This window comes from Muntiacus reevesi, chromosome 3 (assembly GCF_963930625.1).
Source record: "Muntiacus reevesi chromosome 3, mMunRee1.1, whole genome shotgun sequence".
NCBI classification, from domain to species: Eukaryota; Metazoa; Chordata; class Mammalia; order Artiodactyla; family Cervidae; genus Muntiacus; species Muntiacus reevesi.
Window position 1 is genome coordinate 172990427 of NC_089251.1, and position 144179 is coordinate 173134605.

Here is a 144179-nt window from a genome sequence, read left to right on the forward strand (position 1 = left end):
CCTGCCCCGTGCCGCAGGAGTGCTCCTCGGAGCCGCCCTCATCTCCTCTCCTGGCTGCCAGTTCGATTCCAGTGCACAGACTGAATCTGATCAAGGAGGAACATGATTATATTCCCAAGGAGCTGGGAGAATCAGAAAGCATTACAGACAGGAGCCACGGGCATCTCTGGAACTGGATTTTGAGGGCCTTGATCAAAGGGGGATGGCATATAAGATTGGATAAGCAAGAATTCATCGATTTGGGGTGCTTTATTGGATATGGGGTTTAACACCCTGGTAAGGCCTCCAGAGGTGGGGAAAACTCCTGCTGAGGTGGCTGTTTGAAGCTGAAGCGTGGCAGCCAGCACTGAGTGAGGTGAAAAGGCCTGAGATGCCCTAACAGATGGTGAAGGAAGGAATGGAGATGGAGGGGAATGGCCATGCTGGAAAGGAGGGGAATGGCCCTAGGTGAGGCTGAAGACTCATGGGGGAGATACTCCAGGAGGGGCCATCAGGAATGCATGGGGGAAAGGGAGTCAGCATCACCAGGAGGTTCACATGTACTTTCTGCAGCTGCCCAGGGTTGGTGGTAAAAAGGTGGCACAGAGCAGGGTTCATTAGTATCCATTTCCATCCCTGGGTCGGGAAGATCCCCTAGAGAAGGGCACAGCAACCCACTCCAGTACCCTTGCCTGGAGAATCCCATGGACAGTGGAGCCTGGTGGGCTACAGCCCACAGGGTCACAAAGAGTTGGACACGACTGAATCGACTTAGCACACACGTGTGCTACTGGGCCTTGATGATGGGGAGGCAAGTGACCATGCAGAACTGTCCATCATGGGCTCCACCAGACCCCTCAAGTCATGGGGTTGAATGAACCACCATCACTTCATTTTGGGATGGGGATGGTCCACCCAGAATCAAGCCCAAGCAGGATCAGATGCCCACAGGGCTGGGAAATGGGGGGTGGAGAAGAAGTGGTTGCTCTTCCCAAGACCACTAATGACCCTGGGGGTTGTGTGCTTCTCTTTCCCCAACTTTGGGCTCTGCAGGGTCAGAAATGGGGAGCTTTCTTGCCAGAGTGCACGGCCAGGCCCACTGAACCACAAGTACCGTGGTGGCTCCTGCAATACTTGTGTCCAGCAACCAGTGTGTGAAGGTCATGGTCACGGTCGGCCGGAGGAGGCCGGGCTGCTTCTTAAAAAATGGGGACAAGGAGGCAAATGTAAGGAACCCAGGTGATGGGCTTGGCCTCTGGCTACCTGCCTCCCCGCGGCTCTTAGTAGGCAGTGCTGCCCTGGGCCGGACTCAGGATCCTCAGGGAACGAGGTTTGGGTTACATCCGGGACGCCCCAAAGACCAGTGGAGGGTGAGGGGAGACTGGAATGGGCAGAGGGTGAGGGAGGCAGTGAGTATGGGTTGTGGCCCCAAGACTAGCTGCAGTGATGGGAGCTGGGGTCGGACCACCTCCCTCCCTCCACAGGAAGAGGCCCATAGACCCGTGGAGGCGTTGTTCCCTAGACCCATGGGAAGAGGTGAGGTAGATCCATGAAGCATGTGGCTGGACCGCGCAGCCACGAACACGGACCATCCAGACATCCCGCTACTACAAGGCCCCAGCTGCTGCCCCCTGCAGATCCATCGCGACATCTCTGCTGAGGCTTCCAGCCACTGATGGAACCCAGGAGTACCGGGTGAGACCCCGTCCATGCAAACATGGGCTCCTCTGCTTTCCTGGGATAGGTCGCTAGAGCTGATGACTCTGTACCACCCCGGCTGGAAGGAACTGCCTTAGATGTGTGCGGGGTCCCAGACTGTCTGCCTAGTCCTTCGCCTCTCCCCACTGCAACCCTGGGGCTCAGGCCCACCTCGAGCTCTGCAGGCTCCCCCACCCCCATCTCGCCTCTCTAATCACCTCACTGTGTCTGTTTCCTGGGGGCTGGGAGCTAACAGAGAGGCCCTTTGGATTTAAAACCTCCACTGCTGGGTCATGTCTCAAGGGGTTCAGGGTCTACAGAGAAGTTTAAAAATGTTTAGAAGAAAAGGCAGCCTTAAAAAAAAAATCAGCTATGGAAATGCAGCGTATCGTTCTCATTTTTTCTTATTTGCTACAGATCGCTGAAGGAATTGGCGTGGGCTGGGAGTAGCTTGAAACCTGGGGTAAGGGAGCCACTGGAATACACATCCCTCTTCGGGGCTCCTCTGTTTCCCTGGCTCTGTTGCTCATCCTCCTGATGAGCCGGTGAACTCAGTGTGTGTGCTCACGTGGCGTGCAGTTGTGGGTTTTTTTCTTTTTCTTTTTTTTCCATTAGTGCTTTGTGAAGAGGGCTTAGGGATGGGACTCACACAAGTTTAAATGCCTTAGCCCAGCCAATGTAGGTGGTCGGCAAAGGGCCACAGCTGGGGGGGTACTTCGTTCTCAGGCACTGGAGGTGATGGCTTCACGGGGACTTTCAGGCAGCGCCTTCCGAGGTGTTGGGGAGCCCAGACGCCTCTGTGGAGCCGCTGCTTCCTCCGCTCCACGTCCCTTCCTGTGATCAGCATCCTAGGTGCTTTTGAAGCCTGCTGGACCACGTCCGTGCCGTCTGGTGGAATTAATTCCAACTTTAATCCTCTGCTCGAAGAGTTGCTTTTGAACTCTGGAAATATCAGCCCTGTCAGAAACCATTTCTGAAGGGCAAACTGAAAACAGCTTCAACTCCTCTCTCTAAAGATTTTTTTCCGGGTGAGCAATGTGCTAAAGTCAAAAACGTTCCCTTGTAATTATGCCTCCGTGTGCATTCGTGATTTTCTGCTGCTCGACTTCCATTCTGTTTATTCAGCAGTCAGGAGCCGTGCCGCCCGGGGCTGGGCGGATGGAAGATGCTCTCATGATGTGCTTAGAAAGCAAGAAAGGGGGGCCCAAGGGGAGCAGCCACGTGTGTGCTGAGTCCCTCACATCACAGCTTGGCGGTCAAGGGGGGAGGCATCCTTCTAAGACACTCTCACTCTTCCTTCCTTATTAAAGAGAACATTGAAAGACAGCAAGAAACAAGCAACACCGTGTCAGATTTAGGAATCCATCCAGCTTAGTGTCAGCGGCTTCTGAGTATATCAAGAGGCAAGGAGTACAGGATCGCAGCCACCCTCTCCAGCCTTTCAGGAGCAGGGACCCCAGAGCGGTTCCTTTGTCCGTTTCCCTCTCCACCCGCCTCAATCTCACAGCCGAAACCCGCTCTGAAGGGACTGACAGCTGGCTTTTGGACCACTCTGCAGCACATCTTGCCTGGTGAGGTTCTCCACTGTTTCGCAGAAGCAGAAGCCAGAAAAGCCAGTTCACAGTTCTTCAGTAAAGGAAACGGCTGCTGACATTTAGAAGTGTATTTTCGGGACTTCCCTGGCGGTCCAGGGGTTGAGACTCTGTGCTTCCGATGCAGGGGGCCCGGGTACGATCCCTGCTTGCGGAACGAAGATCCCGCACGACCCATGGTGCAGCCAAAGCAAAACCACCCAAACAACTCCTAGAACCGTATTCTCTTGAATTTGAGCACAGCCTACTAAGGGGAGAACATGAAGCTAAGATATGACAAGACCACTCTCAAAGCAGGCACGTGACAGGCAGTGCAGGAAGGCGAGAGGTCCCGGGGGCCAGGTGGGCTCAGGGGAGACCTCAACGGCCTGCCTGTGTCCCTAGAACCAGAAGAAGCCTAGGCATGTAGGACTGCATGTTTTGAATGAATAAAAAAGAAGTTTATAAAGCAAGGTTTAACTCAGTAGAAGCATCTGATGGTTGTTGAGGATGTGTAAGCATAAAATGTTACATAGTGAGTGTAACCAGAGGTATTAATTTTATATACAAGAAAATGAAATAGTTTAATGAAAAGGCAGTCACCCTGGGAGGACGTCTGTTTGTTCTGCAGAATTTGAGCTGCCAGAGGCTGTGCCCTGTGGACGCCCGCCCCGATGCTGTGTCCCTTTGTGGGACACCGGTGCTGGCATGATGGGGCTGAGCACCACCAGGACAGTCAGCTCTTCCCTCCCTCACAAAGAACAACCCTTAGGAGGGACCAGGGGAACCAAGGTCCTGGGACAGCACTGGTCTTGGGGGTACAGTTCACCAGCTGCTTCCACAGTGTGTTCATAGGCGCTGATCTCTTGCTGAGCTCCCTAGAGTGAAAGAGGACACGACGCTCCTCGGCACAGGTTGTCCTCATCTTTCTTAGCATTAATTCAACAGTGTCAGCAGATTGAGAAGAACACCAACCAGGTATCTTGGTCACCTGATAGACAGTGACAGCTTTCAGAGAAACTGGTATATACACTCCTATGAACTTGTAAATAAAACACAGGTTAGTGACAGTATGGATAATGGAAATTCTCACATAGGAGGATGTCTGTGAGTCCTTAGCTTCAGATGTGACAAGGTACCACCTTATACCTGATCATTTCAAGAGGGCACCTGGTTGGTACTTCTTTTGTGTTTCTGCTTTTTCCCTTATTTGTCTTTCTCAAGAGTGTTTGTTCATTACTTCTCACCTCAAAGTACTAAAATGTATTAGAGGTTTCCTCCCCTAAACTTTCTTTTAAGACACATTCATTATTTTAATTTAATATGTATTAACACAGTAAAGTGCACTCACATAAATTGTGTGATTTTTATATAGAAAGTTCTCAATTTTTAAATGAGCTTTGACAAATGGATACATTTGAACTGACTCATTGGAAAAGACCCTGACCTGATATTAGAAAAGACTGAAGGCCGGAGGAGAAGGGGACGACAGAGGATGAGATGGTTGGATGGCATCACTGACTCGATGGACATGAGTTTGAGCAAGCTCCGGGAGTTGGTGATGGACAGGGAAGCCTGGCGTGCTGCAGTCCATGGGGTCGCAAAGAGTCAGACACGACTGAGCGACTAAACTGATGTGATTTTTTTGACAGTCAAGATGTAAGCACATCCGTCACTCCAGAGGTCCCCTTCTGCCCTTCTCAGTGAAACCAAAAACCAGAGTGTGTAACTGGATAGCACAATTCTGAGGTCAACTAGGTCCATGAAATGGTCCTGGACAGCACAGGCAGAGAGAGAGAGAGCTGTGTTACAAATGTGGTGGGAGGAGAACTCCAACATGCCCCCAGCGCGCAGGCAACACATAGGACATGCAAGCGCCAGGAAAGACATATTAAGCCCATTTTCTGAATGAATGAAGATGCCAAAGGTTCTATGTCCAATTATAATTTTTAAAGAACAGTAGAGCAACCTGGGACCTTAGGAAATGAAAACAGATTGTAGGAGGAATAACTGAAGTTCACTCCTCTGTTTATAGGAGAAAGCTGGTCCTACTAAATTGCATTTTTTGAGAATGGAAGGGTATTTTCCCCCCTATTTGCTTGTAGAAATCTGAGAAAATAGAACCAATGACTCGGTATAGTAATAAAATCTTTTTACTTGTGGACTCATGATTACGTTAAAAATGCCATGAAAAATGAAAGGTTTATACAATGCTGAGGGTCTCAAGATTTTTGCCCTGTAGCAAACATAGGTGCCAGAGTACACATACTCAGAGGGAAAAAATGACTATTGGCTAAAGGTTTTCAGTGAGTCCTGCTTATTCTTTTAAAAATTATTTCTTTTATTTTTCAAATTATGAAAGTATGATAACACATTTATAGGAGACCTGGAAAATACAGAAGAAGTTACATATAGTTCCACTATATATTACAACTGTGGCTCGAGTCCTGCTTATTATTTCACTTGTCTTAGAATGTGGGGGCCATTTATTTCAGTAATATGAAATCAGTGCTTTTAACTACGGCATGTTAATGGTTATGAACAGTAGAAGAGAATAAAGTTGTGGTTAATGAAGAAATACAGGTGACAAGTTTAAAAAACTTTGCTGTCTGTTTCTGCCATTCAATAGTAATATAACTATGCTTTGGGATATTGAATCTGGCGCTTCAGTGAAACAGCCTGTGGATAATTCTATTAAAACTCAAAAAGTCAATGCGATCCCTGTCAAATTACCAATGGCATTTTTCACAGAACTAGAACAAAACATTTCACAGTTCACATGGAAACATAAAAGATCCCCAAATAGCCAAAGCCGTCTTAAGAAAGAAGAATAGAGCTGGCGGGATCAACCTTCCTGACTTCAGACTGTGCTACAAAAAGTCATCGAGACAGGATGGTACTGGCACAAAAGCAGAAACATAGACCAATGGAACAAGACAGAAAGCCCAGAAAGAAACCCAGGCACCTATGGGTACCTTATTTTTGACAAAGGAGGCAAGAATATACAATGGGGCAAAGACAGCCTCTTCAATAAATGGTGCTGGGAAAACTGGACAGCTACGTGTAAAAGAATGAAATTAGAACACTTTCTAACACCATACACAAAGATAAACTCAAAATGGATTAAAGACCTAAATATAAGACTAGAAACTATAAATCTCTTAGAGGAAAACATAGGCAGAACACTTGAGGACATAAATCAAAGCAAGATGCTCTATGACCCACCTCCTAGAGTAACAGAAAAAAAAACAGAAGTAAACAAGTGGGACCTGATTAAACTTAAAATCTTTTGCACAGCAAAGGAAACTATAAGCAAGATAAAAAGACAACCCTCAGAATGGGAGAAAATAATAGCAAATGAAACAACTGACAAAGGATTCATTTCCAAAATATACAATTAGCTCATACAACTCAATACCAGAAAAACAAACAACCCAATCAAAAAGTGGGGAAAAGACCTAAACAGATATTTCTCCAAAGAAGACATACAAATGGCTAACAAACACATGAAAAGATGCTCAACATTCATCATTGTTAGAGAAATGCAAATCAAAACTACAATGAGATATCACCTCACACTGGTCAGAATGGCCATCACCAAAAAGTCTACAAACAATAAAAGCTGGAGAGGGTGTGGAGAAAAGGGAAGCTCTTGCACTCTTGTTGGGAATGTAAATTGATACAGCCACTATGGAAGACAGTATGGTGATTCCTTAAAAAACTAGGAGTAAAACCACCATATGACCCAGCAATCCCACTCCTAGGCATATACCCTGAGGAGATCAAAATTGAAGACATATGTATCCCATTGTTCATTGCAGCACTATTTACAATAGCTAGAACATGGAAGCAACCTAGATGTCTATCGACAGATGAATGGATAAAGAAGTTGTGGTACATATACACAATGGAATATTACTCAGCCATAAAAAGGAACACATTTGAGTCCGTTCTAATGAGGTGGATGAACCTAGAACCTATTATACAGAGTGAAGTAAGTCAGAAAGAGAAAGAGAAATATCGTATTCTAATGCATATATACAGAATCTAGAAAAATGGTACTGATGAATTTTACAGGGCAGCAAAGGAGAAACTGACATAGAGAATAGACTTATGGACATGGGGAGAAGGGAGGAGGGTGAGATGTATGCAGAATAACATGGAAACTTACATTACCATATGCAAAATAGATAGCCAATGGGAATTTGCTGTATGGCTCAGGAAACTCAAACAGGGTCTCTGTGTCAATCTAGAGGGGTGGGATGGGGTGGGAAATGGGAGAAAGGTTCAAAAGGAAGGGGATCTATGTATACCTATGGCTGATTCATGTTGAGGTTTGACAGAAAACAACACAATTCTGTAAAGCAATTATCCTTCAATAAAAAAATTTAAAAATTCAGAAAACAAAAACTCAAAAATGTAGTAATTTTGACTTCAAGTTGATTCATGTCATAAAATGTACACATTTCATGGCATCCATCACACAGGCAATGTCTTGGTTATACACGCCCTAGTCACAAATACACACCTAGTCCCTGCTCTCTGCTATTGTTCCTTTGGTCAAACGTCTGCCTTTCCATCCCTCTCTTGGCAAAGGGGAGGAGAGTTATCACACATTTCACATTCAACTTTTGTCTTTTCTAGAACAATTTTCCCAGAAAAATATTCTCCCATTTTCCTCTCTGCTTCAATTGTTAGTTAAAAAAAAAAAAAAATGATCCTTGTTATGTTTAAGAATAAGTCATGCAAACATCTTTATCTAAGGAAAGATAAAATTAAAGCTCTAAAGTGAAATCAGAGGTAATAGAATCAGGAGACTCAATTTCAAATGCCAAATTTCTGAATGTTCTAGAATACCCAGGGGTCTTGCCTTCCTCATCTTCTGCCAGAAACGCATGTTGAGAGGTGAAACGTTCTCACTTCGTTGTTGATTTATCTATGCCAATAGCACTGCACCGTTTTCAGATGCAAACCATTGCAGTTAGTCAGTGGTTTGGTCTGGGAACCTATCACTTATGATATTGCTCTTATGAGAACATATACAGCAAGTTTAAAGTGGCCGTACCTGCTGATTAACTTGGGACTAAATGTTAGAAATTAACTTGGTCCTCAAGGATCATTATCACCACCAATTACTGACTTCTTATGCATAGGGTCTTTGACTGTGAGGACACAAAGGGGGTATGTCACAATACCTACTGTCAGTATGTAAATGGAGAGGTCAAGGCAGCAATGAAGGCCAAGCGGGCAGAAAATACAAGTGTTAGGAGAAGGTGTAGTTAGCAAAGTTCTCCTAGCCTTGACCCTTGACCTGATGCTTGAAGGGTTAAACCTAAGTAGACACTGGGGAAATGGGATGGACCAAAGTACATGGTGGCCGGTGGGCCAGGGGGGTGGGGGGGATGTCCAAGATCTGTAACAGTAAGTGGTTAGGCCAGCTGAGTTGTATTCTACTGGAAAGTAAAACCATCCTAAGACTACAGAATCTTTCAAGTCAGCCCAGTTAGCAATGGGGAAACAGTTGACATTTCTGAAGAGAACGTGGATAGGACGTTCTCTCTTTAATCTAGCTGCAGTGTGCAAGGTAAGAGGAAGCTGGACGCGGAACCACTCAGATCAGTGTGAAAGGCGTGAGCCTACTAGGAACTAGTTGGTCTCTCAGGTGGGAGTGTTTCTCCCCCCCCCCCCACCCTTTTTAAAATCTCTGGAAAACATTTCCCCAGTGAAGATACTGCAGTATTTATTCAGTGTGCTATGAGGATCAATAAACATTTTTGAAATGTGGATCAGTAAGTTGTCATGATTCTATTATTTAAGTCGTCCCTTGGTATCCTCCTGACCCCATACCAAAATCTGTGGATGTTCAGGCCCCTTATATAAAAAGGTAGAGTATTTAGTATGTCTGAAGTCATCTCTGATTCTTGCAATACCTCATATAATGTAAATAGTTGCTGATGCACAATAAATTCAAGATTTCTGGAACGTTTTTCCTGAGTATTTTTGATCTACAGTTGCTTAAATTTGAAGATGTAGAACCTGTAGGTATGCAGTGCTGAGTGCAGCTGGGATCAAAGGAAGGATGTAGTCCTGCCCTCAGAAAGGGGGTGAGGGAAACGGGGTAAAGAAGGGCATCTGTAAAGAGTAGCTAGAATGAAGTGGACTTTGGGTCAATTTTAGCGTTAAAACAAATATGCAGATGTGCAAACACTGGACTAAGTCCTTTGAAGAAAGTATTTATTTTCCTGGAGAAATAATTTGTTATTCTCCATCATAAAAAGTACATTCTTTAGAAAGCTGGACATGTATAAACAGACTTGATCTTCAGGTCAGCCTTGAAACCTCTGCAAAGCAATATATCTTTTGACATCAAAAGAGGGACAGAATTCAATCACAGTGACTCAAATAGCAAACTCTGAAAGACTGAAATGTTCTGAGGCCAACTCAAAGAAATAAATCGTCAAGGTACCATTCTGTTTGTTAATACTGTTGAGAAAAATGTTTCAAAACCCATTCATACAGAAACGTAACCCATTGCTTTAGGATAATCTGGTTCCTAGTGAGAGAAGAGGTTGGCTCTGATGGATTCACATTAAGCCCCTCAGCACCCCTGTGAGGAGCGTTTAATGTTAATATCATCTTCCTTTAACAAGGTAAGTAGTGAAAAGCAAGTGACTATCCCAGGATCACAGAGTAAATCCAGGGAGATGCCCAATTGGATCGAGGCTGTCCCAACTCTTTAAGACTTGAGGGGGTCGAGCTGTGGAACAAGGTGGCAGTAAGAAAGCAACTGCTTCCGGAACCTTCTTAAATAACTAAGTAAATAAATGAACTATTAGACTGTTAACAAAGCAACTCTGGTTTTGAATCTGTAACATAGAAAAAACTTAACAGTTGCGAGGACAATGCATAACCAAGCATTTTTAATGATTAACTATACTCCCTGGGGAAAAAAAAAGACAAGAATAACACCAAACAGCCTAGTACATATTAAGGGGGGAAATCCAATTTAACAAATACAAAGCTACAAAAATTGTGCTTTCTTTAGAGGAAGTCTTTTCTCTTATTTGCCTAGTTATATTTTCAGATGGAAATAAAAATGAAATCACAACCCTGAATCATTTCAAGTAAAATGGATATAATTATAGCTTCTAAAAACTAGAGCCATAAAAAAACATGCTCACTTGTCATGGAGAAATATAAGTATTTTGTAATATTATGTGTAAAACTATACTAATACCTAGCAAGCATATATTAAATCTGGAATGGCCTTTGGTGCCACTGCAGACTTATTATTTCCTAAAGCAGCATGAACATCTTCAATTACTCACAGGTTATTATATTTACCATTTATTTCTTACACTATCATTGTTCACTATAATTGCCTATCAACATTAAACTGGGATACAGGAAACTGATGAAATGTCAGTTAACTCTGCTATTTGTACATGCTTTGATTAAATTACACATTTAAAGCTAAGAGCTAATAGAGTTTTGGACTATCATAGATATGATTTTATGCACAATTTCAGTTCTCCAGTATAAAGCCAATTAACATTATGCTGTAGCTTGATCCTTCTTGGTCATTTAAAAAAATGGTAAAAATAAATTTTTGTAAGACTTTCTAAAAAAATTCTCAATACAATGTGCATCGTCTCTGTATAGTGTACTAGCTGATAGTAGATACTGGCCAATATTTTGTTAAAAATAAAAGCTTTCCTGAGAGGGCCAGTTTACATGAGCCGCTAACTGCCCACCTCCCTTTAAAAATAAAGAATGTCAGCACCCACGTATGATCAGCAATGAGAAGTGAAGTTCATTTTTCCATGAGGCTCATAGGACCTGTAATTCTATTTTACGGCAATAATTCTTGAGGTGGTCTCTAGACCTCATGTTCCCTGGCAAAGAATATACATGTCCTACTAGGTTTAAAAGACCAGTCACGGCAGACATAGTCGCCCAGTCCTGTGCAACTCTTTTGAGACCTCCATGGACTGTAGCCCGCCAGGCTCCTCTGTCCATGGGGTTCTCCAGGCAAGAACACTGGAGTGGGTTGCGATTCCCTTCTCCAGGGGATCTTCCTGACCCCGGGATCAAACCTGGGCCTCCGGCATTGCAGGCAGATTCTTTACCGTCTGAGCCACCAGGGAAGCCATGGCAGGGCTTGAAGTTCTGTCATAATGAGATCAGCAAGCGCTACTTAGCTCTTTTTCAAACTCAGAAAAAAACTGAGTCATAAGTTTTTGAAAACTCTTAGAGGTTCTCTTCCAGAGAAGTACTGCCATCTTCAGCACATACACATAATGTGAGAGGGCAACTATGAACTAAGCGACTTACTCAGGCTAAATGTTCCGAGAAATCACATTGCAACAATAGGGTAAACTTAAAAACAAAACTCCAAGAAAAGTGAAAGAATAAAGCTATAATAAACTTTGAAAAGAGGAATATTCATTTCTCTGGTTTAGCTGAAACATTCATTAGTTAAAAAGAAGCCTGGGGAAACTGATACGAATAATCCGAGAACTGCTGCGGAATGCCATGATGTCAGAAGGAGACTCTAGAGGTTGAGTTTCCTATGATTTCTATTAACTATCAAATGTTCTTCTGGGGCATAATTTACCTCCTGTCCCACAAAACTTTAAGAACAAGTCACAAAATCCATGTTAGAATATAAGTTTTTTAATTTTTATAAATAACTTATCTGTTACAAAGATAGTTTACCCAGCTAAATCACAAAACCATCAACTCAAGATATCCAAATTACGTTTTATTAATAAAACAAGTAAAAACTGATTTATCAATCTTCACATAGAACTGCAGATGAAGCTGAAAAACAAGGCCTATTTTAAAACAAAATGCATCAAATGTAAGGGCTTTGGGTTTCTCATCTAATTAACTAGGATTGTCATAGTTCTTCTCATATACAAGATGCAAAGCCTGGAAGTTAAGGCTCTGACATTCATATAGAATCACCTGTAATAATCTTGCTTATTTAAAAAATATTCATTGGCAAACATTTACAGTGGGTGCCAGTCTACATTATCTCCTATCTTTTGCTACATTTCAGCACTTCCCTTAACCCCATTCTAAGCACTGATATATAATTTCATAATTGTTTTTTTAAATGCATAGTTATTTTTTCCTTGATTTCCTTTCGTTATATACATTCCTGATCATCTGAATATTTATTTTCCTTACAAAAATATATCATCAAAATAAAGAGATGCTTGAGGTTGCTTCAGTGTTCAAGTTTGCTTGTTTTTCTTTTTTCCAGCTTTTCTTCAGTTGTCCTAAATACGACTAGCCTTGTTTTACAAATACACACGATACTGCCACCAAGTCAGGTTTAGAAACGGACTGCCCCAACAGTAAAGCGTTTAAATTTCTCTCCAAAAAAAGGGCTGCAGGTACTGCTGCTGGTTTTGAAACTGTACTTTCCCAATAGCAATCTCTTGTGAAAGTTCTGTGGGACACAGGCAGATAAAGCAGACTTCACCTCGTTGCTGTCAGTGGGTTAAAAACACCTTTTGCTTTAAGCTTCCCTGTGGGAGATAAAACACCGTGTTGTGTTACCCACCACTAAAGTCAGTATATGATGTGATCTATGGACATGTAAGTCTTGCAATATTTTTTGCAATTCACTGGGCAGCATCTGTATGTCTTCACAGAACATCGGCACTCATGAGGGCAAAGTACAGAATAAGTAGCGGAAAGTTATTTTGTGCATAGTTTCATTTCATTAATGCTTTTTTATTTTGAAGGCAATGCTTCTCTCATGTAAGGCTTAAAAAGGGACATGATAGTACTTAATCACTAAAAGGAAAAAAGAAAATTAGTTAACAAAAGACTATTACACTATACATATAGAAATATAAGAAAATAATAAGGAAGAAAGGAAATCACTTAAAGCAGACTTGAGAGCTCTGTACAGTAGGAAAAGCTTTGGGGTATTTCACACCATGTTTGTACAGACAGTGCTGCTGCTCTCCTTCCACCTTTAGACCCTCGACGCTGGCTTCACAGAGTGGAGGCGTGCTCAGGGAGGACAGAGACAGGCCGAGTACCACAGGTCTGTGAGGCTCCTCCCCGTCCCGCTGGCACTACTCAGCAGCGATCAGTTCTTAAATAGCTAACCTTGTTGCTTTTCTTCATGTTTGTAGTGTTTCACCGAAAGCTTAAAAAAAAAAAAGCCATCGTTCTATTCCTTCCTCCTGTCAAAATTCAGTAGTGACATGAGGGAAAAAAGTACTGGGAACATCTAGGTATATTAACATGTTGAGAATTATCCACGATGGGCTACTGGTAACACTGTACATGGTCAGGCAGTGGGCAACCAAGTCTTTCAGCAGATTACCTTTCATGTGATGAATTTCAACTGCCCATGACATTAGACTGAGGTATTATTAGCTCTGTGGGTTGACATTTAACATTAGCACAACACCATCTTGTCACACCTTCAATTTTACAAAATCCTATGTAGCAGTGAAACTTTTCCCCTGATGACAGACTGGTTTCTTGAATTTCAGATGTGGATTTAGAGAAGATATAGGGCCTCCTGGCTCAGAAATGCCTTGGCATCTCACACTGTTCGCAACGGATTAAGGCTGGATGGTTCAAAAAAGTACAGGCAGTACAATTCCACTGAGCCCCCTCATCATCTTCTGTGTCTTGAGTCTTTGGTGTTTTGATGGTGGACCTTTGATCTGTAAGGAAGCAAAAGAAATCACAGTCATAAATTACTGGTAACTATAAACACTATTGGGCTTTCCTCATAGCTCAGTCAGTTAAACACTACCACCACACAGCATGAAAACAGCTTGTTAATCAAATGAAGCATCTAGCTGAAACTGATTCACATGCCTGATCCTCACAACCTGTATCTATCAGGCGGGCACATCTCTGCTGGGGAATAGCAACATGGACATGACTTAATCACCTCAATATCTCCTCAAATGGGAAAAGAGCATCACTTCCCCCAATTTATAGCAGGAGAAAAGGGAAATCAATTCATACGGCAACTAATAGCCATAATGTCACCTAAGAATGTAAAAAGGTATCCAACTACAATGCAGTACTGCTAGTGCATTTATGTCTCATTCAAGTTTGAGTTTCATTTCTCACTGATGTAGTAGTTATATTTCTGATTTCTATCATGAATGGAAGTGTTTATTAAATGTTCTCCATCTGCTAAAAATCTAAAATTGAACAATACATACTAATTTCTAAAATCTTATTTAACTAAATGTCAACAACAGACTTGGAGAAGCAAATCAGTATAAAATTTTATCAGACTTTATTTCTCATGTTTATTTGAAAACGTATTTATTATGGAACACTAGAAAGACTACCAGATCCAGAGTTATGAGAATGGAGTTCTATTCATGGTTCTGCTATTAACTCCTAATTTCTTTGCTCTGTGATCTTAGATAATGATGTTTTCTCTATATCTATTCTTTCTTTCTTATAAAATAGTCACTGTAGTTTTATGAAGTCAATGTTCTAAATGTTCAAATGTACAGAGGTATCTTAAATATAAGAAATATATTCCTCCATGGTTGTGTCAAAGATGAAATTACATTTATAAAACTCCTTTTTTGGGGGAGGGAGGTATCTTTGTAATTTAAAAATAGGATTCCTATAAATTATTTTGGGGAGGTTTGAAGTAAAAGGAGCATGCATTACTGGATCTCTCCAGTCAAGGTTTATGATTTGTAGTTTACAAATAATATTAAAAATGTATATTAATTTGCAAATTCTACCTATTCCACTGAGCTAGTAAATAAATGATATCTTTTATGCTGTTCTAAAAGAAACTATGATACATAGTGGATAAAAACATAGGAAGTCAAGTTTCTGTAACGAATTCAAAACAATTAAGTGACGGTACTTTGTTTAGTGGCACTGTATTCACTGTTGGTCTCAAGGTTAACATTTTATTGCAAAATTCCCACTTTAGGCATGGTCACAATTTTTAGGCATCACCATGACTTTTGGCACATGCATGAGCACCATGAAAGTATTATTTATATAGTAATTTTATTTAAATTGAATAGCTTTAAAACAAATATCTAGGGAACTTTGCGGGTGACCCAGTAGCTGAGACGCTGCATTCCCAGTGCAGGGGGCCCAGGTTCACCCCCTGGTCAGGGAACTAGATCCCACACGCTACAACTAAGACCCAGCACAGCCAAACAAATAAACACATACTAAAAAACTATCTATCTAAGGTTTATCTAGGTAAAAATATTTTAAAAATCAAGGGTCTAACAATACGAGTTAGTATCCACCTAAAACTCATTAAAATGAATAGTTGACTTTTTACCATCTACAATTATTCCACATTCCATACTTAGGAAACATCTTATAGAACAACTGTTTTAATCTGGGGATAATCCAGTTTACTTAGAATTTTGGTCTCACTGAGGTTAGAAAACATTCCGATCTGGCACATTTTCAGTAAAACCTTGTCTGTCCTTTTTGTTAACTACAAAGGTTTTTTAGGAGGGCCATTCAATCTGTATTAACTCTTCATTCTATTACTAAGTGCCAGGATTATCTTCAATATTTAAATATCTAAGGTAATCAAATAGAGGACCTAATTTTTTTAAAATGAAAAAAATCTCCAATGGCTTTCTTGCAACTGCACAAAATCTTCTGGTCCTTAGAATTATGACTCTTTATTATTAGTGGTATTTGAAAGCTAAATAACCACCAGAATAGAGAAAAGAGGAAGCTATTTCAGGAGCACAGTATGAGATCACTTGTGATGGCCACACTTTTAGTTGTTAAAAAACCCACATTGTAAAGCAGAACTGATTTTAAGAACTAAGTAAACCTCTCTAAGTGAAACTAGTTAACTCCCTATTTTAGCCTTAAGGCAAAAATGACTAATTCTTTATTTCTCTAAAAATATCCAGTATACAAGCATTTATCTTTTGTGAAAAGCTTTTTAAGTTTTTTTTTTTTCCTTACTTTTTATCATGGAAAATTTCAAACACACACAAAAGTAGGGAAAACAGTGAAATAAACTCTCAGCCCTTATGTTGCTTCAACAACTGTCGAGACAAACGTTATTGCATCTATATGCCATCTCCCTCCTACCCGTAACACATAGCACTGAATTACATGGAGACAAAACAGGATCTTTTTATACGAGAATTTTCGAAGAGAATAAAAAGATTATATTAAGGCAACTCATTCAGAGTCTAAAATATCCATTTTGCTTATTTTAAGGAGCTAGGCTGTACCACTGCTTTCCTTATTCCTTCATTCAATTAACATCCAATGTCTGAACACTTCCTTACTCATGTACTGTGTCAAAAGCCCAATTTCACTTATGTTCCTCTGTAATAAGACTTCATTACATTCCAGCTAACTATCTTTAAAAACTTTTAAATAATACAAAATATGAAGCTACAGCTAGGCCTAATTGAATTATAACTGAATAAAGACAAAGGAGTGGCGAGAACAGGATACTAAATGAGATATGAAAATTCTTGTAACAAACCAACGATTGTTCCCATTTCTACATATTTTTTAATGCCTGGAGTAAAAAGCCCACATAAATGTTTCAACATTTCTTAGTTTGGTGTGTACATAATCTGTACCAATGATGTAAAAATGATAGTAGGTAATAATTAAAAAAAAATATTTATCTGAAATTCAGAGAATTTTGATTATAGAGAACTATGCATAAACGATATAGGACAGAATACTTATGAAAAATAGACTTTCCTAAGGTGTCTTCCTTAACGTTTAACTCAAATTTCAAAGAATACAAGTTTTTACCCTGGTGATTTTTTTTTTTTTTTGGCCAAGATTTGCTATTCTGGGAGTATACAATGAATGCTAAGGACAGGCATATTACTTTTAAAGGGGTAAAAGTACATTACATTTTTGAACCCTCACAATTCCCAGCATGTTAAGTGAAAATAAGTATCTACCTAATGAATCCATCCAAGAATGCCAAAGTTGGAAGTACTTCTGGAGTGGAAGGCTGCTAAGACTAAAATTTTCTAAAATCTTGCTTTTCAAAATACAACAGTTTTCACACTTATTGGATACACTAACCTTTGGGTTTTGGTGGCACAGGGCCTACAAATCCAATATTGTCATAAAAGTTATGAATAGCGCTGGGATTGAAATGTGGTCCTGAAATATATAAAAAGAAGTATATCAATGTTTAAAGCTCAAAAAAATTAAAAAAAAATTTTAAAAAGCAAATATTTTCTTTCTTAAAAAAAAACTACAGTTAAATAGAAAAAATACTTTTATTTCACACCTTTAATCTCCAATTACATGAAAGGATTTCAAAAACAGCTGAAATAGGTGTAATATATTGATAATACCCATAACAGAAGTCCAAACTGTAAACTGAGAAGTTAGATTAATGCTAGTAAGACAGTAAAAGAATTAGATCCCTGTTGTATGTGACAAGTTAAGATAACTTATAATTTGACAATGTAAAATATAATTTTAGCATGGTCTTAAGCCACTAAATAGCTTGGCCTCAAGTAAGTATAAAAACCTGAACCAATATAATATGATGCTTCAGATTTTAAACAAAAGCAACAAGTTCAAAGATTACATTTTCTAGACTAGCACTAATTTTTTCTCACCAAAGTTAAACTATGGCATTTTCTATGACTGCTTCAAGACAAACAGGTTACTTACTAAAAGAAAATAAAACAAATCATCTTTCAGTTTAATGGATTTTGGCACATACTCAGAAGTGTGACTAAGGGCTTATTTTTTGGCTTCTTCCCTTTCCTGTCTTTTTCATTTTATATATTTCTATTATTTCCAAACTTTAGAATTAGGTTTAAGCTATAAACATTCTTTTCAGTTGTCTATGGAACACTTTTTACTCACTCATGTATTGTGCCAAATGCCCCAATCTTTTTTACTCCACAATAACAATTATTGCTGGTCAATAATAGTTCAAGTATCATAAACTATCATTTTCCTAAAAATACTGTAAGTCATATTTTAATTTTCTTCTCTACATCATCAATTAAGAAAGTGCCATTAGAGTGGGGATACCTTTTAATCACGTTCTTAAAAGCATAATTCTTCAAAGGTAGAAGGAAAAAAGGTAAACAGGAAAAAGGAATATGAGTATATATTACAATCTTAATAAACACTGTAACAGATTATATTAATACATAACAGCAATACTTTTGACAATATAGCCAGACATACTAATCATTGTCTTTCCTTAACACATGACTAAAGGGGATTTGAAGGATATTAGATGTATCAAACTACTCCTCAACCAAATATACAACTTTGGAGGGAGGAGTGGAGAGTGAGAGAAAATAAAAATCTAAGTAAGCACTATATGGCTCCAAATGAAATCTGAAACAAGATTACAGTTGATAAGTCTGTTTTCAGCCACAGGAAGAGCTGATAAATTAATACAAAGAATTTCAGCTGAATATGCATTGAACTTTACCTCGGGCTTGAAAAAGATCAATTTCTTTGGTTAAGCAGTCAATGTCAATCTGGAGCTGTCTATTACAACTTCTCAACTGCTGCATTTCTTCGAGCTGAAAAATAATTCCATGTGAGGATCTACATAGAACTCTTGTGTTATTAGTTAAGAAGAAGTCAAGTTTTGCAGGGGGAGGTAAGGACAGAAAAACAAGTATGAATTGAGAACATTTCTAGGAAACTAGGTCAAGCTTTTACACTGCTGACAGGTTGCTTATTCTCATGTTCAAGCAGAGCAGTTACAACAGTTACAGAAAGAAAGACTTACTGAAGGTATCTGGGATATGGAATTTGATCTTTTCAGGCGCCTTCGAGTTAGATTATTTTCCATCTCATTGACCTCAGATTTTAGTTTATCCAGCTTTTTCTTTTGAATCTCAAGTTCTCTTTGAAGCCGTTCCATTCTGGCCTTCTGGTGTACCAAAAGAGCTGCAATACATATTAGTATATATGAAGATCCACCGAGTTTAATCAATTAACCTTTAAACAACCTTGGGAAAACAAAACAAATAACTATTTCTGTGACAAACAAGAGGCTGCAAAGAATCTCAAAGATAACACTAAAACAAAGTATTATGTGTTAAATATCTAAAATTTCAATATTTTTAACTTTAGAGAGTTATTTTCTTTTTGACTTGAGAATCATTTAAGCATATAAACATCTTAATGGGAATGTGGGTTAGGTTAAATCCATTTTGATGTATGCAATAAATAAAACTGATTGATTTCAATCCACATGAATGTTAACATTAGATTGCTCAAACCGCAAATCAAAAACAAAACCATTCAGATAAACCAAATACACTTTCTTATATTCCAATTATATTTTGTGAAAATATTTTCCTAAGATTTTTTTAAAAAGAAAATAAGCAATCAATCTTGTCACATGAATGATGAACTGCTTGGGAAACCTTAGTAAACCATAAAAATTGGCATATATGTTCTTGCCACTTCTGGACAAAGCGAGTTTGACTTTTTAGGATATTGGACTGGTGGTGAAGATAACTGAATTTACTATTAAATGGAGGTTTGGGATGACTCTACCACGAGAAAACATGCTGATTTGGGAAAGCACAATAACCTCTAAAAATGAAAAATAGCAATTAAAAAAGGCAAGTCGATTAAACAGATTAGATTAATGCTAAATAGTCACCATCAATCAAACTAAAATTTTCAAGAAGCTAAAAGTAAGGAAAAGGCTATATATATTCAGGCCATTCAGTCCAGCAGTGTATCATAGAATCTGAATTAGGGTGTGGGGTGCGAGGAAGCTAGTTAGGCTCAAGTACTTAAAAATTAACTTTAAATGGTAGGTAATTTTTCTCAACAAAAATCTGACACTAATACAATCCACAGGTATCTCCCTCTATAATTCTCCTTTCTTACTTATTGGAAGAAAAGAGTATTAGGAGAATATGTCTCAAGTTTTAAAAACCATGACTGATTCTTGGTATCTTATCACTCATTTTAATATATATTCTAAAAACACAGGGAGGTGTTTTGGAGGTACACATGTTCCTGATAGAAAACTCACTGTGTCTTTGTGTATCCATAACCAACCCAAGATTGTTTTGTCAGGCTTTTATTAACTTGGTTTATTTTACTTGAATTGCAAAATTTTAAGCCTCTATTTCCAAAACATAAGAATTGTGCATTAGGCTTTATTTTATTCTCTTAAAAGAAGATGAGGAGTGGATTGTTAATTTCTGAGTGGGACAGTAAGAGGAGACAGACAGAGACAAGAAGTGGAAACGAAGGGCAAGGCAAAGGAAAACCACAAGAACATAACATACTTTCCTTCATTTCTAAACTCTGATGATCTACCAACAAGTCTCAAATGCCATTAGTAAGACATGTGTTCAAATTAATGACTATTTAAAAGCAGTATTTCTTAAAAATTAATGGAGATTATCTCCCTAAAAGCTTTTCCCTAAATATACAAAACAAAAAAAAACTTTAAAACACACATTTATTAGTGGTTCTAATGACTAAGTGATAATTTATATTTGTACTGAGTTAGAAAATAAGACACACATTTGTGATATTATTCAATATTACATGAGGAGAGGGGATAAGAACAGATTTTCTGAGAAAATGATTTAAATGCTGAGGGCAGAGAGAGAACCTCTGAGTGAGGAATTACTGTTAACAATTAGCTCTTGGCTGGTGATTTCCTTAAGGTAACCAGTAGAAGCAAATGCAAACTGCTCTGGCAACCTACTTCCAGTAGGGAGGGGCACCTACTATGGAATCCAAAAAGGAAAAATCCTCAACGAAGAGAAGCTCTCAGCAGAAAAGTATGACTGAACAAGAAAATCATCTACCATGAGAATCAACAGCCCAAGAGGAGCCCCTTAAAACTTGGTTATATAATAGTTTGAAAGAAGCTATGGAAATATCTGTTTAAGATGATTATAATGATTACAGAAGAATATAACAAAACAATAAGACATCGTGAATAAGTTTTGGATAAGTACCATAAACAACCTTTAGAAGTGGAAAATAGCCATTGAAACAGTCAACCAAATAGATTAAACAGTAGATTACACATAGTCCAAGACATATTTAGTGACCCAAGAGATAAATCTAAGAGTATTCTCAAAATGCAGAGATAAAGTGATGGGAAACATGAAAGAGGGGTTAAAAGATCTTGAATAAATATAAAAAGGAGTTCTAGAAGGAGACAATAGAGTGAATGGCAAAATTTGAAGAGAAACCTGCTGAAGAAATGAAATAAGATTCCAGAAGCTAATGGAATAATTAATTCACTTAATCAAATTACTGGAGTAGGGATGAACAGATAAAGTTGGGGGATTTTACAAACCATGGACTGCTCCTAAAAAAAGAACTACTAAAGGTGTTTTCTGATATGGAGGACATTAATACAAGAGGAGGGAATAAGATAATGAACATAAAAAAAGTTCTAACTCTGAAACAAAGGAAAAAGACCATGGCAGCGGGTGGGGAGTCAAAGACTGCTTAAAAGAAAGTAAAACTAAAATGTTAGAGAATAACAAGAAACTTTGGAAATACGAAAATTAGATGAAAAGCATTCTAAAGTTTTAAAAGTGTTTATACAGAATATTCTCAGTTCAATTCAGTTCAGTTGCTCAGTCATGTCCGACTTCTTTGCGACCCCATGGACTCCAGCACGTTAGGCTTCCTTGTCCATCACCAACTCGCGGGGCTTGCTTAAACTCATGTCCACCGAGTCAGTGATGCCAACCAACCATCTCATCCTCTGTCATCCCCTTCTCTTCCTGCCTTCAGTCTTTCCCAGTATCAGGGTCTTTTCCAATGAGTCAGTTCTTTGGATCAGATGGCCAAAGTATTGGAGTGTCAGCTTCAGCATCAGTCCTTCCAATGAATATACAGGACTGGTTTCCTTTAGGACTGACTGGCTTGATCTACCTGCAGTCCAAGAGACTCTCAAGAGTCTTGTCCAACACCACAGTTCAAAAGCATCAATTCTTTGGTGCTCGGCTTTCTTTATACTCTCACATTCCTATATGACTACTGGAAAAACCCCACAGAGAATCCCATGAACAGTATGAAAAGAATATTCTCAAATGTTGCTAAACCAATTATACATGCTAAATATCTAGGGACAAAGATGAAGAGTATATGAGAAAGCTAAATATAGTTTCTAAAAGAACAAAAGGAGAAATAAAATTTGATTAAACTTAGATAGCAGGAAAGGAGGAAAGTGGAAAGAACTTTCTAGTTCTTTCTAGTTCTAGAACTTTCTAGTTCTAATTCATAAATAATTCCAAATATATCAGTAATCATAATAACTGTAATCTAATTAAATGAATCTGTTTAGATACAAAAGATCTACAGCTGCATTGTTGTCTTCAAAAAACACTTAAAATGTAATTTGCTAATCCATTCTTTTAATATAGTGAGAGCCTATATAACATGTCAGGATTGTTGCAGCCACTCAGGAAATCAATGAACAAGACAGGTAAAAATCCCTACCCTGCTGGAGCTTGGAGATACGGGTGTGTGATGTATGTGTGTATCCCAAGATAAAAGCTCTAAAAAAGGGGTCAGCAAACTATGGCTCAAGGGCGCAATCTGGCCATTGCCTGTTTTGTGAATGAAGTTTTACTGGAATATAGCCATGCTCACTTGTTCACCTATTGTCTATGTCTGTTTTTGTTACAACTGAAACCACGTGGCTTGTAAAATTCCACATAACTTAGGATTTCGCTGTTTATCAGATCATGTGGAGATGGAATGAATGGGGACCCAGCACAGCACAGAAAGGCTGAAGATGAAAGGACGAAAGTAAAGTAAACTTTGCACTCTAGGCAGCACTCTAAGAGATGCAAGTAAGAGCAGCCACTGCTAGCGACATCTGAAGACTGGGAGGAACTAAAACGGCAATGACAAAACCCAGACCTACCTCCACTCCTGCCTAAGCTGACTCAACACTTCACCATATCCTGACAGGAAAAAAGGTATTCTAGTTTCTGGATGTAAAGGTCCCGGTCTCTGCTGATTTTTTTACATATAGTTTTTGGCATTCAATAATAATAAAAGAAAAAAGTAATAATACACAGAAAAGTGAGAGAAAAATTCAACGAATCACCAAGAGAGAAAGCAGTCAATGGAACCATATTCAAAGATGACCCAGATGCTCAAAGTAGCTGGCGGGAAATTGAAAAATAACTATGACTGAAGCTTCCTAGGTGGTACAGTGGTAAAGAATCCTTCTGCTAACAGGAGACGCCAGAGACTCGGGTTTGATTCCTGGGTCAGGAAGATCTCCTGGAGAAGGAAATGGCAACCCACGCAGGTATTCTTGCCTGGGGAAAATCCCATGGACAGAGGAGACTGGCAGGTCCCAAAGAACTGGACAGGACCGAGCAACAGAACATACACACAACATGTTGAAGGAGTTAGGTAAAAAGATGAACAACATGTAGGAATTGATGGATAATCTGAGAGGAGAGATGGAAATTATTACAGAGGAGCCAAATATTGGAAATAAAATATGGTATCAGAGATAAAGAATTCTTTCAACAGGCTTACCAGCATGCAGATACAGATACAGAATACAGAATACAGATACAGATACAGAAGCATACAGCATACAGATACAGAAGAATCAAGAGATTACTTCAGTTGAACACGAAGAAAAAGAGGGAAAAAGAACAAAGCACCCAAAAGGTGATGGGCAACTTTTCAACATGAGTCTATAATATACATGTAATTGTTGAAAGAGATGGAAAAACAGTAGACGCATTTGAGGATAATGGCTAAATAGTTCCCAAAATTAATGAAAGACAATAAATCACAGATCCAATAAGCCCAGGAATCTCCAAGTAACATCAAAACAAAACCTAGACATATAATAAGATTGCTGAAAAACAAAAGATAGAGGAAATCTTGAAGGCTGATAGAGATACTTTAAAATTGATATACCAGGCAAATATAAAACTGAAATAAAGCCAGTGTAATAATACTCATTTCAGGAAAAAAGCTGAGTGAGAGAAGGTCAATATTCCGTTCAGTTCAGTTGCTCAGTCTTGTCTGACTCTTTGCGACCCCATGGACTGCAGCATGCCATGCCTCCCTGTCCATCACTGACTCCCGGAGTTTAATCAAACTCATGTCCATTGAGTCGGTGATACCATCCAACCTCTGTCATCCCCTTCTTCTGCCTTCAATCTTTCCCAGCATCAGGGGCTTTTCAAATGAGTCAGTTCTTCGCATCAGGAGGCCAAAGTATTGGAGTTTCAGCTTCAGCATCAGTCCTTCCAATGAATATTCAGGACTGATTTACTTTAGGATGGACTGGTTGGATCTCCTTGCAGTCCAAGGGACTCTCAAGAGTCTTTTCCAGCACCACAATTCAAAAGCATCAATTCTTTGGCGCTCAGCTTTCTTTACAGTCCAACTCTCACATTCATACATGACTACTGCAAAAGCCACAGCTTTGACTGGACAGACCTTTGTTGGCCAAGTAATTTCTCTGCTTTTTAATATGCTGTCTAGGTTGGTCATAACTTTTCTTCCAAGGAGCAAGTGTCTTTTAATTTCATGGCTGCAGTCACCATCTGCAGTGATTTTGGAGCCCCAAAAATAAAGTCTGTCACTGTTTCCACTGATTTTCCATCTATTTGCCATGAAGTGATGGGACCGAATGCCATGATCTTAGTTTTCTGAATGTTGAGTTTTAAGTCAACTTTTTCACTCTGCTCTTTCACTTTCGTCAAGAGGCTCTTTAGTTCTTCTCCACTTTCTGTCATAAGGGTGGTGTCATCTGCATATCTGTGGTTATTGATATTTCTCCCAGCAGTCTTGATTCCAGCTTATGTTTCATCCATTATAGCATTTCTCATGATGTACTCTGCATATATATTAAATAAGCAGGGTGACAATATACAGCCCTGACGTACTCCTTTCCTGATTTGGAACCACTCTGTTGCTCCATGTCCAGTTCTAACTACTGCTTCTTGACCTGCATACAGATTTCTCAGGAGGGAGGTCAGGTGGTCTGGTATTCTCATCTCTTTAAGAATTTCCCACAGTTTGCTGTGATCCACACAAAGGCTTTTGCATAGTCAATAAAGCAAAAGTAGATGTTTTTCTGAACTGTCTTGCTTTTTTCTATGATCTAGTGAATGTTGGCAATTTGATCTCTGGTTCCTCTGCCTTTTCTAAATCCAGCTTGAACATCTGGAAATTCACGGTTCATGTACTGTTGAAGTCTGGCTTGGAGAATTTTGAGCATTACTTCATTAGCATGTGAGATGAGTGCAACTGTACAGTAGTTTGAACATTCTTTGGCACTGCCTTTCTTTGGGATTGGAAGGTCAATATTAGTAGGAGATAAAAAACTGATTAAGAAAAAGATACAGTAAGAGAGATGAAGGAGTCATAGTTACTGAAGGTATTATTATGGGGATGTTTTAAAGTTACAGAGTAACTACTTCAGAATGTTTCTTAAACAGAAAAAATACTACATCTTCAGGGATTCACAAAGAAATGGGGTTCTGCAATGGCTGAAGATACAGCTCACCCTTGGGAATAAAGGTGAGATACCACCTGTGACAGGCTGAGACCCTAAAGTCAGTCCACTGTCTTAGAACTTATCTAAGAGGTATTTCTTTTCAGTGAAAACAAAGTCTTGGAGTAGACTTATGACTATATTAGAAATAACAATATGCAGACTATTCAGGATCTTTTAAGTATGTCCATTAATTACAAACTAAAAAATGCTCTGGAAATAGTATAAGAGAGACATGATCTCAATTTCTCTAGTAGGTGCCTGGACTTTTATGTGTCTAGTTCACTTTTCAAATGTGGTTTGGGAGTTTTAGACAGGAGTCTGAGAAAGATGAATTACAAAGTAGTATCAAGGTGAATTTCTAAAAATCACAGAAAATTCACCTAAAGCTAAACTTTTTCTCCAGTTGTGGTTTTGTCTACAATTTTAATCTTCACTGTACAAAATATTACACAATACATATTCACTAAGATACATTATTAAGATTCATAATAAAGAAGAATGATTATAACGTTTACTTATGAAGACACTTTTGCTTTGATCTGTCTCTCCTAAATGAAGGAGTTGGGTATTGACTGGGGAGAAAGAAATATGGCAATTACACTTCCAGCATCCAAAAGAAGCAGACAGCTTAGAAACAGTCAGAAAGGGTGACAAAATGACGGCTGCAGCTGTAGGGTAAGACTAGAACAGTTCACCTCTGTTACAGGAAAAGACTGTGAATAGGAATCTGAGGAAATCCCTTAGACTGGCTTTGTGGGTTATTTTCCCCCTTTGTTTTGGCATACAACAAAACTGCTATAAACAAAATATCAACCACACCTACAGATGAATTAAGTTCACGCACAATGTAGTGATATGTACTTGTAAACAAGGAGGGGTGATCTGTTAAACAGACTCCAGGGGGTAAGCTAAGGAAAAAATCCTTTCCATTCCTGTCAATTATTGACATTTAGACTAACATGAACTTTAAAAGTCAAATACAAAGAATCAACTATATGAGAGAGGATTTCCAGTTAAAGGTGACTGAAAGTGAAAATGAAACTTGCTCAGTTGTGTCCGACTCTTTGTGACCCCATGGATTATATACAGTTCATGAAATTCTCCAGGCCAGAATACTAGAGTAGGTAGCTTTTCCCTTCTCCAGGGCATCTCCCCTACCCAGGGATCGAACCCAGGTCTTCCACATTGCAGGTGGATTCTTCACCAGCTGAGCCAAAATCTTCTGCCTTTTGAAACCTCATGAAAATTACAGAGGAATAAAATGGATAGAATCCAACAAAGGTAAACAATAGGAAGAAGGCAATTAGTGGCAAGAGATTTCAACAAGTTTCTGGAAGACTGAAAGCAGATGAAATGGAATAGACTAATGGAGGGCAGAGAAAGCTACAGTCTCATGACAAGGAGGGTACTGCAAAGAGGCAGCTAATTTGCCACCCAGAAACCTAAAAGAGGCTCCTGGAGAATGCAAGTAAATAACAAAAGGCAGAAGTGAGGGATGGACCAGAAAAGGGGGCTTAATTGCAAGTCTCTGGATAGAACAGTCAACCTCTCCCCATCCTATGGAATCTTAAGCACAGGATGCTTAAGCATAAGCAACCTAAAGACTTTTTAGGTTGCTGACACTTCAGAAAGGTGGCTCTCTGATATGCTAATTCTACCAAGGAAATAGGGATATACTTAACGCTTCATATAGTGATTTCTTTAGTTTTTCCAAACTTAACTGTCTAACTTGCCCTTTTAAATAGACAAAAAAAGGAGGAGGAATAACAGAGAAAAATATACTCAGTACTTTTTAAATCTTCTTTCAGTAAAAATTAAGTTTTAATTAAGTTTTAAGCTTACAACTCCCTCTGGTGGTTGTTAAAAATAAACAAGTAGAATCTCTATAAACTAGTAGAATCTCTTTAGAGAGACTCAAAATTAAAATTGGTAGCGTGTACTGAGGCAGTCATTTGTGTTCTTCATCAAACACCTCTGCCTCTCTGCTTTCCAGGTATATGGTAGAAGCGTGTCTCCTCATCCTCTCTGAATTAAGGGTGGACTTGTTCTTTCCAAAGAGTAACACGTGTCGGGGCAGAAAATTAAGGAGTCAGAGCTAATTTGCTGTATGTACTTTGTCTTGCCTGAACAATCATGGAAGCACAGAGATGGAGCTTCCCTTAACCTGGGTACCTGAGTGAGGGTGATGTAGAACAGAGCCCACCAGCTAATCTATTTGTCAAGTGAGCTAGAAATAAACCTTTGTTGTTTAAAGATACAGTTTGTTAATAGCAGCATAACCAAGCCTAAATGATACATCTATCAAAAGTAAAAAAAAATACAATATCCTTTGACACAGCAGTTTCCTACTCCTGGTAATCTCTTCTGCCAACATATCTGGGTGTGGTTAAAATTGTCATGCATAAAATTTTTACTGCAGCAGTTTGTAAAAACAAGACCCTAAGATCTATCAAAAAAGGAGTGATTAGAAATTATGGTACAAAATACTATATAGTCATTTTTAAAAGAAGCAGATCTGCAATTCCTGACTTGGAATACTCTCAAAGAGACAAAAACAAAAGCTTTGATAAAAAGAGAAAGTAAACTATGTTTCATTTGTATTAAAAATGTATAAATATATGTATGCTTCATATACAATTTCAATTTCTAGAATACAAAATGAACTGTGAATAGCTATTGGTTGTCTCTGGTGCAGAGAACTTTTCATTATAAATCCTTTTGGTTTGCTTACATTAAAAAAAAATATCAAGTATATTTAGAAAAATATTTTGGTGTAATCCCTGTAGAATCCCAGCTTGTAGAAGCTGACAAGCTGATTCTAAAATATATATGGAATAGCACGAGACCTCAAATAACCAACCTAAAAAAAGAACAAAGTAGAATGTACACACTGCAATTTCAAAACTTACTATAAAGTAAAAACAATCAAGGCAGTGTAGTAATGGCATAAGGACAAACATATAAACAAACAAAAAAACTGAAAGTACAGAAATAAACCCATCTGTTATGGTCAACTGATTTTCTATAAAGGTCCCAAGGCCATTCAGTGAGAAAGTCTTTTCAACAAATGGTGCTGGGAACAGATAACCAACAAGGACCTATTGTATAGTACAGGGAACTCTGCTTCAATATTCTGTAATAACCTAAATGGGAAAAGAATTTGAAAAAGAACAGATACAAGTATATGAACAGCTGAATCATTTTGAGGTACACCTGAAACTGACAACATTGTTCACTTCAACATAAAAAAGGAAACTGATGGCAGAGGAGAAAATTTTGCAACAATAACAACAAACCGAAGTGGTGCTGGGACACGTGGACTGCCACATGCAAAAGAATGAAATCTGGACACATGTCATAGTCTTATATAGAAGTTAACTCAAAGTAGATGGGAGACCAAAATTAAACTCTAAAACTAAAACTCTCAGGAGTAAATCCTGATCACCTTGGATTTACCCAGTGATTCTTAGATATGACACCAAAGATATGAATAATGAAAGGAAAGAGGTAAGTTAGACTTCAGCAAAATTAAAAACTTGTGCTTCAAGTACACTTACCAAGAAAGTGAAAGGATAACTCACAGAATGGGAGAAAACAGTTGCAAATCACATAAGGGACTTATAACCAGAACATACAAAAGAACTCATACAACTCAGTAATAAAAACAAATGACCTAATTAAAAAATCGGCAAAGGATATAAACTGGCATTTCTCCAAAGAAAATACACAAATGGCTTGATATCATTAGTCATCTGAAAAATGTAAATCAAAATGAGATACCCCTTTACAGCTACTGGGATGGTAAGAATCAAAGAAAACAGCAACTGAGGTAGAGGATGTGGAGCAATCAAAACCCTCATACACTGCTGGTGGGAATACAAAACAATACAGCCACAGTGGAAAACAGTGGGGCAGCTCATTCCTCAGATGGCAAAACGCAGAGCCACGGTAGCACCCAACGATTCTACTCATGTGTATACTTACACTTATGTGTATACACACGTCCACATAAACTTGTACACAAATGTTCACAGTAGCATTATTTACAATAGGCAAAAGTTAGAAACAATCTAAATGTCCATTAACTGATGAATGAATAAACAAAATGTAGTGTATCTATACAATGGCAGAATGCACCAGAAAAAGGAAGGAGGTACTAACACACGTTATAACTTGGATGAGTTTCTAAAACCTTATCCTAAGTGAAATAAGCTAGTCACAAAAGACTACATATTATGTAATTCCATTCATATGAAGTGTCCAGAATATGTAAATCTACAGACAGGAAGCAGATTAGTGACTACTTATGGCTGAGGGCAGGGGTGATGCGACAGGAGGTGATGATAAAGGGTATTGAGTTTCTTTCTGAAGTGATGAAAATGTTCTAATATTGGTTGTGGTGATGGTTGCACATATGTGACTATACTAAAAATCACTGATTTGTACACTGTAAATGATAAACTTTATCTCAATAAATGTTAAAATAATGACTAAAATTTTTTAAAGCAAAAAAATAAAATATTTGTACATGCTGAAATAAAATGATCTGAAGATACGTTAACCAAAATTGTATATCATATAGCCCCACAGAGTATGTTTATGTTATACATACTGTACAGTATATATACAATTCCTCACATATGTATTTATACATACTCATATATATGTGTATATATATATACATATTTTTTCTTTCATAAAAGAACTTTTTATGAAAGCTTCATAAAACTTTCATTAAAAAAAGTGTGAGGCAAAGACTGTAATTATAAAGGCAAGGAGGATAAAGAACTGACAATGGAGATTTCCTCAGATAATTAAACGGTGGGAAGGTTGGGCAAAGGGAGAGGTCAAGAGTCAAAAGGAGACATTTTTATTGTACTTTCCCTTTTAGGCGTTAAATTTCTTTTACCATATGGATGTTATTTTCATTAATACTTGTTAAAAAGTTCAGCTTAATATAGGAAATAACTTGCTAGTAGGCAAAACTCTTCACAAATGGAATGTACTACCTCAGGAGGTAGCCTGTTTCTCAGAAGGTACCCAAGAATAGGATGAATTCACATTTGACAGGGTCCAATTGCTGGATGAGTAAGTGGACTGGACAATGTCTGTTGCAGAGTTCTAGATGATATTTAGAGTCTCTTCCAATCTTGAGATTTATTCCAACTTAAAAGGTGGTTAGTCTTAAGACTGGGAAGAATCTATGAGGAGTAGGCCATTCTTTTCTCCGAAAGAAAAAAAATTCTTTAAGTGGTCTGATGTCAAGTAATTACTGAGTTAATTTAACACGATCTCAATGTTAACAAAGCAAGTCAATGTTTAAAAAAACAAGGCATTTCCAATTAGCAGATGAATAAAAGTTAAAGTGCAAATTTTTAAATTTAATTAATTTTTAGTTATTTTTGAAAAGAATATCTAACACCCCCAATTTTTGTTATGATTAGCATTTTTATTAAATCTTGTTAAGTAGAAAGGTGCTGTGGTTTGGAGGGAAATATTGCTGAAAAAATGACAAGGAATGAGAAGTTCCAAGAAGCTAATTTTCATCTCATAAGTTTTTTTATTTGTATTTCTATTTTAGGTTCAAAGTCAAAGCTACTGCTTTTCAATATAATAGGACCATAAATATAACTGGAGAGTACTAAAGTATCATAAAAATGATTATAAGAAAAGTTCAATACCATAGGCTTTTTCTGTATCGATAATGGAGAAGGAGAAGTCAATCTGGCAGCAATGTTAGTTTGGTAAGAGCCTCGGGCAACTATAACAAAATACAGAACACAGGCCAACCCTTTCCTCCCCTAATCCCCAATGAAAACTGGTTTGAATGAGTGGAGCATTTGTTCTCCACACTTACATAAGTTGCCAGTGTTACAAAAAGCATACGTTTATGAATGGGAGAGGACATCAGAAAATCTCAGAATATAGTGAATGATGAAAGTGCTTATTGATTCTTTTCAGAAGTTAGGTAAAGTCAGGAGGAATGACTCAAGGAAGGAAATGGAGCTATCTGGCCAGTAATCTTACTACTGGTAAGCAATTTTCACTTTAATATTTGTTCTTCCTAGCAAGTAAAGTAAGAATCTACTGCATGCTGACAAGACGGAACTGAAATTTCTAACCTGAATTTGTTTTTTCTATTTGGGACTCATTTTTGTCTCTGATTCTTACAGTGGTTTAAGGACTCAAGTATAATCTATTTCCTTTATAGGGGGTGGGAGTGATCGACTTGGTGCTGAGATGAGCAAGGTCCTGACTGCAGTCTCTGTGTCCTTGTCTTTTGAAGTAAAATGCTGACTGAAGAGTTAATGAATGGGAAATGTGAAGATGCAGAAACAGAATAGCTGTTGGGCTAGGGAACTGGTAACAACTGAGACTATGACTTGGCCATATAACACAGTCACCAACTCTTAGTTTTCTGAAAGATAGAGATAAAGGCCTGACAAACATTCCCAAGTTGTTTATACAGGAAGGACCACACTTCAGATGAAAACTGCTGACTACAAGAACATAGATCCTAGACTAGCTGAAATCAGAAGGCTAATGATGATACTTGAAACCTCACCCTAATGCCAACCAATCGAAGAACTGTCCATGAGGTCATCAGCCCTGCTCCTTGAACACTATAAAACTCCCTAACCTTCCAGGGTGGGTCACATGGTCATCAGGGAACTAGCCCACTGTGGCCTCCTTGGCCTGGCAAAGCAATAAAAGCTACTCTTTTCTACTTCAGCCAAAACTCTGTCTCTGGGTTTCTATTAGGCACTGGTGAACAGAGGCCAAGTTTCTGCAACAGTTTCATTAACTGTCCTCCTTCCCTCTCATTCTACAACAGAGAATTATACAGAAATTCTCATCTTTGAAATTTTTATTGTAGTATATATTTCAAATGTTAAATGGTAAGTTAAAAAAATGCATTTCGGTTCCAAGTTATTGATTCATGTTCTCTCCTCAATTTGAGAAAAATATTTTCCTTCAAGTACTTGGATCAACTTTTTTTTTCTACTCTGAAACAGTGTTTCAGGAGCTTTAGCAAGATCAATTTCACTGCAGGAAGCAGGGACATTTCTTTTCTCTTTATTACCCACACCACACAAATTAAGAGTTCAGAAAAGATCCTTACTTAAAGACCAATGTTATTTGGGTCACCTCATTTACTGCAGGGCAAATGGTAAGGCATTACACATGTGTAAGTTAACAATGCAAGAGATGCATTGTGTAGGAAGGAACAGTCCTTTGATTTGATTGGATGATACATAAGTCACGGTCAACATCGTTCCATGGTAACTAGAAGGAAAACGAGAAAAGAGGTCGAAGAACAGCCGGCCCACTATGGTGCACACATGCAGATAACACAAGGGTACACAGCCACACAAGTGTTAGGGAATCCCATATGTCTGTAGGTATGCGTAAGGAAAGTGACCATGTTTGTTCCAGCTGTCTGAAGGCGATTAGGAAAGAGAAATAATCATGGGAAACTCTGCTTTTTTGGGTAGGATTTGAGTTCTCAAACCAGATCCCTTATTCATTAGCAATTTTTTTTCTACCTTCAAGTGTCCTACCCCTACCCAGGGTGTTCCTTTATTGTTCCAAGTTATTTCTAATTATATCTACATATAATCTGTTTGTGACTTCTTTCCTAATAGCTGCCTTTATTTGTTTTTACTAAGTCATCTTTTAGCTCCATGCTTCTCAAATTGAGGCCTACATGGCCCTTCATACATGGTGTAGCAGGGGTGATATAAAGGCACAAGGTAAACTTGCGCCACCTTCTCAGAGGGCTCACTGAAAATCTGAAAAGACATTATAGTGCTGTGGGCTCTGTTAACTGCCTAGATGAGACTCTTGATGCTGCTACCTGCCCCTTGTATAGGCATTTAACCTACCTGTTCTTAAGCATTTTAAGCTGAAAATAGGAATATTACTAGTGTCTACTTTATATTTCGTTACGAGAAATAAATGGGCTTTCAGAACAATGCCTAACACATAGTAAGCTTTCAGCAGGTACTAGTTGTTGTTATGTAACTTAACATATTGCACTCATCTCACACGCTAGCAAAGTAATGCTCACAATTCTCCAAGCCAGGCTTCAGCAATACATGAACCATGAACTCCCAGATGTTCAAGCTGGTTTTAGAAAAGACAGAGGAACCAGAGATCAAACCGCCAACATCCACTGGATCATCAAAAAAGCAAGAGAGTTCCAGAAAAACATCTATTTCTGCTTTATTGACTATGCCAAAGCCTTTGACTGTGTGGATCACAATAAGCTGTGGAAAATTCTGAAAGAGATGGGAATACCAGACCACCTAACCTACCTCTTTAGAAACTTGTATACAGGTCAGGAAGCAACAGTTAGAACTGGACATGGAACCACAGACTGGTTACAAATAGGAAAAGGAGTACGCCAAGGCTGTATACTGTCACTCTGCTTATTTAACTTATATGCAGAGTACATCATGAGAAATGCTGGGCTGGAGGAAGCACAAGCTGGAATCAAAATTTCTGGGAGAAATATCAACAACCTCAGATATGTCGATGACACCACCCTTATGGCAGAAAGTGAAGAAGAGCTAGAGAGCCTCTTAATAAAAGTGAAGGAGGAGAGTGAAAAAGTTGGCTTAAAGCTCAACATTCAGAAAACTAAGATCATGGCATCTGGTCCCATCACTTCATGGCAAATAGATGGGGAAACAGTGGCTGACTTTATTTTTCTGGGCTCCAAAATCACTGCAGATGGTGATTACAGCCATGAAGTTAAAAAGACGCTTACTCCTTGGAGGGAAAGTTATGACCAACCTAGACAGCATATTAGAAAGCAGAGACATTACTTTGTCAACAAAGGTCTGTCTAGTCAAGGCTATGATTTTTCCAGTGGTCATGTATGGATGTGAGAGTTGGACTGGAAAGAAAGCTGAGTGCCAAAGAACCGATGCTTTTAAACTGTGGTTTTAGAGAAGACTCTTGAGAGTCCCTTGAACTGCAAGGAGATCCAACCAGTCCATCCTAAAGGAGATCAGTCCTGGGTGTTCATTGGAAGGACTGATGTTTGGCCAATACTCCAATACTTTGGCCATCTGATGTGAAGAGCTGACTCATTGGAAAAGCCCCTGATACTGGGAAAGATTGAGGGCAGGAAGAGATGGGGATGACAGAGGATGAGATGGTTGATGGCATCACCGACTCAAAGGACATGAGTTTGGATAAACTCTGGGAGTTGGTGATGGACAGGGAGGCCTGGCATGCTGTGGTTCATGGGGTTGCAAAAAGTTGGACACAACTGAGCGACTGATCTGATCTTAACATTATTCATTTCCCCCTTGAGCAAATGTAAGCAAAGATGGAGAGACAGGAAATACTGGGGGGTGGATTCAGATAGGGATCTCAGAAATAGTCTCATTGAAAAGGTGACTTTGAGTAAAGACCTGAAGGGACTGAGGGAATTAACTGTGTGTTCAGGGAAAAGAGAATTTCAGACTGAGAGACCAGCAAGCACAAAGGCCCTAAACGTATGCCTTCTAAGCTTTAAGGGGCAGAAGTATGAAGGCCAGCAGGACTGGAACAGAGTGACTGAGGTGGTAAGTAAAAGAAAGAGATGAGGGAGAGCCAGTGGATCTCTGAATGGAAAGATGGTGATCATGTGCAGATGAGTCATACGATCTGACTTACGTTTTTCAAACTGCATTCCTGTGGATGCTGAGTTAAAAGACCCTAACTAGGCAAAGGTGAAAGCAGGCAGGCTACCGCCATAATCCACCTGAGAGAAGATGGCAGCTCAGACCAGAGTGGTGACAGTGGATGGGGGTGCCAAGAAAAGAGAATTCTTGATATACTTTGAAAGTTAAAGTTGACAGGATTTAGTCAAATTAGATGTGAAATGTGAAAGGAAGGAAGGAGTCAGTGGTGTTTCTCAAGTTTCTGGCCTGATTAAGATGTCATTAATGGAGATAGGAAGAGTAAGCTGGGTGCAATGTAAGACGTTTTTTCAGACACAGTAAACTTGGGATGCATTAAATGGAAATATTAAGGAGATAGTTAAATAAATTTCTTGAAATTCAGGAAATAAATCCAGGTTAGAGTTACAAATCTGGGAGCATTTGGCATAAAATTTAAACTTATGAGGCTGATAGAGATCATCCAGGGACCAGTAAAGACAGAAAAGAGAGAAAGCCCAAGGACTGAACTTTGAGGATTTGATCTCACTTTTTTGAACAAAGAAGTGAAAAATCAGAGAGATGAGGGAGAACCACCAAAGAACAAAAGGAGAGGTACAATCCCAGGGTGGTATACTGTAGTAGTCAGGTGGACAAAATGTTTCACAGAGAAGAGGGTGCTCGACTGCAGCAAACACTACCGATTCAGATCAAGGAAGACACGGACTGAAAGACCACGGGGTTTACAGTGATGCTGTCCATGATGGCCTTGCCACGAGCAGGTGTGCTGCAGCGGGGAAAACCCTGACTATAGATAGGCTCAAGAAAGAAGGGGAGAGAAACTGGAGACATCAAGTTTAAGCAACATTTTATTTTCACATACCAGTCAGTATATGAGTATCTTATGTCTACTTCAGTAAAAAATTCCCCTTATCAAGTTATCTTCAGAAAAACAATTATACTCTGGGAGGGCGGGAGGGCAGAGATACAGGTGAGGAAGATTAAGAGGTACAAACTTTCAGTTATGAAATTCTCAGTCACAGGTATGAAATGTACTCTGGGGGAATATAGTCAACAGTTATGTAATATTTTTGTAAGGTGACAGATGACAACTAGACTAATCATGATCATTTTGAAATGTACAGTAATAATGAATCACTATGATGTGAGTGCCAGGAATTAAAACAGTGCTGTAAGTCAATTACACTTCAAAAGCAAACAAATAACTTAAGAGACATCAGATATGTGGCTATCAGAGGGGAGGAGAGAAAGGGGAGTTAGATGGATACAGTCAAAAGGTACAAATTTCTAGTTATAAATAAATACTAGGGATGTAATATACAATACAGTAAAGATTAAAAAAAACACTGTTACACATTGTAAATGAAAGCTGTATAAAGAGTAAATCTCAAGAGTTCTCATCAGAAGGAAAAAATATTTTAAAAATCTGTTTCTTTAATGTTGTATCTATATGAGATGACGGATATTCACTAAACCTACTGCGGTATCATTTCATGATGTGTGTAAGTCAGATCATTATGTTGTACACTTTAAGCTTATATAGTGCTGTATGTCAATTATATATTAATAAAATTGCTAGGAAAAAACTCTCCATTTAAAAATTAGCAATTATCCAAACACAGGAAATCTACTTTGATGGAAAGAGTAGAAGAAATGACTTTGGGAGAAGAATAGGAATTAAGTATCAGTGGAAAAACATGGTGTTATATTAAAAATCACTTATTGCCAAAACTAAACAGAAATGGCTCCAGTTTAGTTACAGATATATGGAACGTAAAGTCTCAGCACAATTTCTAGAAAATTAGAATAATCTACAGAGCTTTAAAACACATGTGCACAAATGCACACATATGCTCACATGCACCTAGGCTTTACCATTCAGAAGCTCTAATTGAGCAAGTCTGGGGTTGAACCTGTGCAATTTTATGTTTTGAAAGCTTCAAAGGCGATTACAGAATTTGAACACACCACAGCCCAGCATGGGTTGAAAATCACTAGAATATAATTGTTCAAGACAAACCAAACCAATCAGACTCCTCTAAGAAAGTCAGCAGTGAAATCAGTATTTTTAGAAATTTTAAAAAGGACAAGTGGTACTAGTAGTAGTAGGAGGCTATTTACTGCATGGGGGTGACTATGGTAGTATTTTCCAACCTATAATACTGAGAACAGTTTACCAGGGGTATAGATGATTATGATACATCCTTACTCTAAAGGACTCTGTCTAATTTACAAAACCTGTGTCAATACTGAGGAAACAAATGCTTATCTTCTTTTTTTATCTAACTGAATTTAATAGCTTCCTACTGAAGAGTAAATAACTTAAGAGGTCAGATATAACATAAATGCTCTCTAATTGAATTAATACAGATGTAATTTAGTATTATGCCAATATTAACTAGTCTATTCCTGAAAAGCATAATCAAATGAGATAGATTTGAAACTGTTATTCACAATTCCAAACAAAAAGATTGCATTAACAGATGATTAAGGGAGGCTGAAAAGAAGAAAGAGAAATTTGAATCCTGTTACTGATACTTTTGAGTTATTCAAGAATGCATAGCGATTTAGACTTTGATACAAAATAAGGCAAAACCGTATTAGAACAATGAAGAACAGAGGATTCTTCTGGCCAAAGACGGCAGTGTATAGTACAGTGAACTATACTAGTTCACTAATCTCTTATTAAAATGTATGTTTTTATGAATTTTTATTTGCAGAAAATTTAAAGGGAAAGTCAGCATCACTACAGGTGAAAACAAGCTTTTATGAATATTAAGAAAACAACCAAATCAAGAGGTGATTATTTGGAACATCTGATAAGGCTATCATTCAAGCTTCAATTTATAACATAATAAAACTGATATATTTAAAATTTACATGAATATTCTCAAAAGTTCTTAAGATAGTATTATTTTGGACACATACAACATAAAATAATGATACCGATATCCACTTCTGCAGTGAAGTCAAAAGTACACCAATTAAACCCAGAACGGAAAATGATCCCATGGCAGTATTTTTATTACCTTGTGTGTAGGCAGCATCATCAGATCCCATACTCAACTTCCGTGCTTCACTTATTCTATCCACATGTGCTAAAGCGGGGTCCGTGAGGTGCTGAATATTCTCTGTTTCTACATAATGATCAGGATGGTTTAAAAGGTTTGTAAGTTCAAAGGTAGGGGACACCACCCCTGGTGAAACTGCAGGGGGTTTATTGGGAGAAACTGTAATTTTGAAAGTATATTTTGTATTGGGTTGAGTGACCACTACTCGAGGAGAAGTTGCAGAGTTATTGCCTATTGCTCGACTTTTGGGTGGGTGGTGATGAATAAAGGCAGGACCCATGCTCACTTGCCCAGACATATTCCTGGAGGCAGCAGATGCTCCAGAGTTGGTGGATATGAAGAGAGTGGGCTGATTTCGTATGACCTGCTCATCTCCTGTGGCAGCATTCGCTGATATATAGACCTTAGGTTGACTACGGGACATCACCTCATCAGTATTTGGGGGACTGGCAGCTATGTAAACAGTGGGCTGGTTTCTGTTTAAGGTCTGGCTGTTGACTGAAGAGGAACTGCTGGAGGTTCGAGGTCCAGAAGAACGCAATTTCGAAGAATTGTTTCTTTGTGGGGGTTCAAGTTTGATTTCAATCTGGTTTTTTCGAGGTCCTGTTGAAATATTCTGAATGTTATATTGGCTATGGGCAGAAGACTGTGAGCTACCAGACGAATGAATCGTGGGTGGTTGTGGAGTTGTAGGTGAACTGATGGGCATATAGACATGAGAGGTCTGGTGGCCTTGCTGATTCGGCTGCTGGGCTGAGGTATGTGGCAGAGGATTGGATGCAGGATATGTAGTCCAGGGACCAGGTTGTGAAGGTTGATAAACTTGTTGAGGGTTCATGGGATTAAACTGAGATACCCAGCCAGAATGCTGTTGTGTCTGTCGAGTTGTACCACTAGGAGTTGTAATGTAGGGCCTAATATAGATAGAATTTCCCTGTGGACTGTTAAGTACAGGTGGAGGTACACCATGTATGTGCAAAGAAGTAGGAGTATTACGACCAGTCTGGATATTTGGGGCTAACGTTACCATAATGGGATTAAATCTTGGAGTTTGTGGAGAAAGGTTAGATGTTCCTTTGCTGCCTAAGTGAAATCCAAGGTGTGGTGCTGAATTAGAAGCACTGGATGCACTGGACATTCCAAAAACATTAAAGCCTTGAGGAACTTGAGCTGGTGCTGTCTGTGGCTCCTGCTGAAACAGTTCATTACTAGACTGACCACCTTGAAGCTGTCCGTCACTAATGCTGTGCGTTAGAGTCCTGCTCCCATTCATTCTACTTCCCTCTCTTCCATGGTGGTAAACATTCTGTGACTGCAAGTCCAAGTTGAGAGAAGTCATGTGATTGCGCAGACCAGAAATTCCAGAATCATCCGAAAAATTCAAGTCTCCTTCACCATAAAGATACCTCGTACTCTCCTGAGAGAGAACTGCACAGCAAGCATCCAGGTTATTATTATTCTGTAAGACAAAATAAAACAGCTTGTGTTAACCAGAAGCCAATGCATATACTCTTATTGCTATTAAAATATTACAAGATTAATCAGAGATTAGTTAGTACAATTATTACAGATACATTTGAGTCTTTTTTCTTGAGAAACTAATATTAATGCAAATAGTTGAATTAAAAATTCTCATTGCTGGGACGTCCCTGGCGGTCCATGGGTTAAGACTTCATCTTTCAGTGCAGGGGGTGTGGGTTCAATCCCTGGTCAGGGAGCTGACTCCACATGCCACTCGGCCAAAAAACCAAAACACAAAACAGAAACAATATTTTAACAAATTCGATAGATAAAAAAATCCTCATTACTAAAGTAATGGTAAGTTCTCTAACAAACAATAGCCATAATAGGAGTTATTATTGTAGTAGAAATAAAGAAAGGGGACAACAGAGGACAAGATGGCTGGATGGCATCGCTGAGGCAATGGACGTGAGTTTGAGAAAGCTCTGGGAGATGGTGAAGGACAGGGGAGCCTAGCGTGCTGCAGTCCATGGGGTTGCAAAGAGTTGACAAGACTGAGCAACTGAACTGAACTGAACTGACTGATTTACAGAACAGATTCATGCAAATATTGTAACACTGCAACTTAATAAAAAATGCAGTTTGAATGTTGAACAAAATATAAATACTCAACTTAAGCATATTAGTTAGTTCAGTTGCTCAGTCGTGTCCGACTCTTTGTGATCCCACGGGCTACAGCACGCCAGGCTTTCCTGTCCATCACCAACTCCTGGGGCTTTCTCAAACACATGTCGATCAAGTCAGTGATGCCATCCAACCATTTCATTCTCTGTCGTCCCCTTCTCCTCCTGCTTTCAATCTTTCCCAGCAACAGGGTCTTTCCTAATGAGTCAGTTGCCCAAAGTATTGGAGCTTGCTGTATAATCAATACTTTGCATGTTCATGTGCTATGTATAATTCTTTCAAACCAATGAGCTTTTTAAAAACTATTTTTTGTGGTATTTAAGTTAAAAAGTTCTAATTCATAACAAAGGAGTCACAATTCCTTATGTGCTTCCTCTTTAGTGTTAAAAACAAACAAACCACATACGTATATGTATGTAATATAAGCTCAAGGTAGCCCCCAGAGTAACTGAGTTCACATCTTTGCCTTTAGAGAGCATCAATAATTCTACTCCAGAGAAATGAAAAAAATAAAAGCAAACCAAAAAATGACTGGATTGTTTCTTAAGAAGAGACTAACTAACCACTACTCACAAATTATCCATAAAAATATTTACTGAACACCTACGATGTGTACAACATTCTGTTTGGGACTGTGGAGGACTCAAATGATGTATAAACCCAGACTTTTCCTTAGAAGAGCTTGCAACTCAATTAGGAAGACAAAATATGGATTTGTGAAAAAGTAACATTTTAAAAACATGAACATGTGCCAAATAATAAGTGGTACTGAAGTTCAACAGAGAGTTAATATTGTAGGCTACTGTAAAAAGGCTACTGTAGAAAAGAATATCCTAGGCTACTGTGTTAATGAAGGAGGTACAATCTCATTGATTTCCTTAGTATATGGAGGACGTGAATAGGAAAAAAAAGCATTCCTAGTGAAGGGAATGACATGAGTAAATACAGACATAAATGTGACAGTAAGTAAAAGTATGTTCTAAACAAAGTGATTGGAATAGATCTGGCAGGAGTTAAAGGTTTCTATTGGAAATTCTGTGGAACAAACTATTAGAAAGGCAGATTGGGATTAAGTAATTCACGATTTTGAAAAATGAGTCAGTCACACTACGGAGTTTGGGCTTTAACATAGGAAATGGGAAAAGCCAATCAACATATGCTAACAGAGAAGTTAAGACACAAAGGGTCTCTGGGGAAGATAAAGAACTCCACTGATACTTAAGATAAAGAGGAGAGGGGAAACTTTTTGACAAGAAGATCAGTTAGAAGACTGATTGTGAAAACAAATTATGAAAGACTACAAATAGTCTTTCCCTGAAAAGCTTCCCTGATAGCTCAGTTGGAAAAGAATCTCTCTGCAACACAGGAGACCCCAGTTTGATTCCTGGGTCGGGAAGATCCGCTGGAGAAAAGATAGGCTACCAACTCCAGTATTCTTGGGCTTCCCTTGTGTCTCAGCTGGTAAAGAATCCGCCTGCAATGCAGGAGACGTGGGTTCAATCCCTGGGTAGGGAAGATTCCCCTGGAGAAGTGAAAGGCTACCCACTCCAGTATTCTGGCCTGGAGAATTCCATGAATGGTAGAGTCCATGGGGTCACAAAGAGTTGGACACGACTGAGTGCTTTCACTTTCACTTCACAAATAGTCAACACAATTAGGCTATAAGGGAGAAAGAGAATTCAAGGAGAACTGAAAGACTAAGAGCCTGACAGAAAGGGGAATTTAAGAGAGAAAAGGATGAACAGTCAGGTTAAAATGTCTACAGGTGATTTGATATGAGGTAAAACCTTAGTAGAGAAAATGGTACTAAAAGACATCTCCAAGTCTTGTTAAGAAACAGTAGTTCACAATTTGAATAGGGAACACAAAAGAAAAGATTAGTGAGCAAGGTTGGACTTTTTCCCCTCCTAAACCAACAGTTCAAATCTTTCATGCCATAAAAATCCTTTTATCCTACACATAGCTCTGAATTAATATACACTAGTTTTTCAAAGAAAATTTAAAAACTTATCACAATCTTTATCAACTCCTTATCATAGTAAGACCATATCTTTTGCCAAACCTAACTGGTGCTTTTACTTCAAGCTAAGTTTATTGTTATTCCCAGTAAATTCTTCCCCCTTCTAAGTCACAAAAGACCTCATCTTCTCATCTCCTTTTTGCTAACATTCACAAATTAAAATGCATATTCCCTACTAAATCCAATCCCACACTTCCTTTTCAAAAGCTGACATCCCTATTTACAAAATCTTTTCATTCTCTTGAGCTCTCAAAAATTCCTAATTCTTTATAATCTCTCATTACTTAGTATTAATACATCCTAGTACCAGCTACGCCATAACTCACAAGTCCTTAGATTTTTTTACTCTCTACAGACATTACTTTCTTATTAGCAAAACCATAAAAGAGTTCACAGGGACTTTTATAAGGCTACAATAGGATAAAAGGAAATATACTTTTTAAACATTTTATTTCAGAAAAGTTTAAATACATATAAAAGCACAGTAAATATCACAAGTGAAGTGAAATGAAGTGAAAGTTGCTCAGTCGTGTTTGACTCTGTGTGACCCCATGGACTATACAGTCCATGGAATTCTCCAGGCCAGAATACTGGAATGGGTAGCCTTTCCCTTCTCCAGGGGATCTTCCCGACCCAGGAATCGAACTGGGGTCTCCTTCATTGCAGGTGTATTCTTTACCAACTGAGTTATCAGGGAAGTCCAAATATCACAAACTCTCCCGTATTCATTATCAATCTTTATTATGGCAAATCTTGCTTCACCAATTTATCTGCCCCAGCTGCTCCCATTAAGCTAGATCAAGCCTGACACTGTTTTGTTTCCATCTGTAAATACATCAATATGTATCTTAAAACATAACTGCAAATGGCATTATCATATCCTAAAATAATCAGTACTTAATATCACATAATATGCAAGTAGTATTAAAGTTCCCTGTCTTGTAATATCACATAACATTCAAATAAGTGTTACAGTCCCTTGTCTTGCAGGTATTTTTTTTAGTTTAAATCAGGATCTGAGCAAGGTTCACATATTTAATTTGGTTGATATGCCTCTTAGATATCTTATAATAAAAATTACGCCTCTCCTCTTTCTATAATTTTCTAAGTCATTTGTTTTTTGAAAAATGGGTCATTTGTCCAGCAGAATTTCCCATCTGGAGTAGCTGACTGCACCCTTGTGGTATGACTACTTCCTGTATCTCACTGTAAACTATTTCACTACAGGTGTGCACAGGTTCACGCACACACGTTTTTGGCAAGTCTCGTTGTAGGCTTTGTTTCTTACTGTATCTCACAGGAGGCACAATAATATATCTGCCTGTCTTTTTGTGACTTTAAGGCTGATTGGTAGGTTCTGATGTTGTCACAGCTTGATCCAGCTAATGACTTTTAGCAGTCAGGGATTGTCACCATCGAGAAACTTTATTAGGGGATGCAAAAGGATAGTATTCCAATTAAAAGATTCCTTCTTCATGTATTGAGCTGCAATTCTTCCTCAAAGAATTTGATCTTTTCAACTATTACTTTTTGCACAGAAGAGGCAGGATAAATAAATTCTTTCTCTTTACTGGTTTTTAGAATAATGAATTGGTGCCCTAGCAACTTCCAAAGGTGACACATTTTCAGTATCATGATAAACTCCTGTATCTTTAACATTTTGATATGTGTCAAATGTTTGTCATTTATGGTCATTATATCCTATCTTTAGACTAGTGGGAAAGATTCCACATTGGCTTCAGTGTACCTGGGACATGAGTCCAGTAGCCTTTCATAGCTTCTTTGCTTTCTAATATGACAAGACATTCAAGATCACCTTGTACAGCTCTTATCCCAGAACTAGGATCATCTGTTTCTCAAAGAAGCCCTGGTTACTTTAGTGGGAAATGGTACAGGACTCCCATTAAGTGTATCAAAAGAGGTGGGGTGAGTTTTTAAAAGGTTGAAAGTCACTGCTTTTTTGTACATATACAAATCTGCATTCTCTTCAAAATTACAGGAGAATCTGAATGGTTATTTCCAGTTCATCTTTCGTTTTCCCCAAAGCTTCTTGCATAGACAATATCAAAGTATACACTATAATCATCCTTCTCATACTGATTCATTCACTCTTTCAACCAATATTTACTGAGCATCCCATTAGGCAAGTGGAAAGGAATATAACTGCTGTCTTAAGGATCTCATGGTCCAGTGGAGGAAATTAATGTGTACATAAATAAATATAATGCACAATGGTAGGTGTTTTAATATGAATATGGATAAGGTTTATGGGTTGAGGTCATCTGAGAAGACTTCAGTTACAGCTTTAGTACTTAACTACTAAGGCTTACAAGTAATAATGCATTATTTTGAAAAGACAAGCAATTTTAAACTTACAGATTTAACTGTCATATTAAGAGAATTAAAAAATAGTGAAAATTTCAGTTAAAAAACTGAAAGTGCCAGCTACACAACATTCATACACTACTCTGTTACGATTTAATTACCAAATATGAATTACAGCTAAAGATATGAATTACACCTGTTGAAAACACAGCTATCTTAGAGAATTCACAGTCCAAGGAAATGATGTGAGTCGTTCCAAAAAGAGGGAGCTGAGCAGTAAACAAACTCAGAAGAGAACAGAAAACTGATACTTCTGTTCTCCTAAGAAGTAAGATGTTTAAGAAAGAAAGAAAGAAAGAAAAGTGAAGTTGCTCAGTCATGTCCGACTCTTTGCAACCCCATGGACTGTAGCCCACCAGCTCCTCCATCCACGGAATTTTCCAGACAACAGTACAGGAGTGGGTTGCCATTTCTTTCTCCAGGGGATCTTCCTGACCCAGGGATTGAACCCGGATCTTCTGCATTGCAGGCAGATGCTTTACTATCTGAGCTAACAGGGAAGCCCAAAATGTTTAAGAACATGTATACAAAGTGCCAGTGTGACATGATCCTTTAACTACTGATTTTTAATATTCTGTATACTATTTTTTTATCTAGAGAAGTTCTGAACCAGTATATTATAGGGAGGATAATGTACTTGTCTTCAGAGAAAAGACAAAGAAGCCTACCCAACTGAGAAAGGGAGCTGCTGTTCAGTCGATCAGTCGTGTCTGACTCTTTGTGACCCGTGGACTGCAGCACACCAGGTTTCCCTGTCCTTCACCATCTCCCGGAGCTTGTTCAAACTCATGTCCATCGAGTCCAGTAATGCCATCCAACCATCTTGTCCTTGTCTCCTCCTGACTTCAATCATCCCCAGTATCAGGGTTTTTTCCAAAGAGCCAGTTCTTTGCATTAGGTGGCCAAAGTATTGGCGCTTCAGCTTTAGCATCAGTCCTTCCAATGAATATTCAGGGTTGATTTCCTTTGGGATGAATTGGTTGGATCTCCTTACAGTCCAAGGGACTCTCAAGAGTCTTCTCTAACACCACAGTTCAAAAGCATCAATTCTTCAGTGCTCAGCCTTCACTATGGTTCAACTCTCACATCCATACATGACTACTGGAAAAACCATAGCTGTGATAATAAGGATCTTTGTTGGTAAAGTAGTATCTCTGCTTTTTAATACACTGTCTAGGTTTGTCATAGCTTTTCTTCCAAGGAGCAAGCGTTTTCAGTGATGTCCAACTCTTTGTTACACCATGGACTGCAGACCACCAAGCTTCTCTGTCCATAAGATTCTCCAGGCAAAAATACTAGAGTGGGTTGCCATTTCCTCCTCCAAGGGATCTTCCCAACACAGGGATCGAATCCAGGTCTTTTAGGTCACCTTCACTGGCAGGCAAGTTCTTTACCACTAGCGCCATCTGGGAAGCCCAAGTAAGGGAGACCAGCTCCCGAAAGAAAGGCTGTCACTAAATAAGAGCTCTACACTACAGCTAGAGGTAGTTTATCTGCTGTGACAGTTTAAAAGTAACTTTCTAAATTTGGGAAGATTCACACCCTAGCTGTATCCCTAGAGGAGTCCTCCCCATCCCTCACTTGTCACAGTTTTGTTATATCAGCTAGAAGACATATTGTTTGAAGGCCAGAAAGATTATCAACTCAATTTAAAAGAGCTGGGTATTGGGAAGCATGTCATACAGAGTTTTGTTTTCATATAACCAGATTAACACATTGAAGCTGACACTACTGAATGCCCAAAAGAAATTCTAAATTATTTATTTTCTTTTTTTTCTTGTAGTTAAAAACCTGTTTATTTATTTTATCTTTTTAAAAAATAGGCAATTTATTTACAAAGATCAAAACAACACTAAAAGATATACATTGAGAAGTCTCCTCTCATCTGGCCTGTTCCTTCTTGCCCATCATGGATAACCCATCTTTTATTTTGTTTTTATTTTTTCTATTTTTTTTATTTCATTTTTAATTCTTCCAGTATTTCCCCATGCAAACAGGGTCAAATATATATACATATGTATATTTATTTATAGATGTATTTATATACATCTATATATACTCTTAATTTTATTTAACTTAATACACCCTGAAGATTATACTTTAAGAGCTTCTCTCTCCTCCCTCCCTCCACATTTTGGACAGTTCTTTCAGTAGCAAATCTTATACAATCTTATTGAAGAATATAGTATTTTTCTATTTTTCAATGATTCAGTGAACATTCTCAGTATAGTCTTATTAGAGAACGTGATTTAAAAAATTAGGAAGAGGTACCTGAGTTGTATAGCTCTGTGTATTCGTGCCACCTCTTCTTAATATCTTCTGCCTCTGTCAGGTCCATACCACTTCTGTCCTTTATTGTGCCCAGCTTTGCTTGAAATGTTCCCTTGGTATCTAGAATTTTTTTGAAGAGATCTCTAGTCTTTCCCATTCTATTGTTTTCCTCTATTTCTTTGCACTGATCACTGAGAAAGGCTTTCTTATCTCTCCTTGCTATTCTTTGGAACTCTGCATTCAGATGGGTCTATCTTTCCTTTTCTCCTTTGCCTTTCACTTCTTTTCTCAGCTATTTGTAACACCTCCTCAGACAACCATTTGCCTTTTTGCACTTCTTTTTCTTGGGGACAGTCTTGATCCCTGTCTCCTGTACAATGTCACGAACCTCCATCCATAGTTCACCAGGCACTCTGTCTATCAGATCTAGTCCCTTAAATCTATTTCTCACTTCCACTGTATAATCATAAGGGATTTGATTTAGGTCATACCTGAATGGTCTAGTGGTTTTCCCTCCTTTCTTCAGTTTAAGTTTGGATTTGGCAATAAGAAGTTCCTGATCTGAGCCACAGTCAGCTCCCGGTCTTGTTTTTGCTGAATGGATAGAACTTCTCCATCTTTGGCTGCAAAGAACATAATCAATCTGATTTTGGTATTGACCATCTGGTGAAGTTCATGTGTAGTCTTCTTTTGTGTTGTTGGAAGAGGGTGTTTGCTATGACCAGTGTGTTCTCTTGGCAAAACTCTATTAGCCTTTGCCCTGCTTCAATCTGTACTCTGAGGCCAAGTTTGCCTGTTATTCTAGGTCTTTCTTGACTTACTACTTTTGCATTCCAGTCTCCTTAATGAAAAGGACATCTTTTTTGGGTATTAGTTCTAGAAGGTCTTGTAGGTCTTCACAGAACTGTTCAACTTCGCTTTGTCAGCATTACTGGTTGGGGCACAGACTTGGATTACTGTGACACTTAATGGTTTGCCTTGGAAATGAACAGAGATCATTCTGTGATTTTTGAGACTGCATCCAAATACTGCATTTCATACTCCTGTTGACTATGATGGCTACTCCATTTCTTCTAAGATCCCGGATTCTTGCCCACAGTAGTAGATGGAATGGTCATCTGAGTTAAATTCATCCATTCCTGTCCATTTTAGTTTGCTGATTCCTAAAATGTTGATGTTCACTCTTGCCAACTCCTATCTGACCACTTCCAATTTGCCTTGATTCACAGACCTAACGTTCCAGGTTCCTATTGCTCTTTAAAGCATTGGACTTCACTTCCACTGCCAGTCACATCCACAACTGGGTGTTGTTTTTGCTTTGGCTCCATCTCTTCATTCTTTCTGGAGTTATTTCTCCACTGATCTCCAGTAGCATACTGGGCACCTACTGACCTGGGGAGTTCATCTTGAGTGTCCTATCTTTTTGCCTTTTCATACTGTTCATGGGGTTCTCAAGGCATGAATACTGAGAAATCTGTATGCAAGTCAGGAAGCAACAGTTAGAACTGGACATGGAACAACACACTGGTTCCAAATATGAAAAGGAGTACGTCAAAGCTGTAAATGGTCACCCTGGTTATTTAACTTATATATGCAGAGTACATCGTAAGAAACGCCGGGCTGGAGGAAGCACAAGCTGGAATCACGACTGCTGGGAGAAATATCAATAACCTCAGATATGCAGATGACACCAGCCTTATGGCAGAAAGCAAAGAAGAACTAAAGAGCCTCTTGATGAAAGTGAAAGAGGAGAGTGAAAATGTTGGCTTAAAGCTCAACATTCAGAAAACTAAGATCATGGCATCAGGTCCTATCACTTCATGGCAAACAGATAGGGAAACAGTGGAAACAGTGGCTCACTTTATTTTCTTGGGCTCCAAAATCACTGCAGGTAGTGGCTGCAGCCATGAAATTAAAAAGACGCTTGCTCCTTGGAAGAAAAGTTATGACCAACTTATTAAAAAGCAGAGACGTTACTCTGCCAACAAAGGTCCATCTAGTCAAAGCTATGGTTTTTCCAGTAGTCATGTATGTTAAAAAGCAGAGAAGTTACTTTGCATATTAAAAAGCAGAGACGTTACTTTGCCAACAAAGGTCCATCTAGTCAAAGCTACGGTTTTTCCAGTAGTCATGTATGGATGTGAGAGTTGGACTATAAAGAAAGCTGAGCGCCAAAGAATTGATGTTTTTGAACTGTGGTTTTGGAGAAGACTCTTGAGTCCCTTGGACTATAAGGAGATCCAACTAGTCCATCCTAAAGTAAATCAGTCCTGAATATTCACTGGAAGGACTGATGCTGAAGCTGAAACTCCAATACTTTGGCCACCTGATACGAAGAACTGACTCATTGGAAAAGCCCTGATGCTGGGAAATATTGAAGTCAGGAGGAGAAGGGGATGACAGAGGATGAGATGGTTGGATGGTATCACTGACTCAATGGACATGAGTTTGAGTAAACTATGGGAGTTGGTGACGGACAGGGAGGCCTGGTGTGCTGCAGTTCATGGCGCTGCAAAGAGTTGAACATGACTAAGCGACTGAACTGAACTGACCTGAACCCGAGTTGTAGGAGAAGATACTGTCCCCTTACTGTTCCTGCTCCTTTTAAGACTTTCTTTAGTTTTTGACTCCATTTTTATTACCCTTCCTTCCTTTTTCATTTTCATTACACATCTGATATCAACAAATATGGACTACGGATTCACTCACCAAATTTTCATTATAGGCCTTCCACTATTATTACTGTTATTCATATTGGTTGCTAACATTACTTGGGCACTCATTATGAATCAGTTTTCCTACTAGCTGCTTTCCTGCATTATCACATTTAATTCTCTGTGAAGTCTTTTTTAAAGTTTCCATTGTATACTTGAGGAAAATGAGGGTCAGAGACGTTAATTCAATTGCTGCTATTAACTGTCAAATATTGAATTCAAGTCTCTCTTACTCACAAAACATACGCTATTTGTTATTATTAAAATTTTTAATTTATTTCCCTTAGCTTTACCTGAGGTATGATGGATAAATAAAAACTGTATATATTTAGGTTGGACAACATGATTCTTTTTAAAGGCTACAGTGGGAGGATTTAACATACATGTACGTTGTGAAATGATTACCACAATTAACACACCTACTACTCCACACTGCCAATTTTTTCTTTCTTTCCCCTTTTTTTTGCAGTAAAAATACTCAAGATCTGTTCTTTTAGCAAATTTCAAATATACAATACAGTACTATTAACTCAAAACATATGCTATTAAATAATGTACCACAGAAAGAGCCAGAGATATTTGGAGAATTCCAAGTAGCTGAGGATGATTATGGCAAAGGGCGTGAGGGAGGAAGGACTAGGCAAGAGGTCATGCTGCAGAAGGCAGGATTTTATATCACAGATCTAGTACGCCCTCATCAAGATTTATCAGCTTTACTCTGAAGGGTATAGGTAACAACCATGGGGCTTTTAAGCAGGTAAATATATGATACAATATGAATTTAAAAGGACATTTCTAGCAGAAGTGAGAAGGACAGACTGAAAAGACCAAAACTGGGCTAGCCTAAAGGTGGCAGACTAATTAAGTGTGCAGAGAGCAGGTGACAGAGTGTGAACAAAATGGAGTTACTTGAAATCAAATATAGATACTGAGCCTCTCCAAGTTTCATATAATTTATTTTTTTAATTTTTTTATTTTTTTCCTATTAGTTGGAGGCTAATTACTTCACAGCATTTCAGTGGGTTTTGTCATACACTGATATGAATCAGCCATAGAGTTACATGTATTCCCCATCCCGATCCCCCCTCCCACCTCCCTCTCCACCCGATTCCTCTGGGTCTTCCCAGTGCACCAGGCCCGAGCACTTGTCTCATGCATCCCACCTGGGCTGTTTCACCATAGATTCATATAATTTAAAACTTTAAAAATCATTCAACAAGAGTAAATATGTCTGAGCCCCAATCACCTTTTATTAATCTCCATTTGAACAAGCTGAAAAACTGTTCTTGACAGAAAGATTTCCAGTTTAATCAAATGAGAAGGTACACTATCACAAAATATTTAGAATTACGTATTTCTAAAATTGTATGTACTAAGAAAAATCTAAAAATGTATTAGAGAGTGATATTAAATGGAAAACTTTCAGATTAAGTTAAAAAAATTTTTTTTTCTTTAGAATTGGGGCGTCAGGCATTGTCTAGTCAAATCCCTCCATTTTACAGATAAGAAAACTAAAGGACAAAAGAAGGCATATTACTTGTCAAATATGCTTAGGGTGCCATTTAGGATTAGATCCCAAGTTTCCTGATTCCTTATTTAATGATTTTCTCATTTTCATATGAAGTGGAAGACCTGGAAGTTTTAAAAGTTCTCCTGGCAAAATGGGGTAAGGGAGGAGTCAAGCAAGCAAGCTCATCGTAAATGTGGACCATATATTAATGCTTTATATAAGATCTCAGTTAATCCTCACATCTACTTTACAAGGCAGGTATTATTCATATGACAGATGGGAAACAGAGAGCCTAGAACCTGCTAAAGGCCAAATGACTATCAGACATCAAAGCTCATCTCTCCATCACACTGCACTAATGCCAAAACAGATAAAAGTGTTTTCTTCCAATGTTTTAAAAAAATACCAAGTTGTATTAATAAATTCAGAAATCATTAAACACTGACCTGTAACATGCACCTGGATACAACAACTTCAGGTACTTCAGGGAATTTTTGTCGCAGGTCATGCAAAACCTGAAAATCAATTTGGTGGCTTCCTTGGGCCATTCGTATATTGCCTGATCAGGACTATTTGTACAATAGGCAATTCTAGGCCTTAGTGGAAATAGTACTCATCTCTTCTGTCCAAGCATTTTCTGTGAAAGAAAGAAAAAAAAAATTTTAATGAGAACTGTTATAGAATTAATATTATCATGGATTTAAAATTTCAGTACAAAAGGGCGTGTGCTTTAGTATCTAACATTTAGTATAAATTATAAAAATATTTAGTCTTATAATGTTTCCAGTATAGTTATACTATCTTTACAGTTTATAACTACTGATGGCAAACTTTAAAATTTTCTAATTCCTATGCTTTATAGTAGATGTGTCTAAAGGCATTCAAATAAGAAATTATTGTCAAGTTTGTTTTAAAAGGGAAAAAATGAGTAACACCACTGATTTTTTTCTTAATTATCAGAGGACAGCCTAAGGTGAGTAATCTTATTTATTCTACTAAAATTTTTTAAACTTTGGATCCTAAAAAAGTTTGGTTCTACAAATAGCTTTGCATGCTTTATCTAAAAGATGATCTGTAAATCAAAAACATTTGATATTTTGTCTTAATTTTCAGATGTACTTAATCCTTAAATGTGTAATCAATTCATTCTCAGGGGCTTGGTAGCATTTTATTCCCTCTGTCTCTATTAAATCAGTATTTTAAAATACTAATGCTTGAGCCCCAACCCCAGAGGTTCTGATTTGATTGGCTGGGAGCAACATGAGCATATGGATTTTTAAAAGCTCCCCAAGTGATTCTAATGTATGGCCCAAGTTGAGAAATACCAAATTTATTTATATCCCTAATATTCTTAACATAAACCATGTTTAATCTTAAAGCCTCTTTGGGAGATAAATAGCATATATTAAACCTATATAACATATTAAAATATTTAAAATCACACTATTTGCACAATAATTAAAATACAATTCATTTTAGAATAAATTTAACAATAAGACAATCTCTTTAAAACAAATTTCTTATCTGTAATATTTCTCTTTTCCGTAAGCTTAAATACAAGTCTATAAACTCCATGAATACAGAAATTGGTCTCTCATGTCCTTATTGCACACCTAGCACTCTGTAGACAGTTTTCAGCATAACAGTAGATATTAAAACACTTTTGAGTAAATTTAGTTATGAAAGAACTCTTGAATCCTCAATAGAATAAAAGTTCATTTAGATATCATGTTTGGTAAAGACTTTCAAATTTTTTATAATCATTTGGTTAATTTTTCCCTAATTCTTTTGTCTGTGACTTCAGCCAAGTTACATCTCCTAGGTAAAAGCACTACCAAACCAAATTATTTGCATTACAGATTTCTTTCCCAAATCTATTTCCAACACACACACACACACACACACACACACACACACACACACACAATATTTTAGCACCCAATGTAATATTTCTACAAATGGGTTGCAAGAGAAAAGAAAGAGTACCGGAAATTAGTAAATGATATTTAAATACAATATAAGGGACAGTAAACATGCTATAGCATTGCTGATCTTGAGAAATTCTCTCTGGACTTCACTCCAGCTATCAACTCATTTATCTGCCAATTCCCTCTTTCAGGCTAAACTCCTTGAAAGGATGGTTTATACTTTGTCTTCATTTCCTCCCTCTTATCACTTTAAAATCTACCAAGTCAGGTTTTCAAAGTTTTTCTCCACTGAAACTACTTATCAAAATTGTCCAGGATCTTCAGATTGTTAAACTTAACAATCACTTCTCAGCCCTCATCTCACTAATCTCTCTTCAGTTTATAAACCAGTCAACCACTCCCTCATTCTCCAGACAATTTCTTCACTTGGCTTCTGAGATTTATACTCTTCCGGATTTCCACCCACCCATTGGCAGTTCCTTGTCAGTTTTGTCAGATCCTCCTCTGGACATCTAAACATCGGGGAGTTATGCAGTTCAGACTTAGGGTTTCTTTTCGATTACACCTACGTTAACCTACGTTCTTCGTCAAGGGAATCTCAACCAAACACACTACTTTAAACAGAGGCTTTGCAAATCTCTCTGTCCAACTCCAAAGGAGCTCTCTCTCCCTTGAGTTCCAGGCTACATGACCAGCTGCCTTCTTCACATCTACTTCTGGATATCTAAAATTCACTTCAAACTTGGTATGTCCAAAATTGAACTCTTAATTTCCCCCACCCAAACCAAATCTTTCCCAGTCTCTTTCATCTCCATATATGGTACCATCAGTCACTCAGTTGGTCCTTCTCACATGCCATATCTAATCCATCATCAAGTTTTGCTGGCTGTTATCTACAAAAGAATTATTCTGAATCTGATCACATTTTCCCACCTCTATTACTGCTCTTATTCAAGCCATGATTATAGTTCACCTAGACTGCTACTGCCAAGGTCTCCACCCTGCTTAACTCTTTGCTTCACCCCTACCTCTTACTCTACTGAACAGTGATCCTTATGAAAAGTAAATCAGAACAATCATTTCCCCAGCGCAAAATCCTGTAACACAAGACCCCTTTCTAACGACCACCTGGGACTTCATCTCCTAACACTGTCTTTGTTCCCTCAGTTCCACACTGATTTCCCTCACACTGGTTATCTCTCAAAGAGAAGCTAACTTCATTCCTCCCTTGTGGCCCCTTTTGCTTGGAATCCTTTCCCCTCAGATATTTGCATGCCTCCCTCTCTCTCACACTTCACTAAGATCTCTGATCAGACTGCTTCCTTGACCAATCTCTCTACCTAAAATATTGCCACATTTCTCTCCTCTCCCTCCCTATCACATCTTCATACCTTGCTTTTACTTCATAGCATTTTTATCAATACTGACATATCTACCTACCTACCTACCTGCCTATCCTTATAAAGCGTTAGCTCCACAGGATCAAGAACTTTGAAGTTTACAGCTGTATTCCCAGGATGTAGATTCAAGATGTAACATTTGTTGGATGAAATAAAGGTTTTACTGTATGGTTTATTCATGTATTTTGTTTCTAAAATGCATTTCAAGTAATCTAGATTTGGAAATTATAATTTGAAGGAGAGGCAAATAAATAAATCCTCAGCCTAATTCAGGACAACCTTTCTTATTTAAAAGAGGTTGAAAATAAATTCCAACTCATTCTATTATTAATACATATACAGAAATCTCTGAAGTTCTTTGAAAAAACTCTTATATGACTATCAAGTATACTAACAAGAAAATTGTTTAAACGCACAATTGTATTTTAGGGATTCCACTTCCTGAAATGGCAAAGTAGCTCCTACTGGACTAATGCTCTCACGAATAACTTCTGTAACTGGACAAAATATAAAGAGCATGAAGGCAGAAACAGCAAAGTGGGAGTGGTAGCACTGGGGGCTGGGAGGAGGAGAGCAAGGCAGTAGTTGGAAGAAGTAGACAACATGGGGTGACTTTCCATTTTTCAAATGGTTTTTAGCCAGAGAGCACATCCCGTTGTTTTTGAGCAGCAAAAGCTTGCACAAACAAGTAAATCTTCAGTCTAATTTGCTTAATGAACCAAAGGACAGATTTTGGCATGACCACAATAGCTGAAAACCTAACAAGTAAATCACCAAAAGGAGAGAAACACCGATTTCTGTGTATAATATCTACACATATCTCTGGTTCCCAAACTATACAAACTTGAGATTCCAAGCAATCAGGCTAAGGTTAAAGTAACAGAACTGAGGTTTCAGTTTGTAGTTTACATTCAGCCAAGTTAACTGCCTACTAAAACAAACAAGCAAGCATGCAAACCACTAACCAAACATCAACACATTCTAAAGGAACACAATAGACTTAAGTCTTTACAATGTGTCATTCATAACATCCAAGTTATAATCTAAAATTATTACACGTAAGAAACAGGAAAAACTGACCCATTGTCAAGAGAAAGGCAACTGAGGGAGACCAAGTCCAAGATGACCCAGATGCTAGAATTAGCATATAAGGATTTTAAAGCAGCTATTTTAACTATGTTCAGGAATGTAAGGGCCAATATGCTTGGATTTCTCAATCAAGGAAAAAAAACAAAACTATAAAGGAAATGCCAATTCAACAAGTAAAAAATAAAATGTCTGAAATAAAATTCACTGGTTAGGTAATCACAAATTGGAAATGACAAAAGAGTCAGTGAACTTGAAGACACAGCAATAGAAATCATTAGAACCTGAAGGATGGAGGGAAAAAAAATGACTGAGACAGGGAAATGAGCCTACCTCAGGGACCTGTGAGAAAGAATCAGTAACTCTTAACATACCTGTAACTGGAATTCCAAAAGGAAAAGGGACAGAGAGTGGGATAGAAAAAAGTATGCAATGACACAGTGTCTAAAAATTTCCCCAAGTTAGTAAAAGATCTAAATTTACACATCAAGAAGAACTTGACAGGCTCCCTGGCCATCTTGGAGGTTGCTCTTGGTTCAGAGCCATCCCACACCTAAAGCAGGAAGGTTGTGGTCACAAGGAAGACAATAAACTTGCCTAAATCACTCAACTCTAGACTCTGTATCAACCCAAGACTCCAACTCCTTATGAAAAGTGGCAAGCACATGTTGGGGTACATGCAGGCTCTGAAAATGGTAAGACGAGGCAATGTGAAACTGGTCAACCTCATCAACAACTGCCCAGGTTGAAGAAATCTGAAACAGACAATTATGCCATGTCAGCCAAAACTGGTATCCATCTGCAGTGGCAATAATGTTGAATTGGGCACAGGGTGTGGGAAATACCAGAATACGCATCATGGCTATCACTGATCCAGCTGATTTGGTATCATTAGAAGCATGCCAAAATAGATCAGTGAAAAGTAAATCATGGAAAAATTTTCTATAATAAAACTGGTCAGAGTCTGCTTTAAACACAACAAACAAGCAAAAAGATCTTGATTAAGAAGATCAGCAAGTCTTAAAAAGGAAAAGTCAGAGAAATCACACATAGGCATAATAGTCACAGTGCTGAAAACCAAAGAAAAAGAAAACCCTGAAAGCAATCAAAGAAATAAAATAAAAGGCAACAACAATTTATATAAAGGCTGACTTCTCATCAAAAACAGTGTAGGCCAGAAGATACTGAAAAGACAAAATTCAAGTGCTGAATGGAAAAGAAACAATTAACCCATATTCTGCATCCAGCAAACATAAATTTTAAGAACAAGGCAAGATAACTATTTTTAAATGTAGCCTTGTAGGTGAGTGAAAAAGCTTTACAACTAAACACACTATTGAAACAAACAGGTATTTATTTAATTTTGAAAGGAAAACCAAGAAATACCTTACAATTTAATCTGGAAAATTATTTCTAATAATAAATAGAAATGCATTTTCTAAGGTTAAGATGCAAAATGACTGCTCTTCTGAGAAAAGAATAAAGAAATCATGCTTTACAGGAATGCTTCTAACAATAAGGGCCAAGTTTTAGCACCTAACCTGCTGCCAGCTCAGATAATCTGGGAGGAATAAGCTCTCAACGACTTTAAACAGCAGCAGAGTGTATGCAATGCTGTGTGCTGTGCTCCGTCCCTAAGTTGTGTCTGACTGCCCGCATGGGCTGCAGCCTGCCAGGCTCCCTCGTCCATGGAATTTTCCAGGCAAGAATACTGGAGTGGATTACCATTTCCTCCGCCAGAGGATCTTCCTGACCCAGGGATTGAACCTGTGTCTCCTGCATTGGCAGGAGGATTCTTTACCACTAAGGCACCTGGCAAGCCCAGCAGAGTATATATAGCACTACAAACCCAACCGTAAGTATACTGGAAAGATTTACAAAATGCGCCATGTTATTTCCTTTCCTAGAGTATGTAAGCAACTTATTTCTAACCTCTCAATATTATGACAGTGCAGAGTACTAAGTATCAGTTAATGGCTCACTCAGACTTCATGTTATGATAATTATCAAGCCTTCATTTTCACTACCGTTTACTATGGTGAATTTTTCCAGGACTGTAATAGTAGTTTAACACATGTAACTGCTAACTGTACTCCCAAGAAGCGACCATAGCCTCCAGATCAAAAAACAACAACAAAGAAATGCAACAGGACTTACAGGTCTGAACAAAATTTGAGCCTTTATGAGGTACCTGGATATTTAAAATTGGACTATCATCATCCATTCACAATCCACAAATTTAAGGAGTGCCTAGTACGCAGCAGATAACCATGCTGGAGATACAAGTATTAGAGTCCATACCCTTGCTCTCCAGGTCACAGAAATTCCTGGATTAAAGACACATCAAAACAAACTAATAATTTAGGTAACTATTTTAACTTGCCCACTATTTTATCTTTTGTCTGCCTTCTGCTACCAGATCTGCTGACTGCTATCTCAGTCGATCTCATTGCTGACACAATAATGTTTTTCATCCCTTTCACATCATTCAAAAACAGACTACAAGGGAGTATATTAGGAAAAACTACAGATAGCAGCAGCAAGAAAAAGGTAAGAGCCAAATCATACAGTGTCTTTATAGGCCATTAAAATTTGGAGGTTTATTCTCAGGGTAATGAGAAGAGACTGAAAGATTTAAGCTCAGAGGCAGGAAAGGTGACATGATCAAGAAATCATGTATGTGTGAAGAACGGCTACAGTATGGAGAAAATGGCAAAAGATGAGAAGACCAGTTAGAAAAATGCTTTAGTCTAGCTAAGAAGGCAGGAGGAGAAGGGGATGACAGAGGATGAAATGGTTGGATGGCATCACTGACTCAATGGATATGAGTTTGAGTAAGCTCTGGGAGTTGATGATGGACAAGGAGTCCTGGCATGCTGTGGTCCATGGGGTCGCAAAGTTGGACGCGACTGAACTGAACTGAACTAGCTAAGAAATAGTTAATACCTTGTAATTGTAGAGATAGCAATGGACACTGAGTAGAAGGAAAAACTGAAGGGATAATTAGGAAGTAAAATTTAATAGAACTTGGAGATGGATTAGATATTGGGGTAAATAAGGAGGTGTAAAGGTTGCTTTCTTATTTGTTCAGATGGTGGTCCCATCTATAAACTAAGGAACAAACTAGAAAAGGTCCAAGAAAACAAAACAGTTTAGTTTTGAACATACTGAGTCTAGGGTACCTTTACAAATTCAAAACAGTGATATCATAGAGGGAGTTGGGATATATGGACCTGGAGCTCAGAGTTCTGGGCTGCAGATAAACATCTGAGAGGCATCCTTGGTGCTGGCATTAATTAACCAGTGTAGATGAGACAATCCTACCATATAATTTAAGAATACACAAAGAAAAATATTCTTGGTTATACTTTATATGAAAATTACATAGTCACTATTAATTTTTCCCTAAAAGGCCAACATTCCTTCCAGCCCAAATACTAAACATTATATACAAAAATTGATTTTAAGACATCTTAATTTTTTGACCTACCATATAATGAAAAACTTAAATAAAAATTTAAAGAACAACATATGTACATAGTTTTAAAAAGCCAAACAGTATTACAAAGTTTATTGGGGAAACCAGCAATTTCCATGCCTCATGCCTCTCCACTTTTATCCTATTCCATATTCCAGTGTCAACACTAAGCTGTTTCTTCACATTCCTATACAAGATGATTTATAGGACTATTTCTTGATTTTTTTCAATTTTACACATTTTCTATGGATTTCCTACTGTGGAAAATGAAGAGTTAGCTTTATAACTTAGTTCTCATGCCATAATATAACCATCCTTCTCTAATCCTATGTCCATCTGCCCAATTACTTATTTCATAATTTTTGCTTAAATCCATATTCAATATTTATATTACTTTTCCCTGTAAATACTATCAGCCTAGCCAGTTAATAGATTATGGGTGGACTATATCACCAAGGGTGGACTATATCACCAAGGTCCTTTCCAAACTAGTCTTTTGGGAAGAAAAGTGTGTGTGTTGTTAATGAAAGAGCTATAGAATATTAATCATGTATGACTAAAAGCTAGCTTTCCATTAAGTCCAATAAAACAGCAAAGCTCTTGCAATTCTAACCCTAGGGGAAATGGAGAGATGTGAGAGTGGAGGGGATGGGGTAAACATTACTATTCTACCACTGAAGTGACAGATTTAGGTGAGATGTGTTACTTATTAGCAAACCTTGATAAAAGATTAAAAAACAAACAAAACTCCCAAACGATGACTATACAGATATGTAAAAGAATCAAGGCGCCTGTTCCTGACCAGGAGGTACCATACAAAGTAAATGATGGAGCAAAGCTAAATTCCCAGAGATCCAACTTTTAAAAAAGGAGTAACTGGTAATATACCTTACATAAACTACTTAGATTTACATAATTTAAACCTGACAGTCAAAGTGTTGCCCTTTAGTATAAAAGTCTTATTAATGAATAAACTAAATGTTACTCTCAGGTAAGCTTAAAACTTTCCTAAGCCGTAGAATTTCAAGAAACAATATTCTGTTTTAACTACTTGTTTCTAAAATTTTCTGGTGAAAGAACATGTTAACAGCTAAAAACAGAAATAACACTGCTAAATATTTCACCCACAATTCTATATCAGTAGGGGTTGTCTCATTTAATAAGATGAGACAATTAAATGTTTGGTTAAGGATAAACTCTGGTTCCATCACTTCATGGCAAAGAGATGGGGAAACGTGGAAACAGTGACAGACTTTATTTTTTTGGGCTCCAAAATAACTGTAGCCATGAAATTAAAAGACGCTTGCTCCTTGGAAGAAAAGTTATGACCAACCTAGACAGCATATTAAAAAGCAAAGACATTACTTTGCTAACAAAGCCTTCGAAGCCTTCCTTTCGCATGTATATGGGACAAATCATTTGTCTTAATTGGATAACTCAGACAAAGCTACCTGAAAACCAAATATTAGGTTGAAACTAAGTGCCAGATAAGCAGTATAAATTGTGCTATAGGTGTTCCGAGTGCTCTCAGGCCTGAGGAAGGAGGTGGAAGGGCCTTGAGTCATCACAAGGTTGAAGTATGAAGCAAGGCAATTCAATAAACACTAGGCAGGTTCTGGAGACAAGGAGTCAGTCACCTGTTTGGCTAGAAGAGGAGGGACAGGAGAAAAGAGGATTATGAAGAAAGAGTTTGGGGTGGGGAGTATCTACAAGAGAAGATGAGAAAGGTTGATGAAGGCTGCAAGCAAACAGTGGCTTTTATTATAGAAGGTCTTGAGATACACAAATGGTTTAGCCTACTATTAGGTAAACCAATATACATATTTCATCTTTGCCCTGTTTGTACATGGTTGAGTTTTACCAGAACAAATTTACTACCATAACAAAAATATAGCTTATGTTGAATATCATGGAAGAACAGGACAAAATAGATAAAACTGAAATTCACTTCTCAACTGCACTGGGATTCTCCTTTAGCTTATAGACAATAAAGTAAGAGGTTGTACCATTTTAACATATACACTATCCTAAAATTTAACTCTGATTTCCATAGCAACCTCCAGAGATACTAATTTTTTTCTATAAACAATGGAATCTCGACTGGACAGACCCCTAGAAAATTATCTTGTAAATGTATATAATTTAGGGGGTTAGAGAAAAAGTGTTGATGCCCAGGAAACTCTTTTTTTTTTTTTAACCAGAGGTCCATTCATCTATCCAATTTTACCTCTTAAAAACAACCTGTGACAACAAACAGAAATTTTCACACAAGTAATATTAGTTTCAAAGTGGAAAGACTATTTTGTTCACTGCTGTATCTTAAACATTTAGAAAGTGGAAGGCAAGTAGTGGATGCTCAGTAAGTATCTGTTGTAATAAATCTCTAAATAAAGATCAGAATACATCTAGATTAAAGGTTACTATAAAAAGTGGTAGCTATCCCTCCAAACTACAGTGTTTGTCTTACCCTTGGCTACATGTGAGTGCTGCTATAATAGTTGTTTTGAAACTGCATCAATGCAATTGATATATTAGGCAACAATTTGAGCACTAAATGAACTCTGCTGTGAATTCATCTGTCAGAAACACTAGGTAAATGCAAAAAACCACACTCAGCTGAAACAAGCTGCCTATGAACACTCAAAATATAAATATGAACACACCTCAAACATCTGCCAGCAACCTCAGCTTACTGCAGCTTCGAGGAATCAGTCACACCCATCCACAACTTGTGTTCAACTTTCCAATTTCAAAAAAACCATTCTTCACTTCACAATAACAAGCTTCCACAACTATGTCAAAGTTCCTTCTATAAGGCAAACTTTGGGACTGTTTAAAAGTCAAGTACAGTATTTATTTGTGTAAATATTATATAAGTATTTACACGTATTTCTTAGTCATTTGACATGCGTAAAATTACACTATCACGCTTTTTAAGGTTTCTACTTTTTAAAATGTCCACTGATGACATTCTGAGTGTTGTACCTCAATTCCATTTTTCTTGTTCAGTCCTGTGGTGTTCTATTTTTATTTTTTGACTATAGTGGTGCTTTTTAGGGACACACAACCTCAACAACCATTACTAAATTTCCCAGGATGTTTAATGGGAAGGGAGAGTGTTTCAACTTATGTACTTGGTTGTCAACATGATGTTAACAGTTTTTTAGTACTAATTTTAACTTGTGTCTCTTCTGTGGACTGGCTGATGACTGTGCAGTGACTTAGCAGCTAATTTTTTTTGAAGTTAAAGCAAGTTTTGAAACTTTTTGGCCTTAATAAGGATTTCAGAAGTAAACTGAAAAAAAAAAGTATTATCTAATTATATACAGTATTTTAAGTACCTCTTTCATTACTGATGATGTAACTATCTCATCAAATGTCAAGCAAGTATATAATAGTTGATGCTTCACATTTGATTAATTTTAAAATAATCTACAATTGTCATTAACTGAATGAAAATTTCAAAATTACTTTTAATAGCAAATTATTAGAATTGTATTTCTCGGAATATGATGTTACATCTTTATTAAAGGAAAGAAAACTTGCTGCTCTCCAAATTCTATAATATCAAATTATTTTCCTAAGAGTTAAAATGTAAGAATTACAGCTATGGCATTTAAAAATCTAAAATTCAAATACTATCATCATTTATGATAAAAAAAAGAATAAGTACAATCCATCTTTAGCATAAACTAGCATAAAACAGCTGTAGTCTTGAATCACTTTACATAGATATTTGCAAAAATGAAATAATAGAAACACACCAAACTAAGTCACCTAAATGCTACTTACTTGAATTACTTATCATGTTCAGATTTAGTGTTACTTAAAAGCTTAAAGGGAACAAAGGATTATGTTACCAGAAAATGTATTTCTCAACTTTATAAGCCTATAGTAATTTATATAGAAAAACAATAAACATTAATAGTGTAATTTTATACATGTCAAATGGCTAAGAATGGCCATACTCTATCTCCTCTTAAAATAAAAATTCCCAATTTACTCATCAATACACTGCCTCAAGTGCATGAATACTGACCATTTCTTATGGTTAAAAGGTTTAGCAGTTACAAGTCCTCTAAAAGGAATGTGCAAGTCAGCCACACTTGGCAATTTATGTCCTGTGGTTTTGTGGTGAGTGCTACCATTTTCTAAGGATCAAGAAAAGTGCAATAAATCTAAGGCAGAATGGTTATAATTCATCAAAACATATTATATAACTAACTACCTTGTGTGTATTTTCCAATTCATATTTCATTATTATTTTCCAATACATTAGGGCTTTAAGATGGAAACAAAGTTACTTCTGAGTGTGCCCCTTTCAATGTAATTTTTGGATAATCCCTCTCGTTTATAAATATCTTTAAAAGAAGGCACAATGTAAATAAATGATATGATAATGAGCTCCTGTTTATAGATAAAGGGAAAAAAAGAGCAGAAAAGAAAATGAAAGCACTTGAAAGAACCAGTTTTCATCTTACATCCACCATAAACATCTGGAATGAACTAAGTAGGACTCAATGACATGTGAAAATTACAATAACTTGGCTAAAATATTAATCTAAATTGACATTTTAAGATGAAGATTTAGAGAAAAAAGAAGAAATTTCACCCACTGATTCCCATGCAGTTTCAGCCCCTTACTTGACCCGTTTCTTCTGTTCATCTTTGAATTTAAGATAATCTTGTTAAGTATGTGCCAGTCTTTCAAATCTAACACTATGGAACTGTTAAAAAGTTGGTTGCTAATCTTGTTATAGTTATGGGGGATGAATTGTATATTAGATGGTCAAGAATAATTTCAAAACTGTACGGAAACTTCTATCTCAACATATTTACTATATATAAAGCTATTTCACAATTCTCCAATTATAGATACCCTTAGAGGATATTTAATTTAATATCATATAATTGAATAAAGAACCAGAAATCTCATTATCTAATACTTATCCATAAATCTTGAATGACTTTCATAACAATATGAACTATGAACATATATGAAAGTGATCATCTACTCAACATTTTGATTTATGACACATTTTCTAATGTATTGTTGTTAAATATTTTCATATATACTATATAGTATACACATTGCTTATGCAAACATTTGTTGCGTGTCTACTACTCACTCTCTACTATAGTGGGTGCTGAAAAAATTAATAAAAGCACACTTTTCTACACTCAAGAAATTTACATTTTAGTAGAGGAAGACAAATGCATCAATAAGTGAACACAATGACTGAACTGTAACTGAGCTGTGTTGCAGAGCACAGGGGAAATGCAGGAGGGCCAATCAATTCTGAGGGAAGTGGAGAGTTCAAGGGTAGGAGTAATTAAAGAGGGCAATACCTAAGATGGGTCTTAGAAGGCAAAAAGATGTTTACCAGGTAGACAGGCAAGAGGGGAAGAGGATTTCAAACATAAGCAGCTGCCTGGGAAAAGACTTGAATCAGACAGCATGGCAAGTCTGGGCAACCACAAGTAGCTGGTTCATGTTGAAGGGCAGGGAGTCAGAGGACAGTGAGAAGGTGTGATACAGGGTGAAGCTGAAGAAGCAGGGTGGGCGTGGGCATATCACAGATAACCTTAATTGCCTTCCCCTGCCCCATATGTGCCGAATCCCACAGGTCAGCAAGAACAACACCCCTCTCACTTTCCAGATCCACCTAATTTATCTCTGAAGTTCCAAGCCCTGCCTGGTTCTGTGACATTCCACATAGTCCCAGAGGCAGGCATGCAGTCGTTCAGTAACACTCACGGTGTGGCACTGAGAGGTGGGTAAGCAGCCATGGAGATCAGGAGGAAGAAGTGTCTAAAACGTAGGAACTGAGGAGAGGCAAGAGAAATTTCACAAAGAACATGGTACTTGGATTTAGCCATAACAGATAAATCATAAAGAGTCTTGCAGGATATCACTGACAACTGTTTGTATTAGGAAAAAGACCATGAAAGAATAGGATAAATTTGAAGAATTATAGCTGTACTGCAGAAGGGAAGTGAGATAAAGCTAAAAAGGTGGAAAGTTTTCAATGAAAAATGGCACAGATTCCAGATTATGTGTAAGATCTAAGAAAATTCTACTGGCCTGGAATTTTCACAAATACAATCTACTTTTTGGTTCACCTTAATGTCTGTGATCCATTCCACAAACACTGTCCACTGTAAGCCAGGTAATGTGCTCTAAATATGCAGAGATGAATAAAATATAGTTCCTGCTTTTGAGAAAATCATAAACTAGTAGAAATCAGATTTAAATGAGACTTCTTATAGCATTTATCTCATTTTATCCTCCCCACACGTGAAACAGAGAAGACAAATGTTACCCCACTTTTTTTTCTTTTTAACTGAGGAGAATCATGGAAAGATGTATTAAGAAATGTATTTACAGTTCCAACTAACTCAGTGGCACAGCTGTTTTCTAGGCCAGTTCTCAACTGTGGTGTCACTGTCCGGTGCTAGCACCATCAGCTGTGACTGAAAATTTGTTGCTGATCATGAAGTACCAGAGCTCCATCTGTAACAATATAAAGTATCCAACCTACGGACAAGCATGTGTGTTTAAAGAGGAGCATATAAGAATGTCACTTTAGTTCAGTCGCTCCATTGTGTCTGACTCTGCAACCCCATGGACATACAAGAATGTCACTTCAGTGTACATCAGTAAAAGAACAATCTGAATAACCATTTAGGAATGAATGAGTAAATTAATGTACAGCAATGTGGTTTTTTAAGTCAAATAAGATATCCAAAATATTATATGCAAAGGCCTATTAAGACATTACTGGATGAAAAAAGATGCAAACTGCCCTTTGTGTTTTAAAAAAAAAAGACACCAAAAAAAGTTTTATTTCTTTATTTTTTTATTAAAAAAAAAGTTTTAAACAGATATTTTTATATGAATGCACTGGTAATGCTCTGAAAGGATACACACTAATTATTTTGGAGACCTGACTGGGGAAAGGAACACACAGACAGAAGGTGGTCCAAGGAGATTTAGTCATCTCTGTTACGTTTTAATTTTTTATAAGAATATATATTCATGTATTTTTGTATAATCAAGCATAAGCAACAGAGACTAGAGCAGAGTATTTTCCCTATAAAAGTATTTCCTATATATTTTCTATATATTTCCCCATAACACTACTTGTATTCTGATATGGGGGGTCAGAGAGTAGGAGGGGCACAGAAAGAATTACTTGAAAGTACCAGAACTGAGCCAATTCAGTGTACTTTCAAATAACTCTAAGCCTATGCTATCAATGCTGAAATCGCTACTGATACACTTAATAACTGCAGCAATGCTCAATCATCAGGAGTCTTGACAGAGGGGACTTAAATGCCCACACACACAGTGGGCAAGGGCACTCTCCTCGGAGCTCACAGCACGGTCACTGTGACTCACCACGGGTCAGGGTCTGTGCCACAGTGTTAGCCTGTATTATCTCAGTTCTCACACCATTCCTGTAAGGAGTGAGTGAGAAAATACAGGTAAAATTCTTCACACGTGATGCCTGATCAAATACGAGTAAGTGCTGGCCTTCATAGGTATTGCTACTGCCTGATCTCTAACTTTTTTAAGTTTCAGCCCTCACTCTATTGCAGTCAGCTTTTCAAAAAACTCACTGACTTAAGTGTGAGAATGCTAAGAAATAAATCTGCAATGGATTCTCATCACCTACTAACCTAAGTCCAAACAAACCCCTTCATCATACATCTGAAAGCATGTGTGGCATAGCTCCACCATCCATCATATCCTTCTATACCCTACTATTCTGCAGGCATACTGGACTGTTTACAACTTTTAGAACATATTATATACTTTGACTTCTACAACTCAGGAATACTCTTGTCTTTTTTGCTAAAGATTTCTATCTACTCTTCAAGGCTCAGTAGAAATATTACTTTCTCTACAAAGTTGATTCTCTCCAGTTTTTTCTACCTCTATTATACTTTTTTATGGTATTACTTGTCCATAAGCCCACTGAAAACAAGGTTAATTTATTTTTACATCCCTAGTGCACCTAATAAAGTGTTTTATATACAATTTACATTCACTAATGTAGAAAACTTTCACCTTTACTCTTAGCCCCAGTGATAACTAGTAAGACTTCAAATTCAGAAGCAATTCTCTCTTATCACCCCTTCAATTCATCTACCAGTGGTAAGGACCCTAGTAACTCTGGCAGTAGCTCTCTTTCCTGCCCTAACTCAACACTCAGTGAGATATAATTGTTTCAATGCTAAACAAATGAAGTGGCACAGAATCAGTGACCTAATGCTGACAAGACTGGCTGACATTAAATTTATTATGTATTAACACTGGAGGAAGGCATACAAAGCATAAGCTAGGATATCAGAATCATCTTTTAAAATCACAACTGGGATATAAAATTCCTTTGTTCAATTTTGGGTAATCTCTAACGTATCTGAACTGAACTTGAAAATCAAAAGATATGTACGGTCATCTACCCTTTAGCAAATAAAGTCACCTTTTATGGATTAACTTTTCCTAAATCTATACAAATTAGTAAAAGTGATAAATGTCCTTAAAAGCTAACTCAGCTCTCTAAACATTCACAAGTAGTTTTTTCTCAGTCAAAATCTAAGGTAGTAAGAAACCTTAATTTTTAGTTTTGCTGTTACCTTCCATGACAACTCCAACTACTGATGACTTTCTCGTCTGGTTTCTTTTGGGCAATCAAGTAAAAATATAGCAAATACCAGTTATATACTTACATTTAAAATAGAATTAAATTGTTCAGGTAAAACTATTACATAATACATTACTTGATTCTGTCCAGGAATTTTCTTTCAATTTCCCCACTCCCACTCCCACCCCCATTTTTGAAGACCATATTAACTCTTTATGTGAAGGCACTCACAGTGTAGATTAGTTGAGGACCTCAGGACAGAGAACTGTTTCATTTATTTAATTCTCTAAATTACTTGTACCATATGTGAACCTCTTAAAGGAAGACAGTTTGGTTGTTTCTGTACTTCTCAACGAAGACCAGAGTACTTTTTGTACATTTTTATAGGGCTTAACTCAATAGCATTTATAATTAATTTTTCTTTAATTGTTTTTCCATTAGTTTGCTGTTACAAACAAGTCAAATTAGAAATAGTCAGGCAAAAGGTACATTAAAGTCAATACTAGTTGCATGTCACCGAGTGGTTAGGGATGTTACCAAACTGTAAGCAAGATGACCAAAGTTTTGAAAGTAAAGTTTTGGTTATTACAGATTTCATAGTAAGGTAGTTACATGGCTAAGCTTGACTGGTGCCATGGACTTTAGCATACCTGGAAATAGAAAAATTCAAATGGTAGCTGTTCTTGATTGGCCCATTGCCATTTTTGTAGCTTACAAATTTTTAATTAAGTAACTGCAGTGAGCTCATCTCTACTGGATACTTCTTTTCCAGGGCAGGTCCAGGAACTGGGTCTGGAGCCTTGAAAGCAGAAGAGAAACTAGAGTAAACTAGAGGTAGGCAGAACAAGAAACGAGACCAGATGACATTGTGAGCTAATGGCAGGGAGGGGGTCCCCCGTGTCTCACATAGGAAATACTCTTAAGTGGAAAAGACTCTCTTAAATTACAAGTTACCAAAAGATGCTATTTGCATTATTTAAGTCATTGTCTTAATCTACCCAACTCCACTCTAAACTCCCAATTCTAGAAACTAAACCAGTAGCCTTTATGAAATCTCTACTGGCTTTCAGCAACAGACTGTCCAATATGGGACCAGAGTATATAGAATGAGAAAACCAACAGTAAGTTCATTTTCATTAATAAGACTGGAATTGTAAAGTTCTCATTTTTACGTCACTTTACTCTTCTCTTTTGCTATCTTATTTCCAATTACCTTCTGTTTCCCTAAATTCCTACAATCAGTTCTCAGACTTTTCTTAAGAAATGCTTTGGATACATCTAAGCAGTGAAATAAAGTTCCAATTTTTAAAAATAGTTGGTACTTCTTAAAGAGGGACGCAAAGAACAGCTCATAAGATGTGGTTCTTAACCACACTAGAAATTCTTTTTTCCATTACCAAAATAGAGTCAATGATTTTTTTTTTTTTTTTTGGTTAGGTCCACATTATTAACACACACACAAAAAACCTTGCAAGTTCAAAGGTTACAGAAATGGCAGGCTATTAAAAATGTTAAGACTGTTGTACTAATTAGATACTAGGGCCTAGAATGATGTTCTTATGCTTGGCAAGCTGATAATTTTAGGAGTGTCTAAGAAAGAAGAGAATCAATCCCACAGTAGTCAAAATAAACTGAATCCTCTGCTGCTGTCCAATGATGGCAGATGGTGAGGATTGTAACAGGACAAAAAAGTAGTGAAGACAAGGATGCAAAGAACTTAACTCCCTGCATTTCTAGTAACTAGGACACAACAAAGCAAAATAGAATCAAAGTAGTTTTTAAGGACAAGGTCAATTTTCCACCTTTTGTAATGGCATGCTGTAGATGAAAATATTCTGGTAGAGAAGATCTAGGTTCCAAATCTGGTTCCTGTACAAACTAAAACTCTGCAGAAGTTTCTGTTCTATTAAATGGGACACCATCTCCTACCTCACTGGATTGTCATGAGAATTAGCACCGAACAACCTGGCAGACAGTAGGTATTCAGCAGATTTCTATATGCTCAATTGTGTCCAACTCTTTGTGACCCCATGGGCTACAGCCTGCTAGGGTCCTCAGTCTGTGGGATTCTCCAGGCCAGAATACTGGAGTGAGTTGTCATTTCCTACTCCAGGGGATTGACCCGACCCAGGGATCGAACCCACACTCTATCATCTCCTGCAATGGCAGGCAGGTTCTCCACCACTGTGCCACCCGGGAAGCTTTGCTCTAAACATCTGAGTATACTTAAGCTTTCATTTTCATAAAATGCTGAAACGACAGCTGTGTAACAAGCTTTAGCTTTAAATAACTCAATTTCATCACATCCTAAGACAGAGAACCTGATTTATCAACATTGATCCCAGAACAAGGCAAATGTGAGAGAGCTCAATTCTGACAACTGATGATAAAAAAAAAATACAACAATTTACACTCAGGATAAAGAGAATTAATGGTAAACAAGTAGACATGTAATTCTTCCTCATCCAAGTAAAGTAGAAAATACTTTTGTCAACACACCTCTAGTCAAACCAAAACATTATAGAACTGGGATACAGTGTCTTTTAAAAAACAAAAGGAATCAATATATGATCTAACTTGGTCTTTAAGTCAGGAAATGCTTTAAGGGCATAGAAAAGTCTTACATTTGAGCAATAATTTTCCTCTTACTGATAGAACAGTGGGTTCCACATGAAATTATTATTTACCAAATATGGTTCAGAGATCAGATTACACCTTCCCTGGCATTACCAAGTAATAGAGCAAGTATCACAAGCCACAAGGAATTCTAAAAAGGAAAAAAAAAATTCTTTTCTTAAAGTTTACTTGAAATGTGTTCACTACTACAACTTTATTTCAAAGAGGTTTTAAAAGTTAACATGGAACAAAAAAAACAAAAAATAAAACAAAAAAAAAAAACATAAAAAAAAGAAAAAAAAAAAAAGTTAACATGGAAAGAATCTTACTCAAAATAGACTGCGATTTACTTAGAGACTGATAAGATTAAGTAAGTTTTGCCAGAAGGCATAATAAAGAGTATTTAAGATTGAGGAATCCCATTCATTAACCCATATGGATAAGCTTTCAGTTTACAGATCACCTAAAAAGAAAGAAACACTTTTCTAGATAAACCATTAACTTTGGGGGGTTTTTATTTTATAACCAGATTATCACATTGAAATCTCATTACTCACATAATGTTTCAGTTGATTCTTTTGGATTTACCAGATATAAACTGTCATTTACAAATAAATGTGCATCCTCCCTTTCAATAATTACACCTCTTATTTTGTTTTTGGTCTAATTATATTGGCCAGCATTCTCAAGACAATGTTATGTAACAGTAATGCCAGCCAGACCTTTTTTGATTCATGAGTTTTTAAAAGGAATTTAGTATTTCACTAAATACTAAAATAGAAATTCTAGTATTTCACCATTTCTAGTAACAAAATGTTGGCTTCTGGTCTGAGATATATAAAATCTTATATATCTATGTTCACTTATTTTTTTTTTCACTAAGGATTCTTATTAGAAATAAATGTTGATTTCCCTTCTTTCTATATCCCTCAAGATATTCACATGTCCCATCACCTAATATGACTTAATTTTATTTATTCCTAACAGGAATACCACTCATTTGTAGTATTCTGTTAATGTAATGCTAGATTTCATTTGATTTTATTATGTATTTTTTGCATCAAACTATGTGAGACTGGTGTGTAATCTTTTATGCTTTTATTTTACATTATCTTGGTTTTGTAAAAAGAATATGGAAGCTTATTTTTTTCCCTCTATGTTCTGAAATATGTAATCATCTGGTGCTTTTCGTAAGGAAGAGTCTCTCTACCAGTTAAGACCAGCATTTTCGTTTGTGGCTCCAGATCCTATCCCTTTTTTTCCTGTTTCTTTGAGAAAACCAACACCTCTTCTTTTCAATCTCTCACTTCAACCTATGAATACGTTTAAGTCTTAACCATCTTAAACATACATCATGCACAAATTCGTACCACAAAAATTTTCTTTACCAGCTAAGTCTTGTTCAGCAAGTATTTATTTACAAAGCTACTTATTAAAATTGCTACTCTATTCAAGGCACTGAGAATGGACTGCAGTTCCTGCTTTCCACCTGTCCCTAATCCAGTAAGGAAGACAAACAGGCAAACAAAAGTCTGCAACAACAATGCAAGGAATAAACAAGTATGCCAGGCCACCTCTCTTTTAACATCTGTGCCTTTCCAAACTTCTCCACTGAGCAATAATGCTCTGCCTCAACTTTACTTTAACCTGCCCTCAAGTTTCCTCCCTTAGTAACAGTTTCATTCAAATCACCAAATTCAATAACCTCTTCAGGATCCTTACCTATCATTTTATAATAACTTTGCTGCTTGATTCATATATTTTTAAAAATAAATCCAATCACATCTTCAAATATACTCAGTTAAATTTTGCTTTTTAAAAGAAAGTTAGTTCACAGAATATTTTAAGTTTTATTGCGTGTGTGTGCTAAGTCGCTTAAGTCGTGTCCGACTCTGTGATCTGTAGCCCGCCAGCTTCCTCTGTCCAAGGGATTCTCCAGGCAATACTGGAGTGGGTTACATGCCCTCTTCCAAGCGATCTTCTTGACCCAGGGATCAAACCTGCATCTCTTACGTCTTCTCTGTTGTCAGGCGGGTTCTTTACCACTAGTGCCACCTAATTTACCGTATCATTTGATTCCTACGAAAAACCACCAAGTAAGGCCAGGTACTTATTACTCTCCTTTGCAAGGTTCAGAAAAATGAAGTAATTTACTGATCATTGAAACTCCAATAAGCAGCAGAGTTAGAGCCAGAAATGTATTTGTGGCTTTCTAACTTCAGGTCCAGGGCTCCTTCCTCTATAGTTTATTAACTTGACTCATTAATTAAATACTAACTTGAATGCTTTCTGATAATGCTCTTCTTGGAAACTTTTCTGGTCAACACTGCACATTCTTCTAGTTTCCAAGGTTCCTTGTTTCAGTGTTTCTTAATGTTTGTCAAAAGGATTTAAGTACAAACTATGACATTTCTTCTTTCACATCTTCCTTTGGTATCTTACCTACACTTACAGTACTAATCTAGGGAGAGGCTTCTTTAAGTAGTTGCTTTCTGTTCTATTTGATGAAAATTAACAATCAGAATCATAGAATTCAATGTTGAGAGGGCCTTAGAGATTTAGTCCAACATCCTTATTTAATAGAAGAAAAACATAAAGTTCAACTCACACAAGTCACTAGGAAAATTTGAATAAAAGTTTAAGACAATATTTGTCTTTTTAAACTTATGAATCATAAAATATACACTTATACAGCATATTTATATATAGTAAACAGAAAGCAACTAAACAAAGTTCAAGAGTAATTATTGGACCCTGTTTCATTTTTGTTAAAAATACTTGTCCATATTTCTAGTATGACAATACTAATGTATGAGTCCATTCACCAAAGTTTCTTTTTTTAAAGTCACAGAATGGCAATAAAGTTAAAGCCTATTCAATTTCACAAACTCATGCATTAGTCATCTATCTTCCAGATTTTTAAAGGGGACCTGGGAATCAAAATCATACCACTATCTAGCCTAATGCTTCCCACCTAGGTTGATAACCACAACCTTATCTACAAGGCAGAAACTGGTACCACTAGACTGTCTGCTGAACACGGCCTAAAACAGCGCCTGGTATGTGGTAAGCACTGAAAACATGTCAGTTACCACTGCTTCTCCAGCAATTACTACTTCTGAATATATTCATATGATTATAAAAACATCCATACTAATGATTCAGCCATACACACAGGCATCCTATTAGAGGGCCCCCTACCTTACTCCACTCCTTTCAGTCTATCAGCCAGGTTTTTTTAGCGAGAGAGCCACGATCCTAGTTATATAGGAATACCTTTCCAACCACTCCCAAGCTAGAAGTACTTTAATATTTTAACACCAGAGTCTACAGACTCTGAAAATTAAGAGCTTATTTTAAAAGGAAATTTTCCACTGCAACACTTCTAAACTACTAAGCTTGTTTACCCATGATACAGAACACATGAAAAATAAAAGAGTATCTCATGTGAAGCAAGATTTTTTTTTCCCTCTTATTTTTTTTTTAAACTCAAACTCTTCCCCAAACTGGCTTCCCCTCTTCAACTTCCCGTTTTCATTAGAAATAGCAATTTTCTTGTTAACCTGAAAACTGAAATTACATTTTCTCTTGCCTTCTTTTACTTTTCTCAACTGCTTCAAATTTCATCCATCCAATAACTAACATTCCTCAAAACACACTCTTAAGACTCTCCTCACTGGATATTACAGTCAACACAGCTCACAATTACTTCCGTAGTTCCAAAGTCTAAAAAGTTCTGAAAAGATTTCTTATTAAGTTTCATGTCAAAGCTCATCTGATGGTGGCAAAAATCTGCTCTGAACTGATGTGAAGCTACTTACAGGCTTTATTCAGCCTACTTGCTGCAAACATTTCCATTTTCCACTGCAGAACTACTAATGTTTAAATACTGGGTGATGCGTCAAACTTTGCTGGGGGTGTTACAAAATATACAATATATACACCCCAATTCAGGCGTCCTATTCTTAACTTTCCTTTTGATACTTTCCCTAACACCACTCCATCCATTTCAGCATTCATATCTACCACCAAGTCCTATAGGTTCTTCTTTCCAAATACCACAACTGCCAATTCTACTCCACCCCAACTGCTACCACATTATCCCAATCATCCGACTTCTAAATGAACAGACCCACAGCTTACATCCCAGCCATTAAGTCCTTCACATTTGACCAATCATGTATAGTACAGCAGATTAAGAGAAATTCCTATATAACCACCCTAAATATTTCATTCCTTTGCACAAGAACTTAAGAAACTGGAAAGATACATAAGAGGGTGAAGATAGTGACTGTAGTATTATATTCAAACTTTTGTTCACTTTTAAAGTTTAGTTTATCTATAACTGTAAGCTAAGGAGAGGCTCTTTTTTCTCCAACCCGATGAAATTTTAAAAATTTACTCAGTACAGAGTAAATACACAATTTTGTTAAAATAACAAAAACAAATGAAAAATATACTAGGTTCCTCCCCTGTTTATCACTTCAATTAAAACTTCTCAGTGTGGTTTTCAAGGCCTTCTCCAGTTTGGTTCCACTGGAACTGGTACCTTGGACCCCCGCTTGGCAGGGAGAAAGCTACATATTGCCTCTCAGAATGACTTGAAATACATAAAACACAGTACATAGGATTACAAAGAAGGCCAGCTTTATTTTAAAAGAGTAAAATAAAATCAATGATCACAAAGAAAATCAATTATATTGAAAATCACCAAGTGTTTTTCAGAATCCATATTTTTGATATATTTATGTATCAGCTTCTTCACTAACACCCAACATGTAAATTCCAGTGGAGTCTAACAACAACTATAGTTTTAATGTAGTAATTTGCATAAACTATATTCAGAGACAGCCAAAACAGTAAAGATAATATTTGTGCTTTTTCTATGACTAATAAAATCATAGCACTGGTAATACTACTGTGCTTTACTGATTAAAATCATAAGAGAAAGAAAGGTTAAATTTTAGTTACAGGTTATTGTTAGTAACAATATAAAGAGCTTTTTTTCCCCATCTAAATGCAGGGACTCCTCTAAATTCTGTCCTCAGATCCTCTTCAGGGTTTTGGAGTCTAGAGTAAAATCCTATTAAATCTAGTTACTTTTACTTCCCACTAGTCTCCACACTCAGAGAAATCTGGACTTTGTCTAAACATGTTCAACCTTGTTTTCATTCCTGGCTACACTACTGCTCTATCTTAGGATGTCATTTCTCCACCGAATGCTTGGCAAAATCTTAACTACCTCTTCAAAAGCAATTCACGTTCCATCTCCTTTTTGCATTATTTTTCCACTGCTTCAGCCCACATGGATCCCTCCTTTTTCTAGAACTCCTAATGCACCTGTGGATCAGTGCTTCATGACCCAAAATGTAATTATTCTCTTAGAGTTCCATTTCTGTGTCTCTTCATCTAAAGTGTAAGATCCCTGGGGACATGGGTGACATACTTGTATATAGCGGCACTGCCTATATGTAATACAGGCCCATAGAATGTATTCAGTAAAGAAACTATTCTCAATAAGGGCTTCCCTGGTGGCTTAGATGGTAAAGAATCTGCCTGTAATGTGGGAAACCCAGGATCGATCCCTGGGTTGGGAAGATCCCCTGGAGAAGGGAATGGCAGCCCACTCCCATACTCTTGCCTGGAGAATCCCAGGGATAAAGGAGCCTGGTGGGCTATAATCCATGGGGTTCCCAAGAGTCAGACACAACTGAGTGACTAACTTACTCATTCTCTATAAACCAAGTAGTTGAAGATTGTTTCTTTCAAAAGTTTAAGGACCAGAAAACGCATCAAGAGGACTGAAAATTCTACTAAGCAGCAAAAACAGACTCATAAAGGAAGTTTAACATTAATAATTCAACCCAATTAGAACCTAGTCATATTATATTAAGAACTCAGAAACTTATTTACTAGGCAGTGATGAATTCCAAGTAATAAATCAGGGGAAGAGTGCTAAAGTAGGCATAAAACAATGATTCATTCAAAAAAATACTAAGCATCTACTATATGCTAGGCACAAATCCAGATTTCACAGATTCAATGGTAAAAAACAACCAAAAAAAAAAGAGATCCTCAAATAAGAATTTACTTTTAGACTGTAGACTAGAATCAGGGACTCCTGATTCTCATTCTGAAACCCTGGAACAAAAAGGAGAACAGGAGGTAAAGTGAGGGTGGAGAAATGTTCTCAGAAGGCAGTAAGTCCTATAAAACATTATAAGGAAATAGATTTGGAGCTATTTATCATCTACATAGTATATATAAAAATAGCATTAAAAGCTCTATATACATAAAGTCTACATGGAAACAGATTTGTGGATAAGTTTCAATTGTCTTATTTAGAATATTTATTGCCCAGTAATACTAGATGAATGAGGTATTACTCTACTCATTGATTAATCTTTAAATCACAAACACTTTATAAAGTTTTATTTTTCTCCAAAAAGGCCAGCCAAGTCACCCCATTTACTTTACATAAAAATAAAAAAAATTATCTATGAATATCCCAGAAGTGGGGTGGGTGATAGTAGTAATGGTGGTAAATATTACTCTAAGTAATCTTTTTGGAAGGTTCCAAAAGAGGAGGGCAATGGGAATGTGGGTAGGAAACAAAAGACTGCTCTCCACATATTTCAGTCTCTAGTGCTGATTATGACCAAATAGAAATTACCTTTCTTAAAGGGACTAATAGCAATGGAATTCAGTGAGTGAGTGAGGGGGGAGGATGAGTGGGTGGGACTGGAACAAATAAACAGTCTGACAGTGCCATGCTACTAAAGTATCTTGTCCAAAACTCAACCCTCTGCCTCCCACACAATAATATATCTATATGCTACTTACTAATAGTACAGAACTGATTCTGAAGCTAGAAATCTCAAGGTCTTCAATTCTTTTCCTCACCATATACAATCAGTGGCAAAGTTCTACTGATTACTCCCACAAGTGCTTCTTGCATTAATTCCCCTTTCTATTCCCACAACACCCTTGTTCAGGTCCCTGTTATCTGGACAATTGAAGCAACACAGTAATCTCTCATCTGATAGCTTACTCTACTCTTAGGTCTTCTAAGCTATATTTCAGAGTGGCAACAAGATTTCCAGTTCCTGAAACACTGCTGGATCATGTCATTTTCCTTCCTAAGAGAGGTAAGAGACTTTGCAGAATTAGACTGCACTGCATTTCAGTAGAAGGTGATGACATTGACCTAGGGAATAATGGAAAAGAGGTTGGACAGGAAGAGGGGAGACATAAAAACCAAGAACTTACAACAAAGGAGTTAGAAAAGTTAGATAAAATGCAAGAAGGAACTGAACCAAGAAAGTAAAATGAAAAGAGGTCTAACAATAAAGTTTTAGTTTATTATTTTTATAACAAAGTTTACAATTTTGTAACAATGAGTAAGATTAAACATTTATGTGCTAAGCACTAGGTCAAATGATTTATAATGCATTTGCTCATTTAATGTTCTCAAGAATCCTCAGCTGACTATATACTGGTTTCTCCTACAGAAAATAAGGATAATTTTATACAGCCTCCCTGTCTTTCCATGACAATGCCTAAAACAGAGCACTAAACAATTTATACTTACTACATTGGTGTCAACAATATCAGAGGAAAGCCATTTTTCCTATAAACTTCATTAATGTTTCATGGACTAGCACAATATATATATGTATATACAGATATATACCTGGTTTTCCAGGTCGCTGGACAGGCCCTGGTGGCTCAGACAGTAAAGAGTCTGGCTGCAATGTGGGACACCTGGGTTTGATCTCCGGGTGGGGAAGATTCCCTACAGAAGGAAAAGGCAACCCATTCCAGTATTCTTGCCTGGAGAATCCCACGGACAGAGGAGCTTGGTGGTTTGCAGTCCACAGTGTTGCAAAGAGTTGGACATGACTGAGCAACTTCACTTTCTTTCTTCTTTTCCCAGGTGGTTCAGAGGTAAAGAATCAGCCTGCCAATGCAGGAGATGTGAGTTTGATCACTGAGTTGAGAAGATCCCTTGGAGGAGGAAATGGCTACCCACTCCAGTATTCTTGCCTGGCCAATCTCATGGACAGAGGAGCCTGCAGGTTGCAGTCCATGGGTCGCAAAGAGTCAGACATGACTGAGCAACTGAGCATGCACGCACAGATATATACATACATGTACATAAACATACACATACAAAAAACACACACTAGAGATTTGGAAATAAAATACTATGGTTTTCAAAAATAACTGCTCTTCTGGGCTTAAATATGAATTGGAATAGTAAAGACTCAGGGTATTTTTGTCTTATAAAGCTCAAAGGAGAAAAGGTATATGAAAATGTTTTTTAAAGTATGTATACTCATTACTGAAAAGAAACCTGGCTTATACCTCTACCATCAACCTGGAAATGAGGGGGGGAGTAGGTAAAAGGAAGATGAAAGTTACTTTCTTTTAAAATGTGTATAGGAAATTTCCAATGAGATACTACTATAGACTAAACTCTAAGCCCAACCTACTATTTACAATGTGTGCTCCACTGCATACAAGAAGTCTAGGCTAGGTTTAGATTTTGTAAAAATCCACTGTGTGTGTGTGTATGCATTCAGTTGTGTCCAACTCTTTGCGACCCCATGGACTGCAGCCCACCAGGTTCCATGTGTCCATGGGATCCTCCAGGCAGGAATACTGGAGTTGGCTGCCATTTCACTTCCTCCTCCAGGGGATCTTCATGATCCAGGGATCGAAACCGCATCTCTTGTGTTTCCTTCGTTGGCAGGGGAATTCTTTAAAACCACTATTACTATGAAAAAAGAACAAATAACAAGACGCAAAACATGTGCCTCACTGACCTTGGGTTAGTAATGTGCTATGTTTGGGTATACTTTTCGGGGGTATAATGTTTGTTTGAAAGCATTAGGGCACTACTCAGCGAAGACTTTCGACCATAATTTATACTGTGGAATCTCAAAAACACACTTTCAAAAGCAAGTAAATCTAATAGCTTTAAACTTTAGTAGTGTGTTTGTTCACTCATTCATTCATAAATATTTACATAGAGCTTACTGTACTAAGGCATTGTACTTAATGCTGTAAAACCTTAATCAGTGGGAGAAACTGAAAAATAAACAGAATATTATAATGTCATATGGCAAACCCTGCAACAGGGGAAATAATGTGCTAGAGATATTTATATTATAAATAAGAAAAGATCATTAATTAGCTACCACAGAAAATGTCATGCCACTTAAAAAGCATTTTCCAGAATACCTTAATATGAAGAAAACATATCTGAATGGAACTCAGAGGGTATCTTTTTATCAAGTTTGTAAACAGAGGCTCACCCTTTCCCTTTACCAATTTAATTCTGGCTTTAAGTCAGAAGTCTTAAAAAAATAAAAAAGTCTCTCCTTGCTATCTATTTTGCATTCTCGTTTTTATTTTTATTTTTGATCTGTCTCTCTGGCTACCTGTTTTTTTTTACAAAAGAAATGTTGCCTCAGAAAGCCTCTCAGCCACTTAATAATAGTATCAAAACTTGTCTACAATATGCGTAAACTTTTTACTTTGTTTACAAAGATTTAGGACAAAGCTCTCAAAATTAGTAAGGCATATGTGTCTATACTACTATTATAGCCATCTACTTATCAAATAAGCATGATTAAATACACATTACAATACATACATATCTCCCAAATTGTCTCCCAATCACATAATTTCTGGTGCATTTAATGTGAGATAAGGCAACAGTGTTAATAAACAAAACAATCCAAATTTTCACAAAGTTTTTCATGTGCTAGGAGAATCATGTTCTTTGCTAATAAACCTAAAAAACAATATAGTAAAAAGAAAAAGGTTATAGGTAAAATTTTTAATAAATATCACTTAATTTCTCATATATCAACTCAACTGATGACTCTAATTTCTATTTCCAGCCTGAATTTCTTGCTTGAATTCCATTTTGAATTTCAAGTTACCTACTTGATAGGTCCAGTTAAATGTCTAGTAGACCTTTCAAAGTTAACATGCCCCAACAAAAACCCTCTTGATTGTCCAGCCCAACTTGTTACTTCACTGTCTTCCCCAACTCAGTCAACAGCAACTCCATACTTTCAAATGCTTGGGCCAAAAATCTTTGAGTACTCCTTGACTGCTCTTTTATGCCTCAGATCCAATTCATCAACACATCCTGCCTGCCACTCAGGGTTTGTAACATATCCAAAATCTGCCCTCTTCATACCGTTTCCTGTTGTTACTGTGGTCCAAGCCACTATCAGCTCTCACTTAGATAACTGCAATAATTTCCAATATGGCTTCTCCGTTGACATGTTTACCCTGCCCTTAGAGTTTATTCCACAAAGAGCTGCCACAGTATATCTTTAAAAAGGGAAGTTAACATCAGTTAACAGTTTAAATAAGAAAAACCATATGACCGTATCAATTGACATAGAAAAACCACTTGAGAAATTTCAATACCCAGTCATGATAAAAGCTCAAATAAGGAAAAGACAGGCACCTACAAAAAACCTACAGCTAACATGTACTTAATGGTGACAGACTTAATGCCTTCCCCTAAGATCAGGAATAAGACTAGCATGTCTAATCTCCCCATGCCTACTAAACATAGTACTGAAAGTATTTATCAGAGCAGTAAGGTCAGAAAAGGGAATAAAAGTCATTGGAAAAGAAGAAACGTAACTGTTGCATTCACAGATACATTAGAAAACTCATACAAAAAAATTACTAGAATTTATTAGTTTAGCAAAGTCTCAGGATATAGGATCTACTCACAGAAATCAACTATGTTGTTATAAATTACAATAAACAACTAGAAACCAAAATTTAAAACACAGTATCATTTATGACTGCTCCAAAAAAAAAAGAAAAAGGGCCTAGGTACAAATCTAGCAAAACATATATAAAATGTGGGTGTGTTAGAAGCTATAAAATGCTGATCAAAGAAATCAGAGAGTCTATAAATATAAGGAGAGATAAACTGTGTTTATGATTGAAAGACTTAACAAAATAAAAATATCAATTTTCCATAAATACATCTAAAAGTTTAATGAAATTCCTACCAAAATTCCAGCTTTTTAAAAAAACAGATCCTAAATTTTACATGGAAAGGAAATGGAATAGTTAAAAACAATTCTGAAAAAGAATAATTAGGGAAATTTCACTACCTGGTTTTAGGACTTACCATACAGCTACAGTTATCAAGAAAATGAGATACTAGTTGAGGGATAAACACAAACATCAATGGATCAGAATAGAGAATCTAGAAGTAGACCATCAGAGCACAGCCATCTGATTTTTGACAAATGTGCAAAATTAATTCAATGGAGGAAGGGTAATTTTTTTTCAATAAGTGGTATTGCAACAGCTGATCATTTCACAGACAAAAAATGAAATTCAATCTAAACTTTATACCTTTATGTGAAAATTAAGTAAAAACAGACCACAGACCTACATATGCAAGACATAAAGCTTTTCAGAAAACTTTTAGAATAAAACAGGAGAAAATCTTTGGAACCTAAAGTTAAGAAGATATTAGACTTGATAACAAAAGAACAATTCATAAAAGAAAAATGATAAATTAGATTTCATAATTTCTTTTTCTCCGCAAAAGCCTCCATTAAGAAGATGAAAACGATAAGCTACAGACCAGGAGAAAATATTTGCAAATCACCTATTTGACAAAGTGCTTCTATCCAGAATATATAAAGAACTCATTAAACTCAACAAGAAGAAAACAATCACATTAGAACATAAGCAAAGACCTGAAGAGACACTTCACAGTGGATACGACATCAAACAAGCACATGCAAATACACTCAACACCATTAGCCACTAGGGAAATACAAACTAATGTTACAAGGAGACATCACTACATATCTATTAGAATGGCTGAAATAAAAAATATCCTGACAGTATCCAATGCTGACAAAGATGCAGAGAAACTGTATCTCTTACACACTGATGGTGGGAGTGTAAAATGGTTCAGCCATTCTGGAAAAGTGGCAGTTTCTTATAGAGTTAAATATATATTTGTCATACAACCCAGCAACTGTACTCCAGGGGACTTATCCTAGAGAGAGGAAAACGTATTTTACCTACAAAACTGTTCACAGCAGCTTTGTGTTTAGAGCCCCAAACTAGAAACACAAAAGTCCTTCAGTCAATGACTGAATTAATTGTGGTACACCATACAATGGTACCCTTCCAACTTCCTCCCTGGAGAAGGGAATGGCAACCCACTCCAGTATCTTGCCCGAAGAATCCCATGGACAGAGGAGCCTGGTGGGCTACAGTCCATGGGGGGTCTCAAAGAGTCGGACATGACTAAGTGACTAAAACACACACTCACATTTTAATTCTTATAATTAAAATGGAAAGAACCAACTGATACAAGAAAACAACTAGAATGGATCTCAAGGGTATAATGCTGAGGGGAAAAAAGCCAATCTCAAAAGATCACATAATGTATGATTCCACTTTTATAACACTCTCCAAGTGACGAAATTACAGTGATGGAGAACAGATCAGTGGTTAAGGCTGGGTAGCACAGAGGAGTTTCTTTGTGATGATGGAACAGATCTAGTTCTGTATCCTGACTGTGAGGGTTACATGAATTTACCTACATGAAAATAACATAGAATTACACACACATAGCCACTAACAAATCATATTTTAACAAGTGAGAGAGGGGAAAAGGCAAATAACTTATGTTTTAAAACCCTTCAGTAGCTTCTAAGCTCATCCTAAATACTAAAATCCCTACTACAATCTAAAGGCACTACATGAAAAGCACATACTCACCAGGATCTCATCTACACTTCTCCCTTTCTCAACTCCAACCACACTGGTCTTCATGCTCTTAGAACATGGCAGGCATGCTCCTACCTCTCTATTTAGAAAGTTTTCTCTTTATTACTTCACTCAGATACCTGCTCAAATGTCATCTAATCAGAGAAGACTTCCCAGTTGTTATCACTCCCACCCCACACACATAAAGTGATATCTTCTTCTTTCTCTCTCTATAGGAGCCATACAACCATAAACAGAACTCAAATATCTTCCTCACCTGCTAGTGCCCCTGGCATGTTCTTTTATCAATGATTGACAGGCATTACACTTTGCACCCAGGTACTCAAGCCGGGGCGTGTGAGATTCTTACCTTACTTCACACTCAGTATTCTCAAATTCATCACCCACTCTTCTCCTTAATTACAGCCTTAACTCATCACTTCATCAATTCTCAAATAAATGGTTATAAAGCTACCTCTTCCACCCCACCCCCAGCTCCTAAATATTCTCTATTCTAGAGCCAGAGAAATCTTTCTAGGATGTTAATTTAAACATTCCATCATTTATGGGATGAAGTCAAATCTATTTTATAGAGTATACAAGTATTTTCATGCTCTTCTCATTTTCTACCTCACTTCCGATTAACCCACCACTGGTACCTAATGCACTGTACTGAGTAGGTGTGTCCTCTCCTACCTCCATCCTTTATGCGTGTTGTTCTGACTGAAATGGCGTTGCTTCTCCCAAATTCTCCTCTTCCTTGCCTATCTGGCACAAAGATTGTGTCACCTTTCCTGTGAAGAATTCCCTCTCATACCTTTCCTTCCCTCACAGGGTGGAACACTCCCTCCTGTAGATCGCTAAAGTGTTTTACATTTAACCTGGTCACTGCATTTGCTAGGCAACCCACTCCAGTACTCTTGCCTGGAAAATTCCATGGATGGAAGAGCCCAGTAAGCTACAGTCCATGGGGTCGCAAAGAGTCGGACACAACTGAGCGACTTCACTTCACTATACTAGTTTGAATACCTGTCCCTTGAGGGCAAGGACATATCTTACTCATCTTTCCAATCTCATCACCTAGCAAAGTACCTGGCACACAAGCAGGACTCAAAACTAATTCAAAACTCCTGGACAGGTGAATTAGGTTCACTAGTAGACCAGTCTTGACTCACGGTGAAAGGATGAATCAGCCAGGACTTCTTGGGTTAGTCAGCTACTGTGCACAGGTGTATCATAGAAGGCATATGAAGCAAACTCCATGGAGTTTCTTTCTATTCTTTTGGTCATGTATTACCCTACAGAAGTACTGATTTCGCAGTTTGGTTAGGCTAAGATCACCAGTTCAATTTTCCCGTGAACCAGTTTCCTTCCTCAAAAGAATACAATGGATTTATTTCATTCACAAAGCTACAGCAACAGTTCTGAACCGTCATCCTATAAATTCACACCAGTGTTCACGAAGGGAAAATCTCACAAAGAGAATAAGGATGTCTCATTCAGGGCAACCCTCACCTCAGCTAGAAAAATCTCAAGAAAAAGAATCAAGCTCAACCAACAGGTGTCAATACATTTTCATATGCAAAAAGGAAGAATTGGCTTTGTGGAAATGGAAAGTTTTTTTGAAACCTCATTTCCATGTTTATTTTTCCATTTCCTTTGAAAATCATCATAAAGCAGCAAACAGCATTCAGGTAAGTACAGTACGGGTACACACCTGTCACAAGGTAAACACCAAATTACTCTCAATGCAAATACACAGGGCCTGTATTTTCAACTTTTTTGTTTAACAGTGATCCCTTAAGATATCTTGAGAACTTTTTCCCTTCAATTCTAGTAACTACTTAACTGTGACTCCTACATACATCAGCTTGTGTCCCAAAGAGTAGATGCTCTTGTTTATCTGGTCACCAATAGTTTTTTAAAAAGTAACCCAAGCAATTTTACCACAATGTACTCAACAAATTAAAATGCAACACATACCCTGTTCTGAATTCCTTTTAAAAAGTAGATTTTCTTGCCTATATTACTATCTTCTGTGTAACTATTTTCTAGTGATAACTTACCATCAATAAAAGCTGATGAAAAGAAAATGTTAGTATAACTGTGTAATACAAGTATATTACTAATCTGTTAAATATTATTTATACAAAGAGCAATTAATACTCATTAGTAGAGCAAAATATTCTACAACCACCACTAGTTCGATGAATTGACATAAAAAACTTTTAGAAAAAAAAATCAAAACAAAAAAATCAGTCAGTCCAGTAATAAACATCAGGAAATTTAGCACTAACTCTTTTCTGAATGTGAGATATGGACATAAAAAATAATATTATTGAATTAAAAAAAACACTGGTGATGTTTCATTTCATCCTTGGTCTGAAGAGTTACTGTAAATTAAATAATATAGAAATTACTTCCCTTTTATTTTACTTGCTGAGAAAAATGAACTGAACAGGTATCCTGAAAGAAAAACCTAACAAAACTGAATTCCAAGTGTAAAATTGCTTCTCATTATTTAGGTATAGTTAACTAAGTGCAAATTTACTTTTTTGCACTTTTTTCACCTTAATAATCCACTGTCATCTGTTATTCTCCCAGAATCTGTCTTCTGCACTAGCCAAATAGACAAATTAAATGATCAGAATCAACCCCGCAGAAACTCTGAAGTTTCTGGTAATAGTACTAATCTCTAGAATATACCTCAGTATGTGGCACTGCTTTTGACTCACTATTAACATTGTGGCAAGTATGGGCAGGGGTTGGTTGCAGGGGTCACACATTTTCTTTAACAGATGGATTCTTTCAAATCATTTTATTAAAAACAATCAGCATTCATATACTTCCACCAAAATCTTTTAAATCCTACACTTTGTTACTCTTGCTTCTCTCTGTGGGACCATTCCAACCTCTATTTTATTATTTGGCTTCTGAGGCTTGTACAAGGACTGTGTTTTGTTTTTTCTTAAGTGAAACAAGAATGCCATTTTCTTTAAAAAGGCAATTAAAATATTACAAATTCTTAAAATGCCCTTATCTATGTTGTACCTGTTTATGGATAAATCAAGACTTTCTTTCTGAAGCCACTCAAGCTGACACCCTATAGTAGTATCCCTTTCCAGTGGTAGGTTTTGTTAACAGTTCAAAACAAGCAAACAAGCAAAATCCCACAAAAGTATAAAAATATTCAATTGCAGGTATTTCTAGCTCATTTCTAAAACAAATCTGAATATCAAGCAATTTGTTTCTATAAATCTTCAAAAAAATCGCGGCTTTTTTTTTAAGCCAAGAAATAATTTATATAAATGACTAAAGATCTTAGACCTTAGGCAAGTCTTTAGTTTTAGGAAAGCTAAAATTATTACTGTATTCATTAGGCAGAGAATAACTTGCCACAGAACAGGAAAAAACTGACTGATGCTAAGATTTAACATCTGAAAAATGGTTACTGGTAAGGGTGGGGTGGGGTGGGATGTTTTCCCTTTTCCGTGAAAACACCAAAATTCTCCACATCATAGGAAAGTAAGAAATTGACAGCCATTTAATATATAATGTCGGTATAAATCTACAGTTTCACTGAAATTGCCTTAAAGAGACAAACGAGATAAGTTTGTCTTTTAAAGGTTGGTTGCGTGTAAAATTATGCATGAATTATTTTTTCTATTCTGCTTTAAAAATTGGTATTCACTTTACTTTAATGTCAATAACTTCATATGAATAGGTTCACAAATACCAATCTAGTTGTAAATAACTGATTTCTTTTCTTCCTTCTAATCTCTAGGATCTTTTTTCAAACTTTTGGCTAAATTGAGGAAAAAAAAAAAAAGGCATTCGGAAGGCTCTGTGTGATACCTCAGTCTGTGCTTAAAACAAGAGATTTAAAGGCTTAAGTCCAGCGCAAGCACTTTTCAAAATCAGGAGGTGCTTACTACCAAAAAGAGTTGTGATACCAAAGGAAAACTATCACTAAGAGTCGTTCAGCACTGAACATACAGTATTTCTTGAGCTCCTAAGTGCAGGCCAGGCACTGAAGATATGGTGAAGTCAAGACTGAAAGGAAAATGAGGCATGCTCTGTCCTTGAAAAATTCAGTTGAGTGATTTCCCAGGCTAAAAATGAGAAACAAATAACTGCAATCTGATCGACCATTCCACTTTCTTCAGAAAACTTATCCACAATTAACATTATTTTCTCTTTGTAAAGTTTTCGTTAATACTTCGTGAATACTTTGGATTACCCCCATCACACAATAAAGGCATAATAATTACAGAAAAAGTGAACATTTATTGAATACTTAGACTGCACTAAAGATTTCACAGTGCTTCCACGGAACCTATACACTATTTTTATCTACTTCTCAAATGCTGACATCTGGCTCATTAATAAGATCTGTCACCATGTGTCTTCATCATAAAGACCAGGTGTACTCCTGACAGCACACTGATTCAACAATGTGTACAAACTCTCCAGAACGTCTGACTACAAATTACAGTTGAGTTTTAATTAACCTTATTCTACCAGAGAAGAGTGGTACCTGTTCAGATACAATGTGTATTAAACAGTGTCCCCCAGAGTGTTGTGAAAGCTCCTTGGAAGGGTTACCAACTTCAACTATGTTTGTTTTATAATAGAACTCCAGATAAGCAACAGACAAAAAAAGCTGCAATTTATCGAGCCCTATCTGTGAATTAGATAATTTACACAAAATGTATGATTTATTATAACAATCTTATAGATACACTCATTTTTCAGAGAAGAAAATAAGCTCAAAGAGGCTGAGAAATTGTAGTTGATCTCAAATCACAAAGCTAGTAAGTGGCAAAATCAGGATTCAAACCAGTAGAGCATACTCCAAGTTTTCTATTGAGCCAAAAAGCAGCTTTCTGAAGCACTACCAACACCAAACTGCTATTAATTAAAACTCCGAAGTATAAACATAATGTCACTCCCAAGTTATGAAATATATTCTTAAAAGAAAAAAATTTATGTATGGGAGATTATTTTTCTGAAATCAAATATAATATCCATTATGCAGTTTTTAAAAGAGCAGATAGGCAATGTTTGTTCCCCAACCCCCTTTTCTGTATTATGTTTCTCCACAGTACTTTTCTTTCTCAGACACACTTGATTTTCCTCATTCATTATGTCTTCCAATACTAAAATGTAAACTACATGAGGACAGAAATCGTGTCTATGTTATCCACTGCTGTCATCTCCAACATCTCAAAGAGCCCTGGCAAATAGTAAGTGCTCAATAAATATTTGTGAAATAATAGAAAACTTGACATCCGGTAGGTATTCAACAAATATTAGTTTCTCTTTTACTATGTAGGAAACACTAAAAAGGTTAATGTTAAGATATTAAATGCCAAAAGAAATTTACCACTTCCTTGATACCAAATTTTGAGCTGAAACAGATGAGAAATCCAATAGAATTTCTTGTTAAAGTAAAATGTTACGGCAAATAAAAAAAAAGACACATTCAGCAAAGTCTCGGTTAGCAAGCATTGTCTATTGGGGTCTACATAAATTATATTTCAAACAAAGCACTTTTTTAAGTGCCAAAACTTAAATCAATTTTCACAGAAATCCTTTATTGAAATTAATATTCACTATTTTGACTTGTGGCAATTCTGACTTCTATCTCCTTCCAAAACATCAAGTTCTCAGCTGACACATCTTATTGCGCTTTTTAACAGGAGCCCATTCCTTTAGAGGATTCTGAAATTAGAAACTAAGCATATTTTGCAAAATGAGTCAATAAAAATCAAAGTCTAAATGAAATGAGTAACTTTAATGCTGGAAGGCTAGTATTAAGTACTACTTAATACCAAACAATGTGTTTTAAGGAATGGAATACTTAGAAAAACTAAGAAAAAGAGCCATTCTTAATCTCTAACTCTACCAAGATCACAGGCAAGTTTAGTAGTTAACTAAAGGGAACATGGGCTTCCCTGGTAGCTCAGATGGTAAAGAATCTGCCTACAATGCAGGAGACCTGGGTTTGATCCCTGGGTTGGGAAAATCACCTGGAGGAGGGCACGGCAACCTACTCCATTACTCTTGCTTGGAGAGTCCCATGGACAGAGAAGCCTGGTGGGTTATACAGTCCATGGGGTCACAAACAGTCGGACATGACCAAGTGACTAAGCATATCACAAAGGGAACATAAAGCACAGTACTGGCTACCCCTAGTACTTACTCAGGGATTTTAGCTTTCTGATTAGGTCAGCATCCTTGGTTCAGTGTCAAAGAATCTGCCTGCCAATGCAGAAGATGTACGTTCAATCCCTGGGTCAGGAAGATCTCCTGGAGAAGGAAATGGGAACCCACTCCAGTATTCCTGCCTGGAGAGTGCCATGGACAGTGGAGTCTGGCAGACTACAATCCATGGGGTCACAAAAGAATTGGACATGACTTAGGGAGTAAACAACACTCTGTCATTCACCACAAAAAAATGAAATCTTAAAATACTATATAAGTAGTCTGGAAATACAAGCCAGAGGCAAAGAAGTAGGAACATATTAATACATATGTTTAGATTTCATATGATTTCAGTCACCCAATCCTTACCATCTTAATACAGAGGATTAAAAATTACTACTAGCATTCCAGCATTAAAGTTATGCATTTCATTTAGACTTTCACTTTGATTTTTATTTACTCATTTTAAAAAATATGACATATAGATTGTGAGAGTCTATCAAGAGTCAGACCACATCTCCTTAGAACAGTTCAGCATGATCACTTTCCTATGCTTGGCACCCACCACTATTCACATCTCCTAGTTGCCTAAAATTGCTCATCTAATCCTCTACTAGCATCTTAGCCCCTATCTTCTTCCTCATTACTATTTTGCCCCATTTTCACATTTGCCTCTGTTATTACCTCATAATCCTATTTCACAAAGTCCCAATCTTAGATGGATCAAATGAAGATGACATAAGTGACATAACAGAAAAGTGCTACTATTGTCCTCCTTTGGGTCATAGGAGCCTGGCCAGGTAGAGATACAAAGGAACTGAAGCTTTCCTGAATTATAGTTTAATTCACAAATTTTATATGTTGTAAAGATTATCAGGAACTTTTTTCCCAAAACATCTGCTGTTGCTGCTGCTGCTAAGGCGCTTCAGTCATGTCCGACTCTGTGCAACCCCATAGATGGCAGCCCACCAGGCTCCCCCGTGCCTGGGATTCTCCAGGCAACACTAGAGTGGGTTGCCATTTCCTTCTCCCCCAAAACATCTACAACAATGTAAAACATTGTCTTTTAATGTATGTTGATAATCGTTTAAAAATATAAAATTTTAGTCTTGAGTTTATACAATTAAAAAAAAACGCTGTTTCAGAAAACTCGCATTCCTCATGGGACTTTTTTGGCACAGAAACCCACAAAGTTTCATGTAAATGGTGTACATTACACCTATTTTGCACAGTGCCATATGTTCATAGATACATATATCGATTTTATCCTAAATACTATTTTGAGAAAAGAATTTTCCTTACAGAGAAATGTACAGAAGTATAATAAATTTTTATTTCTGTCAAGACATAAGACTAATCATTTTAAGACAGTTACTTAAGTGTAATGTATTACTAACATTAAAGAAGCAGTACCCAGTAATAATGTAATTGGGGATCTGAGTAATGCTTACTTTGTAGTTTAAAACCTCCTGATTTCATTAAATGCAATAATTATATGCAAGTTTTAAATAATATCATTAGTTGAAGGCAAGTGTTTCTTTTCAGTAAAGAAAGGACCAAATATAGGTGTTATTTCAATCAGATCAGATTAAGTTAAAACATTTTTCAGAGAATTTCTATCGGATGAGAGTGACTGTTTATACACTTAACTAGTTACAAAAGCTCAGGTTGCACTATATGACAGTTCACTAAAGAGAAGTGAAAGGCATGCATTTCATCAGTGTTCCCTGAGAATAGTTTTGAATTCAAGAAAAGGTATTCCACTTGCCCAAAAGAAAAATGAAGTAACATAGTATATGCAGTAGATGACTTACTCATCTAATTAACACATTCAACTTTTAGTTGATCTTTTAAAGATTTAAATATTAAGCACCCTCTATTAGAAACTGATAAGATTTAAGAGGGGAAAAAAAACCAACAGAAGCTCTGAATCACTGGAATTTTTGTTCTATCTCCTGTTAACACACTGGTAGTGCCATCATTCAATATATTCGTTCCAAACACTTTTTTTTAAAGCTATAGATCCTTTAAAAACTTAACCCTTTTAAAATTTGTAACTCATTTATCTAACAATTCCTCCCATTGTTTCTAATTTAAGTGCTCAGCCAAAGCGCACAAGATGAAAAGCATGTCTGTCTTTATTAGAAAATGTAATGGTTTCAAAATCTAAAGTTTCCAACTAGTATTAAAATCAAGCACGATTTCACTGTTACAAGGAATTCAAAGATATTTTTTTAAAGGTGTCAATACTCTGCCACTGTACGAGAAGTGTGGTAAGCAGTAGTAGTGTAAAAACTGAAAGCAAAATTCTGTTCCATGCCCACCAAAATTCCCGGCCAAATCCGAAATTGCATAATGAGCAACATACTCTTTAGAGTGAGCTAAAGCACAAAGTGATTCCTTTCATAAAAATGTGAATCAACCTGACCTTAAAATCTGACACTTCTACAAACCTACCTAAAAGAGACAAAATGGATGCAAAATTATACTGCCTCACTGTTGCCTCAAATACGACCTTAGTGTTCAAGAACTTTCCAATGAAATAGAGCACTCAAAACGGCCTCGTACTGGCGACCCGAAACTCACGGACTCCTGAGAAACCCCCGGGAAGCTGCAAATTCCCTCCACCCTCCTGGAAACCCCTCTTATCAGAAACATTTGAAGAATTTCTCCACAACAATTAAGCTGACTTGAAGAATGGAAACCTAACATCTCAAATATACTATATATGGAATGAAACGTGGCCAAACACATAAATACGAACGCACACAATCTCTGACACTGTGGTACACTACCCTGCCCGGGCCATCCCACAGCATCAGCCACAGAAAGATACACCTGTCACCTGTTCGGCGATACCCAAGACCCTTCCAGCCTTCCTGCCACAACCACAGTCTTAGGGTTTGAGACTGATTGGACAGAAAGCTAGAATTATCTATCCATTGAAATCTAGGGGCCACACTTTCCCAGAGGGGCTGGCTCCCCACTTGAAAAAAGGCTGCAGAAAACCAATATTGGAAAGGGAAACGACGATCTCCCCTCCACTACCACCACCAGATTCCCTCGGTCTTCCCCCTCGCCCCGAAGTCATCTTGATTCGGGGCACGACTCCCCCCCAGAAGCGTTCTCCTTCCCCCACCCCCCATCTCACACATGCCAAAGGGGCGGACCGGGGGGCACCCGTGCAGGCAGGGGCCCTCCCCACCCCCCTGGCACCCTCCCCCACCCGGGGCTCTCCCGGCGCCCGACTCCAATGAATCTCCCCCTCCCCCTACACACTTACTCCCCCGAGCCCAGGCCAGGCCCGAGGCTCCCCACCCCTGGCCGCTCAGGAGGACTTGGGGGGGCCTCCCTCTCTACCTCGCCACTGGGGAAGGAAGGAGGCGGAGGAGAGGAAGAGTGAGAGGAAGAAGCGGGCGCCCCGCAAGGGCCTCGCGAGTCGGCAGTCTCTTCCAGATGAAGGGCGGGAGGGTGCGGGGAAGTGAGGGGAGAGCCGGGACTGGGGGTCCCGCCGAGGCCCGGCAGCGCTGTCCGCTTACCCTTCGCCGCCGCCGCCGCCGCCGCTTCCCCCTCCTCCTCCTCGGCCGCCGCCGCCGCCGCCGCCTCTCCCACTAGGGCAGCCGTCTCCACCGTCGCCGCCGCCGCCGCCTCCACCACAGCCGCCGCCAGCGCCGCCGCCGCCTCCGATTCCACCCGGCAGGGGGGACACCTCAGCCCTCCCTCCCTCCCCGCTCAGCCCCTCCGATCGGCCGCCGCCGCCGCCAACTCCCTCCGGCCGCCGCCGCCGCCGCCGCCGCTCGTGGCTGAGGGGGAGGGGAGGGGGGTCGGGCTGGGTCGCCCCGCCGGCGGCCGCTGCAGATCAAAAACGATGGCTGGGTGGCGTCGCCGCTCCCCGCTCCTCGGCTCCAGCTCGCTCGGCCTCCCTACCTCCCTCGGCCCCCACCCCCCACGCGCTCGCCTGCCCTCCCCCCACCCCCCCAACTCTCGCTCGCTCTCGCCGCGGCTCCGCCAGCCCAGTGCAAATCAAAATACTGTCACACAATATGGCGGCGCGGCCGCCGGCAAACACCGCGAGATCTGCGGCCGCTGCTGAGGCGGCGGCTGTGACGAGGCCTTCCCCCAGGCGGGCGGCGGGGGAGCGGCCGGCGGCGGCGGCAGCAGCGGCGCGGGGATGCTCTTTCTCCGCCCTGCACCCCTCCCCCGACACTCGGAGCCTCTACGCCCGCCTTGCTAAGGCTGGAGCGAGAACGTTGCCCGGCCGCGCGGATAGGCGCGGGCGGCCGCCGGGGCAGTGCGGGAAGGGGCATCGAGGCAAACGGCTCCGGGAGGGCCCGGGATCCTACTTTTGAAGTTTTATCCCGGCCGCCGTTACTTGGAGGGATGTGTGTGTGTGGAGGGAAAGAGCAGGTTTCCCCTCTCCTCCCGCCCTCAACGGGGGCCGGTCGCAGTTTGGGTTGAAAGGAGAAAAGAACTCCGCTCCCCGCGGCTCGGCCCGTCCGGAAGCGGGCGGCGGGACCTGCAGGGCAGCCGGCCCCGCTGCGCGGGAAGGGGGCCCTGAGGTCCCGGCCGGGGGCGGACCGGACGCCGCGGCCGCCGCGCGCTTGCTCCCGGCCGGGCCGCCGAGGGCGGCAGGTGGGCCTGTGGCGGAGGCGGGTGTGCGGCGGCTGCGGGGCGGAGACACACCCCCTCGGAGGCCGGCGGCTAGGAGGCCTCAGGCTGACGGGGGTGACCCGAGCGGGAGACCGGCGGCGTCCCGAGGGTGTGCAGGACACGTCCTAAAAGGCTCGGAGCTCGCAGCTTCGAGTCTGGAAAAGCGTGTTGTGCTCTTGAGTTTTCTTGAGCCCTGGAAAGAAAAACCAGTCTAAATGCTGCGAGAGTTTTGTTGTTTCGATTTTATTTTACTTGCACGTTCCTAGAAGTCCTAGAAGTTGAGCCAAAGACACTTTTATATGGGGTGGGGGGGTGGGAGAAGGAAAGACTTGTTTCTATCTTCTTAAAGAAATATTTGTTTAATTTCCCCCTGAAATAAAACGTGTTCAACACTCACGCATTTCTCACAATGTAAGATATTTAAACATTCGGCGTTTTAATGGTGTCCAAAACACTACAGCATTTTTTTGGTCCCTGTCCAAAATGTCCATCTCCCTGCCAGTTTCTTGAAACGATTCTTACTCCCCAGAAAAATCCTCCAGAATGAGCGCTGTGATTACAGCCAGAGCCTTTAAACGCGTGTATACACACACACACACACACACACACACACACACACACACACACACATCCCTTTAAGAAGTACAGGCTTCTCTCTACACACACACACACACACACACACACACACACACACACACACACACACCCTTTAAGTACAGGCTTTACACACACAGACACACCCTTTAAGAAGTACAGGTTTCTCTACACACACACACCCTTTAAGAATACAGTCTTTTCCACACAGACACACACACAAACACACACATACACACCCTTTAAGAAATACAGGCTTCTCTACGGATACAGCCAGAGGCTTTAAGCGCGTGTACACACACATAAACACACACATTCTTTATGGTTAAGGTACTTTTGCCAGTATCATTTAAAAATCCTCGAAATATTGGGATAGGGCACCAGTTCAAACCTTTCCTCACATCAAAAGCTGAAAGTACTCAGTTACTTACTATATCAGAATTTAAGTACTTTTCCATTGTCGATATCATTTAGAGGAATAAATTAGGATTTTAAAAAATGGGAAGACTATAGTTTTAATGTGTTCAATGTTGGATAATAAAAAAGATCACTGAACCTTAATACTTTACATTAGTTCTCTCCGAGGAACTATATCCATACTAAATGTTAAATTAATTGATGAAATGAGTTTAGAGCAATTGAATCCATTATTTAATAAATTTAAGGAAAACCACTATAAAATATAGAGCCAATGATTGCTTTTGAAATGGTAGAATTATGTATTTTATCCAAACTATTGTTAGAAATTTATTTAATGAAATAAATATACACATTTTAATAGAAATATAATGTTTTATAATCTTAGGAATACAAATAAGTATGAATAGCTCAAGTCTAAGAACCAGTGGGTGGCAGAGAAGGTATGTATAACAATACATCCTTGAAGCAATGCTGAAAAGCTTTAACCTGGATCTAATGATGAGAAGCATCAAACCCAAGTAGAGGAACTACAAAATAACTGGCCTGTATTCTTAAAACACTGTCAGTGTCCTGAAAGCAGAACGAAACTGCAGATTAAAGGAAACTAAAGACCTGACAACTAAATGCAATTTGTGACCTTGAACTGGATCCTTTATTGGGGGAGGAAAGTGCTATGAAGGACATTATTGGGATAATCAGTGTGGGTGGAATATGAGCTATAAAGTACGGTATCCATTTAAGTTTCCTGAATATATTGTGTATGAGACTATCCTTGTTCATAAGAAAACACACGGAAATATTAAGGGGTAAAGGAAACTTATGTATGCAATTTTTTCCCTAATGGATCAGAAAAAAGAAATTATAACCCTTATGCATATGTACACGTCTCTCACATATCCCATTCACATATACAGAAAGATTGATAAAAACTGATGAATCTAGGTAATTTTTTTAACTGAAGAATCAATTTCTGTTGAAGTTCAAATACGATGGAAAAGTTATCTTCTAAAACAAAGAACTTAAAATGAGCCATAACAAAGGACTAATAAAAAGTGAGATTTCCAAAATGCAAGAACAGATGAATTCCAAGAAGGATCTTTCACAGGACAAAAGAAAGATATTTTCTTTTTCGGAGTTTATGACAACATTATAGCTTATTTTTCAAGGATGGTTTAACTGTTCTCATGCTGGAAAGTGGGAGTCTGGGTTTTTTTTTTTTTTTTTTTTGGAGGGGTAGTAAAAGTCATAACCTTAAATTTACCATCTTAACCATTTTTAAGTGTACGGTTTAGTAGTGTTCAGTTCAGTTCAGTCACTCAGTCGTGTCCGACTCTTTGTGACCCCATGAATCACAGCACGCCAGGCCTCCCTGTCCATCACAAACTCCCAGAGTTTACTCAAACCCATGCCCATCGAGTCGGTGATGCCATCCAGCCATCTCATCCTCTGTCGTCCCCTTCTCCTCCTGCTCCCAATCCCTCCCAGCATCAGGGTCTTTTCCAATGAATCAACTCTTCGCATGAGGTGGCCAAAGTATTGGAGTTTCGTAGTGTTAAATATATTCAATTATTGTGAATATCTAGAACTTTTTCATCTTGAAGTATTGAAACTACATCCACTAAACAGTAATTCCCTCACTGCTTTCCCACAACCCTTGGCAACTACATGGCTATTTTTAAATTTTAAAATACATTTAAATATTTTTTAAAAACTTGGTGAATATGGGAATTTCCATACTATTCTTGCAATTTTTCACTATATGGAATTACTGCAAAATAAAACATTTGAGTCTTAAATCGCAGGGTTCCTTACTTAACCGAAAGAAGGAATATTGTGAGATAGAGAAATAGAGATACTCTTGCATAATGAAAGATAGCGAAAGACAGATATCCTTTCACAATGGAACCAGCCATCTTTCTCAGTAACAGATGGGAGTTTTGGTCATTCAACTTTTCCTTTTCCCTTATTTAAATTATTTAAATTTGGAACAAATAGTTAGGAACCCTTACTTATATATTTGGTAAATATGATATCTATAATTAGTGATCCAATAAATATGCAGTGTGTATTATCCACAACTCTCTGTGGAGAAAACAAGAGGAAACAAAACATACTGTGCCTTTCAGATGCTCTCTTCAATGATTACAAAGATAAAACAAGATACAATCCCTGTACTACACTCAAGAGCCTTTTAGTCTAGTACTGTGTAGCCACTAGCTACCGGTAGCTATATTTAAATTAATTAAAAGGAAAAATTCAGGCCCTCAGTTGCATTAGCCATATCTCAAGTGCTCATTAAACGTCATCACAGAAAGTTCTATTCTACAGCATTGGTAGTAGACAAGAATAGTACACTGTGTAAATACCAATAACGTCAATACAAAGTAGACGGTAATAAACACCACAGAGGTTTAGAGGAAGGAGAGACTACCTTGCATAGACTGGCAGTAGGGGAAACATCAGGTACGATTTCCAGAAGATTGTGTATAGGCAAGTGGAAATGGAGCAAGAATATTCCAGGCAGAGTAAATGTGAACAAATCGGGAAAAGGAGAGGTATATTCAAGGGACCGCGCTTGTGCCTATGAGTGCTAAGTCGCTTCAATCCTGTCCGACTCTGTGTGACACTGTGGACGACAGCCTGCCAGGCTCCTCTGTCCATGTGATTCTCCAGGAAAGAATTCTGAAGTGGATCGCCATGCCCTCCTTCAGGGAATCTTCCCAACCCAGAAATCGAGCCCATGTCTCTTGGGTCTAACCTGCGTTGGCAGGTGGGATCTATAGCGGTGTGGTGGTGGTGGTTTAGTCACTAAGTCATGTCGGACTCTTGTGAACCCATGGACTGTAGCCTGCCAGGCTCCTCTGTCCATGGGATTCTCCAGACAAGAATACTGGAGTGGGTTGCCATTTCCTTCTCCAGGGGATCTTCCTGACTCAGGAATCAAACCTGAGTCTCCTGCATTACAGGCAGATTCTTTACCAACTGAGCTACAATAATACAGGGGTGTACAAAATGACAAATGGTAAGCTGCTGAGCTTGGACTAATCTCTAGGCAATGGGAAGTTACTAAAGGTCTTTGAACAAGACAAAGGATATGATCAAATAGTTCTCTAGGAAGGATAATCTAGCAGCAGATTATGAAATGGATTAGGTTTGAGGGCATAAAGACCACATAGCTTTGCAATAGCCCAAATGAGAGATAGTGAGTTGATATAAAGTGGTCTATAAGTAAGGATATCATAAATTCCAATTTTAAATGGCTTCAGTTCAGTTCAGTTTCTCAGTTGTGTCTGACTCTTTGAGACCCCATAGACTGTAGCATGCCAGGTTTCCCTGTCCATCACCAGCCCCCAGAGTTTGCTCAATCTTAAGCAATAAGAAAATTTATATTTCACAAGTTTGGTAATTACAAAGTAGTGTAAACTTCAGACTTGAAAGATTCAGAAGCTTGATAATATTATCAAAGACCAGGTTCTTGCCATCTCTGCTCTAATGTCTTGGGTGTTGGCATCATTCTATAAATGATAATAGCAAGATGGTAATGGCAGTCCCAGGCATCATTTCTTGAGGTCTTGATGTACAGAGGAAGAAAAAGAGTCCTTCGGAAGAGAGGGAAGTCCTTCCCAGGTGGCTCAGACAATACAAAGAATCTGACTGCAATGCAGGAGACCTGGGTTCGATCCCTGGGTTGGGAAGATCCCCTGGCGGAGGGCATGGTAACTCCATGGCAACCCATAGAGAACCCCCATGGACAGAGAAGCCTGGAGGGCTACAGTCCATGGGGTTACAAAGAGTCAGACACAACTGAGCGACTAAGAACAGCACAAGGAGAGGGAAAATGTTCCCCAGGACCACCTTTCACTTCCCCTCCCACTTTCCTCCCATCTCCTAGGCCAGAGTTGAATCACATGCATATTCATGAAACAGCTTTGGGTTCACATGATGGAACAAGTGTCAAGGAGTCAAAGATGGAGAGGTGAAAGTCAAAATTAAAACCTAAATGACTAGGGTCCATAGGAAGAAGAGAAATTACGGAAGGAAAGATGAATTTTGTGAAAGTCCTTCTAATGTGAGGTATCTAGGTAGAAACGATCATCAAGTAAAAACATGGGATTGAAGTTCAGAATGAAGATCAAAGTTGGGAATATGCATTGGATGCCCTCTGCAGAGATAAAATCAATGAAGCCATGAGATTGCCAAAGGAGAGGAGGGGTAGAGAGGGTCTACAGCACAATTTCAGAAAATAAGGTGGATGCAAGGAAAGTGTGGTCAGAGAAGTAGGCACACCTTGGCCATACATTACACACCCTAAAGGATTACAAATACAATCCTAAAGGAAATCAGTCCTGAATATTTATTGAAAGGACTGATACTGAAGCTGAAGCTCCAATACTTTGGCCACCTGATGCAAAGAGCTCAGTCATTAGAAAAGACCCTGAATCTGGGAAAGATTGAGGGCAGGAGGAGAAGGAGGTAACAGAGATGAGATGGTTGGATGGCATCCTTGACTCAATGGGCATGAATTTGAGCAAACTCCAGGAGATAGTGAGGGACAGGGAAGCTTAATGTGCTGCAGTCCATGGGGTCGCAAAAAGTTGGACACGACTCAGCAACTGAATAATGGCAACATTACACATAAATCAAGGGGTAATGGGTGGAGTTTCAAGAAAGCCAACAGTGTTAAGTGCTATGGACAGATTCAGGATGATACAGGTTTAGGCACACTGGGTTGCCAACTACACACCTGTGATCTTTCAGAGTCGTTTCATAGTAAGGTAGAAGCAGATATCTTTCAAGAGCTAGGGGCAAGCAGATAGGTAGAGGCATGAAATACTGACTATTCCTTCAGAAAGTTTAGTAGTTGCAAAAGGGAAAGCTATATGAATGAATGCGTTTATAGCAATATTTATTTATAAGACTTAAAAACTAGAAGCAACTGAACTTTCTGAATACATTATTGTTTTAAAAATTTGAATTTGTGTACTCCATTGTATGTGATGCAGCCATTTAAAATAACTAAGATTATGGAACAATATGGAAAAATATTTATTAAGTAGAAGATAGAAAACTAAAAAAAGCACTAGCGACAAGGATAATAATAGCAAAAAGTATACATATTTGTGCATGTGTAAGACACTGTTATTGTTCAGTCATGTTGTTCAGCTAAGTCATGTCTGACTCTTTGCAACCCCATGAACTGTAGCATGCCAGGCTCCTCTGCCCTCCACTAAAATATATAAAATAATTATAATTGTTTTGGAGCTGTTAAAAATGGTATATGTATTTTCTGAACTTTATATGTTATAGAAAATTTGTAATTAAAACACATATACATGTATTTTAAAATATTAAATGGCAAAGGCAGAGAATGGTAACTTGAGGTAACTATAAGGTTGAAAAATGTTTGCTTTTTTTGTTTGTTTTGCTTTGGCAGGAAAGAAAAGACATTTAGCTGTGTTTATAGGCTGGAGGGAGGAATTCAAAAAAAGAGTTTAGTTTTTTAAGACAAGGGACATATTATGAGACAAAAATAATTAAGGCAAAACATCCTAAAAAATTTCTATGTGTTTGTGTGTGCGCGAATTGAATGGCAATTCTAAAATTTATGTGGCAATATGAGGGTCTATAGTAACCAAGAGAGTTTTGAAGAACAAACTTAAGATTTTACACTACCAAGTTTAAAGACTTGTTAAAAGGCTCATTAATTAAGACAATGTGGTATTGGCACAGGGATAGATGCATATACCAAAGGAACATAATAGAGAATCCAGAAATAGAACTTGATTTACGACAAAGTCACTGTTGCAATTTAGCGAGGAATGGATATATTTTCAACAAATGGTGCTGGAACAACTGGCTATTCATATGGAAAAAAAGGATAATTCACTCCTACCTCACACCATATACAAACAATTATTAAAAACTCAAGATGGATCACAGACATAAATGGGAAGTTAAAAAAAGCTTCTGCTAATCAAATGACACTATAAGGAAAGTGAGTATGGAAGAGAATATATTTCAATACATATATCTGACAATGGACTCACATTCAAAATATATTAAAGAAATTTCCATAAATTGGTAAGAAAAATTAATCAGCCCAATTTTAAAATAAGGGAAAACTCTTGAAAAAGTATCCTGCAAGGCAATTTCCAAGTGGCCAGTAAGTCCACTGAAAAGTGTTCAACATAATTTCCTATACGGGAAATGCAAATTACAAACACAATGACGTATTAGTAATATTCACCAGAATGGCTAACATTAAAAAGTTTGACAATGCCAAGTATTAGCAAAGAAGATTGTAGAGCAACCTGAACTTTCACACACTGCAGAAATAAAGTGTTAGTCACTCGGTCACATCTGATGCTTTGCAACCCCATGGACTATGGCCTGCCAGGCTCCTCTGTCCATAGAATCCTCCAGGCAAGAATACTAGAGTGAGTAGCTATTACCTTCTCCAGGAGATCTTCCCAACCCAGGAGATCAAACCTGGATCTCCTGCGTTGCATGCAGATTCTTTACAGTCTGAGCCATCAGGGAAACCCAGACTGCAGACAGGAGTGTAAAATGATTCAGCCACATTGGAAAACTCTTAGACAGTGTCTACTGAAGCTAAACATTTGTCTACTTTCTGACTTAAATACAATATGTTGATTTATTTTATAAGTCAACTTGGCTGTGCCTGGTGGCCAAACAGCTGACTGAACATTTTTCTGGGTGTTTCCATGAGGTTTTCTTATATGAGATAAACATTTAAATTGGTGGGCTTTGAGTACAATATGGATGAGCTTCATCCAACCATTGAAGGCTTGGATAGGACAAAAGATCAACTATTCCCCAACTAGGAGAAATTGTCCAGCAGATGGCTTTCTGACTTGAAGTGGAACATAGGCTCTGGTTCTCCAGCCTGCTGGCTTTTGAACTGAAACTACAGCATTGACTACCTCTGGGTACCCAGGTTGCCTGTTCATCCTGTAGATTTGGGACTTGCCAGCATCCATAATCACGTGAACCAATTCCTTATAATTTCTCCCTCAATGTCTCTAAGTATTCTATTGCTTCTCTTTCTCTGGAGAACTCTTATACACCAACAATTTCACTCCTGTGTATATACTCAGAGGAAATAAATATATATGTCCATCAGAAAACACATACATCAGTGTCCATAGCATATTTATTCATAATAACCCAATAATGAATGTTCATAGCAGCTTTACTCTTAATAACTCCAAACGGGCCACAGCCCAAATGACTATCAAGAGAAGGATGAATAGATTGTAGTATTTTCATACAATGGAATATTACTTAGCAATAAAAAGAATAAACTAGCCCTTTTATTTATAGTCAATTGATTTTCCACAAAACAATTTAAGTGTGGAAAGAATTCTTGTTTCAACAAATAGTACTGGGACAACTGTATATCATATGCAAAAGTATGAAGTTCAAATTATACCTCACACAATTATACAAAAATGAACTCAAAATAGATCATAAGCCTAAATATGAGAACTAAAACTTTAAAAGTCTTAGGAGAAAATATAGGAATAAACCCTAAAGACCTTGAGTTGGGCAGTGGTTTCTTAGATATGACATCAAAAGCATAAGTGACAAGAAAAAATAGATTAATTGGATTTCATCAAAATTAAAAAGTTACATACATAACCAAGAGAAATAAGAGCATGTGTCCACACAAAAACTTGTAGATGAATATTTATAGTTATTCATAAGAGCCAAAAAGTAAAAACAACCCAAATGTTCATCAACTGATAGAGGGATAAACAAAGCGTGATATATCCACCAATGGGAATATTATTCACCAATAAAAAGGAAGTACTGAAATATGCTGCAACAGCAATGAAACTTGAACACCTTATGCTGACAGAAAAAAGCTAGTCACAAAGGACCACATATTGTATATTTTCATTTATAAAAATGTCCAGAATAAGTAATCATCTTTCTTGAGATAGAAAGTAGATTAATGGTTGCCAGGGGATAGAGGAAAGGGTGGAATATGGAGTGATTTTTAATTGGTACAGAGTGTGTTTTGGGGGTGATGAGAATGTTCTAAAATTATATATTGGTGATGGTTTAATAATGCTGAGTATACTAAAATTCATTGAATTTTGCACTTTGAAAGTTTAATTATATGGTATGTGAATTATATCTTAATAAAATGTTGCATATTTAAAAAGAATTAATTGCTGATGGGCTTCCCAGGTGGCACAGCAGTAAAGAATCTGCCTGCCAGTGCAGGGGGTGCTGGAGACACAGGTTCGATTCCTGGGTTGGGAAGATCCCCTGGAGAAGGAAATGGCAACCCCCTCCAGTATTCTTGTCTGGGAATGTCCGTGGACAAAGGAGCTTGATGGACTATAGTCCATGGAATCACAAAGAATCATACACGACTGAGCATGCAGGCTGCCCATGGGTGCTATAGGATGGGGAGTTTTGATTAGGATTCATGAAGGAGCCTACTGAGGTACCAGAATATTCTACATCTTGATCTGGGTAGTGGTTGTTTGCATTTAAACACATGTATAAACCCATCGAGCTCTATATATACTAAATTTAAACATGCTTTAGGTACTTTATTGAGTATATTTTGTACTTCACTAACATTTTCTAAAAGGAGGACAATGGGTAACATTGTAGAGAAATTTAATCTTAGAGAGACAAGAAAGAGGTTGTGGGGGCCTCTAAGTTTTCATACAGGTAGAAAGCAAGAATTTTACTTAGGAGTGTTGGGAATGGGATTAAAAACATATGGGAAGGAGACAGAGATACGAAGGATGAAGGTCACTCATTCATTGTTGCCTTATTTTCTTTGGGGTAAATACAGTAATGTGATTTATGTCATGGGCTCTCATGCATACAAAATATGTATGGTATGTGTGTGTTGTGTAATGCCACAGTGGGTGGAAGCACCAGAAGTTGTCATGAATAATTTAAAAAGAGAGTAATAATAGAGAATTATTCCAGGAGAATAATAATAATAGATAGATCTGTGACAAATCAACAGTCCTTTTCACTGACTCAGCTACCCTTTGCCTCCGGACTAGACTTGAAAACCGAGGGAACTAGAATGGCTAGTCTTCTCACCTTTGTGTCTCCCTTTCCTTTCGCCTTAGATCATAAACTCTTTAATAAAAATATTTCATTTAGAATAGTTTATGTCAGCATAATTAGCAAGTGTTTACAATCTATAATCTATCTTTAGACTAGACCTGGGTGCTCAGTACTTTTAAGGCTTGTCTTCACCTTTGGAGAACTATAAAACCATTATTTAAAAAGTCTGTTATCTTCCCAGCCAAACAGTTATGCTGTTTTCCATTTCTGAGACTAGATCATGATGCAAGACCCTATCAGAAAAATGTTGCTATGGTCTGATGTAGAATATAGCAGACTGATACACTAGTGTGAAACACAAATGTGGCGGGAACCATACAAACTTTACTAGTTATAAACCACTATTATACAGTACTTTACAATTTACAAGGTTTTTTTTTCATATGTATTTTCTCTGTTCATCACAATTTCTTTTGTTTTTTACCTTACTACAGCCACCAATTCACAACTAAAGATTTTGAAGGTTCAAGAGGTTAAAGGACTTACTTTAGATTGAGTAATCTAAAACAATTATTAAGTGAACAGTGGGGCTTTGAACAGATTCTCTGATCACATAGCCCAGCTCCTTTTCACCCTACCATCTTGCAAGACATCTTCTCTTTGCTGAAACAATTTATAATGATGATAATAATAGGGTGGGCAGTTTAAGAGAAACAAAGTTACTCTGGGAATTCAAAAGAGGAGAAGATCACAGGAAAGGTTTCTTGGGGATGATATTCCAGATGGGCCTTGAAGAAGTGATGGGATTGCAAAAGATCAGAAAAAAAGAAAGCAAAAAAACACCCCAAAACCAAACAAAAAAGCAAACAACAAAAAAGGGAAGGCATTCCAGGTCCCTGTAATAGCAAGAGCAGAGCCAGAGAGTCAGAAAGGCATAGAGTGCATTTTGGGAATATTAAGTAGTTTGGTTTTGTTGAAGTGTAGGAAGAATGCAGGATGATGGTAGGAGACAAGACAGAAAAAGTAGCACTATAAACTAAGTTTATTGGGCAGTGGCATTCCATTCAGGTCTTATGAGCAACGCAATATACCTTGGAATCCTGTTTTTTGTGTATTTAGTTGCTCATTCGCGTCCTAGCTGACCAGCCTCCTCTGTCCATGAGATTCTCCAGGCAAGAATACTGGAGTGGGTTGCCATGGCCTTTTCCAGGGGGTCTTCCTGACTCATGAATTGAAACTATCTCTCCTGCTTTGCAGGCAGATTCTTTCCCCTTTGAACCACCACGGAAGCCCAGAATCTGTGATTCATCTATCCTCTATTCCAGTGGAGAAGGAAGAGAGTGAGTGAGAAGATCACAAAGCCAATCATTTCTAGGCAAAGTTATGGACAACCTGAACAAACTTGTGGCAATAAAAAGGAAGAGTCGGGAGCAAGAAAAATTTCAACGGTAGATTTTATGAAAAGTCATTTTAGGCAAATGAAATAAAGTAATGTGTGAGGAAGGAAAAAATGTATCAAAAAAGGCTGAAGAATGGAGAACTGTTATCCTAATTAACAGAAACAGAAGTGCTTTTGGTGGGAATAGTATATTAGATTTTTAGTGTGTTGAACAATGGTTTTAATTGCCTTCTGCACCTTTTCAAGCCTCTGTCATTCAGATGTTTAAAGATGAGAGATTGAATTTACAAAGAATATGATTGGCCAATAAATGTATGAAAATGTGTTACCTCATTGGTAATAAAGCAAATGACTTTTTTTTTTTTTAAAGGAGGTAGTTTTTTCTTCCAATCTATCAGATGTAGAAAGATTGGAAAGACCAACTATTCAGAAGAAAACTTAAGAAATATTTAGGATTTACAAGAAAATGAAAAGCTTTGCTGAAGAAAACAAAAGAAAACTTTAAAAAAGAAATAACATATTGTTGAACTGTAAGACAATATTTTAAGAGCAAAATTGTCTCCAAGATGATAAATTTAACCCAACCACAATCAAATGTTGACAAAGTGATTTTGAAGAACATCTGGATATTTTATTAAATAAGAATTTCACAACAGTGTGTATAGCATGCTGCAGTTTGTGTCAAAAAAGGGGGAAGTACACACACATACACACACTGGGGAGGAAAACAGGGGCAGCTGAAATGAGGGAGAGAGAGGGAGACTTCTCACTTTTAAAAAATTAATTTTTACTAGAGTATAGTTAATTTACAGTGTTATGTTAGTTTCTACTGTACAGCATAGTGAATTGATTGTATGTACTCTTTTCCCATATAGGCCATTACAGAGCATTGAGTAGAGTTCCCTGAGCTTGGCAGTAGGTTCTGACTGGTTACCTGTTTTATTTATAGTAATATATATATGTCAGTCCCAACCTCCCAATTTATCCCTCCTCCTGCTTCCCTCTTGTTAACCATAAGTTTCTTTTCTACCTCTGTGACTGTTTCTGTTCTGTAGATAAGTTAATTTGTACCAATTCTTTTTAAGATTCCACATGTAAGTGATTTCATATGATATATATGGGCATCTCATTTTATTCTTTTTCCTCCTGATTTAGAAAATATGGAAGTATTACATATTAAAATTAATGAAATCGATTGAGAGGAAGAGCTAAAATGATTTTCTTTTAAAGAAAAATAATTGAGGTGGGAGGATGGGATTGTGATTACCAGACAAAGGCTCGTTACAAGAATTAAATGAAGAAACATAGGTAAAGTGGTTGCAACAGTTTTGGCACATTTGGTGTACACACAAATGCTTGCTGATATTATTTTTTATAATCTTTAGATGGGAACTATAAGACTCAAATATGTAAAAGAATGTGTTGGTAAATTTTTACTACATGAAGTTTAAAAATTTTTGGATGGGGGAAAAAAGATTAAGAAAAACATAAACTGAGAAAGGTACATTTACAGCAAATATGAGGGACAAGGTCAGTCATTCCACAGATATTTTTTGAGTGTCTGCCCTTGAGTGTGGCATTATACTAAAGGTGGGCTATGTGATGATGAAAATGGTCTTGGCCCTATGGAGCTTATAGTCTATATAGAGTAATATTATTATTCCTAATACACAAAAGCTTATTAAAAATCATAAGGTTGGAAACCTACAGGCCAACAGAAGATAAAGGACATCAAGAGGTTACTTTAAAAAGTGTTGTTACTGGTTAATAAACACAGAAAAATAAAGTCGTCCTCATTAATCAATTTCACTCAAAAGCAATGAGATTTAATTTGTTGTTTATTAGTGGTGAAAATTTAAAAAAAAAAATGAAAGCCCAATGTTGGTACAGGGGAGACAGAGACATTCTTATATCCTGGGAGTGGGAGCAGAATAGTGTAAGCTTCCTACAAGGACTGTTTAATAACATGTATTGGTATTTTAAATATGCAAACTGTTTGACCTAGCTATCCCATTCCTAAGAAGAAACATATATTTGAAGGCGTGTGTTTAAGGATTTCTATTTCAGTCATCCTTTTGACAATAAAACAAATAGAAAACAACTGGAATACGTCTTAATAAATAAAGGGCTAAATTATGGTGCATTGATAAAGAGCATGATGCAGTGATTTAAAAGGGTGATGTAAGCGCCACCTTAGCGCAGTGGGCAGCGCATCAGTCTCATAAAAGGGTGATGTACTACACACATTGACAGGAAAAGATGCCACGATATTAAACTGAAGGCAGATTGCTTGACAGATTATTTAAAAAAAAGCTGGTCCCATTGAAAACAGTGCATGTATACGTATAGAAAAAATTCTCAAAAGCTGGGTTCCAAAACATGACATCGAGTGATGATGAGAGATCATCCTTCTGTAAAGCAATTATCTTTCAATAAAAAATTAATTAATTAAAAAAAGAGAGATCATCTTTATTTTGTTTTATACTTTTGGTGGAGAGTGGTATTTTTTGAATTCTTAGCAATGAATATGTTACTTATACATCCACAGACAAAATAAAACTCTCTAATAAAAATAAACAAAGCTGTTTCTTAAATATTTTCTTTCAAAATTCCTTTAGGAATAATCTTTGCTTAACTAAAGCCATGAAGATTGAAATTTTTATGATTAGGACTCTCAGGTTTTGTACATTCATAGTTTTCTTATCCTAAGTCAGTAAGGAAATCTTTTGTAAATAATAAAATACTTCAAGAATTTGGATTGAATGACAATCATAGAGTACTGACCTCATTTCCATGATGGTTAAAAGAATCGAAGAGAAAGAAGCCTTGATAGGGCAATGGACAAGAAATCTGAGCAGCACTGGCTACCTGAAGTTTGCAGCAGGTTATCTGGCCGGAACCAGGAGTGGGGAAGTGGGGGAGGTGGACTGGAGGAGAGACAGGTAGTTTGATCCTATTTTGGTTTTCTATCCTGCCTTACTGTTCCCCAATCTGTGTAAATTTCCATGTATGTAAGGCTTTAGGGTACAAGAGAACTCCTTTCCTGGTCCCTGTCCCTCTTCCCTTATCCTTGCTGAACCTGATCTTATTTGCAGTGTTATCTGGATGTTAAGTCCTCTTGACTCTTCGGCCATTATTGCACAAAAAAAGGTTGAAAATCCTTAGTTCAACCCACTTTGTTGTGTGACTCAGGGGCCTCATGCTTAACAGAATCGTTCTGTGACTCATGACATTGGCTGCCCATCTCTGAACAGAAAAGAACTGTGTCTCAACCTCAGGCCTTGGAGATGGAGAAGTGAGCCCAACTCCATAGATTGGGGGGCTATTGTAAGGAGTCAGTGATTTCATATAATTCCCAAGCATAGTCTAAACACTGAACTGACTAAAGCACACCTGCCATTGATGGAGAGAGCCACCTGATTAGGAGACTTAGATTAAAAAGGAGTTCTTATTCTCAAAAAAGTTTACAAACTACAAAATTGATATAATAAGCTTTGTATGGTCTTTCATATTTCTGTATATGCTGTCTACCCCCACCCCACTCTGCTTTCCTGCCCTGGTGAACCCAGCAGGAGAATGGAGTATGAAGTTGGTCTTCAGTAAGATGATTTAGTACAAGTTCTATAAACATTTAGAATAGCACTCTCTCTTCTTACTCTTCCTCTTACTTCTCTTAGAGGAAAATTCCTATATAAATGGAAGAACAAAAAATAAAAAATGAAAACTAACTTCAATTGTTCAGAGGCAGGGGTGAGGAGAGACACTGAGTAATCTTCACGATTCTAGACCTAATTATTGGTCTACTTACTAGAAAAATTCACAGATTTTTCTAAACAATTTTTTTTCCAAAATAAATGCTGAAATGCTTACTGTTGCAAAATGGAAAACCTTATGAATTCTGCAGAACTTTATAATAATAAGTCTATGTATATGAATTGGAGGAAAAAATGACAGGTTAAGGAAACACCTTAGACTCTAGTTTCAGCTACTATAGCATTCAGTTAAATAAAATTCAAAAAAATGCTACCTCAGATTTATGAATAACTGCTTTGTCTATGTTACACTCAAAGTCAGCATTTCACTGAGGAACTTTGTGTTCTGTTGTTTTTCCTTCGAGCTACTTTTCTTTCCACAAGATAATGTCAGGATTTTTCATTTCTAACAGCTCATCTATGAATGGCAAAGAACCCTTTGGAGATAAGAAAATGACTTGGAGGTGCTTTTATACGTTTAATGGTTCCTGAGTCTGAACAGTCTCATGAGATTTGGATAGGGCTCTTGGAAAAAGGAAATGTGTTCGGAGAGACAAGCTATTGCAGCATTTGAATTTCAAGCTTGTGGTGAGTCAAGTATTAATAACAAGACGGGCTCATGTGGCAGAATTTGATTTTAGATTATCTTAATAATGCACACTTCCACTCCAACTCTACCCCACTTATATTAATACTTGACATTTCAGTAAGATTTCTGAATGAGAAGAAAGATGTTCTAATTGTGACAAAATAATTTTCAACATTTTCCAAGCAATGGCTCCCACATTTGGAAAGACTGCAGCAGTAAACCCCTTTTAAACAAGTGAGTCTAGTCCTAAAGATGAAATGATGGGAGATCCTGGGAGATGCAAGTTGTGGCTTACCTGTGCTGTTTTCCATAGACAAACCAGGTACATGTTATTAATTTGTAAAATCAATTGCTTTGTGAACTGAAAGTAGAGCACTGGAACCTAACCTCTTGCTGTTGCACCTGTCATTTTTTCCATCTCTACTCATCAAAGGGTGACCTGTTTTATAACATGTCTGTCTCTGGTGAGGGACATACCCAACTTCTGAAGCTCCCAAAAGAGAGCTCATCCAACTAAAACAGACACTTGAAGACTGAACTCCCAGACTGCTGTTACTGAAGGAGGAGGAGGAGTCAGCAGGATACTGAGCTGCCTGGCAAAACCCACTGTGCCCATCATTACAAATGAAGATGAGATCAGTATGAAAACCAAGAGCATCTTTTGAATTAATGAGAACTCCTTTAAACTGAGAGAAGAATTTTTTGTAGGTTCTCATTAGTAACCTATTTTATACATAGCAGTGTATATATGTCAATCCCAGTCTCCCAGTTCATCCCACCCCTACTTCCCTCTTCATGTCCATACATCTGTTCTCTATGTCTGTGTCTCTGTTTCTGCTTGACAGAAGAATTTGAGGAAACCCTATTAGTTGGCTAGAAAACTAAGAGTACTGTGATCCTCGATAATGACTCCTTAATTCAGGTTCAGGACTGGGCTGGCGGGGAGATCCCCAGAAGGAGAAAGCTGGTGGACAGGAAAATGGCCATGGGAAGTGCAAAGAGCCATCAGTAATGTTACTTGCACTGGGACGCATGAGAAAGTATAAACATACCTTCTCAAACCTGAACCCCTATTAAACTGGGATCCAAAGTGCTGAGGTAGTATCAATAAAATTCAAAAATATTTTAAAAATTACCTATTCCTCCTGAGTCTAGCTGAAAAGTGAGACCCTGGCCTCTTTGCAACTTCTGGGCTTTCACAGCACTTTGTGCCTCTCAAGGCACTTCTCACGACCACTCACCTCCACTCAGATTCCAGCTTCCCTGATGTCTTGATTCATCTTTACCTTTGCTTCTATCAGGGTTCTTAGCACGTAACAGGCATAATACATGTCTCTGTGAAGAAATGAATGAATGGATGTATCTTCCACCAATCTGGTAAAATGTAAAGTTAGGCATAAATATATCTGTCACAGATCAAATTAAATTAATAACATAGAAATTTGCTTTTAATTTATTACACAGTAACATACTTAGGGCTTACATGGTGTCTCAGTGGTAAAGAATCTGCCTGCCAGTGCAGGCGATGTGGGTTTGACCCTTGATCCAGGGTTGGGAAGATCCCCTGGAGAAAGAAATGGCAACCCACTCCAGCATTCTTGCCTAGAGAATCCCATGGACAGAGGAGCCTGGTGGGCTACAGTCCACAGGATCGCAAACAATCAGAGGCGACTTAGTGATTAAAAAAACACATACTTAATTTAGAAATTTAAGAAAATACAGATAAACCAAAAGCTACCTATATTCTTTCCATCTAGAGAGAACCATTCTTCTATGCTTTTTTAAAATTTGTAAACAGATATATGTGTATATACACAATGTAAATATACATATGTGCACACACATAAAGACTCGCACAGGTATATTTTTCTCTCTAACCAAAATATAATAATTAAGAGAAGGAAATGGCAAACCACTCCAGTATTCTTGCCTGGAAAATCCCATGGACGGAGGGGCCTGGAGGGCTACAGCCCACGGGGTCATAGAGCGTCGGACACGACTTAATGGCTAAAAAACGAAGTATAATTATATGCTATATTGCTCTGTAGCCTGTGTTAGTTCAGGTTCTCTAAGAAGCAGCTTCCAAGATAGGACCAAATGAACATGAATCTCATTAGGAAACCACCTATGAGAGAAAACGGGGAGGGAGCTCGGGGAAGCTGGAGGGGCATCGGCCTCGGCCTAGGTCTGACCCCAAACGCAGGAGAGAGGAACAGCAGGTTGAGTGGTGCTGCGTGGTGGAAAAACAGGTGAGCGGTGGCAGTCTGCACTGTCCTGTCCTCCAGGGAAAGTTCAGCAAGCCTCTGGGGGAGTCCTGGCGTAAGAATCGCCATCAGAGGAGTCCCAGGTCCCACCGGAAAAGGCCCGCCGGAAGAGGCCCGCCTTCCCAACCCTGTCAGGCGCCCATTGGCTGGGAGCTGCCGTGGGGGGCGTGGCCTTGGCCCAAGGCTGTGGACGGATTTCAGAGCACCGTCTCAGAAGCCCTCGGTAAATGAGATTCTTTGAAGCTGGAACTCAGCTGCCAAATAGCTACCTTTGATTCTGAACGTCTTTCGAAATCATAAACTATTCACCTATAGTGTTCTGATAAGTACTTCTTTTTCACAAGTAATACGTTGGCCACTTTAGAAAAACTGGAAAATGAACTGAACACAAGACTTAGTAGTAATTCTAATTTATTCTAATTTATTCATATATAAACATGCACACATAAATAAAACATGCATATTTATATGTACAAAGTGTAAATATACACCAAAAAATACGCACGCACATATACTGTCATAGTTTTGTAGCATTTGTAAGCATGGTGGGATCTGTTCCTGAGCCTTTCTTGGGCATATTTTTGAATGACTATATGAAACAAAACAGGCTGGAAGTCCGTAGAAGCGGATTTATTTCAACGTGCAGGACTTTTAAGACTTTATATATGCCAAAGTGATTTCTTTCTTGAATTTGAAAGTAGATTTGATTTTATACCTCTTTGTCAAAACTGTTTTACAAATGGCATAACAGGTTTGTATCAAATAAAGTAAGAATATAATGAGTAAATATGCCTTAATCCTGTAAGTTTCATTCTGTCCTGCAAAATGGTGGCTCAGTGACTACTGAGTTCATAGCTTTATAAAAGTGATTTATTTTGGAATCATAAAAATAAGATTTTAAAGGATGTTGACATGTTCAGTATAGTATTTTCTGACAAGCATTTTTTGAATATGTAGCACTCTTCTCAGTCACTACACACAAGCCTGAAGACGAAATATTACATGGAAACAATAGATGAAGGTACTATAGCTCTATGACACAAAATAACTGTCACATGGATCAAACAAATAAACAAAAATAAATTTTAAAATGAAGTGGCACTCATAGAGTTAGGATTTATAAACATGGCTTCTTGTTACTTCTAACAATATTTTCTTGATGAATGTTTAAATATAATATGCAGAGATCACCATTCCATCCTTGTATTGACTCTCCACTGTACTTCATTTTAAGAAATTTTAATGGTTGAAAAGATAATCTGTGTATTGCTGGCTTCAACAACCTCAACTGTTACCTTACTACCCCACATTACAATGACCCCCGAGATTCTGTAATTTGATTAGCAGGATTTTCAGGTTTCTTTCAGGGTTATTGTAATTCATCTGTTAATATCCATTAGAGGAGAGAGACTCAAATGTCCCTTGCGGCTAAACTCTGTAGCTATTGGCTCCTTGCCATGCCGTCTGCTGCTGGTTGCCTCACAGGCCAGAGATCTGCTCTTGATGCTGCTGGTGATGTTATATGGTTGCTGACCACCATGTCAAGAGCCCCCGCTGTCCCTCAGAGATGTATCTGGGGAAATCTGACCAACCCAACTGTGGACCTCTGCCTATTATCCCAGTCCATGATGATTCCAAGGCTGAGAGGGAAGGGAGCTTCCAGTCATCACTCAGTCTCTACCCCAGTTATCTCTTAGCAAAAATCCCTAAGCCCTGAATGGCAGAGTACCTGATACAGTGCTTCAGTCTACACGTGCGTTCATTTTAGCCGAGGTGCATCCTATGAACTTGGGTAACTGAGTCAGGCTCCTCCCTTTCCTTGTAGCCAGATACAGAGTCCAGAACATTCCACTCTAGTGACTTACGCCTTGAAGCTAAGGCTCACTGGGATAGACTCCCCCAACTTCTCTCAACCTTCAGCCCAACTCTCCCTATCTTTGACTTCTTAATTTCTTGCTGAAACCCCTGGTCCTTCCCTCAGTTTGACATTGGGTCTGTCTTTTAACCGCAGTGGAGTATGTGTGTGTGGGGGGGGGGGGGCGGTAGAATGGGGTGAGGTAAGGGGTGGGAGAGGTGGTTTTAGACACATGACTGACATAAAATTCTGTGGCATAACACTACTCTGTTCTCTAGGACTAATGTTCAACCAGGAAAAGTTTGAAAGAAAGAGAATGATTCTAAAGAGTCACTTTCAGTCTTACACTGAATTTTAAAATAACCCACAGAACTTTACAACTAGAAGGGATATTAAAGACCATTTTATGCAACTTTACTTGACCTGTGTAGAAAGGAAATGTTTGCCCAAGATCAGAGTTATTGGCAGAATCAGTTCTAGAATAAGATTATTTGACGCCAGTTGATTTTAAATCCACAATTCAGCAAACGTGTCTTGCTGATCAAAATCATTTCATCTGATTTTCCTTTTATGTGAAGGACATAAGACAGTTGAGATCTCACGCCAAATATACTAATAGGGGCTTAAAATTTAATCAGAGTAACTTAACAATGAATAGACTTTAAAGAAAAGCTTTTTTAATTAGAGTACAGTTGCTTTACAATGTCGCATCATTTTCTGCTGAATAGCAAAGTGAATCAGCCATATTTATACCAGGAATCCCTTTCCAAGGATTCACTCACAAACGATCAGGATTGCTGGGTCTATCCTCAGTCTACCTTCTTTCTAGCCCTATATAAGTGAATGTTCCTGTATTGTTAATACTTTGAGACCAATATTCTTTGATAACAATAAAAAGAAAAAAAATTCCTCTGTCTTCATCCAGAAGCGTTCTCTTTTTCTAGTAAAAATACCATCTAGTTTATTTAGCTTCAGGGGAAAGCTAAATTATTATTATCCAGCAAAATTCTGGGTGTAAGAAAAGCAAATTTTACCCTTATTTGTATTGTACTGTTAACTTTCTGTTGCAATTTACAACAGCAGCTGACAATAGACACTAATGCAATTACTATAGTCTCTTTTTCTTTAAAAGATTTTTATTTTGATGTGGACCACTTTAAAAATCATTATTGAATTTGTTTCAATATTGTGTCTGTTTCTTGTTTTAGTTTTCTTAACTCCCTGATCAGGGATTGAACTTACACCCCCTACATTGGAAAATAAAGTCTTAACCTCTGGACCACCAGAGAAGTTCCCTATAGTCTCTTGACTATAAATATTAAATATTTCAAGCTGGTGCTGTATTCACAGATGAACATTTCCACTAAAATTAGACAGATTCTTAACATAGTTTTCTCTTCCACAGTAACACTTTTCATTTTCTGTTGTATTCAAAATATACAAAAATTTCAGAATTAGCTGTCCAGTCAAGGAAAAAAATTAAATCTCTCTAGTTATTTAGCATGAAAAGATTCTTTAAATAAATCCCCAATGAAAAGCTATGATTAATAGTAATAATGGGGCTAGGTGTACATTTTTAATTCAAAAACAACTGAGTAGAAAGAATGTACTTGGCTAGTTATGGAGTTAATCCTTTTAGCTGAGATTATCTGCAAAATTCTCAAACAGGTTCTATCAAGTGAGAGACTATAACATCATTTTATGGGATTTGCCTTGAAATAAAGACAAATAATGTTTTTCTGTGTGTGTCCTAGGCTTTGTAAAATGTCTTCCATATTTGAATTCTTCCTTAGAATATCTTGAAGAGTAAATACTATACTCTTCAATTCATAGATAACAAAAATGAATTTCAAAGAGGTTAAATGGCTGGTTCGAGGTTATTCATGTAGAAAGTGATACAGTCTTGATTTAAAATGATGTCTTTTGACTTTAAAACTATGTATATTTCTCCAACAAAACTGCATTCCCAAGGAATATCACACATATTTTCAGAGATATTGAGTTCCACTCAAATCTCCTAGTCAGTTTGACTTCCTTCAGATCTTTGGGAAGGTCAAACCTTGAATTTGGTGTAAGGTGGTCTGGGGTTGGTAATGCAAGGTTTGGCAGAAGTAAACACCAATCATCTCTAGAGGAAAGTGCCTTTAGTGTAAGCCTGGTTACAGTATTATTCCTAGAAATTATTCCTTTTACAAATATGCAGTGCATGGTTAGAAATAACCAGGCAGAAAGACAACTGAGAAGGGAGATTGTGCTGGATTTGAAGCCATCAAATATAAAAACCAGACATAGATGAACACATATGTGAAATAATTTAGTTTAGTAGGTGGTTTTAGCCCAAGATCAAAGGCAGCTAAAAATAGAATCTGTGAACTATATAATAGGTCAGAAGAAATTATCCTGAGAGCGGAGAAATAAGGAAAGAGTTAGAAAACACAGAGCTATTGAGAGAAAATATAGCATGTTTAATTGAAGTTCCAGAAGGAGAGGAGAGAGACAATAGGACAGAGTAATGTTTGAAGACATGTGCTTGAGAATTTTCCAGAATCGATGAAAGATACTAATCTACACATTATAAATTCTCAAGTGAGGTAAGTCACAAAAATAAACAAACCAAAACCCTCACTTAAGCTCATCTTAATGAAGCCGAACAAAACTGGTGACAAAAACAAAGTCTTAAAAACAATCAGAGAAGAGAAAGACATATTGTCTTCAAAGGAGAGATAATTGGGTGGAGTATAGGCTCCACAAATTCTTCCAGAGAACTCTGAGTCTATATTAAGAGTCCACTGTAACATCCATTCATGATGAAAACTAGTCAACATTGTACTGGGAGCTTTGGAGGTATAGTAAGATGAGAAGGAAAAACAAAAGTATAATGTCTGGAAAGTAAACAAAGCTGCAGTTTAAATGGTATGATTATGTGCTTTACTATATGTGAATTATATTTCACTTTAAAAACATTTAAAAAATTACTTATGCTTGCATAGCACTTTATGGCTTTCAGTGTGTTCTTACATAATGGTTGTATATGATCATCACAATTCTGTAAGGAAGCTCAGCTTCAGAGAGCTCAGGTCACAGAGCTGGACAGTTAGAAGAGGCACTAGAACCCAGGTCTGCTGACTCTTCAAGAGTCTTTCCAGTTAACAAGTATTTTTACTATGGCATACATTGCAGTAACAATTGTCCATAAAGCTATTTATTTGGGAACATAATTTATATCATATGTGGTACTATTTGTTAAAAAGCAGTACCAATGGATATGTGACCTTGGCATTAGGTAGGAGAAAGAAGCTATGATATGATCAATGCAGCTGCTTTAGCTGAGTGTCTTGGCTTATCAAACCTGCAGGTGGTAAAATTATGTTACAAACCATTGATAAAGCTAATGTTATAGTTTGATTGTGCACTCCAGTCCTCCACCTACTAATTTATATGTTTGTGCTTGGAGGTGGTTGTTGTTTAGTTGCTAGTCATGTCCTAGTCTTTTGCAACCCCACCAGGCTCCTCTGTCCATGGAATTTTCTAGGCAAGAATACTGGAGTGGGTTGCCATTTCCCTCTCCAGGGGATCTTCCTGACCGAGGGATCGAACCCATGTCTGCTCCATTGGCAGGCAGATTCTTTACCACTGAGCTACCTGGGAAACCTGGATTTGGAGAAAGGACCTTTAAAGAGATAAAATTAAAACGAGGTCATTAGGGTGGGCCCTAATCAACTGTGACTTATGAGAAAAGGAAATTTGGGTGCGTATGGGTACAGAGGGAAGACTGTGTGAAGACATAAGAAGATGACCATCTATAAGCCGAGGGGAGAGAGGTGGAATACATCCTTCTCTCATGGCCTTAAGGAAGAATCAGTCCTACAGACAGCCTCCAGAATTGAGGGAAAAAGAATCTCTATTGTTTTAGCTACCCCAGTCTGTTGTAGTCTGTTACAGCCTAGCAAACTAACACAACTGGTGACATACATGCATACATGCCATGACTGTTGAGCAAAAGTGATGCTGGATTTGTACAGTGATAGTTTTAGCTATTCATTTATCTATAGCTTTAAAAACTTTCTCTTATTGAGTGTCTGACATTCTCTAGTCTCTGCCTTTTTACCATTGAAATGATTGCTTTTAAAACATTGTATTGTTTTTCATCAATTAAATTGTCACAGCAGAATAAGCACTTTTATGATGATTCATCTAATATTATCAGGTGATATAAATGAAGTTGTATTGTCTGTGAAGTGGTCTTACTAGCGTTTGGAAAGATATCATAAATTTCTCCTTAAGAGATCATGTTAAGCTTATATTTAGAGTATGGTAATTTTGAAGAGTTGAAATGATTTGTAATTTATTAACACTTTTTAAAAGACACAGGGGCCCTGTCACATATGCAGTTCTCACCCAGGCTGACGTACCTGGAGCATCTGGTCTTTCATTCATTAAATTCAACATTCCAGTGGAAGACAGTATTGGAATGTGCAAAGATTCAAGCAACAAGCCAGGACAGCTGCATCTGAGACCAGTCTTATTTTGAAAGCAGAAAACCCATGCAAATAAACAACAGCAACACACATAAGAAGTGAATTAATGACAGCTTACTGGAGAACATAACAACCAAAAAAGTCTCAATAGTCATTCCCAGATTTCTCTCTAGAATTAAATGAGGTGGATTAGGTGAATAAGATGGTGGGTTATATAAAACAAATTGATTCTACATTAATATTAGAAAATATTTCAGAACATTTTACACTAAGTGATTTTCAAAATAAAATAATTCCATTTGCACTTCATTACAAATTTCTCCTCTCTCCATCCCCCCATTCCCTGTCCCTAATTCTAAATGAAGAAGAAGAGAGACAGTTCAAAAGTTTTCTACTGTCTTTTTGTAATTAGTAAGTTCCCTAACTGGAGGCTTGTGGGCACGAAGCCTGGCCCAAGAAAGCAGTTTCTGGAGTTCCCAGGGCTGTTTTCACTGGGAAGGAAAACTCAGTTGAAAACTCCCAACTTGTAAGCTTTCAATGAGGGAAACTAATAAAGATACATGCCTGGAAAAATCAGTTTATTCATCTAGTCAAAAAATTTTAATTCAATCCTCATATATTGAGTAACAATGAAAACTTTCATAATTAGGTTGAGTTATACATTTTTATTAAAGAAAAACAAAGGAATTTAATTAAGATTGTCAAGGAAATAGGCCATATGATTAACTATGAAATAACCTTAACTTTTGAATAAGCTCATTGTTGTTTAATTAAGGTATATTGATTTATAGAAACTTCAGGGGTGCTTTTGTTCCAAGTTTGAAATATGTTGGATTTCTTAATATACACATTTTATATTTACCTATGGGAACTTTGCTAATAACAGACTTTAGTTCTTTCAAAAATAAAGTTAATGATTAGTTCTTCCTCTACTTAAAGAAGTCCATTTAGTTAATTTTATGCTCTTTTTTAAAGTAAGCCACAAGTTGTAGAAATGCTACCAGGCATAGTCTCCTTGTTGAACTTGCAGCTCTGTATTTATAGCTAAGCCCTTACCCACTAATAACTTTAATTGTATCAATCACTCAGTCTAAAACTGTGCTTTTTATCTGGACTTGTTCAGTGCTTATGGACTCCTGATTAAGAAACAAGTTTTCTGATGCCAATGCAGATGGAGTTCAATCTGTGAATCAAGGCACGGGGAAACGAGCTTCATCAGCCCGTGCTGTCAAAAATTTACTCAAACATTCACTTTTTACAGAGTGAAGTGCTAAAAACCAAAGCACTGTACTTCTGTTGAGTGAGTTAATCTGCTTGCTGTTCTCTCTTTTAAATTCTGCAAAATCCAGTTGTCAATCATTTCCTCCTGGAAGGCTACTAAGGTTACATTTATGTTCCTCATTTATGTTCCTAATTTGTGTCACTTAAATGACCATTCATTGATATATTGCCTCATCACTTGTTTCCTAATGATTTAGTTTTTATGATGCGTCTTCATAGTTAGACTGTAAACTCTTAAGGCAGGCACTGTCTTCTATTGCTCATATGATTAGCAGCAGCCCTGAAATAGCATGTATTCATGTATTCCTAGAAAACTCAAATAATATTCTTAATGATGACATCCAGTCACAGTAAAATTCTGCAGTTGTTTCTGATTAATCAAAGGAAGTTTAAACTGAGCTTCATTCTGGACTCTTAATTTTTTTGAAATTTGACAATCCCTGAATGGTCAATGTACACTATCACTTTCAGTTCACAAAACACCAATTCCCCACTCATTCTGAAGAAATAGGAGTTTATTACGTGGTGTTCTGCATACAGCAGGAGTTCAGGGACTGTGTTTGATTTTAACAAAATGGAACAGCTCCGCCCCACCCCCCTGTCCCCCGCCCAAGTAGAAACTGTCTACTTTAATTCATATCCTATTATTTTAGATTTTGTGATAAATTGTCAAACAAGGTTCAGGCTGAAGCATATTTGTTTTTAGCTACAAGAATGGGGTTTATCTAGTAAATTATCAAGAAGGTGAGGGAATTGTAAATCATTCCTTCTTTCAACAGCTCTTTATTTAGCACCTACTAAGTGTCATACGCTCTTTTAGGTCCATGGGACATATAAGAAAGCAAAACAGGCAAGTATTCCTGCCATAATGGCGTTTACATTATAGTGGATAGGATTAGGGCAGGAAATACAATGAAAAACTAGTAAATATATGGGATAGTGACAATTGCTATAGACGCAAATAAAGCAAGGAGGGAAGATAGAGAAGAGAGAGGATGAGGGGAGAGGACACAGAACGTGGTTCGGTAAGTACCTTTTATTTGAACAAAGAGAGATGGCTGAGCCATGGGTGAACCTGCAAAAACCAGGCACAGGCACCAGTGCGCAACCCAGTGGCCTAGAGCAGAAGGGTGGTGGAAAACGAGGTTGGATCCTGCAGAACTGGTCCTCCACACTGCCTGCGTATGCGAATCATCTGTGGAGCTGGAAGGACCCAGGCCCCAAACCAGACACTATGGGTTTCATTAAAAATTTTTTATATTAACTTTAAAACATTCTTTTGTTATTGCTGTTCAGTCACTAAGTTGTGTCTCTTTGTGACGCCATGGACTGTAGCATGCCAAGCTCCTCTGTTCTCCACTATCTCCCAGAGTTTACTCAAATTCACATCTGTTGAGTTGGTGATGCCATCCAACCATCTCATCCTCTGTTGTCCCCTTCTCCTCCTGCCCTCAATCTTTCCCAGCATCAGGGTCTTTTCCAGTGGCTCAACTCTTCGCATCAGGTGGCCAAAGTATTGGAGCTTCAGCTTCAGGATCAGTCCTTCCAATGAATATTCAGGGTTGATTTCCTTTAAGATTGACTGGTTTGATCTCTTTGTAGTTCAAGGGACTCTCAAGAGTCTCCTCCAGCACCACAGTTTGAAAGCATCAATTCTTCGGTGCTCAGCCTTCTTTATGGTCCAACTTATAATTGCCTTACATTGTTGTGTTAATTTCTGCTATGCAACAAAGTGAATCAGCTATATGTATACACACATATCCTCCCGCTCGAGCTTCCCTGCCACCGGCTGCCCCTGCCTCTGCAAAGTTCCCACTCCTCTAAGTCATCACAGAGCACTGAGCAATACAGCAGCTTCGCACTAGCTATCTACTTTACACACAGTAGTGTAGATATGAAACTGTGGGTTTCAAAGCTCTTCAGCTGATCCACTGAAGGCCATGATGAGAACTTGGGGTCTTGCTTTTATTTTAACATTTTTCCAGTTTTATTGAGATGTAATTGACATACAACACTGTATTAGTTTTGGGTATACAGCCTAATAATTCGATATAAGTATATATTGTAAAATGATCACCATGGTAAGTCAAGTTAACATCCATCACCTTGCATAGTTATAAATTAGTTTTTCTTGTGATGAGAATTTTTCAGATCACTCTCTCAACAACTTTCCAGTAGACAATACAGTATTGTTAACCATAATAACCATTATATCTCTAAGGCTTACTTGTAATTGGAAGTTTCTATTTTTTGACCACCTTCATCCATTCCCCCTCAACCCCTGCCTCTGGCAACAACTCATCTGGTCTGTTTCTGAGTTCAGTTTTTTTTCAGATTCTATGAGTGAGATCATGCAGTACTTGTCTTTCTCCGTCTGACTTATTTCACTTAGCATTATGGTCTCAAGGTCCATCCGTTTTTTTATAAGTGGCAAGATTTCCTTTTTTATAGTTGAATTATGTGTATGTATGCATTTTCTTTATCCATTCATCTATGGGTAAAGACTTAAATTTCCCTCTCTGACTTTTATTTGAGTGAGGTAGAGGTCATTGGATGGATCTGAGCACGGGAAAGACATGATTTATCATTTAAAAAGAATTCCCTTGATTCCTGTGTTGGAGTGCAAATACAGAAGTAGGGAAATCATTGACTTAAACTACTTGTGTGCAGTTTCACAGAGAACTGCCATGAATCCAAGACACTCTTATCAGGGGACTTTCCCAGTGATCCAGCGGTGAAGACTCCACACTTACATTGCAGGTGGCATGAGTTTGATCCCTGGTTGTGGAACTAAGATCCCACAACCTACAGGGTGGGGCCAAAAAAAAAAATAAAACAAAAAAAACCCAAAATAAAAAAACCACTTTTATCAGATATCATCTAAGTTCCACTATCAAATATTGCTTGATCCTAATAAACCAAGTATATTATGAGTTACTTTGTACATAGTACAATTGCGTTATTCTAAAAGTATGCTGAAATCAAGGTTTTCAGTAGTTGATTAACTCTTTTTCTGCAATGGTATGGGTTGGAGACAGTTTGCTGGAGGAAGAGAAGACGCTTTTCTTCCTCTGCTGGCAGTGGCATGCCCCTCTCCCTCATCATTCCTGTCTTGGGGGCCCAAGAGATGAGTAGGAATAGAGGATAGGAGCTGGTAGGGCAGTGATGCAGCCTTGGGGGTGGCTTGCATTTGCTTAAGGCTTTGCCTTAAGGTAGACTTCCCTGGTGGCTCAGATGGTAAAGCTTCTGCCTACAATGCGGGAGAGCTGGGTTCGATCCCTAGGTTGGGAAGATCCTCTGGAGAATGAAGTGACAACCCACTCCAGTACTCTTGCCTGGAAAATCCCACGGATGGAGTTGCATGGTAGGCTATAGTCCGTGGGGTCCCAAAGAGCAACTGAGCGACTTCACTTTCACTTTGCCTTATGGTGCAACTAATCTCTGTGACTTTGTGACAGTCTATCCTCTGTTGGTTCAAAGAGAGGTGAGAGTAAAGGAAGAGGGAATCAGAAAAACATCCACTCTGCTGAGTGGAGGTGGGTGTGAGCAGGAAATGACACTGGGACCACGGTATTAGGATTTTGGCACCTCGGGTTCCTCATCTGGAGAGAACAGAGCCCACCTTCTATAGTGATTTTGGGATGAGTGAGATAATCCACCCAAAGTGCTTTGCACAGTAGCAGGAACTTAATAACGACTTTAAAATAGTTACTGTCATCATACTATTTGTTTGTTTCTTGTATTTTTAAGGGTCTTCCCTGGTGGCTCAGATGGCAAAGAATCTGCCTCAATGCAGGTAACTGGGATTTGATTCCTGGTTCAGGATGACCCCCTGGAGAAGGGAATGGCTACCCACTCCAGTATTCTTGCCTGGAGAATCGTGTGAACAGAGGAGACTGGCAGGTTACAGTCCATGGGGTCGCAAAGAATCAGATATGATTGAGCGACTAACACTCTCACTCACTCTATAGTTTTAAGCATTTAACTCATTCATCATAGTCATAATTTTATTCTTTGATTTGACAGTAATTTGGTGATTGAATTTAAACATGCTACACATTTTTATGAGAGCATCAAAGCTCCAGATATTTAGTGAGAAGCTAAATTCTGTGGAGTTTTATTTGACTGAGATTAAGGCTGAAGACCTCTTTGTAAAGAGTATGTCCAAAGCCTACCTTCTCAGGACTTTTATTTACTAATCCACTTTAGAAAGTGCTCAGTACAAACTAGCTTTTTCCTGAGTTTCTCTCCACAGGGAATAGGACTATCTGGCAATTTAAGTGGGCACAATGTCTTTATTTCAACACACACACACACAAACACATGCACACACACTCACATATATAAACCAGGCACAGTATTACATTGAAAACAAACTCAGTAACAGGCCCAGTGTTTGGTGGGCTGGGTGAGAAGTTGGTATACACATAAGCAGTTTGAATCAAAAGAAATACCTTTACAACAACTTTTAAAAAGCAGATTTCATTTTCCTTTGGAAAAAGTAAAAATGTACTACTAGCCTTAAAAGAAGAAACGCCCAGAAAACAAAGTTTGCTTGTTAATAGTCCTCCCTTGTCATTCATGTGTAGAGGAAGCTTATTTTTTCTATCCATTTAGTATTTCTGGGAACATTTCCAATTTGGGCATAAATTTACACATTTCAGGGGCTTCTAGTGTTTTTAATACTTGCTTCTAAAATAATGTTTTTGTTTTCTATTTATAAATTGATACATGCATAATGTAGGAAAATATGAGAAAGAAAAGAAAATCACCTTTAATCCTTTCATCTGAAGATAATTTCTGTCAACATTTCAGTTTTGCTTTCAGACTTAAAAAAATACATTCTTTTTTGGTTACAAAGGTGAAGTTATGTGATATATACAATTTTTTAGCCTGCCTTTTCCCTTTACATTTTATCATAAATATTTTCCTATGCTACTAAAAATTCTTCATTTTTAAGGGCTGCTAAATAAAGCCATGTACAGATGTATCATAGTATACTGAATTAGTTCCCTGTTGTGATAGTGGAGTCTCAAAGTTTTGCTATAGTAAATAATGCAGTGGTGAACATTTTTGTGTATAAAGCTTTTGTCAAGTTATTGCCTCGAGATTGGTTTCTAAAAGAGAAACGAATGGGTCAAAATATGTGAAAACTTCTAGGGGTTCTGATATGTATGGAAAGTCCTTTCCAGAAAGATTCAACCAGTTTGCCCTCTATGGGACTTCAAAGCACCATGTGCTTTCAAACATTTATCTTTTAAAAACATTATATTCTTTTTTTACTTTTTAGAGGGTTTTTTTAATGCTATTTTTATCCTTTATCTACTCACAAAGTAGAGTAGCATTAAGTATTGATAATAACCAAGAAAACTGAAAACAGCCGTAAAGGGAAATCATTGACCTACATGTACGGAAATAATTTGTAAGAAGCGTGCATGATATCTTACACACTTCTTACAAATTATTTCTGTACACCTTGATCAATAATTTGGGATTCCCTGGTGGCTCAGTGGGTAAAGGATCTGCCTGCAATGCAGGAGACACAGGAGATACAGGTTCGATCCCTGGGTTGGGAAGATTCCCTGAAGGAGGAAATGGCAGCCCTCTTGCATGTTCTTGCCTGGAAAATCCCACTGACAGAGGAGCCTGGTGGGCTACTGTCCAAAGAGTCCCAGAGAGTCAGACATGACTGAGTGACTAAGCGCGTAGCACACACGCATCGTATCATAATATTTGAAAATGGTTTTTTCATGTTTTGTGCATATGTCAGGTATGAAAACTCACTGACAGCAGCTGGAATTCTTCTATATCCTAAGACTTAAGACCAGAGCTTTGGGAAAAATTAAGTAGCAGTATGTAACTAAGTTTGATAAACTGGATTTGCAACTGCCAGGTTATTAAAACGAGTTTTAAAAAGTAATATATACCTCATTTTTTAAAATGAGCCAATTATTTTAAAAGAATGCTAGAAGAATTTGTGAAGTATATTTTCAGTGACTTTCTTTCTCTGAAAGGGAAACTAGCATTTTAGTTGTTTTAAACTGTATACAGTATTATTTATAGCCCTGGTTCTCAAAGTAGTCTCCAGGCTAGCAGCAGGTGCATTTGTAAGAAACTCAAATTCTCAGACTCTAAGGCCTAATAATTGGACACTCCTAGCGATGTGTTTTAACAAGACCTCCTGATGCTTCTGGTGCATCCCCACGACTGAGAACCACTGACTGAGAATTTATTTATTTATTTATTTATTTATTTTTGAGTTTCACGTTAACTGGCACTTTATTTTACTTAAAACCTAAACATTGTCAGTTTCAGAAGAAATCCATTGTGATATATAGATCTCCCCATTTTAATCTTAGGGTTTTTTCTTTTGATCCTTCGTAAAATTTTTTATCCAAGAAACAGAGTAGATACATATATATATTTAAAAACATGAACTGTTAGAGAATGAAATAGGAAATCAGAAAGATTTAAGTTTTGGTGGCCCTTGCTTTTTTTAAGTTCTTTAAAGACTGTAGCTGAATAAAAGGATCACTGACTCTGAGTCTCCTAGAAATAACAAGTGATGAGACTAAAAACAAGCAAATGTATATCCTCAAACAGGGTCAGGAAACCTTAATTCCCTGCCTTGCCCCACAGTAAAAAGCATGAATACCTTTAGTAGCACTTCAGAATTCGTCTTTCTCTCCTACCTGCCCCATCAGTGGAAGTTTAACATCATGATTTTTTAGACATCCGTATTTTTGTATATAGAATATAAACTTGTATTAGATGAAAACTGATTTTTTTTAAAATTCAGGTAGAGAAAGAAGCAATAACTTTTAACTAAAACCTTCTACATTTTTTGATTATTGTTCAACTTGCTACCATTTAGCAAAAAACAAAATTTTCATAGTGTTTACCTCAAATCTTATTGCTTTACAACTGTGGCATACCCTCCATTGAAAACAAAAAGATGAAGCAGTCAATCCAGTGATTAACTTAACATGGCTTTCATTGGGAAAAGGGGAGGGGGGCAGAAAGAGGGGGTCATGACGAAGAGACCAATAGGAAAAAAAAAAGGTAAATTAAACATACAATGCTTTTCTTAAAAAAAAAAAAAAGAAGAAGAAGAAGAAAAGAAGAAAATATTATCTTCAACAAAAGGGAAAAAAAGCATTGAAAGCCCATGAGTCAAGCCATAACCAAAACCATATTCTATCTTAAGTAGCTTTTCTTTTTTTTCCCTCTTTTTTTTCTTTTTTCCTTTTTTTTTTTTTTTCCATTTTCCCTTCTCTCTCTCTCTCTCTCTCTCTCTCTCTTTTTTTTGCTTTTTAAATAAAATCTCTCCCCAGACCATCATCACTTTTAATCTTCCCCAGACTGGGCTTCCTCTTCAGACCCTTCATCCCCGGATTTCTCAGGCGGGGGACTTGAAGACGTTTTCTTCTCCAGAGGGCTTTCTGGTTCCTCATCTTCTTCTTTGGGGGAAGGAGTCTTTTCCTTTGATGTCTTTGAAGTTGTGGGGCTACCCACTTTCCCCTTGCCTTTCACAGGACTTGGCGTCACTGTGGCCTTTAGCCTGGGCTTCGGCATTTTCCTTTCTTTTCTCTCAGGCTTCGGCTTCTTAGCCATCTTTTCATTTCTCTTTTTTGAAGTGCCATAGTCACTATCATCATCGTCTTCCACTAGGAAATCCTCATCACTGCCGGAATTCTCCTGGAATGGCATCTCGTCCTCCTCTTCTTGCTCTTCTTCACTGCCCACATCTTCCATGAGCATCTCCCTCTGTTTAGAGGCTGCTTTAGAGGCTGCCTGCCGTTGCTGGTGCACATTTTTATGATCTTCTTTTTCATCTTCACTGCCCTCTGCTGAATGAGAATCATCCTTCTTAGTCTTCACATCTTTTTCTTCTGAGTCCTCACTATCTTCCTGTGAATTCTTTCCAGGTCGCCTCTTATTTTTAGCTTCTCTGGGAGATGATAGAATTTTCTTAGCTGGAGGGCCTGAATCTCTTCCATAATCTTCATCAGCATCATCGGACTCCTGAAATTGTGAATGATCAAGGACCTTCCTATTTCTGACAGGCCGAGACATGTTTGCTGTCGAAACAGGACCGAGTCGAGAAGCCAAAGACCAGGACCCCCCCCCAACCCTGCACGCTTGGCGCCCCACCACCCCCAACTTCGGCCAAGGAGGCCGCTGCCGCCGAGCCCCGAGCTACTGGCTTCTCAGACTCCGCAGCTCCCTGGTTCAGGGCCCCTTAATCAGAAGAGCCCCCCGCACCCCAGTCTCTTCCTGATTGAGGATTTAAAAGAAAATCAGTTTGTCCACCTCCTTGACTACCATCACCTGAGGCAAGGTAGCAACCGGTTAGAGGTAGGGAAGGACATTTCTGCCTTCCAAGTTTTGTTTATCTACAAGTATTCGGGAAGTCACTGACCGTGCTTAATCAGCCCATAGGACTGTATTGATGAAGAGGATATATAAGTATATTAAAATACACATCTTGGAACTTACCCCTTACTTCTTACTTTATAAGAAGGAAGGATTCTTTGTTGCTCCCAGAGTTTACAGGGATGATAGGTGGAAACGGAGAGAAAGTTAAGAGGAGGAGGTTGTTCACTGTTTAAGACAGGCTTAGTATTAACACTACCCTTGGGAGATGTGGAAAGCCATTCCTTTGTAAAGAGATTCCAGGAAACGTACAAGACGCTAAGGCTCTTGCTAAGGCAAAATTGTAAAATATTTGGGAGTTGTCTTTAGTGCCTTTTGGCTTCCTCTGCCCCAGGTCCCTGCTTTCTGTCTACCCACTTATGGGACTCTGAGTGAAAACTAACGTTATTGATGCTTTCTGAGCGCCTGTTCTATGCCCTCTTAAAGAGCTCCGTGGGTATTGGATCATTTAATCCTACAACCATACCAGCAAAATGTGGCCTCTTAAAAGTAACTGAGACTCAGAAAGGTAAGATAACCTGGCCAGGATCACAGAGGTATAAGAGGCAGGTCAAATCAGACTTGCCTGATTCCAGCAACTGTCTCCGTGCAGTTGTGGCCCAGATGGGATGTCTGTAGGCAGCGCCCCAGGTGGCAGAACTGCCTTCCCCTCTGCCTTTAGCCAACTCTACTCTTCTTGATTGTGATCTCTGATGCTCCTGGCTCTGTGGGGGTGGTGGGCATGGGGAAATAACTCCCAGGAGATAGCAGAATTCAGGGTAACCTATCTCAAGCATTGTTTGTGCCTAAAGGAAGAAAGCTTCAAGGGCAGTTCTTTAGATGTTAACTGTGTGAGTGGCCTCTCTGACAGTATAGAAGCCAATGGATTAGGTGGATTTTGGAATGGATTCAGAGGAACTTTCTAGTAACTTTTCAAATATGCCCTTCAGGCAACTGCCTATTCTGCTTGGAAATAAGGACAAACTGCTTCTGTGCTTTGGGAATGTGTGTATGTGCTTCCATGTGTGTGTGTGTGTGTGAAGGAAATCATTTTGTGGCAGACACAGATGAACCCAGAGTGAAAATTTGTTCTAATCTTTGTTAGACGCTCCCTTCTCTTAGTCTTTGTGAGATTAGCATTCTCAAAACTAAAAGAACACTTGCTGAACATTTGCTGAAACTCGGTAATAGGCACTGGGATATAAAGACTGACTTCAAAAAATGACCTGGTAGGGAAACTAAAGCTATAACACGGTATACCTTTGTTGTAACAGTGATGGAGATGTTCACCAAGAATGGTGGGAAAGAGGAGGGGTGCCTGACTCAGTCTGAGGGAAGTCAGAGGAGGGTTCTGGTCCCTGGAAGCAAGGTGTTGCTTGTTCTTGGAGAATGGATACAAGTTAAGAATGCAGAGCCGGGTGAGAGGCACTTATGCGGGGTACGTAGGGAGATGAAGCATTTTGGTGTTGTGAAGCTAGTGGGGATGTAGCAAGGGGGAAGCTATTACTGTTCTATGAAGAGAAATGTCAAAGGCCAACTTGCATTTTAAGTGTATGAGCTGGCAAACGAGTGTGAAGTTTGAAGAAATCGAGTGAGACAGATGTTGAAATTAATCACTGGTAATCAGATCCTAGTGACCACACTTCTACAAGACTGCCATTATTTGTATTCTGAACTATTCACCCTACTATTATTAATGGTTTTTGTTATAGTTTGAAAATAGATTCAAGGGTTTAGATCTGATAGACAGAGTGCCTGAAGAACTATGGATGGATGTTCATGACATTGTACAGGAGGCAGGGATCAAGACCACTCCCAAGAAAAAGAAATGCAAAAAGGCAAAATGGTTGTCTGAGGATGCCTTACAAATAGCTGAGAAAAGATGAGAAGTGAAAGGTAAAGGAGAAAAGGAAAGATATACCCATCTGAAGGCAGAGTTCCAAAGAAGAGCAAGGAGAAATAAGAAAGCCTTTCTCAGTGATCAGTGCAAAGAAATAGAGGAAAACAACAGAATGGGAAAGACTAGAGAGCTCTTCAAGAAAATTATAGATACCAAGGGAACATTTCATGCAAAGATGGGCACAATAAAGGACAGAAATGGTATGGATCTAATAGAAGCAGAAGATATTAAGAAGAGGTGGTAAGAATACACAGAAGAACTGTACAAAAAAGATCTTCATGACCCATATAACCACAATGGTGTGGTCACTTACCTAGAGTGTAGGTAAGTGACCTTCACATTCCACATCCTGGAATGTGAAGTCAAGTGGGCCTTAGGAGGCCTCATTACAAATAGAGCTAGTGGAAGTGATAGAATTGCAGCTGAGCTATTTCAAATCCTAAGAGATGAAGCTGTGAAAGTGCTGCCCTCAATATGCCAGCAAATTTGGAAAACTCAGCAGTGGTCTCAGGACTGGAAAAGGTTAATTTTCATTCTAATCCTAAAGAAAGGCAATGCCAAAGAATGTTCAAACTACTACAGAATTGCACTCATCTCACAAGCTAGCAAAGTAATGCCCAAAATTCTCCAAGCAAGGCTTCAACAGTATGTGAACCGAAAACATCCAGATATTCAAGTTAGATTTAGAAAAGGCAGAGTAACCAGAGATCAAATTGCCAACATCCGTTGGATCATAGAAAAAGCAAGAGAGTTCCAGAAAAACATCTACTTCTGGCTTTATTGACTGTGCCAAAGCCTTTGACTGTGTGAATCACAACAAATGTGGAAAATTCTAAAAAAAAGATGGGAATACTAGACCACCTGACCTACCTCCTGAGAAATCTGTATGCAGGTCAAGAAGCAACGATTAGAACTGGACATGCAACAGTGGACTGGTTCCAAATTAGGAAAGGAGTACAAGGTTGTATACTGTCACCCTGCTTATTTAACTTATATGCAGAGTGCATCATGCAACATGCCAGGCTGGATGAAGCACAAGCTGGAATCAAGATTGCCAGGAGAAATATCAATAACCTCGTATATGCAGATGACACCACCTTGATGACAGAAAGTGAATAAGAATTAAAGAACCTCTTGATGAAGGTAAAAGGGGAGAGTGAAAAAGCTGGCTTAAAACTCAAGATTCAAGATTAAAAAAACTAAGATCCTGGCATCCAGTCCCATCACTTCATGGCAAATAGATGCGGAAACAATGGAAACAGTGAGAGCTTTTGTTTTTTTGGGTTCCAAAATCACTGCAGATGGTGACTGTAGCTATGAAATTAAAAGATGCTTGTTCCTTGGAAGAAAAGCTATGGCCAACCTAGACAGCTTATTAAAAAGCAAAGACATTACTATGCCAACAAAGGTCTATCTAGTCAAATCTATGTTTTTTCCAGTAGTCATATATAGATGTGAGAGTTGAACCATAAAGAAAGCTGAGCACTGAAGAAATGATCTTTTTAAACTGTGGTGTTGGAGAAGACTCTTGAGAGTTCCTTGGACTGCAAGGAGATCAAACCAGTCAATCCTAGAGGGACTCAATCCTGAATATTCATTGGAAGGACTGATGCTGAAGCTGAAACTCCAATACTTTGGCCACCTGATGTGAAGAACTGACTTGTTGGAAAAGACCCTGATGCTGGGAAAGACTGAAGGCAGGAGGAAAAAGTGACAACAGAGGATGAGATAGTTGGATGGCGTCACTGACTCGATGGACATGAGTTTGGGCAAACTCTGGGAGTTGGTGATGTACAGGGTAGCCTGGCATGCTGCAGTCCATGGGGTCACAAAAAGTCGGACATGCCTGAGAGATTGAACTGACAGATACTTTGAAAATGTTTTTTTAAAATCAAAGATACACTCACATAGTTATAAACTATTGCAAAGCAGTGCCCTGCCCTCCTTCATTCAACTCTAATCTTGTTGCGCAAAAGCCATCATTTCTCTTTGAGTTATTTCTTCTTGTGGTTATTTCTCACCTCCAAAAGATCCTCTTCTACCCCTAATTTGTGATTTGTTAATGCTAGGTATTATCAATAACTTCCTGTTATGTTATAGAAAGATGAACATACCCTCTCCCCTTTTCCCATATTTTCATCATACTTATATCAGTTTTTTATTTCCTCTGTCAATTACCAATCTATTTATACAAGTCTTGACCTGAAGTCCTTGGCTTTTAGTATCTGCACCCACTTAGAACCTCATGGTGCAAACAGCGGAGTGGGAGAGGGAGGGTTGCTCCTAGAAGGTTCCAGCCAAGGAGCCTCCCACAATAGAACTACCCAAGTCTACTAACTGGAGAGATGTTTAATTTATTAAATACCTGTGAGCTTACTCTTTCAAGAGTGACAAAACAGTGACAAAAGTCAATCTTTTGTTTACTAAGGTAGGAAATAAAATCCTTACTTAAAGTTTTTTCTTGTTTTTTTTCTTTTAATCCCCTGCCTCAAAATCCCCTAAGCTGTCCCAATCAGTTGCAATTTATTATGAACAAGCAGTCAAGAAAGCTTTTCTGTGATGTATTATGGTCTTAGGTGGGTGGGAAGGGCTTTTGTTTTTTTTTTTTTAAGTACAGGCAATATTTTCTTTTGCCTGTACATAATAAGAACTGCTTCCCCAAAGACTGGTGGCAAGCAGAGCTCCTTCAGTTTGTGACTAATTCATGTGACTCAGTCACAGTCTTGGATTTCATTGTGGAAATCCAATATGAATTCCTGCTGAATTCACATTTGTTCTGACTTTTGCTCTAAAATACTATCTGAAAATAAGGGAGTAACATTTTAAATCACACTCTTCATAATCTCAATGATTTCTCACTCCCTTCCCTTAATTTCTAATTTAATTCCTTTGTAGTCAGAGAATATGATTTAAACCCTTTAATGTTCTGTGAATTTGTTTTGTGACTCAGATTACAATCTAACTTAGTAAATGTTCCATATGCACTTTAAAAAGATGTCTATTTCATCGATGGCAGAGAGGAAGGGAGATGTTTTATCCCTGTAAATCAGGCCAAGTTAATGGATAATTCTGTTTGAGTCTATATTCTTATTGATTTTCTATTTGTTCTATCAATTATTGACAGGGATTATTGAATTCTTCCACCATAATTATGAATTTGTCTATTTCTCCCTGCAGTTCTATCAGTTTTGGCTTTGCTGATTTTGAAGCTTTGTTATAAGGCATATAAACATTTAGGATTATTATGTTCTCTTGATGAATTGACACCTTTATCATTAAGAAATGACTTTTAAAAGTCTTTGGTAAAATTTTTTGCTTTGCAATCAATTTTGCTAAATAGTAATATAGCCACTCTGGCCTTCTTTTGATTAGTGTTGGCATGGTATATTATTTCATCCTTTTACTTTTAATCCTCTTGTGTCTTTATATATAAAGTATGTGTCTTTATATAAAGTGTTAGGAAATACATAGTTGTCTTGCCTTTTAATTGTAGCATTTAGACTCTACTTGTATTAATTTGATTTTAATGATAAGATTAGGTTTAATCTGGTCATCTTGCTATTTGTTGTGTTTAATCCATCTGTTCTTTATTCCTTCCTATTTTTCTTTTTTTGCCTTTTTTGAATTAATCAAGTATTTTTATGATTCCATTTAATCTTCTTTGTTGACTAAATTGTTATAACACTCTGCTTTATTACTTTGGTGGATGATTCAGGTTTATACATCTTTGACTCATCATAGTCTATCCATCACTTCAAATTATTATAAGAGTTTTATGAGAGTCTGCTTTCATTTCCATTCCTCCCTCTTTGTGTCCTATTACTGTTATATGTCTTAATACAACTTTTCATATACTTCCAGGCTACATTATTTTCATTTAAAAGGGGATTTAAATAATTACAGAAAAAGCTTTATGTATCTTCCCAAGCAGTTACCATTTCTAATTCTCTTCATTCCTCTGTGTAGATCTATACTTCCATTTGGTATCATTTAATTTTATATTGTTAAGATATTTTCAAAGAGTGCTATAATTAGTGCTAAATATACCATAAGTCATGTCTCTAAAGCTACCTTTAGGTTGTTTTCAAGTAAAATGATAGCAAACACTAAAATTGTGACTATCAGGCGTTAATTTTGATGTTTCTGTTGTGAGTCGTTCAAAGGAAACAGAAAATGTAAGAATTAACTTGAATTCTGTGTGGTAAGTGCATTTAGATCCTCTGTTATCTGAGTAAGAATTCTGTATCATAAACAGAAGCCTCCTTTTTCTTATCAGGTAGAGTTTTAAAACATTTATATTTTTATATATGTAGTATATCTATGTAGTTCTTACATCAAAAGGTACAAAAAGGTATTCGGTGAAAACCTCCTACCACTGCCTCCCATTCATCCATTTCCTACACCCACCCCCACTCTTTATCCCCAACCAGATAATCACTGCTATTAATAATTGGTTTATCTCTCCAAGGATTTAAAAAATGCATTTACAAGTCAATTCCTATCTCCTTATGTATGTTAATATGTTAATGATACATCGACTGCTCTGAATCTTGTTATTTTAACTTAACAGAATATTTTAAAGACTTTCTATATCAATATATAAAGAACTTGCTTATTCTTGAAAAAAATTCTGTGGTATTCCATTGTAAGTGTGCATCTTTATTTAAACAGACCTTTAATTCATTGACCTTTCAATTTTTTTGCAATTGCATACAGTGCTGCAATGAATCCACTTGTATTAATGTTATCTGCAAATGTGTGGGTGTATCTGTATGATAAATTCCTAGAAATGAAGTTGCTGGATTGAAGGGATAATCAATTGTAATTTTGATATTGCTGAATTCTTCTCCATCGGGGTTTTATCAGCTTACATTTCCATTAGAGTTGTATGAAGGTGACTATTTCCCCACAGCTTTGCCAGCATAGGGTACTTTTGGATTTTTGTGTCCAGTATGTGATAAAAATGCAATCTCAGTTTTGAGTTGTTTATCTCATTATAAGTGAGATTGGATTGCTTTTCAAATGTTTAAAAGCTGAGGGTAGAATTTAAAAAAGTGTACGTTGACACCCTTTTCCCCGATCCCATCCCTCCAAGTCATCACAGAGCACAGACTGGGCTCCCTGAGCTACACAGCAGCTTCTGAAGTGAAGTTTTTATTAAACAGTGCATTGTTGGGCTTTCATCTTTTTATCTAAAAAACAAAAGTGTGTGATTGATTTATTGAACATCAAGAAAAAACTTTGGAGGAAGTAGGGAGATCAAAGATGGAAAATTTCAAACCATTTGAACATTTTTAACCATAAAATTCCTATTAAAGACAATAAATATTTCTCAGAATTACCGAGTGCCACCTCAATCATCTGCCACTCTTAATATCTCAGATATATAACATTTTCTTTGGCTCTCAACAGAATATAAACCAACTTACAAACATATAAACTGATTAGCAATCATACTGCTGTCTCTAACTCTAATCTGCTATCACACAGATCATTTTAACATCCTCAAGGTTAAGATTTTTAAGATAGGAAATGATCACTTTAATTATGTAACCTCAGAGTGTAGGCTTCTTTCAGTTTTTTTTTTTTTTTTTTCTTTTTTTGATATGAAGCACAGATTTATTAGAGGAAGAAATAGGAGGGAAGCTCAGGGATGGGGAATCGGGAAAGGGAATGAGACAGAAGCTATGCATCAGCCTCTGGTGTCCCCATGAGCCCAGATATATTTCTTGCTTTAGGACATGGATGGGGCCATAGCTATGGCCAAACTGGAAGCTGGAGAAACTGGGAACTCACTCATGTTCATCTAGGAGAGAGTCAGAGTGGGGAAAAGAAGAATACTGGGAGCAAGGGGATGTGTGAGACAAAGGGTTCTGGGGGAAGAAATCTTGACAACGCTTCCTTGGACCCTGAGTAGGAGGAGGTGGGAGAGGAGGGTAAATCCTGGAGCTAAGGATTAGAGGAGGAACAGGAGGAAGAGAAGGCTGAATCTGGTAGCCTTCCATTGTAGGCGTCCATTGACAACTGGGGAGATGCATGGGGTCGGGTGATTCCCCTGGAGGAGGGCACGGCAATCCACTGCAATATTCTTGCCTGGAAAATTCCATTGACAGAGGAGCCCAGTGGGCTACAGTCCATGGAATCGCAAAAAGTCAGACATGACTGAGTGAGTAGGCACGCACAGGGTATAGATGATGTTGTTCAGTTGCTAAGTCCTGTCTGACTCTTTTGTGACCCCCATGGACTGTGACCCCCATGTGACCCCCATGGACAGGCTCCTCTGTCCATGGGATTTCCCAGCAAGAATACTAGAGAGGGTTGCCATTTCCTTCTCCAGGGGATCTTCCTGGCCCAGGGATCGAACCCACATCTCTGCATTGGCAAGGGGATGCTTTACAGCCGAGCCACCAGTGAAGCCCCTGAAGATAAATATCAGTCCACAATGCAAGTTCTTTGTTCCCCCTTAAATCAACTAACTTATAACTCTGAGCGTTTATCCTCTTGGAGTAAAGGAAACAGGCCTGGGACCCCATTCTTCTGGGCTATCCAAAGGTCCAGGGGTCTTGGCACTTGGGCGGATTCTCCTTCCATCCTGGTTGCTGCTGAACCGGCTGCAGTGGGAGCCCACAGGGTCCTAAGGCTCCACAACGTGTATCACACGTAAGGGAGTGGTACTCATTGGAAGAAAGGCTCTGGCTCTGGGTATGTGTAGCCACAAATGGCACCTCCCGGGGTCATCCACCACCTTTGCCCTGGACCTCAAGTTCTTGAAATCCCAACTTCCTTCCCTTTTCCAATGCAAGCCCAAATCTCCACTTTCTTTATACATCTCAAAGGTCCTTTCCCTCCAGGACAATAAGTGGAGCTTCTTTAAAGGACTAAAGCTTTTTCAAAAGCAAGAAAAGGAATTATCTTTCCAGGCCAACTTCTTAGACACCCCCATGATTATAGGGTGCAAGAATATCTGGCTACCTGCTTGAAATGGTGGGAGGGAGAGAATAAAGACAAGATACTATTTCAATCCGTATCTGTCATAAGCAAGTAATGGTGGGTTTGAAAAACCAAGGTAATAAAGTGCTTTCAATTTGAGTCATGAGAGCGAAGACACACTATTTATTGTACTTTGAGGTTGTACAGTTTAAAAGCAAAATGCTCGTCACATACAGTCACGTTGCAATGGGATCCCTTAACTGGGTCACTGGTCTCATGAGAGTTTTGGATGACTGAAGGCAGGATCCCCCAGCTATAGCAATTCTAATGCACTGCCATTTGTGTCACATAAAAACTGCTGGTTCTGGACCCTGGATGCAGAATTCCATCATGCTTTTAAGTTTCGAACTGAGTTCCTACTATGTTTCCAACAATGATACTGGCCAATGGAAATCTTGCACTTTTAAGACATAAAACTAGATGATTAAAGGAGATTTAACTTGGGGAGGTGCAAGTGGAAAGTTTCATCTTCTCCAGTCACTACTTGCAATTGCCCTGTCTGCTCTTTTTGTTCTATTAGGTAGCAGATTTTTAAGACACCTGGGATCGATCCTTTTTCTTTCCAGTCACTTCCAGTTTGTTGAAATCCATCCAGTCTCAACTCTAATCACATATCTTATTTAAAACCTTCCCTCTCCCCATCACAGGTCAGACTTTTGACTTAAAGGGCTTTGAGCAAGGAAGCGGTGTGGTCTGCCTTTCTGTTCCCGTTCCCCATTTCATTTGGAGGAATCAGGGATAAAAGAAGGGGTAGGCACAACGACCACCTCCTCAAGTTGATTGTTGCTGGTTCTCTTGCTAAATGAATGGGCTGTGAATACTCTCTTTGTGTCAGGCCTCCAAAGGCTGATTCGCTCATGGAATATATACGTCACCGCAAGAATCTTCCTAGTGCACAAATCCCTTTTCGTGGTCTGGCCTTGGCCCAACCTTGTCCAGCCTCCTTCAGCATGGCCCTGGCAGCCTGCCCTTGCTGGTAGAGACCGCTCACTTGGTAGACAGATCTTCAGAGTGTGCATTTCAGGGCAGATGCCTCTCAGCACCGCCCACAAGAGCCACTCAAGTATCTCTTCCGCAGGATCTAAACCACAGGAAACTCAATTGTCTATTCTAGGCCAACAGCAGAAACTCATGCTGCTTATGGCCACCTCCTCTCTAAGATCTTTATCCACTAGATGACGGTGGTGACTGTCATAGATGTCCCCAAATATTGTCAAATGTCTCCCAGTGATAGTGTGATCAGCTTTCCTGGTGGTAAGTCTGAAAATCTTATCCTGGATATGAAAAAATTGTATCCTGGTATGGTACACAGAATACTGCCCCCCAAAGCGGTCCACATGCAAATCTCCCCAAACCTGTGGATATATTACCTTCCATGGCAAAGGGACTTTGCAGATGTGCTTATTCATGCTTAGTTCCACGTCTTGAGATGGAATGGTTATCCTGGATGATTTGAGTGGGCCCACTGTAATCACCCACTCTTAGGCTTTCCTGGTGGCCCAGATGGTGAAGCGTCTGTCTGCAATGCAGGAGAGCCAGGTTCGATCCCTGGGTTTGGAAGATCCCCTGGAGAAGGCAATGGCAGCCCACTCCAGTACTCTTGCCTGGAGGATTCCATGGACGGAGGAGCCTGCTGGCTATAGTCCATGGGGTCACAAAGAGTCAGACACGGCTGAGTGATTTCACCCTCACTGTAATCGCAGGGTTTGCCTGGTGGTCCAGGGGTAAAGAACGTGCCTGTCAATGCAAGAGATGCGGGTTTGATTTCTGTGTCTGGAAGATCCCCCGGAGAAGGAAATGGCAACCCACTCTGGTATTCTTGCTTGGGAAGTCCCACGGGCAGAGAAGCCTGGTGGGCTATCATTCATGGAGTCAGAAACAGTCGGACATGACTTAGTAATGAAACGGCAGCAACAACATATGCAATCATCAGGGTCCTTATAAGAGGGAGGCAGGCGTGCTAGAGTCAGAGAAAGAGATGTGAAGATGCTGAGGTCAGAGTGGTGCAATTACTGATTTTGAAGATGGAAGGGAGCCATGAGCCAGGGAATGCAGTCAGCTTCTAGAAGCTGAAAAAGGCAAGAAACAGAATCTTCCTGAGAACCTGCGAAAGCCACGTGATCCTAACACCTTGATTTTAACCTAAGGAGACTTCTGACTCCAAAACTGTAAGGTAATAAATTTGCATCATTTAAGCCACTAAACTCACACTTATTTGTTATAGCAACAATACAAAATGAATACAAAATGAAAACATCCAGAATCTCCTCTCTCCCAACCCAACCCAGGGTGTGGGTTATCCTACCTGGGGGCAGGGGTGTGCAAAATTGCCCCTGGATGAGAAGCACTGCTCTGATTTTTAGGAGTAGTCCTCTTGAACTTTGCTCACTTAACTTTGAGAAGGAACATGTCCTTTCCCCTTCTTTCAGGATGAGGAAGGAATTGTCTGAAAATTCTTGCAGAAAGTTACATTTCCTGCAAGGCAATTACTCAACAACTTCTTCTTACCTCTCTACCAGCTCAGTCTTTGGGAGGTTGAGAGTGGGGCTGGCAGTGTGTGGCATTGGTTTTGTGGGGTTGTCTGACACAGCTGACTTTGGTTCTCTTTGGTACTCAGCCTTTCCCAACTCTTTGCTAAGCCCAAAGCAAAAGGAAAATCACAGCCCACTTTCTATTAACCTCAGTAGTGGCTTTAAGCAAAACCTTTGGTTACTTCTGCTTCCTTGTTGTCCATGAATGTGAGTAAGAACATCTGACTTTAGGTTTAGCTTCATTTCCTATCTCTGGTGGACTCTACTGTCCCCCAGTATATCCTCTTCCATAGTAATAGAGTTTTAAGGAAACCACTTGGCCGCCCAGCTAATGAGTTAATTTTGAAGCCTTCCTAGGAGCTAGTTATAGGTAAGTGACTATGATCTGGCCAAGGGGATGTTAGTAACTTCTGGGTCATTTCCTAAAAAGGAAGTGGCTTGCCCTCTACTTCTTCTTTTCCTTAGGGTAGGAATGCAGATAAAATGATGGTGAAATAACTTCAACCAAGCAGATGATGACAATGTGCCAGAGGATGACTGAGCCACAAAACAGAAAGAACCTGGGTTCCTGGATGATCCCATGGGGTAAAACTGCCTACCCATCCTTAAGTAAGCTTAAGTTGTATACAGTATATACTAACTCACTGGCAGAATTATTCACATCTTTGTCCATTTTCTGTGTTCCACATAGTAGGAATTCCCAAACACTGTCATGCTAATGATATTCTTGACAATGTCTTCAACCTTCCAAGTCAAAATGAAAAAATAAGAATAATGCAATAGCTAACAGACTGAAAAGAAAAGTCACAGACTTGGAGATATTTGCAAAGCATATGTCTGATAAAGAAATTGTTTCCAGAATATATAAAGAATTCTCAAAAGTCAATAATAAGAAAATCAAATAAACCAATTTAAAAAGACCAAAGGAAATAAACTGACATTTCTTTAAAGAAGATACATAGAAGGCAAACAAGCACATAAGAAGGTGCTTAACATCACCAATCATTAGGGAAATGCAAATGAAAACTACAGATACCATCAAACACCTATTAGAATAATTAATCAAAAATAGACGTTATCAAGCACTGTCTAGGATAGGAGCCATTGACACTCCCATCTGCTGTGGGTGTAATGCAAGATGGCACAGACACTTTGGAAAACAGTTTGGCTGGCAGTTTCTTGTAAAGTTAAATATACACTTCTCACATGAGCCAGCAGTTTGTCTTCACTTGTATTTAACCAAGTGAAATGAATACCTATGTTCACACAAAAACTTGTGTGTGACTGTTGATAGTGGCTTTATTCATAATCACCAAAAACTGGAAACAAATCAAATGCCTCTCAATGGAGTAACACATAAACATAATATGATACATTCATGCAATGGATTACTACTTAGTGTTAAAAGGAATGAATTACTGATACATGTAACAACGTGGCCAAATCTCAAATACATTGTACTAAGTGAAGAAGTCAGACTTAAAAGTCTACATGCTGTGTGATTTCCTCTGATAATCTTGTGAAGACCAAACTACAGATTAGGTGAAAGAAAACATGAATGGTTGCCAGGGGGCTAGAGGAGGTGATAGGAGTAGATTGCAAAGGGGTGCAGAGGAGTTTTTTAGGGGAAAGGAGCTCTTCTATTTAACTGTTCCATTGTGATGGGGTCGTACAACTCTATCCGTTTGTCAAAACTTGAAGAACCATGCACTGAAAACTCTGAACTTTACTGTATGTAAATTATACTTCAACTCAAAAATGGAAAAAAAACCATTTGTAGTAAGTTTTTAATAAAACTACTCAATTTTAGAATGTTATATATTACACATGCATTATAACTTGTAGCACTATGCCGTTGATAATACAGTGTAACATTTTTTGGTTTTTATTTCACAGAATAAGAAGTTGGCCACTTTTGACTGGAATCTCAGATTTTTGGTTGGACATCTTCCTGGTGTATGTAACCTCAGCCTAGGATTCACTGCCTTTAAAAGGCCAGGCTCTATAGATTCGATCAGGGATTGTGCGGCAATTAAAACCTACTCAACTCATATCAGGAAAGGAGTTTATGAGGATATAGAGAGGACTCTAGGAGAGCCCAGATGCAAGAGCTCTTCCTAATCTGTGGAAACAAGGAAGCCTCGGGCAGCTTTCTCCCCTCCTACTCCCTCACTTCTCTTGCCTCGGATACAAGGTCTCCGCTCTCTGCTGCTCGGTCCATACAGACTCCTCGGCCCTGGCTGCATCCTGGGTTCTTCTTCTACTTTTTCGTGGCCCAACATGGCAGCCAGCCCCAAGTTCCAAGTGATCCCTCACTCAAACTCAGTTCAAAGGAGACAGACCCTGGCCAGCTCAGCAACTCATGGGCTAACTCTTCGGTTTAGTGCAAGCAGATGCAGTCAGAGAGGTTACTGTTATGGAGAATAACCAGGGCGATGGGCATAGGCTATTTACAACGGTGTGCGGGAGAGGCGAAGGCTGGCTGTCATGGTTGTTCCGTCGCTCAGCGGTGTCCAACTCTTTGCAATGTCATAGACTGTAGTACCCCAGGCTCTTCTGTCCTCTGCTATCTCCTGGAGATAATGGCACAATGGACGGCACCTTTACCACAAATGACTTGTTTTTATAGTCTGGCAAATGAGTAAAGTAAACCAAGAATATCCTGATTGTCTCCCTCCATGTCAACCAAAGCAAGTCCCAAATTGTGAGACTTCAGTCTACTGAAACTCTTACGTTTACAATATCCTCAAAGGAGACACCATTTTTTCACATCACAAAGGCTAATGAAAGCAGTTTTTACTTAGATGTTAAGCCTCTGAGTCCATTCTTGACTTATCTTAAATAAAAATAACACATTATGTTTTAAGAGCCCTAGTGAACATTAATTAACCAATTGAACTTTCCAATGTCCTAAGTATCCTTATTTATTGCCCAAGGAACCTAAGATTCAGAGAAGCTAAAGGAATTGCGAAAGCTAAACAGCAAGGGACTCTCGGTGACTTGATAAGGAATTGGAAGTTTCTAGCTCCCCGACTCATGCTCCGTCTACTAGGTCACTCTCTGAAAAAAAAAGTTTGACATTAAAAAGATTGACTCATTCTGTAACCATGAGAATTGGAAACAACTACTGTACTGTGTGTGTGTGTTTTTAAAGTTTTTATTACACATGCATTACACGCTCGTTATAAAGAAATCGGAAATCAGGGATAACCAGATACAAGAAGTCACAGACACATATATTTTATTTTAATGCAGGAGAGAAGATTTGTTTTTGCAATCACTGTGGTAGCTTGTCCTCTCTACCTTCAAAAGAGCTCCAGCAAATTCTTTTTTTTCAGGGATGGAGGAAGGAACACTTTCCTCCTCTTCCCACACTAGAACTTCCCCTCTGGCCTTCAGACAGGGAGAGTCTCTGCAGCTAGTGGCAGCCAATGTGCTTCCGGTGGGGGAGTTTTCCAGTCTTCATGGAGATAAAGCAAAACCATGTCTGAGTTTGGAGGAGGCCTGGAGCAAGTACCATGAAAAATGTACTCGGAAAAAAAAAAAATCTCAGCTCAGTTCAAGATTCCAAGTATCATATGCTAGGGAATAATAATAACAGCCTCACTCTGTGCCAGATACTGACCATAACAATTCTACGTGGAAGGACAAATCTGTTTTATTTATGAGGACGCTGAGGATTTTGAGAGGTGAAATAACTTGACGAAGGAACCACAGCTAGTGAATAATACAGACAGAATTTGAATCCAGACAGTCAGGCTCCAGAGTCTGCTACCTTAACCAGTACTAGCTGAAGGGACAGAAGTGAGTCAAAGAATGAAGAGGCAAAATTCATAGACTCATTAAACAAAAATCTGGGGGGTGGGAGAAGGAATTTAAGAGCCATGAAATGTACAACAGAGATTAAGAATCATCCATATTTCTACCATGCAGAATGAACCATGTGCCATATTTATTTTCAGGACCTCCTAACGAAGAAAAACCACATGCTTACAATAAATAAGACAAATGATGGGGAGATATACAAAGTAGAGAGCAAGAAGTGTCACTCGAAGTTCCCACAGCATTAGATAAACATCACTGGCGCATCTATCTGTTTATTCATATAGGGTGGCAGGCACTTTGCTCAGTGCCTTTAAACTCACCCTGAATGAAGCCCTGTTCGGTGATAAAACATCACAGGACATGTTTCTCCCACTTCTTTTCTCATTCCTCTTCTTAAATTCTTGTTGTGCCCATTTAGAGTTGAGTCATCTTCCTCCTTCCTTCATTTTTCTTCTCTCCCTCTCTGCCTCCCT

General features: G+C 38.2%; 1 protein-coding gene and 1 pseudogene across 4 annotated transcripts; both read right to left on the reverse strand.

The window, feature by feature from the left end:
* Nucleotides 1–11908: 11908 nt before the first annotated feature.
* Nucleotides 11909–93628, reverse strand: TAB2 (TGF-beta activated kinase 1 (MAP3K7) binding protein 2). 4 transcript variants are annotated; one of them, XM_065931169.1, is made up of 8 exons: nucleotides 93237–93628; nucleotides 68742–68890; nucleotides 51995–52185; nucleotides 38462–39962; nucleotides 19006–19166; nucleotides 18700–18793; nucleotides 17316–17396; nucleotides 11909–13948 (listed from the first exon to the last, which is right to left on the reverse strand). In XM_065931169.1, the coding sequence occupies exons 3-8, from the start codon at nucleotides 52094–52096 to the stop codon at nucleotides 13806–13808; spliced, it is 2082 nt and encodes a 693-aa protein (XP_065787241.1). In that variant the 5' UTR covers nucleotides 52097–52185; nucleotides 68742–68890; nucleotides 93237–93628; the 3' UTR covers nucleotides 11909–13805. The 4 variants fall into 4 exon arrangements, with proteins under 4 accessions (XP_065787241.1, XP_065787242.1, XP_065787244.1 ...); XM_065931171.1 differs by having other exon boundaries at nucleotides 13814–13941; nucleotides 17312–17396; XM_065931170.1 differs by lacking the exon at nucleotides 68742–68890.
* A 33702-nt stretch (nucleotides 93629–127330) lies between these two features.
* LOC136163313 (nuclear ubiquitous casein and cyclin-dependent kinase substrate 1 pseudogene) lies at nucleotides 127331–128169 on the reverse strand (annotated as a pseudogene).
* Between the last annotated feature and the right edge of the window lie 16010 nt (nucleotides 128170–144179).

Coding starts and splice junctions, on each gene's coding strand:
- TAB2 (XM_065931170.1), bottom strand. CDS start 52,096: ATGGCCCAAGGAAGCCACCAAATTGATTTTCAGGTTTTGCATGACCTG. Junction 39,963..51,994: donor TATCCAGGTGCATGTTACAG/GTCAGTGTTTAA, acceptor TTTGTCTTACAG/AATAATAATAACCTGGATGC. Junction 17,397..18,699: donor TGATCTTTTTCAAGCCCGAG/GTAAAGTTCAAT, acceptor TATATATTTCAG/GACCACATTTCAATCCCAGC.